At 38.9% G+C, this 144,179-nt stretch overlaps 5 protein-coding genes and 1 long non-coding RNA gene across 19 annotated transcripts in view; 4 read left to right on the top strand and 2 right to left on the bottom strand.

The window, feature by feature from the left end:
* fahd2a (fumarylacetoacetate hydrolase domain containing 2A) overlaps nt 1-3,335 on the bottom strand; it is an 8,797-nt gene extending 5,462 nt beyond the window's left edge. Inside the window, exons 1-3 of one of the 5 annotated variants that reach the window (XM_034691793.1) lie at nt 3,117-3,335; nt 1,837-2,105; nt 1,062-1,278 (exon numbers count right to left, since the gene is read on the bottom strand). In XM_034691793.1, the coding sequence (XP_034547684.1) occupies nt 1,062-1,278; nt 1,837-2,105 (486 nt within the window). In that variant the 5' untranslated portion in view covers nt 3,117-3,335. The other 4 variants (XM_034691795.1, XM_034691791.1, XM_034691792.1 and 1 more) reach the window with 4 other exon arrangements.
* Nucleotides 3,336-3,620: 285 nt separating this feature from the next.
* Nucleotides 3,621-9,973, top strand: zgc:152830 (uncharacterized protein LOC767682 homolog). Its single transcript, XM_034691790.1, has 16 exons — nt 3,621-3,747; nt 4,445-4,486; nt 4,617-4,707; nt 5,035-5,183; nt 5,285-5,393; nt 5,651-5,778; nt 5,881-5,980; nt 6,200-6,275; nt 6,374-6,459; nt 6,820-6,924; nt 7,070-7,145; nt 7,245-7,363; nt 7,449-7,532; nt 8,350-8,407; nt 9,169-9,350; nt 9,456-9,973. Exons 1-16 carry the CDS (start codon nt 3,737-3,739, stop codon nt 9,591-9,593), a joined length of 1,554 nt encoding a protein of 517 aa, XP_034547681.1. The 5' UTR covers nt 3,621-3,736; the 3' UTR covers nt 9,594-9,973.
* Nucleotides 9,974-12,207: 2,234 nt separating this feature from the next.
* On the top strand, nt 12,208-15,146 carry pcna (proliferating cell nuclear antigen). Its single transcript, XM_034691796.1, has 6 exons — nt 12,208-12,651; nt 13,745-13,842; nt 13,937-14,004; nt 14,104-14,298; nt 14,406-14,529; nt 14,624-15,146. The coding sequence occupies exons 1-6, from the start codon at nt 12,431-12,433 to the stop codon at nt 14,698-14,700; spliced, it is 783 nt and encodes a 260-aa protein (XP_034547687.1). The 5' UTR covers nt 12,208-12,430; the 3' UTR covers nt 14,701-15,146.
* A 21,151-nt stretch (nt 15,147-36,297) lies between these two features.
* On the top strand, nt 36,298-90,992 carry kcnip3b (Kv channel interacting protein 3b, calsenilin). Of its 6 annotated transcripts, XM_034692952.1 has the most exons (10): nt 36,298-36,403; nt 36,552-36,653; nt 58,792-58,966; nt 86,021-86,023; nt 86,507-86,631; nt 86,737-86,806; nt 87,398-87,576; nt 87,819-87,923; nt 88,076-88,138; nt 89,928-90,992. In XM_034692952.1, exons 1-10 carry the CDS (start codon nt 36,398-36,400, stop codon nt 89,973-89,975), a joined length of 876 nt encoding a protein of 291 aa, XP_034548843.1. In that variant the 5' UTR covers nt 36,298-36,397; the 3' UTR covers nt 89,976-90,992. The 6 variants fall into 6 exon arrangements, with proteins under 6 accessions (XP_034548843.1, XP_034548844.1, XP_034548849.1 ...); XM_034692953.1 differs by lacking the exon at nt 86,021-86,023 and having other exon boundaries at nt 36,310-36,403; XM_034692956.1 differs by lacking the exons at nt 36,298-36,403; nt 36,552-36,653; nt 58,792-58,966 and adding an exon at nt 73,399-74,727.
* Nucleotides 90,993-93,793: 2,801 nt separating this feature from the next.
* slc23a2 (solute carrier family 23 member 2) lies at nt 93,794-139,495 on the top strand. Of its 4 annotated transcripts, none has more exons than XM_034692595.1 (15): nt 93,794-94,140; nt 118,974-119,206; nt 121,130-121,228; nt 122,979-123,095; nt 124,142-124,299; nt 128,876-128,964; nt 129,248-129,315; nt 130,508-130,689; nt 131,527-131,647; nt 133,296-133,452; nt 134,114-134,261; nt 134,389-134,494; nt 134,884-135,151; nt 135,841-135,936; nt 138,011-139,495. In XM_034692595.1, exons 2-15 carry the CDS (start codon nt 119,102-119,104, stop codon nt 138,286-138,288), a joined length of 1,992 nt encoding a protein of 663 aa, XP_034548486.1. In that variant the 5' UTR covers nt 93,794-94,140; nt 118,974-119,101; the 3' UTR covers nt 138,289-139,495. The 4 variants fall into 4 exon arrangements, with proteins under 4 accessions (XP_034548486.1, XP_034548485.1, XP_034548487.1 ...); XM_034692594.1 differs by having other exon boundaries at nt 118,971-119,206; XM_034692596.1 differs by having other exon boundaries at nt 93,854-94,136.
* LOC117819304 lies at nt 106,335-112,504 on the bottom strand. 2 transcript variants are annotated; one of them, XR_004632528.1, is made up of 4 exons: nt 112,419-112,504; nt 107,175-107,359; nt 107,031-107,095; nt 106,335-106,548 (listed from the first exon to the last, which is right to left on the bottom strand). It is a non-coding gene; the product is annotated as an uncharacterized LOC117819304 (long non-coding RNA). The 2 variants fall into 2 exon arrangements; XR_004632527.1 differs by lacking the exon at nt 106,335-106,548 and having other exon boundaries at nt 106,865-107,095.
* Nucleotides 139,496-144,179: the final 4,684 nt, after the last annotated feature.

Raw genomic sequence — 144,179 nt, 5'->3', positions numbered from 1 at the left:
TGTTACCAAAATGTCAAACAGGCTGAAAGTATTGACTTTGTTATCACTGGGAGAGGCATTCAATTAACATGCACTCAAGCAGCAACCTCCGGTCTCAAACTATGAAGCCCATGCAGAAGTGTTATAAACTGCAATTCATCGAGAATCCGTTTGAGGCTGGCTGCAGAATAACCGGAAACCACATACACATGAATGGGAAAAAGACGATCTTTGCAGCATTAATAAACATGTTTACAGCCTGGTTCAAAAAACGGCTTGGCTCTACGTAGCTTATTTCTCTATCGGCACACACTGTACGGGGGGTGGGGGATTCAGAACGCTACGGTTCAGAAGATATTAAGATTACGAGTTTTTGCCTAAATAAGGACATGACTGACTTGACTCCCGGACAGGAACACAGCTGTTGGCTAGGAGGCTCAAACTCCGCCCCTTTACGTCACACTATGCCTGGTGAGTTCCGCATTTCCAATAGGGCTGCCGCCGTCGATTGGCTTTAAATCAGCGCTCAGGAACAGATGGGTGATGTCACGGATACTACGTCCATATTTATACAGTCTATGCATGTACTACACTATTGAAAAATGTCCTTGTCCAGTAAAGGATGATGGTTTTCATAAACTACAACAAAGTGAGCTTGAAAAAGCTATTTAAAATCAGTGTATTGTTCTGAAAAATAAGATTTAGTGTTTAAACATCTGAAAAACATGGCAGACACAATCACACATTTTACATCTTAATTCTTTCTTTTCTTGGATACGATGACACCCATTTAGTACAAAACCATTCATGCACAGGTACTTATTCATCTGTACTTTTGTTACATTACTGCCATGACAGAAGGTATCAGACTTTACAATACACCTTTTTTTCTTTTACCTTCTCAACTTGGTACCTGTTATTGGAGGATGTATATTAAATTGACCCTATATCCACTCTAAAATAAGCTTTGTGCACCCCAGAGCCATTGAGACAAGCCTCAGAATTTCAGATTGAAGGTTTAAGCACCTAATTTCTGCACTGACAAAGAGCAATGTAAATACAGTTTGCATGCTCGCTCTCACCTGGCTCTCTGAAGGAAGCAGGATGTCGTCAAACGGCCCAGTGATGGCGCTGGGGAATTTGCTGAAAACGATTGGCTCTTTAGGGATGGGGGCATTCTGCTCCAGACAGTGGTCTCTGTAATTCATACCCACACACACCACCTTCTCTGGAGCCAAAACAGGGGATAGCAGCTGGATGTCTGAGCGCTCCAACACACACTGACCAGACGACACAGCCCTGAGGAGGAGGAAGAAGAGGAGTCAGCAAGAACAACAACAACAATAATGTTACTGGAACAAAGACGAGATGAAGAAAAAGACAACTTTCTGTAATCCAGAGAGATGATGTTTTTAATGATATAGAGGATAATTCATCAAAAGGAAGGAAGAGATTGATTTAGGATGTTGATGTAGGAACAGGATTTTAAAAGTGATCATTTAGGAAGAAACTGCTGATTTATAAAGACGCTGACTGAGTGAGATGTCTTGTTTTATAGTGAACATGATTTATGAAGACAATAAAACAAGCACAGGACTTTAAGTTGAGGAGTTGCGATGATTTAGGGTGACAACTAAAGAGAATTATATATACAGTAGAGAAGATGAGAATGATTAATCAAGGAGGATGTTAATTTAAGAGATGACATTTGATGAGGGAAAAGGTGATGATTTGAGGAATGCCTAACATGAATGGATGAATAACAGATGAGGATCATTGTGTAGAACTACTGTAGAGTCAAAGTTCACCAAAAAGATTTGGTTACAATATTAGTGACTTTAACAATGTGTTTGATACCTCTGTGCATGCTGCATTCCCTCGTCTCCCAGCTCCAGCAGCTCTCTCATGGTCGCAGGCATCGAGGGGTCAAACGCCTTCAGATCCACTACACCGAGCCCCTCAGCCAGCTCCACTCCCACCCTGATGCCTCCCACATCTCCACGGCGTTGAAACTGCACCAGACGCATCCCTGCACCACTCAGTTCTCGAAGCCTCTGGGGGTTTATCAAAGGCCTCTGAGAAAATAAAGTCCTAAAGGTGGAAGAGGAGCGGAGGAGAAGTCTCATCTAAGAAGGAAAGGAGTCATGAGGAGAGGAGAGGGAAATGAAAGTACATTTCTTTCCCTGAAGAAGAAAAAATATTTTTGTGTTCCCGTTTTCGTCACCCCCACCCTTGATCTCCTTACATATTTAGATACAGCATAAAAAAAATTAGCTGGAGCCTACACACAAATCAAAAAGTTTGATGAAGGTTGTTGTTAGTCTGGTGGAAGGTTTCCTTTGAACCTAACTAAAGGCAGCTTTCATTAATATGTTTAATCCATTTAAATTACAAGTTTTAAATTCAGGATTGTATTAAGTAGAGCAAAGCAGCATATCCTCACATTGTAAGAAGTGTATTCAAACAAAGTTTGGTTCTTTTCTTTATGAATCAGTAATCTGCTTATCACAAATATCAGTGATTACAGCTCTGTACATGGATTGATACATTTTAAAGCATATCATTTGAGTGTTAGTACTTCTATTTTATGTAGGCTAGCACTTTGAGCTGTCTCTTTGCAAAGGCCACTGCAAACTTGCACACATTGCAAACGCAAACGTGGGAAAGTAATTTTGGCAAATTCCCACATTTCTGTCAACTACTCTCATTTAATTAATGTTTGGAGCTCTTATAACACAGACAAACAGCAGGAACAAAATGTGCAGCTTGAAAAACTACACCCAAACTAGTTTATCTAGAGGAAGCTGTGAAATGGGGCAGGGGCATACAGATTATGTCAGCATGTCTGCCTGAACCTGCACATATCATTCTCTGCTATCACTTAATTAATTTAGCTGTAGGTTATATCACAACCAAGGTAAGAAAGTCACGAGGACAGCTGCAGCAGTGGGTAACTTCTGCCTACCTGCAGCAGTGGGTAACTTCTGCCTACCTGCAGCGCGAGCTGTTGCTGTGCAGTTCGACTTTTACCTGAAACAAAAGCTCATTTCTAAGGGACATGTGACACTGTAGACTGCTACTGAATAACCGGGGTTCTGTGTTTCTTGCCCTTTGTACCGACTCTAGTTAAAACTCACCTCTTCTGTGCAGCTGACAAAATACTACTTTGACTACTTCCGGTTAGGTTTTGTAGTTCTTCAGGTCGGCCACGTCAACGGCAGATAAAACGCTCATTGGAAGCAAATGATCGAATATAACAACTCACTGCTCTTATATCATGAAAAACAGCCCATATATTGCTCATATACTCATCTCTAAAAATATTTTGCCATTGATGAATCAGTTGTGGGAACTACAATTCCCTACTGTGAACGTATTAATGCGAATTTAAACACAGTGGGAATTTTAGCTTATTTATCACAACTACCTACAAAACCTCAAATTTTGTTTGTTTTATTGAAATTTCACTTTTAAGAATAACCAGGTTCCTACTACACATTTTCATAAATCTGACTGAAGACATGCAGTTTCATTTAAAGCGACATTTTAGAAGGACAAGCACTCATTTAGAAGAAAAGGTGAGCACGTAACGAGTTGGATAGCCGTAATTCCGAGCAACTTGAAGCCAGCGAATGCAGCACGGGTTCAACTTAACGGGTCATGTGATCAACCGGAGAGACGTGAAGGGAAGGATCCGTGATCACCGGCTGTCAGCTGTCTCTTTCACCCTGAAGACACCGGAGGAAGAGGACTAAACATGTGCACCAGGTGAGATTAAGGGCGGCTTTATGTTCAATCTGATTTTTGCGTTTCTTCTACCGTGCAGCTGCATCACCGCGTGTGCTTTGTGCATGAAATAGATCTGCGGAGGAGACCCAGAGCGGCTTTTGTTTCATAGGATCTATCTTTACTTTTTATTTTAATTCACATTTTCCGTTATTTTGATGCAGCTTTAACTACGTATCCAGTAATATAATGTTTAATGTGTTTTAGTTTCTTTATTCACGGCGCCTAGGATGAAATCTGACTCTCTCATGTTGCAGAAGGGGTTTGCTCTTTTCTGGATTTAGTTTCCACTTAAAAGGCCCATCCTTTTTTTTATTTTTTCACTTTCATTCTTACTCTGTGCGTGTATGTGGCCAGACATGGTTGTGTAGTACAGAGACATCATGTTCTTTGGGGATTGCTCCCAGTGCACAGTACACAAGATATAAAGTTTTATTTCTGCAATGAGTCCAGAAATCAGCAGTCACATTGATTTAAAAAAGAAGGTCTCAAAGGTCTTGCATGTTTTAAAACTTTGACCCACTCTGTTATCATTAACCTGCATTATAAAAACTGATATAAGGGCTTAATTGTACACTCTGTCTGAGATATCTTAGCATTACCTTGTCAGAAAATGCTGATCCATTGCTTATAAAAGAGGAAATAACTTCTTGTTTCCTTTCTGTGCTTATCTGTCCAGAGTCCAGCCCGTTGAATGGACGGCCGACCTCAGGAACCAGAAGTGAGTATGAAAGAAAAGTGCATCTTCCTTTTTTGCTGTCTTCATGTCTGCAGCTTTTTTTTTTTTTTTTTTGCATTTTACCAGACTGATATTTACTGAAATTGTCTGTCTTCTTTTTTTTCCCTCTTAGTTTTGATGGCATCGTGTTGGTGACCCAGAGCCATGACACGCTGCCCTCTGAGCTGGATAGTCTGAAAGCTCCGCTGCAGGACTACAGCTCTGTAAGATCTGCTATTCTTCCATTGGCAGCCACTTAACCCAGCAAAACAAATTTCACTTTGACTCCCAACACCCCCTCTTAACATCTGTCAGATTACTGGGTATATCATGAATGATTCTTTAAATCTCTAGAGTGACCCTTGGATCTGTACATTAGGGGAAGTGTTATAAGTAGACTACAGTCATTTTTTATGAATGGTTCAGATAGAGACGCTTATTTATAGTATGATACACAAAATCTCACACACCATGTTTCTACTGTAACTCATTCTCTAGTGGTGCTTTTTCCCTCTGGGGTGTAACTCTCCTAAACCTCTCTCCCTCTCAAGGTGGACAGTGGTCTTGGGGAGGAAGTGGTGGTCCTGAAGGTCCCTGGTCTTCCTGGCAACCGCCTGGTGTTTGCCTCCTGCGGACCAGTAAATCGGGACTACGATGATGTCAGGCGCTTCAGTGACGCTGCAGCCAACGGCATCAAGCGGTCAGTTGACGAGCGGGTGTTCTCCTTTGCCTGTAGTGTTTCATGTCTCTGGTTTACCTCCAGGTTTCTTTGCTGTCTTTCTCATCAGTGTGTCTTTTCAGAGCTCTGAAAGCTGGCATGCAGCGCCCCCTGCTGGTTTGCCCTCCACACAAAGATTATAAGAACAGCACCATTGTGGCTGCACTTGGGGCCCTTCAGGCTCTGTACATGGTAAGAATAGTCATTGCTATTTATGCAGAGCTAAGGAGTGGACCTTTTTTAAATACTGTAAACATCAGCTCTTTTTACTCATCATGTGTAGCACTGCTTGGCTAACACACTGTTTAAACAGATGTATAATATATATATATATATATATATATATATATATATATATATATATATATATATATATATATATATTATACAACAGTAGACAGTATGATAACCTCATAAGCTCACCTGTCATAATTGTATCTTCCTAAAAGCCACTGGAAGTGAGGGAGGCAAACGTCAAACCATCCGACTACAAGGTGTGTGTTCTGGGTCTGTGGGCTCCTCAGGAGTCAGAGGGGAGGAGACTGGTGGAGCTGGCTGACGCTATGGAGAGCGGGAGGTGGGTCACATACATCACACGTCACTCACAGCTGAGATTTTTTTCATTTTTCATTCTGTGTTGTTCAACCTGCTCATCGCCTGTCCTGTTTCTCCTCATCAGAGTGGCATACCGTGATATCGGTGGCTCTGATCCTGAGCGTATGGCTGCTCCTCGTGCTGCCGAGTACGTCCAGGAACTCTTTAAGGACAGCCCTGTGCAGGTAGTGAGGAGTAAAGTTTCATGTTTGCAATAAGAATCACACAAACCACTGCTTTTTAACATCAACTATTAAACTGCGTGTGATTCAAAAACTGAATCTGTGTAGAATCAATTTCAGTCCCACTCCAGGATGATGATGTGGTTGTTTGGTTCATCAACAACACTTGACACCACTTTCTCTTGCCCTGTTGAAAAGTGTTTTGGGTTTTTTTACCTGTAGGTGGAAGTGTTGAGCGACCTGGCAGTCCTGGAGAGAGAGTATCCCTGTCTGGCTGCAGTTAACCGCTGTGCCAACTGTAGGAAAACATATTTTGTTCACACTTCTTTGTAACAGAATTTCAAGAACCTTATAAGATATGTTTGTACATGTATTCATCATTCTCTATTCATGCAGGCGTGCCTCGTCACCAGGGCAGAGTTATCAAGCTGCAGTACTGTGGAGCAGGACCGGTCTCAAAGACACTCATGTTGGTCGGAAAGGTGAGAGGATAGTTTCACTGAAACACCCAAATACAGAATATAATAATACACCTACCTGATTCTGAAAGGTATGAGTAGTTGTGAGAAAAAATCACTGTGGCACTCTGAAAAGAGTTCAGTTAATGAAAACTGATCTTTCTTTTTTTACTATGCATCCAGCTATAAGCTCAGCTGGTACACAAGAAACCAGTCTTCTTGGAATAAAGCATCTTATAATATAGCTGACAAAAGAATGGCAGAAAAATAATCTTTGCAGACACTTTTTGAGTGAATGGGATGAGATTTCAGAAAGGAATGTTTGGTCTCTGTATGATAGAAGCTGACTTCTTACATGCTATGGTTCTTCTGTGATATCTCCAGGGCATCACCTACGACACCGGTGGAGCAGACATCAAGGCTGGTGGTTTCATGGCCGGGATGCACAGGGACAAGTGTGGAGCTGCCGCTGTTGCTGGCTTCTTCCAGGTGAGCCCTGCCTCCCTTATCTGGATTATAAGCCCTCAGAGGGGCTTGTACAGCAGGTCCACACCTCAGGACTTTGACTTCATATTCAGAACTTGTGACAAGTTTTAACCCCTTTCCCTTCCAAACTCCCCTTCTTGTTTATTAGATTTTAGCCAAGCTGAAGCCCAAACACCTGAAGGTCATTGGCTCCATGGCCATGGTGAGGAACAGTGTCGGGGCAGGTTGGTTTAATAAATTACTTTTATCAGTTATTCATTTTCTGCTGCAGTAACTCTTCTGAACAAATTCACATTTATTCTTGTGTGTTTGTGTTTTCTCAGAGTGCTATGTGGCTGATGAACTGGTGGTTTCCCGCGCTGGTCGCAGAGTGAGAGTGGGAAACACAGACGCTGAGGGCCGTATGGTGATGGTGGACCTGCTCTGTGAGATGAAGGAGAAGGTGAAAACATACAGAAACTGATTGTTACGATTATTTTCTACACCTCTATCACTTCTCGTTTGGATCATGTTATCTGTGCCTGCAGGCCGTAAATGAGACTTCCCCCGAGCTGTACACCATTGCTACTCTGACCGGTCACGCCATCAGAGCCATGGGACCCAACTACTCCGTACGTACAGCTGAATTTATACATTTATAATTAGAGATAGACCGATATGGTTGTTTCAGGGCCGATACCGATTATTAGTAGTCAAGGAGGCCGGTAACCGATATTTGGAGCCGATATTCATTTGCAGTAAAAGGGAAAATATTGTCAAAATTTTGAATTATACAAACTCCAACACTTAACTTTGTTTAAATACCTTTTAAGCATATGTTTATTAAACAGCTTTTTAGATTTGCAACATGTTAAAGGTTTTTTTTATCTTAGACAATAGACATCTTTGATTTAAAATTGTAACAAAAAGTGCAGGGAGCTCCCAGGCTCAGCAGCATGTCTTGCAGTTAAATGAAAACTTAAATAAATCAATGGCTCCCTAAAGTTTTCTACAGTAAATAAAGTTTTCCAAAATTTCAATATAACTGAAATGTTAATCTTTCCCTTATCTTTGTTTTATGGGGATATTTCCGTGTTTTTGAAGTGGGGTTGTATGAGTTTTAAATCACTAGTAGTTGTAGGGGCCACAACGGATGCTGCTCAGCTTGTCCCTTGTAATGAGAAACTGCAGGAGAAATGAGCCAAAATAACCCAGTTTTAAATTGATCTCTTATCGGCCGTCGGATTTGATAAAAAGGCTGATGCCGATATGCGTCAAAATGCCGAATATCGGAGCCGATAATTGGCCCGGTCGATAATCGGCCCGGTCGATAATCGGTCTATCCCTATTTATAATAAATATATCTACTGCTACTTCCAGAGGGATTCTAGTGATTACATGTACAATTATTGTGACAGTACTTACTCAGTTTTGTATTGTGTTTTGTAGATCATCATGGACAATGGACCAGCCCATCGTAACAACAATGCTGCTCAGTGGCAGAAAGGTGAGAAAAACAAATGAAAAGAAAATGGTGATGAGAGTTTCTTTCTTGGAAAGAAGGAATTAATTAATTTAAGGAATTAATGTTTTACAAATTGAACTCTATCAATGCTGTTTGGCAATTAGAAAAAATAATTTAATTAATTCCAAACTTTGTGATTAAATAATCAAAATAGATTGCAGTCCTCAATCATTGTTCTTGTGGTTCATTGCATCATAGTGTAATGTAGACTGATTGTGTTAAACTATTTCTAATGTGTTATTTCTTATTTAACCGGAGTCCTGAGGAAATGCTACATTCAAATTCATGCTAATTTTCCGTGACTACCAACCCTAGCTTTGAAGAAAAAATAATGTATAATTTTTTAAAGATAATAATGAAGAGAACTTTTGTTAGTTCAAATCTAGAAATTGGCCATTTGTTTTCTTTTCTCATAAGCAGCTAATAATGTTACTTGAACCGGTAACCACTTCAGGTGTGAACTTTTAATATTGTTGTTATATTTAATAATACAGCAGAGGTATTGCATTGGATTTGTTTCTCACAGGCTAAAAAGCAAAGCTGCACACTAAGTATAAGACGTTGCACTGCTAATGTTTTTGAAATTGTCACTGTGTCACATCTGTCTTGGAATGAATCCCCCCAATTTAAGCAGTACCATGTATCCATTTCCAGAACCGTTGCTTCATTTTTGTTGAGTGCCTCAGAGAGCTTTTTTTCTCCTGTCCCTAAATGGAACATGGTCTTGGTCTTTTCTTGTGCAGCCGGAGAGCATTTGGGCGACTTGTTCGAGGTGTCCAGAATCAGAAGAGAGGACTACGAGTTCCATAAGGGCAAGTCTGAATATGAGGATATTCTGCAGTCTAACAACCTGCCTTCCTCTGCTACCCCTCGAGGACATCAGACCCCTGCAGCCTTCCTCATCATGGCCTCAGGGCTGGACAAGGTGCTCACACATTGTCAGAAAAGTAATTCATCTACAGGTATGGAAAGTGTAATCATAAAGAACTGCAGCAACTAACCTGAATCATTTCTTGTATTTTCCATGCAGCATGGTGTGGATTCTGGCACGCCTCTTCCATACTCCCATGTTGACATCGCAGGATCCAGTGGTCCTTTCCCTGGTGTCCCAACAGGAGCTCCCATCGTTGCAATGGCAGCCAACTACATCCTGTCTGATAGTCTCTAAACACGTAGTGTGACAAGACTTCAGTTCTGTATCTCAATCCCAAAGTTAATTTTGTAACCGTCCAAGTATAAATGAAATTCCTGCCACAACAAGTGATGCATTCCTGTACACGTCAGAGTACTATTCTGTAAGAATGTTCTCTGCACCCTTTTCTAAAATCCTGTGACATTTATCCTTCACCAAGTGTCTAAGGACACAGATCTCAAGTGGCCTCAGTCAGTACATACTCAGGGGTTAATGGCAGTATAGAAACACCATCCTTTTTTATATGTCTGTATGTCTGCAAAGAACTGGGGACACGGTTGTGTGATTTGTGGCGCTGCGTTTAAGTCAAACCAAACACTCCACATGGATCAATAAAACAAAAAGACTTCAAAAGATCTCTGTGTTCTCTCTAATTATTTTGTAGTCAGAGACCCATAAAACAAACTTAATTTTGTATACAGGAACATTTATGTCTCTACACATCTATCCCTAAATTGATTTGTATATGTACATATGATCATGATGATTGTTCACTTATTTAGGCAAGGTATTTTATTTTTCAGTGACACGGTTGAAGGGTAATGATGGCAGATGAAAGATTTAGGTTTAAAATGTCCCAAATTGTGTCCTCTGTGTCCTCTCATATTTATTGTGTTGCTGCAATGATGTTGCAATAGAACTTTTGATAAAAAGGGAAAGATTGCAGAGGGCCTTTCCAGAACTGCCCCCTACACACTTTCCTTCTTTTTGCACGCTCTCATGAACGGTCCATCATATTGAGTGCTGTTCAAAACCTCTGTGTGGTGCGAGTGTGGGCTGTTAGACCCTCCATCAGTGAGTCTACACAGATGCTGGCTAACTGACCAATGTAACACTGTTTTATCTTTCATCACAACAAACACTGTGTAAATTACAGTTCCATGTTGTAACCTGCATCGACATAAACTGCTTTTACCAAAGTTATTAAACAAAACAATCAATAATGTTAAAATCAAAGTGTTTACAATACATCCAGGATCTTTTTAACCCCTTCCAAGTCTTTGAGAACATGATTTTTTTAATTGTTTATAGCATTCTATTTATAAGTACACTACTAACAAAATCAGCAGTTTATGCATATCCTAATGCTTATTACTTGTGTGTCCTGTAGTTATGGTTACATTAAGTTCTACGAGAATGGGGGGAGTCTGTCCCAAATCTTGCAGCTGAATCAGATCTCTCCACCTTGATGAAAGCTGCCCCATTTAGCTGGTGGCGTGACAGATGTCAGATAAACTTCTTCTGTGCATAAAAAATGTAATTATCTTCCATGAACTTCCAAAAACAGAATGTCCATAACGTTAGTATAAGGTCACACAAAATTGAGTTTATATTGCCACTACAGTTTCTGCCTTTTTTAGCACTTTTATTTCACTTCAATCAACAAAAACGTCACCGAGAAATCATTGAGTCTTATTTAAAATATCACAACTATTAACTTTCTTTATTAACCCCTTTAAGTATGGGGCGTCGTTTCTAAAGTTGTGCACACTGAAAATAACTGCCAAAATTCTTCACAATTAACTCATAAACGTCTTAAAAATGTAGAATGAATTTTTAAAAGTCACTTTTTTATCACATTTAGAGGAATATTTGTGATCTTCACATTTAATTTTGTTGTGTAAAATATATTAAGTTAAAATCATTGTTAAATCCAAATGCTAAATATAAATCTAAATGTTAAATCTAAATCTTAATATTAAATATAAATATAAATGTAAAATCTAAATGTTAAATGTTGCTCCGCGATCCTAAATATTTGGCTGATATGTGGCAGTGTGAATTTGCATATCAGCTAAATATTTAGGATCCCAGAGCAACATTTAACATTTATATTTAACATTTAAAATTCATATTTATATTTAACAGTTATATTTGTATTTAATATAATTATATTTATATTTAACATTTAGATTTATCGTGGAACATTTAGATTTATATTTAACAATTAGATTTATATTTAACATTTAGATTTATCATTGAACATTTAGATTTATTGCTGAACATTTAGATTTATATTTAACATTTAGATTTATATTTAACATTTAGATTTATCTTTGAACATTTAGATTTATTGCTGAACATTTAGATTCATATTTAACATTTAGATTTATATTTAACATTTAGATTTATCTTTGAACATTTAGATTTATCATTGAACATTTAGATTTATATTTAAAATTTAGATTTATAGTTGAACATTTAGATTCATATTTAACATTTAGATTTATCGTTGATCATTTATATTCATATTTAACATTTAGATTCATATTTAAAATTTAGATTTATATTTAGCATTTGGATTTAACACATTTTTAACTTGATATATTTTTCACAACGATAAAATATTGACTTTTAAAAATTCACTCTACATTTTTAAGCCGTTTTGGAGCTAAATGTGGAGAAATGTTGCTGTTATTTTCAGTGTGCACAACTTTACAAACGGCGACCGACCTTAACGCTGTCTGACGTTCCGTGTACGGGCAACAAAATTGTCCTTTCCAATATGGCCGCCAGGAGTGCCCATTTTTTAAGCGGCATTGGCTGTCACGAAACGGATACGGAAATGACGTAGAGACGCCGAGTCTTTATAGCTTGACATTAGCGCGCGCTGACTGCTCAAACCTTCCCGCAGAACAGTGAGTAGAGACTGCACGCAGCTTTCTGCCAGCTAACAACAAAGACTGAACTTCCACAGCAGCATCTCTCTCTCCATTACGCGGTGAAAAGTCAACCTGCAGCCTCCATCTTGACGGAGTGACGCCAAATTTGTCTTCTTTCGAAACTACGCAGACCATAATTCCACAGCAACCATGTTTGAGGCTCGCCTGGTCCAGGGATCCATCCTGAAGAAGGTTCTGGAGGCTCTGAAGGATCTGATCACAGAAGCCTGCTGGGATGTCAGCTCTTCTGGTATCTCTCTGCAGAGCATGGACTCCTCTCACGTCTCTTTGGTGCAGCTCACCCTGAGGCATGACGGCTTCGACTCATACCGCTGCGACAGAAACCTCGCCATGGGAGTCAACCTGAGCAGGTAGAGCAGAAATGTAACCTTTAATGCTAAAATACAAGTTCACCTTCTTATTCGTCTAACGTCTACGTTGATTTGTTCCTAATTTGCGGGGAAATGACTAATGTAGCTAGTCTGACAGGTCGGGCCGCCAAAGTTAAAGTTAGCCTCCATAAAATAGATGTAAAACTACTTTAAGTGAGATCAGCTTGTATCTTAATTGTCAAACAATCAAACTATCTCCAAAGCATTTTGTGTTTTCTTGTTAAGGGCTATGTCTAAAGTCTGGACCAGACAAAAAAGAGGGGCCATATTGGTGGAGTTGCCCGGGCATATCTCTCTGCTGCACCGGCTCACATTTCTCACTCTTTAATGTCTGCGTTCAATGAAATTGGTCTACACTTTTTATTTAAACCTCATTAATGTTGAGATTGGTATCCCAAATGACACCCGTGCCAGTGTGAAAGCCAGCAGCTGTATTGTGATTACATAGAGACGTTGTTTTAGCGCCAAATTCTGTTCAGGAAGAGTTGGCGGGAATTGTGTTCGAACCCGGGAAATTTCTACTTCCGTTTTCCTCCTGCAGCTCTTTGAAAAGAGAGTGGTGTTAAGAATGAGATTAGTTCACCCACATTTAAAGACTTTATAGCAGTTGTTGATACATTTTTTCGACTTTAGTATTATAGTTTATATCTTTAGGTTATGTGATGGCGATACTTTTTGCATAGAGGTCTTGATTTGTAACTTAACATAGAAACACAAAGTCATGGCTTGAATATTATTCTATTTAATGTTTTATTAATCAATATATTAATTCTAATAAACAGCCATCAGATAAAAGTCTTACTTTATAAATCAATAATATTGCCTGAGACTTAAGTCATTTGATGTGTCAAAGGCAGTTCAGTTAAACATTAATTAAAACTTATCACTCGCCCTTCATGTGATTTAGAATAATCTTTACTTTTACGTTAATAGTGAAACATACATCCCACCCATAGCACTTTTAATTAAGTGTTATTACTTTCCATCATGGAATATTTGCTCTCTGGATTCTCTGGTCTTTTTCAAATTTCAGGTTCTAAATTGTTGTTTTCTTTCTTTCATTTTCAAACAGTATGTCCAAAATCCTGAAGTGTGCAGGAAATGAAGACATCATCACCCTCAGAGCAGAAGACAATGCAGACACACTCGCCCTTGTGTTTGAGACACTCAGTAAGTTTTTAAAAATAATTAATTGATATGAAAGCATCAGTAATTTTTTTGTTTTTAGCATTGATGCCTAACCAGCCTCTTTTCTTTCTTTCAGACCAGGAGAAAGTCTCAGATTATGAGATGAAGTTGATGGACTTGGATGTGGAGCAGCTGGGTATTCCAGTAAGTTAGTTATCTGCGACTTCTTAATTTTTGTATTTCTTTTCTAAGAAATATTACAAACGTGCAGTTTTTAATCTTCCCTTGTTTGTTTCTCCTCAGGAGCAGGAGTACAGCTGTGTGGTGAAGATGCCCTCAGGGGAGTTTGCCCGTATCTGTCGTGACCTGTCCCAGATTGGTGACGCCGTCATGATCTCCTGTGCCAAGGACGGAGTCAAGTTCTCCGCCACAGGAGAGCTGGGCACAGGGAACGTCAAGCTGTCCCAAACCAGCAATGTTGACAAAGAGGACGAGGCAGTGAGTGAATGTTTATAGATACTCTATCCTATTTTCCCAGTGTCATTCCGAGTTACTTTCCATGGCTCTGTGTGGGACTGACAGTGTCTCATCTTTTCTGTTTTCAGGTAACTATTGAGATGAATGAGCCCGTCCAGTTGATCTTTGCCCTCAACTACCTGAACTTCTTCACCAAGGCCACCCCACTGTCCAAGACAGTAACCCTTAGCATGTCAGCTGATATCCCCCTCGGTAAGTACACCTCACTAGTTTTAATTGAAGATTTAATTAGACTCCAAACATTTTTTTAGAGCAATCACATGACTTATTCCTTTCCTTTTTCCAGTGGTGGAGTACAAGATTGCTGATATGGGACACGTCAAATACTACCTGGCCCCAAAGATTGATGAAGAGGCTTCTTAAGATGTTTTATAGCTGAACCAAAGAGGGACAATAGAGAAAGGCTGTTGACTGGGACTCTTTCTGTGTGATCTGAAGGTGTCTCCTGGTGTTTGATGATCACTCTTGGGTTTCTGATGTCCTCCTGTTTAATGAGATTCACAGCAGGAGGTGTCCTATCATCTTTCCAGTCAGCGGTATGAGTGAAGCTGCAGTGCTTTGACTCTGATGTTCTGAGCGTTTGGCTGAGGTCCAAACTGCTGGTGTTAATTTCAGCACTCGTAAACCCCTTTTCTGTGTCTCTCTCTAGCTGTGCCCATTTTGGAAAAGCATATTTCAAGTTTCCCATTCCTTCTTGTAGATAATGCATCTGTAAATACTTCCCGAGGTTCGGCACTGTCAGCCAACTCAAATGTTTTGTATTCATGAAATAATTCCAAAATAAATGACTCAAGTTGTTTCCAATGTCAGTGTGGTGTTCTGGAATTTCTAATCAAAAGTCTCTCATATTTAAAGTCCAAAACCTTACCTTTTTATAAAATGTTTTACTGGACTCATGAAGACACTTCATCACACATCAAGTTAAAGCCTAACCAAGAAGCTGAAAAAAGATAGGAACATAGGTTGTTGCTGATCTGGTAATTAAATATTTCTGTTAGGACAACAAATGATGTACTGGGTGAGCCAAACTACCTGTTGAATTAAACCGTCGTCAATTGGTAAATATTGCTCCCTTACATCTTAGGAACTCCCCATCGTATTTAAAATCTCTCTCAAGTCTAAAATGCTGCATAATGTCACCATCTAAAGTTTCCTTTTCATATATATTAAGTCAATAGAAAAAGTAGGTCATACCAAGTATGAAGCCAAACCAACCAACAGCAGGAGTTAATGTGTTGGAAAACATCTTACCAGTGACATGAAAGTCTCCATAGAAATAAGGCAGCTAAAGAGGGTCTAGCCATCATATCTGATCTTATGAATATTATCTGACTTTTCACAGTCAGAATTTTGGGGGAAAGGCTTGGCTAAGAGAAACAAACCATTGAAGTACACCAAATAATTTTTGTTTACAGATTTGCTTTGACATCTAGCAGTGGGAGAAATGAAGCAGGACTGATGATGTGAAAGCAGAAATTAAGCCATCTTTAAAAATATTATTAAATAAAAGGCCTTCATTTGACTACAAAAGTAGTCCTGAAAAGGACGATTGATACAATTTCTGATTAGACTTCCGAGTGATGGATAACAGTGGAAAATTTTATAATTTACCCTTTTAATCTCAAATTACTTCAACACTCTGAGAAACAGGAAATGGATGACAAGTAATTCCAACTTAATGATGCTCAGTTGAAGTAAAAAAACAACAAATTGTTGACAGCCAATGGATACTTTTTAACACATTATTCCGAGGTTCTTAAGTTTTATTTTTTTAACTCTAGTGTTATTTGACATATTTTCATACATGTTTTATGATTGTAACTCATTACATTTTAATTTATTTTGCAGGGCATCTCAATTGAACAAATAGTATGTTACTGAGGCTTTTTAATGTGATGCAGAAAAATAATCACAATGTTTTCCTTCAGTGTCCTGGTTGTGAGTTCCTGTCCTGGGACATGTTGGGACATGAAAACAGCTGCTGTAACAGTAACCAGGTGTAACCTCTGGGTGGTGCTCTTGTACTACTCTTTGTTATACCTCTGTGGGAGGGAGCTACGACTACATTCACCTTTCAGGTCACATTTGAGAAATGATTAACTGATGAGATTCACTCTTAATTTTCATTTGGCAGTTTCCCCAAAACATTGACAGCTTTATGCATCAAACTGGACGTGGATTTATGTTTGTGATCCGTTACATAAAGCACCTGTCTGATACTCAGCATCACATTTATAATCTCTTCACACTTACTGGACTTTGTCAACAGTGTGTCATCTGTGGCTGATGTTACATTTCACCTACTCAGCCACAGCACATGCAGGGATTATGTGATCCTATTCTCTGATCCTATACTTCAGAGAGGTCACCTGCAGGTCAATGAGCCAAAAACAAAATATTCAGAGAATGATCTCATCAGCTAGAAACACCTTATACACAAGCCTGTCTGTCTGCATTCAGCTTTGTGTTTACTGTGTTTTATCTCCTGTAGGTAGTGTGAAGTCAGACAGATTTAATCCTGACAAAGCTTTAATCTGACTGGCGGACACATCTGGCACAAATCTAACCCACACTGTACACAGCAAAGTTTTTAAAGTGAGAAAATGTGACAGCCATTTAAAATTGAATGCAGTTTATTTTGGTTTGTCTGAAAAATAGAGTGAAGAAAAACTTTCCTCTTGGAATATTTTTACATAGCTTTGTCACTATTTTTCCCTTTTTTTCTCTTACTCACAGATCCACTCACTAGAAATTTCAACACCTTTGTTTTAAATCAGCCTTTTCTTATTTGAGGTCTGGTTGAATGGGGAATAAAGGCAGCAGAGTGTAGACAGAGAGGATTATAAACTCACCATAGGATGCCTGTCAGCATAATCCCAAACTCCACTACAATGTCAAAATTCATCCGTTGAAAGGCCTTGTTCCCATGCAACAGGAAAAGAGGATTGTATGTGGGGGGATTTGTTTATTCCGAACACATTAGATAAATGTATTTCATAATAACTCATACCTGTGTGTCTGTTTCAGATGTCTAAAGTCACAGCGGCTACTCCAGCACTCTCTTCTGTGCTGTAATATTTTTCTTAAAGTTCTCTGGAACACAACTTATATTTTATTTTCTAAGTTACAATGTTCTGCAGCTGCAGGCTAATCTGATAGGGCTGAGAAGTGTGTTCCTCTAGATGCAGAGCAGAGAAAAGCGATGGGACTGTCATCTGAGGAAGTGACCGATAAAGCAGAAAGATGGCACAGCATTTTAAGCTGCCTTAATATTTAATTAAGCACTGCCACCCAGGTTAGAATTAATTATTTCCTAGAACAGAGCAAAGAGGGCTCCGCCTGAGTGGGGTTTCCGCTCCTGAATCGGCCTCACTTTTACACTGTAATTTCAGAATAATGAATAATGTCAGAGCAGTAATTATAAGTTATATTTAATGCTCGGAGCAGATTTAGACACAATCAGGCCGGCCAGACAAAATGTCTTCATCCCATCAGAGATACATCAAGTTTGAAACAAGTGCATAACTTTTGTACTGCTCTGACTTCTTAGTTTTATATCTTGAACTTTACTTCATATCTTATTCATTATCATTTAGATTTGAATGCTTTTAGACAGATATATAAACATAGGTAGTTGCTTACCATCTTCCTGAATCTAACACTTTCAGGTGTTTATTTGCCGTGGCATTATTTCTCTCTTCTTCCCTTTCAGGCATCTGAAGGCAACACAGCGCAGACAGGTGTTACATAATAACAAGTGGGAAGACTCTTCATAAGCATCCCATTAAAGCAATGTAATCTGAAGAGCTTTACATAACAAACACAAAGACATTATGACAACGGAGCAAGAGACGCACAACAGAATATAAAGAAGCACACAAATACACATTTAATAAGATTATTTAAAGGGAGCCAGAATAATGTTATGATGGAGGAAACGGAAAGTAACATTTATCAAGTACAAAGCTGATCTCCTGACAGTCTACTGAACTATTTCCATAGCGAGCCACTTTATACTTATGTAAGGTTTTTTCTATTCCCCAGCATTTATCATACATTTATATTTCTGCTGTGACGATTGATTTTTGTGATGTTTTTTTTTTTTTCTGAAATTACAGCAGAAAGTAGTGATGTGCGGATCGATGCTGAAATATCGATACTTCCGATACCACATCTTTATGCTCTAAAATCGATTCTCAAATCCAAGTATCGATACTTTTGATGCTTCAGTCATTTGAGGAAATGTATGTCATTAATTGGAACACAGTGGGAAGTATTTTAACCATTGAGATCCTGTCTAAATGATACGCGGTTGGTGGGAACTGCAAGTTATTTTTCTTAATAATTAAACAATAATTTATTTTATTGGTTTTATTGTTTTACTTATTTTCTTTTTGTGTGTTTGTTTAAAACTCCATTTTCACATATTTTGTATGATTGTGTCCTCTGTTTGGTTATTCTGTTGTTGTATTAGCTCAGCTATATTGAAAATGAGGCCACTACCTCGATATACTTACGAGTTTAAAATAAATAAATACATAAATAAATTAATAAATAATTCAGAAATACACCACTTTTTTTTAGATTTACCAGAAACATTGGGTGTATTTGCACCAAGTATCGGTTTCTGATCGGTATCGCTGATACCAGCCAGAATTTTACTCAGTATCGGATCGGAAAGGCAGTCAGTGGTATTGAACATCACTAGCAGAAAGACAGAATGGTGTAAATATTGCTGTTAGCTCATGCTGCATGAGATGTGGTAGCTTGCTAACTAAGAAGGTTATATGTGCTGACATGTCAGCCTGATAATAGCAGAAGTATGAAGTCCTAGCTAAAGTTACCATTAACTGGGAATTTATACATTTTCTATCATGTTTTGTTGAGGTATCAAACAGCAAGATAAGCTAGGAAGTGGTTGAGCACTTGCCCAATATTAGCTGTTTTCTAATGGGAGCTAATGTAAGGCGCTGTAGCTTGCTAACTAAGTAGGCTAAGATATTGTGCATGCTTCACAGATAGCTAGATAACAAGAGAAGTGTAAAATCTTATCTTAGGTTACTATTAGGTGTATATTTACACTTTATTGTATCATGTTATGCTATCAAACAGTAAGGTAAGTTAGCAAGGTGTTGAACTGTAAAATTAAATTTCTTAATGTTAGCTAAAAAGTTATTCATTGTCACACAGTTGTAAGACATTCATAGCTTTTAAGCTAAGCTTGACTTCAGAGGAAATGGCTGCCATGTTAGTACAATACCGGTCAAAAGTTTTAGAACACCCCAATTTTTCAAGTTTTTTTATTGAAAATGATGCAGTTCAATGTCTTATTGTGCTCTTTCAAAAATAAATCATGGAATCAATTCATAAAACAAAATGTAGTCTAAACTTTTCACTCATCGAAGTAGCCACCTTTGGCACCTTTATTAAGCAACACATTACTTTCTGTAGTACAAGACTGTTCAAATATTGCTCACGAGGGTACGGTACCACAGTGTGTTCCAACCATAGACTGTATAAAATATGGACGTAGTATCCGTGATGTCACCCATCTGTTTCTGAACGCTGTTTTGAAGCCAATCGGCAGCGGCAACCATATTGCTTCTGTCGAGCCAGTGTAAAGAGGCAGGCTTTGGCTGTTTCCGAAACCGCCTACTATACTGGCAGTACGTACTGATTTGTCCAAAATTCAGTATGTAGTAAGCAATATGTGAACAAGAGCAAAATCTGCAGTAAGCCAAACTCCCCGGATGTCTACTGATTCGGGAAAATATCTCAGCATGCATCGGACCAGTCTGCCTCGCGTACTGTTTCCCATAATGCACAGCGCTCGTTCTGCTTTTTCTTTTTCCTTATTATTGATGGGGGGAATCCGTTTTTGGGTGCTGTGAAAGTTATCAAATTACATATAAACTACTTCCTAACTTTTTAAATCATAAATGGATGCTAAATAAGCATTTTATTTATCGGCTTTGCCGTTGTTTACTTCTGCTTTCTGAAACCGGAAACCCAGCGACGTCTGGCTCAGCAGAATGCATGACAGATCGAACAGAACAGTCATACTATACACTAAATTCAAACGCAGTATGTAGTAGGCAATACCTACTGCCTACTACATTAGTAAGTAGTATGTAGCAAGCCGTTTCGGAAACAGCCTCAGAGACTCCTAGCCAACAGCTGCAGTGTTCCCACAGGCAGCTGTGCCTCTCATTGGAAGACTAGTAATCTCAATATCTTCAAAATTGCAGTGTTAGAAAAAAATTCACCCCCCTCACAGTGAGAGGAGATCGAGAAATGAGCTATTCAGACTACACTCATCTTTTGCACCAGGCTGTAAATATGTTTATTTCTGCTGCAAAGATCGTCTTTTTCCCATTCATGTGTATGTGACTTCCGGTACTTCCGGAGCCAGCCTCAAGCGGATCCTCGATGAACTGCAGCTTTTAACACTTCCGCATTGACTCATATTTTTAGACCAGAAGTTGCCGCTTGGTTCCAACACTCCTTTTATGCAGACAGAGGGGGTTGCAAATAACAAGGAAAGTTGGGACACCTGTACGAATTGGTAGCACCAACTTTCAAGGCTTGATTAACCTCAATTGCTGCAGAACAGCAACCCATTTCTTGTTCCCTGAAAAAGGCCTTTTCGTATAATTCTGAAATGTACATTATTTTTTCAGTTTCGGGTAATCTTACCCAGAGGTGGGTAGTAACGAGTTACATTTACTCCGTTACATGTACTTGAATAGTTTTTTCAAAAAATTGTACTTCTGAGAGTATTTGTTTTGCAGAGTACTTTTTACTCCTACTCAAGTATATTTGTGTTTAAAAATGTACTTTTACTTCGTTACATTGGGCTGTCCAGTCGCTATTTTTACCGTTCCTTTTTTTCTTCATTTTATTTTGTTTAATACTAAGCCGATCTCTCATACAGCTCCTTCTGATCCAGAGCTATAAATAGCCTCAACACTGAATGGACGGAGAAGTAGCTCCGCCCCCGCCTCCATCTACAGCTGGAGAGAGAGGCTGCGTAATATCTGCGTCCCCTTTGGAGGAACATGTTTACCCTGTACCCAACATCCAGACTCTCTCATAACTTCTAAATGACGAGGAGAAACAGTCACATTATGCGCTGCTTACTTTGTTCTTTACAGTGGAGATCTTGAGCTTCAACATAGAACAATTAAATCTTAAAAAGCATGTTTTGGTGAGTAATCAGTTAGGTAAGCTAAGGATAGTACTGGTTAATATTAAATCTTAAAAAACATGTTATAGTTAGTTATCAGGTAAGCTAAGGATCATACTGGTTAATATAAAATCTTAAAAGCATGTTAGAAATGTTGGAAAGTAATCTAAAGTAACTTATAAGAGCAGTAAGGTAGCATGCTAACAAAAACAGCTGCTTCTGAAGCTCATCAGCCACCTCAGAGAGATTCTTCAGGACTGAGTTCATGGCATTTTTAAACACTTCCAAGTTGTTTTAGCACTTTCAAGTTATGTTTTTAAGTAAGATGTACAGAAAATAAGTCAAATGTTAAATAAGAAAGTTTGGAAGGCATAGATATATTTTTTATTGTAATGTTGGAGTATTAATGTTCTGGAGTTCTGATGACATCCCATACACAGTTTGAAGTTTCAGCCTGTTTTAAAAAAGGAAAGTGGGTACATTAGTTTGTGCACAGTGCAGCTCCTCTTTCTTTAATGTTTCAAAGTAAACCATGCCTAACAGCATTCATTTTTGGAATTTTCATATTTATGTCACTTTATTAAAGGCAGTGTGCACTTCACATTGTTATTAGCGTTTCCAATACAATACAATTTTACATATTATACTACTCACAAGTTACTCACTACTTGAGTAGTTTTTTTTAGGTTCTTATTTACTCTTACTCAAGTACTTATTCCTACGAGTACTCTTACTTCTACTTGAGTAACATCATTGTGGTAACAGTACTTTTACTTGAGTACTGTTTCGGTTTACTCTACCCACCTCTGATCTTACCCTCTTTTCTTTTTCTTTGTTTTACCTCTGACAGTTCACCACTTACCTTTGTACCATTTCAAGCTATTCAATGCAATGGACGTGAACTGCTTTGATTTCAATATAAAAGTGGAAAAATTGGGCTGTTCTAAAACTTTTGACCGGTAGTGTATGTCAAATTGTGAGCAAAACCTCATACAATTCTTCCTCAAGTTAATTTAAATCATTACTCTCATTTAATATTGTCATAATCTAGAACTATTTATTTGATGAGGGCTGGAGTGCTGGTGAATCACAGGAGCACATTCAGTGCAAGACTTATCCCCCCTAAATGCACCACAGTACACCACAGGAAGTCATTCCTGCCTGTGGCCATCAGACTGTACAACTCCTCCCTCTGATGACTGAACTACATTCTGTACTCTGTGCAATAACGTGCAATACACTGTGCAATATCCCTGCCACTTCAACATCCTGTTTACAATACCTTCATTCCCAGTGCTTTTGTACATAGCGAACTGTAACTATTCTGCATTTCTGTATATACTAATTATTAATCCAAATTATATTATTTAATTTGTATTTAAATCTTATTTTATTCCTTCTCTCTATTAATATTTTGACTTTTTCATACCGTGTATAAAAGCATTCTGAAACAACTCAATTTCCCCGGGATAAATAAAGTATTTCTGATTCTGATTCTGATTCTGATAGTAAAATAGTTTAGTTATCTCTAAAAAGTATGTTGTGGTTTTCTTTTCGTTAAATTTAAATGTATTTTTCGCTTTGCTCCAATGTAGCTCGTTGTATCTGAGTGAACCTGATCTCTCCAGTGTTATCATGAGGCTGCAGTCCTCCACCTCTCTGACTGTCTCTCTCACTCTCCTCATCTGTCTGTCCCTCTTTCTTTCTGTCTGTCTGTCTGTCTTGCCTTTAAATTGCTTTCTGGAGGCTGGGGATTTTGGCCAGGGAGATAAGGGGGAATGAAACATTCTTGCTGGCTGTCTTTCTCTGCGAGGCAGGGGGAGTCTTCTGGGCACGTTGCATTGACTGAGACAGTAAAGAGCAGGTTGTTCTCACTCATCCCTCGGGTCAGTGAGGCTGAGGAGAAGCAGGCGACATCTTTCAAAACACATTTCAAACTGCCGTCGGCCTTATCAGCAACAAAACAAACAGTTTGTGCAGAAATATTTCACAGCATACAACAGATTCTCTCTAAGAGCATATTTCTCTTCTGGGCTGGCATGTACAATACAGATGCTGCAGAATATATAAACATCTGCTTGTTTGTCCACTGTCAACTGATCTATGTGCACGTTCTTGTGATTTTCCTGCCCTCATGTCTGTCATTTAGGCCCTGGAGGGTCAATCCCAGCCTGCCTCTCAGACCTGACATTCTCTTACGTAAGCCTTCAATGCTCTGCTGTCTCTTTACTAGCAGGCTGCATGGATTATTGATAGCAGCGCGGAGCCAGCAGAGCCGCACATGGAAAGAACACATTAGTCGCACATGCTGCAAGATCCACCTGCTTCAAAGAACTTCTCCAGAACTCACATTTTTCTTTCTATAGTGGCAATTTTTAAGGCAATGTGGTGTTACACATAGTGAGTGGATGTGGGGATTCCCTCTCAAAACGCTGCCACAGACACCAAACCCCGATATCCCTCCACAATAGATTCATACCACCCCCTCCTCCTTCTTATCCTCCTCTTCCTCCTCTTTCTCCCTGAGCTTTGATTCCTTATAGCATGCCTCACAGTTGCCACACATGTATTTTTGACTGCTCCTCGTGTTAAAGTCATCCCCACATGGATTAGCATATTAATGGGATGTCCTCTTTGTCCCTGTTTTCTGTCACTCAGATTTCACAGCTGCGAGGGAGGTGACTGGGAGATGAGGATGGAGGAAGAGGAGAAGAGACGGTTCTAAGACGGAGGAGCGGTGTGGTGCAGCATGGGAAAACACACCTGAGTGTAAATGAGACAGGTCGGCCATATAATCAAATTATATTGATCTGCAATGATGCTGATCAATACTGATCTAACATTTGGGTGTTCTACTGTCTTTTGTGGTAACAGCAGTGACATTTGCTACAAACTGTTTCTATCTTCACAATTAAATAAAACAACCCATTGTATCACTTTATAAAAAAACAGTTTACTTTCATCCAATTTGGTGAAGAGAGTCCATACAGCTCGTGATGCTCGAACATTCGTTATGAATGTGAATGAATGTAAAGAGGAATTAACACACGTTACGATGCATTTCAAGTTAGTACTGTCATGTTAAAGGTGCAGTGTGTAGTATTTAGTGGCATTACGTAGAACAGATTAAGTAGAAATGTAATAAAATATTCAAGTTTATTTAATTGAGTGTATAATCCCCTGAATATAAAAATGCTTTAGTATTTGTAAACTCAGAATGAGCCATTTTATAACTTCATAGGAGGGTCCCCTTTCATGGAGGCCACCATCTTGAAGGTTTCTACTATAGCACAGAATGGACAAACTAGTAACAGGAAGAGAGCAGTTGTTGTGCGCAGAAGAATTTGTATTTATGGATGTTCTTAATGGTTAAAAACTTGACAAATTGAGGATCATAATTATCATGCATCACGGCAGGTTCTCGTCCTTGAAGGCCATCATTGCTCTCACTGATAGCGAGATATTAAACAATCCTATTTCTACACACTGTACCTTTAAGGAAACTTTTTATGTGCAAGGTTTTCATTTTCTCAGCCAACTTTTGGATACAAATTTGAAATCATTAATCTTAGAGACGAGTGGTGAAAATACTTATTGCTGAGATAATGGGACAAAATTATAAGCAAATATCTGTTAAATTATTTTGAAAATCCTTCGCATTTTTCAACTTCTGTTTAAAGTATGAAGATGTTTGCATTTATTTGTCATGTTTTAGTAGCGAGCATTCAAATATTTTTTTCTATCTTTTACATACAAATATTGTTTAGAGATAATATATTATATTGTATTAAATGTAGTGACTGTGAGTGATATGATCGATGAATTCAGGCAACAGAGAGAAGAGGAAATATAAACATTCACACACATAGAGGGCAAACAGACAGAATGATGGCGTTTTTAGTTGAGGCGATGAACAAGAACACACACACAAACAAGAAGACGTGAATAGTCAGAAGTAACAAAACGGCAGGTGCAGGTTGAGTAAGCAGAGGGAAAGTTAGGATGCAAAGGCCAAAAGCAACAGTGACAGTAAGTGACACTGTGGTCGGGAGCAGGGGGAACAAGCTGGTGTTAATTCAGTGATGGGCTGTTGGGGAGTAAGGACCAGGTGAGCAGGTAGATGTAGGAGTCAGGTGTCTGGTGAGAAAGTCTGAGGGCATCTGATGGATGGATGGAGTATGACATCTCTGCACCGTTAGTAAAAAATGCATGAGCCTGGAGGGAGTGACAATGTGGCTGTTAAAGATGATCAAAACAGCAGCTCTGCTGCTCATACTGTTCTTCTCCTCTTCTTCATGTGAACTTCTTTACCTCCTCTCCCCTTTTCCTTCTTTTACTCGGCCTCCAGTCACAATCACGTCGCTGTCCCTCTTCATCCAGAGATGCCATTGCTTCGCTACTTAGCAACAGTTTCCACGGCTACAAAGTTGCTCCCTGGCTCACCCTCGCCCTGCTTCATCAATAAGTCGCCAGAGTCCCTCTGCTCCCTTGTGTCCCCTTCTTAAAGCCTGGTGATGAAGTGAATGAGTAATAACCGGGGTCTGTCCCTGCAGCTGTTACAATCCTCCCGCTGGTTATTTTTAATTTAACACATCAGGAGGAAAACAAACTGTCTGAGGTTTGTAACATCTACATCATGTGCTCAGGAGAGGATGTAATCCAGCTCCATGATACAGTATTCCCCTGTGTGGAGAGCGGGTTGTTATCTTGATGTTCAGCGTGTTCATTGGTCTGAGGAGGCCTGTAGGAAGTGAGTTGATGAATGTGGAAACCTCTTACCAATTACACTTTTCCCTTTCCTTCTGTGTCACTGTGCTCCGAGACCTCTACACCTCAGCACTAATGTCATCCAGACAAATTGCAGCTCAAGCCAGCAAGCTGTCACACACACACACACACACACACACACACACACACACACACACACACACACACACACACACACACACACACACACACACACACACAGACCCACAGACACACACACACACACACACACACACACACAAACACACACACACACTGAAGAGAGAGCAGATGTGTCTGAAATACAGGTCCACAGAGACAGAGATAAGAGAATAATAACATACAGTAAAGGCGGCTTCATGAATGCAAGCATGGAGCTCCAGAAAGATCTATTTATATCCCTGCTAAAAATAGGTACTCTTCTCCATAGAGACATGAAATCCTTCTGAGCACTGAATTACTCTCGAGCTGCTGTTGTTGCACGTGTGTTTCTTTGTGTGTGTGTTTCTGTGGGTGTGAGCGTGTTTTTTGACTGATTCTTCCAAAAAGGAACCGGCTGTATGATCCCAGCTGTGAGGCCTTTTTCTTGGGGAATCTCCTCTCTCTCTCTCTCTCTCTCTCTCTCTCTCTCTCTCTCTCTCTCTCTCTCTCTCTCTCTCTCTCTCTCTCTCTCTCTCTCTCTCCCTGCAGCACACAGGATTTTGCATTGCTTTGATGATAAAACTCCCCCTCCTCCTTCTCCAGACCTCTTCCTTCTTTCATGGTGATGGGTTTTAAGAATCCAGACTGGAAGAAGATTCATGCACATTATTTTACAGTTGGAAAAAAAATGTGTGAAAACCATGGTTAATGTGTTGGGAGGGATTTGTCTAGTGGATGTGGAAAAGACAAAATAATAACCCTGAGCCTGTAATTTTATATAATCTGAACAAAAAACAGCCAGCTGTGCAGAAGCCAAATGACCCATGTCTAAGAGATTTATATTCAACAGACCATTTTTTCCCTGTGGATTGTGTTTAATTTGGAGCCGCAGTGAGGCCTTAAACTTCCAAATTAACACTCCGGATTTGCATGTTGCAACACTCGCCAATGTTTCTCTTAGAAACATGAATTTGTCAGGCTGCTGTTCTGTCAAACACATTTAATGACTTTAGCTTTTCTCTTAAAACGTCATTTCACTGGATGCCAGAAAACTGATAACATGACTCAGGTGACAGATGGAAACTCATTGAGTGAAAACCAGTCACCGCAGACAGACTAATACATGATCCTACTCCTCCTATAGAAGCTGTTAATAGATAATAACAGAGTATTGTGTAAATCACAGCTGGAAATCACAGCATTACATCAGCTAGATCACATAAATTAAAGACAATGAGACACTCAAGGAGGGAGGAAGAGATGGAACACAGAAACAACCCATTTGTTCAGTTTCTCTGAGAGGTTTTGTGTTTTTCTATCTCTCTTCTCTCACATTAAACCTGAATGTGATGAACAGCTTAATTTGCATGAAACTGTTTTTGTTTAGCTTGTATTTAAAAGTAAAAAAAACTCATTTGTCTTGAACGGCTTTACTAGAATAATAGCAGACAAATACCCTGGAGTTTAAATGCCCTCTTAAATATGCTAAGCTCATAATTTAAAGGTTTTCACTTGAATATTTAAGGCTTTATTAATTGTCAAATGAGGAGATGGGTAATTCAGTTATCTTGGCGTTATTTTACCAGGAGTGAAGCCAGGGGTGGCCATAATTTGACTGACCCCTATTAGCCACCCTGAAATCTTAAACCATTGTAGAGGCAGATTATTAATGAGTTTGTTTATATGACCTGTGTCAGCATTTAAGGTTGTTCGGGATTATTTGCGGTGGTCCGCCAGGAAAGGTGAAACAGTTTTTGACCACTGAAGCAGCATGTTGCAGCGCGGCTGTTCGATTGTGAAATGTTATGTATTGGACACTTTTGGAGCAAATCTCATGGAAATAAACAGCCCGAGAGTTCAACATATGAATATGACTTGGACTTTCGTTCATGAAGCACGGTAATTCACAACGCGTAAAATTTGTATTCCAGGTGCAGCGCCACAGTGGCTGAAAAGCTTTGGCATGGCCTCTATAACCATGATTGGTTATAGAGGCTATTTGCCTCGTCTCAGTCAGCACTTAAATTGAAATCAACTATTTGGTTGTGTTTCAACAGGTTGCTTGTAGCTTCTTTGCATTTCAACCAAGCGGCAACCTCCGGTCTCAAAGTATGAAGCCCATGCGGAAGTGTTATAAACTGCAATTCATTGAGAATCCGCTCGAGGCTGGCTGCAGAAACACCGGAACCACATAGACACCAATTCAAAAAAGACGATCTTTGCAGCATTAATAAACATGTTCACAGCCTGGTACAAAAAACGGCTCGGGTATACATAGCTAATTTCTCTATCGGCACACACTGTACGGGGGGTGAATTTTTTTCTAACGCAACGGTTCAGAAGATATTAAGATTACGAGTTTTTGCCCAAATAAGGACATGACTGACATGACTCCTGGATGGGAACACATAGCTGTTGGCTAGGAGGCTCACACTACGTCACACTCTGCCTGGTTGAGTTCAGCATTTCCAATCTGATTGGCTTCAAAACAGCTCTCAGGAACAGATGGGTGACGTCAAGGATACTACGTCCATATTTTATACAGTCTATGATTTCGACATGGAGCATTTTCTTTTTTGAGTCTTTAAAGAGCTCAGCAGATTTGTGTTGCACCTCTGATGAGTGAAGTTTAAAATTACATGCAAAAATGTAGCATTTTTTGGATACTTTTATTAAAGACATTAACATAGAGGTGATTTTCTTTTTAGAGATAAACCTCCTAGGTTTGTGGTAAGCCTGATCCCCCCCCTACAAATGTCAGGGCCCCAGTTTGGCCACCCAAGTCAAAAAAGTCTGTCTCTACCCCTGTGTTTTACCCGTTATATTTTATACAGTCTATGGTTATGGAGCCTAAATGATCAACAGATACCGAACAATTTTGAGCAGCTTCAGAAGATTGCTGCAGTCTGCCGACATGAAAACAGGCTGATAAAGCTACAACATAATCCCTCGGGTCAAATGTGCGAGATCAAAGAACGTCCATTACAGTGTTTATTTTTTTTTTTTTTATCACTGACAGGTTCAGATTTGATCAAAAATCTTTTACAACATTAGGAAAAGATAACTACAGAGAAACCCCTTTTTTTAAGACCAAAACATCCTCGCAGTCCTTTCTTCAAAGCCAGCAGACTCCACAACTTTACGTCTGCTTGTGTTGCCATTGAATGTTTTCTCCTGATGAGATGAGGTAAGAAGAATTTTTCTAATGTACTGTATCAAGGCAGATTTCATCCTTTAGCCAGAAAAAATTAAATATACAACAACTGCAAATTTAAGATGTGATTTGAAAGTACCTTTTTGCCGTTGTTAAGTATTGGAGTCATAATTGTAACTAGTACTTACAAATTTCAGAAAGTGGTTGTACTTAGGGGGGTTTCAACCTATGGTTTCAACACTGTTATAGTAAGATAGCAATTCTTTGTTTCAAGGTGACAAAAAAAAACACTGTTCTAGTAAGATAACACAAAGGTTGTCAAAGTTGTAGTAGAATGAAAAATGAGAGGCTGGTTGAAATGTAGTGTTTTCTCAGTCTCTGCATGCTCTCTCTCTCTCTCTCTCTCTCTCTTCATGTGTAAACACCAAGCTGCAACATCTGTTGTTGAATAATGAAGCCAATGTGAAAGTGCTAAAAACTGCAGTTCCTCAAGTGTCCACTCTAGGCTGACTCCGAAAGTCATTATCCCCATTAGGTCCCAGGGTAAAGTGTCTATTTTTACAGCAGAGAGAAGCATGTTTACAGCCTTCTTGTATATGCAGCTCATTTATTTATTCATACAAGCTGCATGGGGTATGAATTTGTTATGAAGCATCTGTTGAGAAAATACAAAGGCTAGGAGTTATACATAGATTTGCATAGATAGCGGTGCAGTTGAGTTGACGGACAGGTGGGTGTGTTGTAGCTGTTTGCCAGGAGGCTAATAGCCTGCCTCAGCTCCGCCTCTTTGCCTGTGAGTAAGTTGATCAAAATGTAGGATGAGATAGTATTTCCAGCACTGTATCACTTAAAAAACATCTCTCCAGAAACCAGAGGGTTGCAGACACTAAATCCATGTGCTGTGCAGTCTGCAGTAAATACTCACAGTCATGTAACAAACACCTGTGAACCCCTGTCATTGTTCCTCATGTCCCTGTGAGTGCAGCTCTAACACATGTCCCCCTCCTCTCGCAGTGTTTCCCGATCACTTGATGCTAGCACAGCTCTGCTGCAGAGACTGAGGTTGTCCTTGGGGGAGTCCCAGCTGCAGGTAAATAACACCTCTGACTCACCCACCTTCTAACCCCCCTCCAGATCAGAGAGAGCATGACAATGTTCAACCAAAGCTCAAGAGCTGTTCCTCCATCATGTTTATTCTGTGTGAGCAGGAGGAGTTCAGATGGAACTGACCCTTTGGACTGATTGTTTGTCCTACTGAGCCTTGCTCTCTGATAACTGTTATCCTCCCTCGCTGTGAGGAGGACAAATCAAATGCGTTGTGTGTGTATGGTTGTGTGCGAGTGTGTTTCTTTGGTCCGGGTGGAAGCTTAAAGAAAAAATGAGATATTGAACCAAGGATCGTTGAATAAAAACAAAGAAAGCAAAGAGAGAAGAGCAGGAGAGTTTTTTTGAAAGTTTGTTTGTAAATGTGTGTGTTTGCGCGTGTGCGTGTGCATGTGTGTGTGTGGTTATGTGTGTGTGTGTGTGTGTGTGTACATGCACTCCTACGGTGCACATTCACCCTTCCTCGATCACTCACACATTAATATGCTGTGCTCATTCAATGGCCTCTAAATGATCCTCTCCCACTGTGAGAAGATGCAATAATTTGTATGGTGTCAGCTGTGAACATACTGTGTGTGAGAGAGTCTGTGTGTATTTGCACGTATGTGTGTGTGTATGTGTGACCAAGCTTCTGTTTGTTAGTGTGTGTGATGGAGGCAGGGATAAAGTGGAAAACAAACTGAGAGAGGAGAGCAAGGCGTGGATGAAGATTGAGATAACGTGCGAGACAAGGACAAGGATGCTGACAGATCAGAGATATAACAAATCCACTTAATTTGAGGTCACTTTAGAGATAAGGAACTTCAAGAACAACAGTTATAATCTCTAATTGACCCTTTTACCTTTCTAAAGTCTTGGATCATTTCTAACCCGAAAGAATATTAACTAACAAAATAACATCTATCGGATAACAGACATAAAATCTATCTTGTAATTAAGATCAAATATAAAGAGCATTAATATAAACTCTCAAACGAGCTTAGAGTGGTAGGAGGAGTTTTTATCTATTCATGAGACAAGCTAATGAAACCTCTTTGTGATCCTCAAGAGCAAACCAGACACTCATTTAGAGTATTGATAGTTTCTAAATAGATATTTTTCTCCCCTCCACTTGACAGGGAAGACTTCATGCTGTGACAGAAAATGTTTGAAGAAGCAACTTTGGAAAACTTCTTGAAATTTCCATAAATTTTCAGGTGGGTGTAGTATGTGGAAGAGAAATCAGAAAGCACTGTGTATTTCCTGGAATCAATCAAGCAAGCAAGTCATCAGTTTGTTTTTTTCATGCCAATCAAAGCCAAAGTTGTCTGAGAGTACTGTATAAAAACAGAAGATCCTCACTTGACTCTTTGTTGTATTATTTCTAGAGACCTGGACCAACAGGTCAACCGATAACAGATAGTATAGATTTAAGGCTACATTGCCAAAAATGAAGTTGCATATATGTTTAATCTAAGCAATAGCAGAATAATAATAAAAAATAAAAGTCTACAGATATCAACCTTGTATACTATGTTTCTGACAATATAGAAAAGTCTAATTTGTTATAAATCCTTGCAGGTTAAATAAGCTTTGCAAAAGTATTTCTTGGACAAAGTTATCCTGAAGGTCAGATGGTGTTTTTCATTCTCTGTCTCTGAGCTAAATAATGAACTTTAAATATCAGCGTGAGAAAAACATTTGTCTTTGCTCTCAGTGCACTGGAGGCTCTACCAACAGTAAACACAAAACATTAGTGTACTCACTGCTTTATCTGCACCTCAGGAGGCATTTAATCTTCCTGTTCAATTAAACTGGAGGACTGTATGCACACACGGTGAGATGGGTTTTAGACTGCAGCACAATTGTACCGGCTACAGCTTGTTGATTAGCCACGGGTAGTTTGATTACAGATTTGCATGTATGTTGATTCAACTCTGAGTACTGCATTAGTCTGAGTTTGTGGAGTGTTTTCGTGAAGTCACGTGTCAGGATTTATCAGTACAGTTTTCTGTCGTGTTCACATTGCATGGATTCATAAATCAAGTTTTTGTTTGTTGAAATTATTATTTGTCTGTCACACGAGGGAAGCTAAGATTGTGTGTCATCTGCAAATCACATGACTCGGAGTTTGAGTTGATTGTCTTTGTACCCGTTCCTGACTAAACGCGACATAGGTTTGCTTGCATTCATCTGGTTGTTCATGAAGGTAATGTGTTTTTGGTTTACTGTATGTTTGCAGAAAGGAATGAATTCATCTATAAGTGGTGAAATGTGCTATAAACTTTATAAACTCTGAGTTGCCTCCTTTGGCTGCTAACATATAGAGCTATAATTACCCCTACATGTTTTTTTTTTAGTGCTTTCAAACAATCAAAGCTTGTTCGTTCTACATTGTATCTCTTGTTATTTAGAGAGAATCAAAAGCCCAAGTTAACAATGCTTTGCAATGAAATAACTTTTGTATTTCTTTAGAGTAGGGGAGTCATAATCCCACTCAAGATCACACCATTTGTTTTTTTCTAATGACGGTTTAAACGACTATCTCAAGAGGAAACAGGCCACTATCACTAGAAAAAGGGGATATTTCATTAATGTAAGATAATGTCTGTGTTCTTTCGATTCATGAAGATTATGGAGGACTTTAAATATGATGATCTAGTCACATGTGTAGCTGCACCGGATTCAGACTAATGGTCACTGTCAGGACTACTCAGAGAGGATTCATATATGAGGAGTTACATCTTAGGTTCACTGTAGTTACATCATCAGTGCAGACAGTCTAGTTATTGCAGAAGATGAGAGGTTGACCATCTTCACCTCTGGAAATCGTTTTAAGTTATTACGAACAATAACCTTTTGTACTCCAGCAGTAACGGTTAGATCATCTCAGAGACAGGAATTAACACAGGAGGTTATTCTACCTGCAATAACAAAATATCACAATCCAAATATGGGAGCAAAAATAAATGAAAGATTGAAAACACCACCTTTGGTTTTTTTGTACTATATCATCAAATTAAAGCGCCTGTGAGGAGTTTCTAGCTGCCGATGAAACATTATTATCTATGCCTCTGGATGACCAACCAAAACAAGGCCATCAGTAAAAAGATTGACTATGCCTGGATAACACTTACATTTACAAAGGACAAGATCAGCCAAGATAAGAGGCCCTTTTTTGTTCACAGGGGTTGCCAAAAAGTCAAAAGTTACCCATGGGAGCTTTAAAAAGAAAATTCTATGTCCTCAACGACAGGTAGAACTCATTTTAAAGGAAGCCCACATACTGATGATGCCGTCTGCAGAGCTATTTGAAGCATATTTCAGAAGCCCTCAGGTGACAATATGAATTACATTTTGCATCATTATCTATTTATAATTAGTTTAATTGTATTGTAATTTGTGGACATTCTGTAGGCTCATTTTAAAATTAAGCTGTGAGGGTATGAGTAAATGAACTCTGAGTGTTGTGGAAACATTCAAAAAACATGTCTTCAGCTTTGGTGGCTTATTAGATGCAAGTCTGATTAGTCAGATGGCCTTTCCTTGCTCATTCTGCGGGCTATTTACATTTCTTACTGTTCATTATGCAACGAGCGTTATGTGTGAGGATGCTTGACCTGGCACAATAGCTATTTGGCATCTTGCTACAGTCTCTCTCTCTCTCTCTCTCTCTCTCTCTCTCTCTCTCTCTCTCTCTCTCTCTCTCTCTGCTCTGGGCAGCTTCAGAGAGCCAAGGTCACCTAAATTGATTCAGTTCCTCTCTGAGTGCACAGACTCTCCACCAGGGCTGTAATTGCATTTCTGTACCAATCACTCTAATGACAATCACTGTAATCTAATGCAAGACAAGCACACACACACACACACACACACACACACACACACACACACACACACACACACACACACACACACACACAAACACACACCTCTCTTTACATGTAATTGTGTAATTGTAATTCGGCACATTAATCATGAAGGGGAGGAAAAAAAGATTAATTTGAAAAAGGTCAGGTACCATAAAACACATAACAGAGTAATCCGATATGACCCTACTCATTAGAAGAGGTTGCAGAAATTACAGGACTGTTGATGTGAAATTTTAGATTTAATAACTTTCTAAAAATACCCTCATTCTGAAGTCTTTATAAGATGTGACAAATGTACTGAAATTAGGAAAGTGACCTCAATGGAGCTCAGATCTCAGGTGTGTCAGGAGCACACCTCCCCCTCCCTCAGCAAAAAGATAAAAATAGTAAGTTGTACTTTAGTGGTTCATCATATATCTGCTTTGATAGAAATCTGCAGATGTTCTGGTTCAAATGAGACTGAATGACACAATAAAGACAAAATGTGCATGTAACACCACGGAAGACTGATTTTTAGCCCTGGTGATTCCCAGGTATTTCTGTTGCTTTGTGATTTTTTTTTTTTGCAAAATAGTGGGAGTTCATTGTTGGCAAGCACTTTACCCTGTCCTTCAGATCCAAAAACTGACCAGATCAACACCAGCACAAGTGATGAGTTAACACATGATAGTTTTTTAGCTGCTGGTTGACCATTATTGGATGTTTTTAAATGCTGAATGAATACAAACAACAATCGTTTGAGCTTGGGATGCATACTTTAAAAGGAAATGCAACAAAAATATGTGACCATGAAGGATGTTGTCCAAGCAGACACAAGAATATAAAAATAAAATCTTCATCTGAAGCAGAAGGTGATCGCTTTTGATTAAGGTGAGGAATCAGCAGTCAACCATTCTATCCAACAGTCAGTGGAAGAGCTTCTCTGTTTCAAAAATTGTCAATCATAAAAATTAGGAGAGGTTCTTCAGCATTTCAGTATGAATGTGCTAAAAAAAACTATAAGACAATGCGATCCAGCAACACGTGAGATTAGATGTGTAAACAGTGATACACACAAAACAGCACACACATGCACACACTCTACTTTCTGCATGATCCCCTGCAGGATTACAGCTCACAGAGATAATAGAGAACTGACTAATGCTTCATCAAGAGTCAGCCTGAAACCATTAATTGGAACACATTTTGTGTTGCTGTGTTTGGCTGGTGGTCATTATCCTTTTTAGCACCTTAAAGTCCCTCACGTTTAGATGAACAGCAGAAATGTGTTATATTGTTTCTGAGTCATCACTGGAGAGCTGTCACATAAATAAAGCTGTAATCATTTGTTCATTAATTGTCCAGCTGCAGATCAGCAAGACTTCAAACACACTGTTAATATTTTGTTATAACATACATTCTTGAGTCAGTGTTTTTAAGTCATTCACTCTCCATCTGAGTGAAAACACAAAGTGTGTAGATATGTGTTGTTATGAAAGCTGACAAGGAGGCCATGTGTTTCCTGCAGCTGCTTTTCCATGATGGTTAAAAAACTGAAAAAAAGGTCAGTATGGCATATAAACCTATCAGTCACATCTGATCAATAACCATACAATCTTGCAACCATTCATAAAAGCATTAGCAGATAGTGAGCCTTTCTCAATGGTGTCTCGTTGGAAGATATTTTTAGCAGCATAAGATCGAAGAGGATGAGGATTAAAAAAATGCTGGTTAGACACCATGAAAATGCTACATGTCTGATCATAGACTACTTTATGTTGCAGTTTCCTGATGTTCACCCTGCAGCTCATCCTTTAACAGCGTGATGATGATACACCGGCTGAACGAAGTCCGCCGCCAGCCTGTTGATTTTGTCCTCACATCATCACACTGAAAAAGATGAAGGTCCGCTTGTTCACTCTCTGGCTGCACCCCCTCACCCCACCCCTACCCCTACCCTTACCCCGCCCGCCTCTGCATCTCTCTTCCCCGCGTGTATATATGTGTGTGCGTGTTCGTGTGTGTCACAGAGTGTGTGCGCATTCCTTCGCAGGCAGTGGAGCGGCAGTCTGAGGTTGGGAGTCCACGCAGAGAGGACACACTCGGGCAGAAACCAGCCATCAGCGTCGCCGTTACAACACAGAGAAACATGCAGGTAAGACACACATGTAATCTTCCTCTCGTTATTCCTCACGTGAGAATTCGACAGGTTGAAATGAGGATTTATTTTCCTTTACGCACTTGGTGAAAGCAAAAAGCGCGTGTTAAGTTAAATCAACAGCGTGGATCCGCTCTCCAGGCTACTTGACTTGTTGGCCAAATTAATGCCTTTAAAAATTCCTCCACAGCCACCAGAGGCTCATTTGCTCCCACTTTTTATTTCATTTTTGACGAAAGCTGAGTTTGTTAGTGAAGTTATGTAATAGCAGGCTGGAGGCAGAACAGGAGAGAGACGCGTCCCTGCAGATGGTTTCCAGCAAAGTGTCACTTTACATCACGTCTTCTCCTCCCTCTCTCCGCCGATTTTACGCGTGTTTCTGTGGTTAATCCGTGAGATTATTTCCCTCTGTGTGTTTGAGACCTCGTCGTGTGGCTCCAAGTGATTCACGCGTGACTTTAACATCTCTAAATAGAGTCTGGTGTACAGTAAAATCCACACAGTCTGCCTCAAATCCTTAATTCTAGGAAAAGGAGGGAGTTCGTTTGTAATTCTGCTTTTGCTTGTTTGCTTCGAAGCAGATTGTGGGTCTCAAATCGGGGGTAATAGACTGTAAAGTGAAAGGCCAGGCTCCCTAAAGTGACTCCTAACACCTTGAAGGCACCCTTATTAAAGTGATCTGTTCTGGATGAGTTTCCCCCCTAATGAAGGTTTCACACGATTGGCTGGAGTAGAGTGAAAACCTGTCACTTGCACAAATTTGGAGGCAGATTGTGGCTGCTCTTGACATGCCTGGCACATAGGAGAAATAAGGCTGCATTCTATCTCAGTTTCCTTATATCTATATGTGCACGGATGCAAAGGGCATTTACAGAAGAGAAATAATCTCCTCCTACACACCCAAGCTCAAACCTCTGGATGGATCTCACCTCTGCAGGAAAACCTAGTTCTCCTCTGTGAGAGGGTTCTGGGTGAATTGTGCCGTGAGAGTATTAAGCAGCGTGTATCCTGCTCCACGAGGCTTACCATCAATCACTCATTGAGTCAATCCGTCAGTCAGTAAATCCATCAGTCAATCACGCAGTCATAATCAGCTGAGGTCTACTCTTCAGGCAGCATGCTTTATTGCATGCATGTGCGCTTGTTCCCGTCTTTGATTCGTCATGGTACACATGTTAGCTCATTAAAGCTGCAACAAATGATCCCTTTTATTTTGTAGGAATCCATGGAACGTTTTGGTGAGTAATAAATAAAAGGTTTAGTGTGCAGATTGTCAGCAAATTGAAAACAATGGCCACCAAAAGCTCCCACAGCTGATGGTGACACACTTGTCTTGTTTTGTAAAGAGAATTAAAAGAAATCTGAAGATATGTCATGTCCAGACAGAAGATGACAAAATCACAGACATATTCAAACATAAGAAGACTAAACCAGATGATTGCCTGTTCTTTTCCTTTATATATTTTCTTGATTCATCTAGGAATTGCCCAATCGAATGTCCCAAAATGTCGAAAAGCTAATAATTCTCCCTTAAGTCTGAGGTGATGTTTTGAATTGCTTGTGTTTTTTTCTAACTGTGGGTTCAAAAATAATTTGATTTCTCAGTTGGATCTCACTGAGACAAAGAACAGCAGTACGTCCTTCCATCTGAGAAGGTAAACGGGCATCTTCTTTGTAAAGTGACTTCATCAATCTAACAAGATACCTCAGAATAGAAATATTAATTTTCTGTGGATGAATTCCTCTCAGCTTTTCAGTGTTTGTGCCTTTTGGGCATACTGTCTCTCCTACTCTGTTTTTATAAATGTCAAACGTGGGTCACATTATTAGCAGCAGTTTGACGTCTGTCTGCGGAAGCTCAGTCCCACTACAGGTTTGATTTTTCCCTCTGCTTATTGACATGCAGGTCTTTGAATTAAATCCTGCTGTGAGGCTTCAGGGTGCCAGAGATTTTACTCTGTGACTCATTTTAGTGTGTTTTTGGAATAGATTGACTGGGATCGATGAGGTTTGGAGCTGTTCTCTCATTCTGAGTCATTTTCAGTGAAATCCTGCCACAAAGAGTCCTGACATATTCTTCTGCCTAACAGCGTTATGAATCAGAGTTATCTTTGGTTTTAAAAAAGGCTCAGTGCTTTCCAAGAATGGCTTTGTGTGAAGGATTTGAATGGACTTGCTTAAAGACAGATCTGGTGTGTTGATGATACTAACAAGCGTTGTGAGTGTGAAGCCAAAGCCTGATAGATGTTATTCCTCTGAGCATAAAGCTGCTTTTTTTGTCCAAAAACTGTTGCACTAAGCTGCATGTTGCTTCTCTTTAATGGACATCAGAATGTCTTTACTTTGAACTTGTTAAGAGACTACATGAGACCGTGCAAATTAGGTTCAAAGAGACTTACAAAAGGAAAGCTTTTGCTCAGATCATGTGTGACTGCTGATTTTTACTGAAATGTGGTCAAACTGCACTGTTCAGAAAATAGACTCTCATTCGTGCACTGCGCTCTGAACTTGTCTGAGCATCATGCGGAGTAGAGGCATGTGAGAATGTAAATGTCTGCATCAGTTTAACCTGGCTTTAAACATAATTTAGCTGAACTGCTGCAGTCGCTAAGTACACAGCCAGTTTACTGGAAGATGAAGCGCATGTTTGGTAAGATGTTTTGCTGAGTAAAGTTACTTCCTACTCTTTTCTCCTTGTTGATTATCACTCTCCACTCTTTCTTTGATATCAAAAATACACCAAAAACAAGTTGTAATGGTTTCAGTATTCAAGTATCATCATCAAGGTGGTGCATTGTATGTGTCAAAGGGCAATTCTGGACAATGTTAGACATAGTTTGTGGATTCTGGATGTATGGGAGAAAGGATTGAGATACTTCCACCTGCTCTTACCATGCTGTTTCGTAAAGCAATTATTATTTTTTTTTTAACCTTTTTTTAACCAGATGACACCCATTGAGATCAAGAACTCATTTCGTTACAAGGGCGACCTGGCAAAGAGGTCAGCAGCACACGGCAAAATAAATAGCACAACTCAACAGCATGGAGCATATGTACAGACAGTATGTAGAAACAATCAGTAATTTAAAAGTGCAACTTATTTGCAAATAAGATGCAATTTGTGATTACAAAAACAGCATTTAAAAACACAGGCACTGTTCTGTGGTCTGTCTTTCATTTAAGATGGAGCCAAGGCGTCCAGTGAGATAAGATCTGACAGATTCAGATCCTTCTGGAGTTTATTCCAAGCAGTTGGAGCAGCAAAACTGAACGCTCTCTTACCGAACTATGTCCGAACGCGGAGAACACACATTTGTAATGTGTCGTAGGAGCGCAAGGCATAGTGGCTTTTTTATCTTTGAAGATACACACACAAATACATTAGGACCAAGCCAAGAAGACATTTATATATTAGACGTAGCCAATGTGTATGCCTGCGTACACTCAGGGGTGGCCAGTCAGTTTTGACGTAAAATTCACAGTGATGAGTGAGGCATGTGCAACCTGTGACGAACCTCAGAGCACAGTGATACACACAATTTAAAGACAACAGACATTTAGCCAAGGCTCCCAAGTACAACACATCACCATAATCTAAAAAGAGGCAGGAATGTTGCAGAGATTAAAAGTTTCCACGCTCTAAAAGGGAGACATATACAAACATTGACAATCTAGAGAAAAATGTACCTTCATTATAGGTTTGAATTGATTCAAACAAAAGGGATATGTTAAAATGCACAACATGGCAAAAACTCAAAAGTAAGCATCCAAGTCCAGAAAAGTGTTTGATTTTAAGATAACACAAGCTAAAAAATAAGGCCTGAGATATTTCTAAGGAGTAAAAAAAAATCTGCTAATGGAATAAAAAAGTGTACTCGACAAGTTTCTTGAGGTAAGAATGGATGAAATGAAATAAGAAAATGTTTGTTAAGTGGTTGGGTATGCTCAGCCTCCTCCTCACTCATACACATCAAACTAATGTACTGTGGGTCTGTATGACTGTATGAAAATAGATACTAACGTCATGGTTGTTTGTTCTTGTGCATCCTTTGAAATTTTCATCTCACAAGGAATTTTGGGAAGCGAATATCTCCATTACTTTTATAACCTCTGGCTCAGTTTCCCCTTTGCCTGAAGAGATAAAAAAAAAGAGAAGCACAGAAGCTCCTTTTCTTAGCACTCAGAGAAATCTGCCAGCTCCAGTCATGGCTGACACTTTCAGGTCATTTAACTCAGGGGGGAACTGAGACCTAACACCAATCAATAGCAAGCTAACACTGTAGTTCATGTAGAGGTAATCTAAAATATGAGACTTAACTTTTAATCTGTGACGATCATCTGTTGAACAGTCCACATGTGGAAACCTAGATATGCAGTACCTGATTTCTTTGCAGCAACACAGGGTGAATGTATTACTCCTGCAAACCTTGTACTCCCTGAAAAACTCCCATATAAACTTCAGCTAAGATGATGTAGCTTGAGTTGTGTAGGTAGATTAATCTGCTTTTTTCTTTGTTAAAGGAAGAAGAAAGGCAGTCATTCAGGCTATGAGTGAAAAAACACATGGTCTGATCATGTGTGTTCATCCATGCCGTGCTGCAGTTTCCTTGTGTCAGGTGTTGATGTGGTTAACACGCGGATGGCCCTGCTGTTTGATGGAACTGTTGACAATAACAACAGGATAGAATATCCTCATTCCCCGTTGTCTTTACCTTGAATGTGTCTCACATTTCAAGTGGACTTAAGAAAGCAGATGAGCTTCCTGTTACTTACTGTATGTGCATGTAGGTGGAAAAACTAGCCGAGGTATCAGAGATCATTCAGCCAAAGAAACATGTGAGAGCAGATTTCCACAGTTTCCTTCATCATTTATCACACATATTTAGAGACAATATAGACCAAGATAATCAAGTGTTGGATCATATTTCATAAATACTATTATTTATTTGAAAGGTGGTAGTATCGGAGATATGAGGTTACTGGCCGACAGCGACAATATATGACAATAATTGTTATGTATTTCTTTATTATCATCTTTACAGCCTTTTTACTTTATATATTTATTGACAATTAAAACATGAATACATGTTTTCTGCCTCTGCTTTCCACTGCAGAAGCCTCACTTTCAAACTGCCACATTCACACACAAGTATACACACAACCTGTATTTGTTTCATATCAATTTCTGTCTATTGCCTAATTATTGGGCATTATGGTCTTTTACACTGCCGGTCAAAAGTTTTAGAACACCCCAATTTTTCAAGTTTTTTATTGAAAATGATGCAGTTCAATGTCTTATTGTGCTCTCTCAAAAATAAATCATGGAATCAATTCATAAACCAAAATGTAGTCTAAACTTTTGACTCATCGGAGTAGCCACCTTTGGCACCTTTTGCTGGCCATTTATTAAGCAACATATTACTTTCTGGAGTACAAGACAAATCAAATATTGCTCACGAGGGTATAGTGCCACAGTGGCCATGGTTACATGATGTTGTTTAATTCTGAATTAATTATCCAGAATTAAATAATTCCGAATTAAAGTATTCTCCTTCGCGTTTACATGGAAATAGTAATTCCGAATTGAGGTTTACATGGAAAACACGTTTAATCGTCTTTATTCAATTCCGCTTAAGGTCTGGGGGTTGGGAAGGGTTCTGATTGGACAGGGGCGGGCGTGACGTATTTTTGTCTATCGGAAGAAAACACACTCCAGTTGCTTTGTTGTACTCCTGCTTCAACAATTTCCACTTGTTTTTTACCTGGGTGGCGTCTCTGTCAGGGAAACCTCCCTCGATTAAATTGGACGCTACAGCTTTTAAAAGGTCCACATTTTTATGCTTCTGTCCATCAACTCTTTTCATGATATCCATTTCTTCTAAGGCTCCTATTAAATAAATAGTCTCGGCTCGAGTCCAATGCTTGTTTCGAGCGGCCATCCTGGAATATGTGCCTGCCAGCGTGGAATATGTGCGTCATCGTGACAGGACAAGGGAATGAGCATGTGCAGAACGACCGGAATTAATTTAAAGTGGAATGAATGTATTACTTGATCGAGGAATTATTCAATTCAGATTTAAAATCAGAATAAACCAGCCACTTACTTCGGATTTGGTCATTTTCATTCGGAATTAGGTGTTTACAAGGTCATTTTTTATCTTTTTAAAGAGGATTTAATTTTTATTCTGAATTAAAGAGGAATTAAAAGTCTCATGTAAACCTAACCAGTGTGTTCCAACACTACTTTTATGCAGACAGAGGGGGTTGAAAGTAATCAAGGAAAGTTGGGACACCTGAATTGGTAGCACCAACTTTCAAGGCTTGACTGACCTCAATTGCTGCATAACAGCAACCCATTTCGTATATTTGTTTATCTTTTCAGTTTTTGGTAATCTTACCCTCTTTTCTTTCATTTAAAAATTTTTTTTTTTACCTCTATCAGTTCACCACTTACCTTTGTACCATTTCAAGCTATTCAATGCAATGGATGTGAACTGCTTGTATTTAATATAAAAGTGGAAACTTGGGCTGTTTTAAAACTCTTGACCGGTAACGTATGTCATGCTAATAAAGTTAAATATAACAGCTACTAAGGTCACCTGTGATCAAATGTTGTGAGCAGAACCATAGTTATACTTTTCTTATCCCTATTCTTCACACATAGTTGTACCCTCACTGTAACTTCTAAGCATAGGTATAACAGAGTATTTTTAGTGAACTATTCCTTTAAGAAGCTCATCTGATGTTGCAGTTTTCCTCAGAGCTGCACGTCAATCAAAGCAGTCTCACACACACACACACACACACACACACACACACACACACACACACACACACACACACACACACACACACACACACACACACACACAATGTTCAAACAGATCAGTGACACTACAGCAGACTGGCTGACGACAACGCATGCACACACACCCACTCACTGCAATGTGCTGCATGTGATACAGTGTCTGAGGGAGCCACCTGTTCAATAGGTGGAGTGATTGGTAGATTTGAATTATTGAACAGCTCTGGTAACTCTATCCTTTAATATGGGAGCAGGGATAGAGACACACACCTCTGATCCAACTTCAGCACCAAACTCTGAGCACAGTTTTACTCCTCTGTACTGCAGTGAGACTTTGGAAGCTGGTGACTAGACTTTTATCTCGCTGTAGTTTAATTGTCTCTGGATTATGGCTCTAAAACTGAAGCATATTTATCTTTATAAATTAGCTGTGATATGGTCCAAACAGATAATTTATTTTTCTCAGCTTAATTAGTTTTGTCCTTAAAGTAACACACACAGCTGATATGACTCTATTGAGCGATGATCGGCACAGCATGGACCTTCAGGGTAAAAAAATCAGTGATGTGAAAAGCTGCTGATGTTAAATATCAACCACTGATCAATTAATGTTGTCATGTTCTTACACCATATCTGTGATATCTATGGATGTCCTTATTGACCTATACAGAGAGGATAGAAGAGTGTGATCAGATGTTTTTGGCATGGACTGAGTGTCTGTGTGTGTGAGAGTGTGTGTATCAGAAGAAGAGAGGAGGAGGAGCTGATAATTGAAACATGGCTCCTCCATTACTCAGAGCCTCCCCTGAGTATTAATTCTTCCTCCACATGAAGGCTCCCACATCAATATAATACTCTTTCTCTCGCTCTTTCACACACAGATACACACACACACACGCATACACGCAGCATGCAGTCCATATGGAAGTGTCATCCTCTCACAGACACACTGATTCACACTGACAGCCATTCTGAGGGACTCAAGCCATCAGGACACAAATAGTATCAGCTCTCGACCGTCAGCTTCAGCGCAGATTCTCCTCAGGATGCAGCAGCTTCCTCTTTAAGGGCCTCGCTCGGCACGGCCACATATTGTACAGAGAATATATACACAGAGCAGTCAGTTCTTTCAGTAAATGTTGCAGAGATGGCGCACATCCAAAAGTTAATGGAGTTGATTAGTCGAGCTTTCTAACATGAGCGGAATCAGAGAGGTGTTTTTTTTCTGCTGTCAAGCTGCTTGACTTGTTTTTGTTTTCCATTAAGACACATTTTTTCTCCAGCTTCTGTTTGTTTTCTGAGCTATGCATGATGAGTAGTTTTCTATTAATTAAGACAATTGTGTGCCATGGAAACTCATCTGTGTTGCATTAGTTCAAGATTAGTACCCATGCACAGATTTCCTTGTGTAGAAGTCCTTCAGTAAAAAGAGACAGAAAATTAGAAAAAAGATTGACCACTGCAAGAGTCACCATTTGTAAAGGCTCAGCACATCACTCTACTTTGTTGGTTAAAAAAAAAAATCAGGATTTTGGTTAAGCTGAGGGAAGCCTCACTGATAAAGTTCAAGAGCAGGACGCAGGCTGCAGCTGATAGAAGATGACATGAAAGGAAAGTTATTATCTGTAGTCGAGTCACAGACATTTGTAATTTGACCTTTTACCTACGAGCTCATTTAGCTCTATGATGATGCTCTCTCTTTGTTCCACGCTGTCAAGACTTCAGCTTACAGGTGTCTCTGTCAGGCAAACATAATGTAACAGACAATCAAACAAAGATAAAAATTAATTCTCAAAAAAGTGTCTGGACAACTCAAAAGATAACAATTAACTCAGAATTTAACCCAACTTCTCCCCAGAGTATAAAACTGTAAACATATACACACAGAGAGAGATGAAGATCAACGAGATAAAGTTATACCTGTGCTGACTTTTAATCTCTTCTGAAGAAAGTCAGAAATCTTCTGTTTCCAGTTATTGCTACTGACTTCATGTTGGGTTCTTGCTGTTTGTAAACAGGTTGAACTTTGGTACCCTCAGCTTGAAACAGGTTTTCTGTGAGCCGTCACTTTACAGCATCAGCAGGTTTACTTTCTCAGAACTAAACACAGACATTATCCAACAGTCTCCACGGGCCTATTAACCTCTTCGTCATGTGTAAACTGATCTTTATGTTTACATTACGAGCAGTAAAAGGCCTCCATTAGAGCTCTCCACTGTAACTTAAAGAAGAACCGCACACTTAGCTTTGTTCTAAGTCAAATGCTATATATAACTGTTCTCTGATGAAACACATGGGTTTGGAAACACAAGACTTAACTCACCATATATTTTTAAATTCACCTCAGCAACTACAGACTGTAAAAAATTACAAAACACAACTCAATTCAGCACACAACAAAAACAAAAACAGATACAGAGATGCTGACAACCATATGAAGCTCTACAAACTCAAAAGCATACACAGAAAAAACATTTCAACACAACCAAACAGACACATTACAAACACATCACTACAAACACTGCTGACAAAATCAACTTTAGAATACATTTGAAATTATTCATTATGCTAAAACAAGGGACTGTATTGTCTTTGGTTTAAACAAAAAAAAAGGAGCATTTTTTTTAGCATCACTTATGGATTTTTAGATTTTAGTAGCATCCTGATTCTTAAACCATGGTAACAGCTCATGACCATTATGCATTCATTATGGCCTGTTTCCATTTGCTTGTTTCCTTTTGTTAGCCTTTACATGTTTGTGTTATTTATTCATTTATTCGTGTATTTTTTCAGTTTGGTTGTATGAGGTACTTAATAAGTGAATTACCCACAGGGGATCCCAGTCAGCCTAGCCCATTTGTTGAGAAACTGTCAACTGGCAAGCGAGGCTATCAACTGCTTAGAGTGGAGTGAGCTCTACCACATAATTTTGCTGTATTTAACTAACTCTGACCCAAAAAGTGATATTGCTGTAAGTGTTTGCCCTATCTAGAATGTTTTCAGTGCTTTACTTTGCTGTCAGAAAGCCCTTTCTTATTGCACTATTTTCAGATGCAGCACACACGTGTTCTTCCACATCGGGTATGATGAACAAGCAAGCTTTGCTTTTGCTCAATACTCCCAATTTACTGTGAATTTTGATATTTGTGCATCTCAGTTTGACATGATTTTAAGCAACAAGTACTGCACAACTTAGACAGTACTTAGAGCACATCTCCATGCATGTCAGTGTAATTTACTGTCACATCAAAATCAAGAAGGGACGGGTTTTGGACATTAACTTTGTCAACAACAATAGCAGAGAAACATACCTGACTTGTTTTCCTTTTAAGGTTTTCTAAGTCTAGGGCTGCAGCTAATGCTAGAGCACAAATCTTTATTTTCTATATAACTCTATTTATAGTTTTTTCTTAGTTTTGAACAGATATGTACATGTACAAACAAACATGTACATCCCCAACATCCCCCAAACCACCGACACCCGAAAGGTTATAAAACAAACAGGAAAATGACAAATAAGGGTAAAAAAAACCAAAAACATGTACATGTATGTTATAATAGTAATAATAATAACCATAGCAGAAAATACATTGAAAAATAAATATAAAGAAAAATAAATACATAGAATAAAATATATAAAAATAAATCAATAAAAATAGGAGTGTATTGACATGGAGAGCTTTCAATTCTTTTTCCCACACTTAGAGTAAAGAGCAAAAAGCTTCAGGAGACTCAACATTAAGGTAATTGTGACAAGGCAACAGTGAGGGTAAAATCTATAAATGGGGCCCAGATAGTGATGAATTTCTGACAGGACTTGGTTCTGTTGTACCCGAGTTTTTCAAGAGGAACTAATGACAAAATTTCTTTGATCCAGCTAATAAATGATGTGGGATTGTCTGATTTCCAGTTTTGAAGAATGAGTCTCGGAGCACAAATCTTTTGCACCATGTTACATGTTCTTTGTTGAGTTTCCTTGGATAAAAGCAAATATAAAGCATGCATAGCATTTTAAAACAGACTTAATGGTACTACGAGGGAAGCAGAAGTGTTGTGAGACATCTTTTGAAACCTAGCAACAGTGAGAAGCGCACTGAAATTAAAGTTGTGCGCGCTGCCAGAGAAACAAACTACGTTGACAGTCACAGGCCCGCACTCTTCAATGTCCTCTAGAAACAGTGTTCCTTGTTGCTTGTTGTGCTGGTGATGTATTTTGGGATTTGGTTGTGTTTCATTTTTAAAGAAAGCAAATTACTTGTTGTTGTTGTGCTGCCGCTCACTTTATTTCTCCAGATGGAACTTTTCCCAAGTTACACTGAAACAAACCTCTCCAGTGTTATTTGCAAGCACACAATCAGAACATACATGAGCAAACTGTCAGTGAATATGTGTGATGTTGTCATGCTGCTTCAGCTCAGCAGAGATCAGAGACCATCTCTCTCATGCACACAGCTCAGCTCCTCTATAGAAAATCCCTGGTGGTTGCGAGGTTGTGTGTGAAGGTTGTATTAAGTATTTACTGTATTTACTCCCTTTGTGCTGTCAGTCTTTGTCACCGCGCTCCTCCTCCTCCTCCTCCTCTTCATGCCTGCTCTTTTATTTCACTGCATATGCAAACACACACACACAATCACAAACACGTACACACACCACTCTCCTTTATATTTAGACCCCTGCTGTTTTTCTGCTTTACCTGGACGGCAGCCTGGTGACAGGTGACATTATGGTGAGAGAGGAGTGTGAGATGTTTGCGTAGGTGTGTGTGTTCGTGTGTGGGGATGTTTAGGCCGGGATAGATGGAGGAGTGACTGACAGTTAAATAAATGGAAAGAAATTAAGAGGTACAGAGATGGAGGGACGGGGGACAGATTTGTACCGACATCTTGGGAGAGAGAAACAACAAATATTAATGAGGACAGCTGATTAAACTAATGTTGGTTTCCCTTGTTTATGTCTCTCTCTCTGTCTCTCTCTGTCTCTCCCTGTGTGCGTGTGTGTGTGTGTGTGTGTGTGTGTGTGTGTTAAGTTGAGTTGTTTGTCTCATTATTCTCTCAGTAAATTTGCCTATTTGAAATACAGCACTTGGACAGTTACATCTTAAGTTTCACTAAGAATAATTGAACTTATAACAGTTATACAAAATTTGAAAAGTTATGCTTGAGTGGGATTTTATTGTTGATTTGATTATATATATAAGTTTTTCCAGGTAAGCTTCAGTTAGTAATGCAGTTGGATCAGTAGAGCATAATTTCTGTTGATATGAAGTTATCATACTTAAACGGTTAGTCATAATACAGCAGAATTAAAAATCAGATCAGCATTTAATAATGTAAGCTTAACAACTTTTCCCAGTAGAATTAGAAAGCTTTAGTCAGCTAGTTAATCCAGCTAACGATTGCTATAAAAAACATAGCATACAGCTGACTGGTGACAAGACTCTTACAAATCATAGATGAGACATGGAGGTAACTACAGAGTCTGAAAAGTAAGGCTAATACTGAGGTGCCTTGAGCATCGATAAGTGGCAGCTTCATTACAAAGTCAGAGGGTCTCTGTAATGCTGTTGTTCACTTTGGTAGCACCTATTTTTGGTAACAAAGCAAATACAGCTCAGCCTTTTCAGCACTCAGCATGTGACACTGTACCAAGAATTGGACTCACATGCAAGACAGATACAGTCAAAAATCAAGGTCTGTTTAATCAAAAACCAAAGTTCGATATACAGGAAAGCAGTCATAACAGGCAGTGTAAGTCAAACAACACCAAACACTGGTGGAAAACATGAAGGCAAACACAAGGGAAGAGGCTGGAATGCTTACTGAGAAGTAGCACAAAAGGCGAGCTAACACAGAAGTGAGACAACACTGAGACTACTGTGTGACCTCAGTAAACCTTTACTGTTGAGTTTATGATCTCCTTGCTAGTTTTAAGTCTTTTAAAATACAACATGGCATTGATTTTTATAAATGTAAAGTCATTCAGAGTAAAAAAGACAAAAAACAGACCATGCTTCAGGGTGTGGCTGGAAAAGTGTTTTAATTGCTCTGTTGTGCTCTAAGGTGTCTGCTGTTGCTGAAGCGTGTTCAAAGCTTGTTTTTCTCCGTCCAGACTCAGCGATGCACTGATGTATGCATGCCAGCATGCTTTTATCTTTTAGCATCTTGTAGCTTTTGTTAGAGCAGACAAAACACCTCTTCAGTCCAAGCTCACACTTCTGCTCATATTTTTGGTTTTGTAAAGGCTTCAAAAATCCTCCAGCCTGTTAATACAGGGATCACTGTATCGCACATCACGTCAACATGTATGTTTTGAAGCGTTCAGCTCTGCGATTAAGAACTTGAGTTTATTGTTGTTGTTTCATTGCAATTTGTTGGGATAATTTGAACGTCTTCATACGGTATGACTGAGCGGCAGGATGGTGTGTGGGCGGTTGTTTAATGTGTGGCAGATGTAAAGAAGGATATATTTAGGTATATATGTTTCTATGCGTTCATCTCTCGGAGGATTTAGAGTCTGTTCACTTGCGTCTGAATCATCTTGAGATGTGCTGTGGGTGCACGTATGGTCTCACATGAGATTGTGAGAATTTTTTTTCTGTATTCCAGACATTTTCACAAAGTACATTACATCACATAGGGTTGGAGCTACACAGAAAAAAGTGTTTTTTTATGCATAACTATTTAACATATATAGATGTTTTTATTCTTCATGAAACTGCTTAAAAGCTAGCCAAACACAGACAGCTAAATTCTTAGCAGTTAGATTTAAGATTGAAATGCTCCTTTGCTTACCTCTCCCATCAATGAAGTGATGGTGGTCTTTGACAGCAGCTTTAACATCCTTACAAATCATATTTTACATTTCTATCAAGCCTGTTCGACTAGATGCTGCTAAATACTACACACTCTACCTTAACATTACAAAATATCAGATCAAGGGGAGACTAAAATTGACCACCAAAAAGTTCAATGTCAGTTTTTTAAACAGTTCTCCATTTTCAACTCCAGGGTTGAATTTCTGTTATCCTCCAAGGAAAAACAGGTTATCAATTATTTCATCAAGTTCTTACATTTTACCTTCCTGAATTCCTTCTTGTAATCTTGCACTGTACCCTTTCACTGGACTCTGGAATTATCTAAAAAGAGTCAGCTCATATAGTGGTGTCAGAAAAAGATAGTAAGATATAGTCAATGATGACAAAGAAGCTCCTATCTGAAATACTCTCTCCCTGACTCGTCCTGTACTGTCAGTGTCGAGGAACAAGGTCATGTTTTAGAGGGAGAGGTGTTGACATTTCTCTGGTTGGATCATTTTAAATTTCAGATTTCTTGCTGGCTGTTTTTGTTTTCAAGTTGTTTTTTTAAATACCCCGTTTTCTACATCTCTAAAATTTGCAGTCAGAAAAGCGCTGACATCATGTGATATAAAGGTTATTGTGACTGGTTCAAAGAGTTTTTTAACATCATCTGTGGCTGCAGGGATTTATCCCAGGGCGGACTCTTTAACACATTCTGACCTTCATGAAGCAGCCGGGCAGAACAGATGAGTTTGAGTCACACTGAGAGAAAAAAAATCTGAGTACATGTGAGCTTTTAGCAGAACATGAAAGAGAGAGAGAGAGAGAGAGAGAGAGAGAGAGAGAGAGAGAGAGAGAGAGAGAGAGAGAGAGAGAGAGAGAGAGAGAGAGAGAGAGATATGTTGTATCTCTGTGGTGGCCTGGTTTAATGTTAATCTCGTATAACTTATTAATGGAAACTCTCATCTTCTAATATGACATTACGACACTACACCTCACTCTTCCTCTTCTTTCTCTGAGTCCATCAATTTCTCGTCCATCTGTTATATCTTGAATATATGAAAAAAGTTAGACATAAAAAGGGATTACAGGTGCACAATGATGAAAAAAAGGCACAGTATTTATACAGTAATAAAAGATTCTAGTCCAAATACTACACAAATTTTATAGGGATTTCTAAAGTTATGCAAAAAATGAAAAATGATGCAGGTTCTCCTTCACTTCCACTCTGTTATGAGTTTGTGATAAAGATTACTTGGGGATGATGCCTCAGTCTGCTGAAGAGGGTGGCTTAGTTTAAAAAGCTCCAGTCACACTCTAAATGAAAGATGTGGAAACCACAAATTAAGACAAGCTAAGTTTGCCTTGTGTTACTATGAGAAACATTACAGTCTCCCTGTCATGCCACACAAATATTTCCACTTATTAGTATTAACAAAGTATGGTATGGAAATGAACACTCACTTGATGCCACTCAAAATACTGTCTGTGTGAAAATAATGCTTAGTCCATCTTACAATAGACTTGTAATAAATAAACTTTGTATTCACCAAAGAAAAACAAGGAGACCCCTTTTAATTTTAAATGTTTGCCCCGAGGCTGCTCACACACTGGAGGACTTTTACATCTTGAAGTGTGATGTTTGCAGAGTGTATTGCAACACCACTAGCCTTCAGTGCTCCTCCCAGGTTAATGTCTACATGCTGCTTAGGCATGTTATGTTGATTTTGTCAGACAAGGCATCCTTTAGACTAGCTGGTGTTGACTAGCAAGGGTGACAAAGTGGAATCATTCATTCAACTTAACCTACACATTCCTGGTAACCCTTTTGTTTAGAAATCTTTCAGCAACTTATTGTCTTAAATTAATATTATTTGTTACAATGGACAATGGTTAAAAAGATCATCGTAGAAAAGGATGAGAATCTAAGATGCATATTTCAAGTCGGGAAAAACCCACTGTATCTGAGTGATGCAGAGATAGATTGTCAGTGCATCTCAAGAAATAAACTCCACAAAATCTGATCCAGATTCCTGGCTTTGATTGTGTCACATCTTCTGCTGTAGTTCTTTTTGTTGTTCATTTTGAAGAAGCTGACTCACTCACAGACAATGCTGTCAGTCAGTACTGAGTGGGGGAAGCTGAACCTTTATAACTAAAGTGCACATGTGCAGTAAAATTTAAGTAGCTGCTTTCAAAGGCTTGACTTTGAGACAACTCTGAAACACACATGATTACACACATGTCCAAATGATAGGATCAGAACCAAAAGAAGATTCTCATTCTCATTCTCAGTGCAGTTTTATTTGTTATACTCTTGTTTTTCCTTTCAGGCCCTGATACATCTTCCTGCTTCTACAGCAATGTCAGAGGTTCGTGAGGGAAATATTGAATTTCTCTTCAGTGTGAGTTTGTAGTGTGAGAGTTTGTTGAACCTCTCATATTTAAGATTAACTTCAGTTTGATACTTCTGTCTTTTTAAAGGTTGTAGTTTAGCTGGCAGTGCTGCTCCTCTTGTTGTTTGTCACAATAGCACCTACGAGCAGAAATAATAAAAATGCAAATTATTATGGAGTCTCAGATATTAAAGCTGCTGTTGGTAGGAATGGTGTAAAAAACGAACTTTTTCTCTGCTGGGTTTGGAGAAAAGGTCATAATGCCCATCGGTACTCATCGGTAAGTGGAGTAATTTGAGACTATTGCGAAATCTCTGAGTTTTGCAAAGCCTTTGTATCAAGCAATCATAGCTAATCTCCAAACCTCTGTCCTGATTGGTAAAGGGGCGGCCCCTACTACGTCCTCCGATTGGTTATGAGTCCGACACTATCATGACTGCACATGCCGATCTGTTTTGGTGGGCAAAGAGGAAATCTGGTTGGGAGGGATAGTGTTGACATTTGAAGTCCCTCTCTCTGAAACACAGTTTTTCCCACATACTTTCAGATACAGATCTAAGTGAATCATTAATGGGTTGTTTAAACTAAACCAACTACTCTTCAAATAAGAAAACATTGAGCACAGTTTATGTAAACATATCTTCTGGTAAACAATGTCAAATTGGTCAGCCAAGTGAAGCGAAAGTCAGCCGAGCTAGCACCACTAGCCTTCCCCAGACTTCAGGCTAATGTCCACATGCCTGTGCTGGGTACACATTGCTCCAGTCAAGTGATTATATGACAGTTTAACCAGACACAGCCTACTTACAACTTTATCTCCATCTCCATCTTCTAGATCAAAACACTGCCAACCCGCTTTAAGATGCCAAATGTCATTTGTGCTTGTTTACATCCAGGTAGTATAGTATCCATTAACTGGATCTACAGCCCCATCTAGTGGAGGGTGGCTACACTACAGCTTAAGGCTGATTTATACTTCTGCGTCGAATCGACGGCGTAACCTACGCCGTAGGTCCGCGTAGCTCCCGTACCTACGCAGAGGCCTACGCACGTAGCTGACGTGCACCTCCTCCAAAATGTAACTACGCGTAGAGCCGACGCGGACCGCAAGCTCTGTGATTGGTCCGCTCGACGGCTCTGTCTTTCCCGCATTCACAGCACTTCCGGGGTCCCGGACATCGGCCACACATCGGCCGTGTATTTCATCTCCTCCTCTCTATTCTTCATGTAATCATGTCTGTATGATAAACAGCAACATGTATCAGCTGTAGATTAACATAACACGCTCTGAATCGATGTGGAAAAGTAAACAGAGATCGTAGCGGGACCGGAAGCAGGCGACCGGCTATCAGAGAGACCGCACTGCCCTCAGGCGTTTCGGCGGAGAATTGCTGCGCGACACAGACACATCGACGCAGAAGTATGAGGGGCTTATGTCCGCGTCAGCCCCTGCTGCGTAGGGCGACGCAGAAGTATAAATCAGCCTTTAGACTCAACATTTGACCGGTATTTCTGACCTAAAATAATAATAGTTTTAATTCCTTTGACTGACAAGTAATTCTTGAGGCAAAAACAAGACTTGCATCTGTAATCTTAATGCTACGTAGTCAGTCCGGCCCCCAGGAGGGAAACAATTTTGACATATCAGTATTAATGCATATTTTGTGCATTCTATATTCTGATTGGTTGTTTCTCTGTTGTGTACAGCAGACTAACGATGAGAAGGCTTCATGTAATGAGGGCAGAGTTAACGCTTCATGTAAACCAACATACATGACAGTGATAACACAGAGACTGATTTTAAATAATATATGACAAGAGAAAAGTGATGTGCACTGCATCGCGGCTCTGTGTTTACTTTGAGCACTATGGGTAAATGGTCTTCCATGACGAGCATGTGAGTGTGTGTGTGTTTCAGGGGATGTTGTGCAGACATTTAGAGGGGAGTGCTGCCCCAGGACAAAGCCAGCTGGAGCGTTAAGGAAAACATGATGAAAAGAAAAAAATGGTTGAAATTCTGTGTAGTTTTGTTTGTGTGTGTGTGTGTGTGTGTGTGTGTATGTGTGTGTTGTAATTGTGGGTATGCCTGAACGTCCAGTGGTCCATAAATAAACAACTAAAGCAACGCTGAGTAATCTTGTGTTAACTCTGCATCTGTCTGCATCCGTTTGTCTCGCCAACACTCATCTCACCAATTTGTGTCCTTCCACTGAAAAGCCACACGGAAAAACAATTCTTCCCTCTAAATTACGTCTCAGAATAATATGCGAGTCACTGCGGAGCTCATTTCCTTAGTCTTTAACTCCTCTCCTCTATGCCAACATTGATCTGGGAATAAATAGGTGTCGGGATAAATGGAAGAGTTTCTATTACCTCGTTCCATTTCACTGTGTTGTCATTATATCACGAGCCAGTTTGTGTGTGAGTGAGTGTGAATCTCTGCACATGTTCACTCTCCTCTTTTGCATTTCCCTCCTTGCAGTCTTCCTCTGTGTTTCCTGCCCTTTCCTCTCTCACCTTTCCCTCTTATCTGTCTCTTCATGTGGAAGACTCAGAAAAAGCCTTGTAAATGTATTCCTCAGAAAAGAGCACCCTGTATCTTCATCTCCTCCATCCCTCTGTCCTCTGGCTGTCCTTTTGCTCTCCTCGTCAGATAGGCCAGTTTTCATTATGCTAATTGACTTCAGTTCTTCCAGGAACACGAGCAGGGACTTGTTCCCCTCACATCTATTTTCTTTCTTACTCCTTCTCTCTGTTTTTTTTTTTCTAATTCTCTCTCACTACCTTTAAGTAAAGGATTTGCATGGGCAGACTCCCATGAGATTAAATAGCCGTTTAAAATCCTCTGTGTGTATATGTGTGTGTGCGTTCTCCCCCACCTCCCTCCCTCTGTCATCCTTTGCTTTCCTCTCCTCCCCGCAGAGTAAACAGAGCTGCTGTTTGTTCTGCGTTCACCTCTTTCATCTTCCTCCCCACACTTGCTCCATCTACACATGTATGAGCGTGTGCTTTCTCCATCTGTGTGTGTGTGCATGTGTATATTTGTTGGGGTGTGGGGTTTACATAGACCCAGCAGGAGCAGATTAATGGGGCTTCTTGGGAATTTAAGAAAAAAGACATTTTGGCTAAATCATTGCTGAAATGATGCCGAGATAAGAGGAGAAAGGAAATTTAAAAACATATTAGTGGGAAAAAACTTCGATGTCAAGTTTATTTTCTCTGATGGAGGAGGATAAATGCTGAATATGAATGAGTGAGAGAGGGTTGCTCTTGCATAATAAGAGTCAGGATGATGAATTGGAGCTGAATATGAAAATGAACAAAAACTGACTTTTAATTCATCTGAGGGGGAAGATATTTCAAAGATGTGATTAACTCAGAAATATTAAAGTCACCTCACCTCCACACTGATTTCCTGGAAAGCTCATGTTGAGTTTTTCATATTTAAAGCCGCCAATGATACTCAGAAAACCTCAGATATCAACGACCTTTCCACACAGAAGTCAAATCCTGTCAAACCATCTCTGTTTTTTTCAGTGTGAATGAATTCATATGAGCAAAAGTGTTTACAGCCAAACTGTTGTAATCCATCTTAATAAGGACATTTTCTGGGCCATATGGTAAGGGAAGCAAATACATGATGGTGCTGTTGGCTGATTAAACTTATAATGTGTGAGGCCCATTCAAATACAAGGATACAAAAGCTGTTCAAACATCTGATTACAATGGCAGTGAAATATTTAAGTGTGTTTGGAGGATTTGTACACTCAAAAATCTTTAATTTGGCAAAATTAAGTCATCATTAGTCATTAATCAGTCTTGGAACCCTTCAGCTATGGTTTGATTGCCTCTGAGATTGATAGCTAACTTTTCAGGGCTTCTGGTGTGAGCAGGGGTGTGTCTGGAGGGGTGGCATAGGCTCTCGTTGAACTCTGAGTGACACCTCCAGATGCCTCCCAAAAATCCTAAACTATATGATTGTCTATTTGGAGGTGAGACATATGAAAAAAATCATGTTTCAGTCAGGACCAATTTAGTCAATGAAAATATTTATTCCATGCAATGTTATACTTGGTGATATTGCTCCATTTGAGAGCTCCCTGTCCTCCCATGTGGGACGGTGGAAGGCAAAAGCCTGATGAAGGCAGAGTACACTTCCCTTCCTTTTCATGTATGTACATGAAAGCAGGGGCAGGGAGAGCAGCAGCAAAGACCCCCAGGTACCGCTGATTGCAGGCATCAGTGGTAAAATCAGACAACATAAAAAAGAGGAGCTGAGGTGGAGGCAGGTTTCAAAGCTGCAGCAGGAAGAGCAGGCAGGCTAAAGTAGTTTAAACAGGACGGCCATATTGACATTTTCCAATTAGATTCATAGAAGGTAGTCGGCTAAGCTGTCAGCTGATATGGGCTTGCATTAAGATTAGCTAATGTTCTATGGACTGAGTATGAACTCATGGTCTGTCTGAACCACTGCTATGCTCAATATTTGGGCTCTGCTATTAGTTTTCTTTGCGTTTCATTGCAGCACATTTTCTTCTGTCAGTACTGATTGAAATTTTTTGAATACTTTAAATTGTGACTTTGGGGATACATCTTCTTCCAGGACTGCTCTCCTGCCGAATCCCTGTTGGAGCCCTATACTGAGACAAATAGCAGCCAGAGCAAATTTCATGCTAATTCTGAAAATAGAGATTATTCTTACTTTTATTAATAATGGTTGTAATAAATGGTTGCATGTTTTGTTAAAGAAGGTCAAGGGCCCAGTTTTTCTGAATTTTCTCCTGACTCTCTAACTTCCCCTAATTTATGAAAGTTACTACTATTTGAAAGTTTTTGTATCTTTCAGCTATTTTTTAGTTTCGCTGTCTGCATCTTGCTGTTTTGGTTCAGTCCCATCGCATCAGCAAGCAGCTGTTTTCTTTGAAAAGTCTTCCAAAACCCACATTGAACTACCTGCTCAATGTTAAACAGCAGTCAGACACAGTTATCTACCATCTTGTGAATATGGTTAAACATTTAGCAGAGCCAGCCACTTTATCAAAGACTCAGTGAGTAGGATTTTCCCTTTTTCAAGACTAATACAGTCATAATCTCTATCAGTCATCACTTGTGACCCCCTTCACAGCCTGTCTCTGCATGTATGTTCTTATTTGAGTTGTTTTGACCTCATACTTTGAGCAGGAGAGGTTTGTGCCCAGATCAGCTGAAAAGAAAAACAGGCCACCGCAGCAGGAGGATGCTCGACATGGGATTGATTCACACAAACTGCAGCTCCAGCAGGGTTGTTCCAAGCTGTCATCATGCTTAGTTCCTTTAAAACATGAAAGCCACAAAACCAATCACAAAATAACATTTTACTTCTCAGATACTCTGTTCCTGTTAACACAGCTCCCTCTTGTAGCTCACCCTCCATCTTGTTTAACAACTGCAGCTTTTACTGTTGCTTGTTGAGCCGTTGAGAAGAGGCCAACTGTCAATGATTTGTTTAGGAACAAAAAGAAATAAATCCAGATTTGTCTTTAATAAGGTGAAAGAGACAGAAAGCAGAGGCAGACAATAAAGGGATGGTCAGAGGGAGGACAGAAACTTGAATCCAAACACACGATACATTTAGCCCATTTAGACAGTGTACATAAAGAGTAAACGTTTTGCTTTCATCCTCATGATTTATGTCTGTGTTCTGTTTACTGCTGTTTCCACTGCCTCCTAGTGGTCAAAACTGCTCATCTGTTTTTAAACTAATCCATCAACTTGTCTTTCTAGTAAATATGTCATCTCCTCTTTCATCACTTCGCCTCTGAATATACATCTGTCTGTGTCTATCCATCAGCCGCTACAACAAGATGTTGCACCAGAGCACACGTTCATTTAGATAGTGGAGCTGCAACACAGAGAAGGTTTCAAATTAAATTTGCAGAAACTTTTCCCAAAAACTTCTGAAACACAAAAGCTGTGTTGAGCTGAACTCCTCTTGAACCTCTGTAGAGTGTTCGTGGAAGCCCTTCAGATCAGAGGCTAATAATATTTTCCAGGCACACACATAATCTCCTGCTTCATTAAAAGATCTCTGCCTGCTTTGTTTCATTTGCATATTGACCTGAACTTTCTCTCCCTCTTCCTCCCCCATCCTCCCTGCAGGCGGATGGTAAGGTGGTCGATGGCAGCCTGCTGGGGGATGCTAATGGTGTGGAGCCTGCGCCGGGCCGAGTGAAGGATTCTGGGAAATGGCAGAAACCGCGATTCTCTCGGAAAGCTCTGATGAAGTGCTGCCTGGTGAAATGGATCATCGCCAGCACTCAGCCACAGGACAAAGGTATGGAGGGGGTGGGGCAGTAGATTTCCAGTGTGTGTGATGTCTTGGGGAAACTGATGACGTGGTGAATGCACAACAAGTGTGACTAACAGTGTTCAAATTGATCCCTGAATTGACTGGTGAGATCTCCGCTTGCCTCCTGACGTCCCTCTGGGACCAGCTGGCTCATTGACCTCAGGGTCAAACATTTAGTCCAAACACTCATTCATCAAACGTCTACACATCCTCCAAGAACCATTAATTACATCCACAAGGACCTGAAACTCCCATCGTTCTCCTCTGGGCTTCTTTTAATCCATTTCAAGAGCACATGTTTACTGTACACAGACGTGGCTCCTGTCCAGGTTTGTTCTGTCCCTGGTCTTGGTCTCTGTGCTCCACCCAGTGGTCCAGCTGTGACCGTGCAGAGTAAGTCTCATGCAGGTACACAGAGGGATGAAAGAGCTTACATACTGGTAACACCACCTTTAATTTAACCCTTTCTTATATCTTTAGTGTAGGGTTATTGCTTATGACTAATCTCAAGAAACAACTTGTGTAGTAATCTATTTTTAGCTGTAGTTTAGCTCAGTGTTGCTCCATTTACCCTTTCCTTCTATCTGCTGCATTTCTTGACATCTTGTCTTCTTTCATATTTCACTCATTTTTGCCTTTAAAACAATTCTTGTTTTGCTCTCTTTAATTACACATATCTTTTCTTCCACATCCTTCTTTGTCTACTTCACTTATTTGCCTCTCCAACATCTCTTTCTGTTACTCCTTACTTTTGCTCACCCTGTTCTTCCCGACCTCCCAATTACTCAACTCTTTTGCTATGCCTCTACTGTGTATGTCTTCTCTGCATTTCTTCTCTACTTTTTCTTACTAACTGCTTGTTTCCTATCCTCTTTCTTCTTATCAAAATCTGCCTCTCTCTGCTGTCCAGTTCTTCCTGCATTTCATCTTTTCCCTCTCAACCTTCATAATTCTTTCGTTCATTAACACATTTTTCCCTGCTTTCTGTGTCCCTCCTCCCTGCAGTACTGTCTCCCTAACCTTCCTTTTTTGCTTTATGGAAAAAAATAACAGTTTCTTCTTTTAGGTCTAATTACATGAATTAATGTTTAAAAGGCCACATTTATGAGAGACTTCATTAAACTAAATGAGGTGGATGTGTGAGACTGGGATCCTCTTTTGATGTCTGAGGCCAACTAAGCCACACGCACCGGGTAAATGTGAGCACTCCACTGGTTGAATGAGATCTGCCCTTATCACGCTTATCACCTTTATCACACAATCTTGTTTATCTCTCTCTCACACACACACACACACACACAAACACACACACAAACACACACACACACACACACACACACACACACACACACACACACACACACACACACACACACACACACACACACACACACACTTTGTATCACGTTTGCCTCTCCTCGCCCTCCTTTGGCAGAACTTCAAAAGTGCAACTTTTCACTTTGGCGTCCCCAGGTGGCAACAACAGACAACTGTTTCAATTTTAAAAAGTTCAAACAACTTTTCATCTGGAAACACAGCACAGTGCTCTGAAAAACCCTCCCTGGGATGGGTGATACAGATAAAGCAGCAGGTTCAGACATTTTAAGTCCCTACTATTTAATTTCTTATCATTTGGATACACAGCATTAGTTGCAACGATTCAGGAGGGATTCAACTTCTTTAAGATTCCCACCCGTGTTCTTATTCACTTCACAACTTCTCCTCAGTTCACGTTGGGTTCGAGGATTACAGACTTTTAATGCCGTCTTTCGTTTCAACCTGGTTGAAAGAGCTGATTGTGAAAAAGGAGCTCAGAGAATCAGTAAAATCTCCAACAATCACAGAGGGGCGAAGAGAAGTGGGGCTGTGATGGGGTCTATTTCCTCTCACAATGGGGAGTGAAGAGAGATTCAGCTCCTGAGAGAGAGAAACCCTCACCTCAGTAATGACCTGCAGCTAAAAATAACAGTGTAGAGACGTAGATCAGAGAGGAGGTGGAGGTGGTGACTAAAGCTGGATGGTAAGATGCTGTTTTTAGTTGCATGAAATTGTGAACAAATGTATTTTAAGTAATATTTTCAAACTGTCATGGATTCGTTGCTTTTTTTTGGAAAGTATCTTGTGCGCACAAGATACTTTCTTGTGCGCACAAGATACTTCAGGTGCGCATGAGAAAGTTTGTCGTGCGCACGGGAAACTTTCTCATGTGCATAAGATACCAAGTAAGCACTGGAGATCAACCAGTTTCGACCTAAAAATGACAGTATGGCAGTTAGTTGAGATTTATTTCAACCTTGGGCTTCCTTACGAAGATATCACGGCTTTGCTTGCACATCGTCACCACTTGATTGTCTCAGAACGGCACCTAAAACGGATTTTGAAGTCTTACGGTCTGTTCAGGCATAAGGGATACAGTTTCATAAATCACAAATGCACACAGAAGGATTCACAAATGTATTTCAACTCACACACAAATGTGTATCATTCTATATAAATGTAAAAACAAATCCACAAATAAAAAACAAGATTCCCAAACGTATTTCTGATTCACACACACACATATTTATTGTTTTATATATATGTAATAAAAATCCACAAATATACGATACTTTTGTATCTTGCTACATTTATATACCAACTGTTCGGTCTGCATTTACGAACTGTTTGTAATTTGTGAACCTCACTGCATTTGTGTGTGGAATAATTGAGACTCTCTTGCTGTGGTCAGTCTGCCTCGCGTAGTGTTTCCCATAATCCACAGCGCTCGTTCCGCTTTTTCTTTTTCCTTCTCTCTTGACGGGAGGATATCCGTTTTTGGGTGCTGTGGAAGTTATCAAATAACATATAAACCACTTCTTAACTTTTTAAATCATAAGTGATGCTAAAGAAGCAGTTTATCTATCGGCCTCGCCGTTGTTTACTTCCGCTTTCCGAAACCGGAAATCCAGTGACGTATGACCCAGCATACTGCAACCATAGACTGCAACACAGATAGAACAGCTATACTACATACTAAGTTCAAACCAAGCGGCAACCTCCGGTCTAAAAATATGAGTCCAATATGGAAGTGTTAAAAGCTGCAGTTCATCGAGGATCCACTTGAGGCTGGCTCCAGAAGTACCGGAAGTCACATACACATGAATGGGAAAAAGACGATCTTTGCAGCATTAATAAACATGTTTACAGCCTGGTACAAAAGATGAGTGTAGTCTGAATAGCTCATTTCTCGATGTCCTCTCACTGTGAGGGGGGTGAATTTTTTTCTAATTCGGCAATTTCGAAGATATTGAGATTACTAGTCTTCCAATGAGAGGCACAGCTGCCTGTGGGAACACTGCAGCTGTTGGCTAGGAGGCTCAAAGCCCGCCTCTTTACGTCACACTGGCTCGACAGAAGCAATATGGCTGCCGCTGCCGATTGGCTTCAAAACAGCGTTCAGAAACAGATGGGTGACGTCACGGCTACTACGTCCATATTTTTTACAGTCTATGGTTCAAACGCAGTATGTAGTTGGCAATACCTACTGCCTACTACATTAGTAAGTAGAATGGAGCAGGCCATTTCGGAAACAATCCAAGACTAGTCGATATCTTGTTATTCCACATTTAGGCAGTTGTTTAATGAGGAATGTTTGATCCATTGTTACACTGGGTGGCCTATCTGCTGACGTCTCACCCCATTTACAAACATTTGATCCTCACCCCGTTACTGTATTATTGATCAGTCTGACGTTCGTTTACCTGCAAATGAAAAGTGCTATAATTCTATACAATTCTATAGAATTATGGCACGACAAACTTCTGAAAAAAATTCTGCACGTCACTTTAGGGGCTCCATACAAGAAAACGATAGTTTTTCTTTAAATTCTCATTTATACTTTTTCATTGTGGCTGTTGTGACACATGAGCAAATGCTCAGATCAATCATATCAACCCCCTACTGAGAATCATTGAATTGCAGTGGCAGATTTTAACTCTCTTTTTAAACAACTCTGGTGCTAAACAGCAACAAGTTCATAACATTAACCTTGTCTTTATTATTTTTACCAAAGAGACATCGGTATAATAATGTCAAGTCAACATTAATTTACAGGCTACAGCACATTTTAAAACAACCAATGTTGACCCCAGCGCTTTACAAAGTAAAAGATGCAACAATAAAAACAACAGTACACAACACATCATATTTATATGAAAATAGTAAAACATCTTGGGGTCATAGTGTTGTCATTCCGAAGGGAGGGCAAAAGAAAAACATTCAATAGTGGGGGTGGATCTTATTTGGAGTGCTTAGCTGTTCCACAGACAGAGGGCAGCTACTGCAAAGGCCTGATCGCCCCAGACGGCTTTTAGGCACATCCTGAAGCAGCTGATGGTTTGACCTCTGTGCTCTAGCTGGAGTATGAACATGAAGAAGTTTAGCTTAGTCAGACAATGCCAATCCAGTAAGAGCCTTTTAGGTCAACAGCAAAATTTAAAATCAATCCTGCGACGGACTGGAAGCCAGAGGAGAGAGAGCAGCACAGGTGTGACGTGTTGGATGTGGTCTCATTTTTCCTAGTAACGCTCCACTTGTCGCTGTAGATGTTGTTTTGGCGATTTTACAGCAAATGCTAATTTTAGACATTTTTGGGATACTGATAAGTGCAAACTGCTCAGTCTGAAGTGTTCTTATAATAACTTAAAGCGCGCCGTAGAAAGATCTAATAATATTTGGAACAAGTGACAGAAACTAGTGTTGAATTAATGACAAATCGGTTCCAAACCTTTTTCTATTTGGCCAGTGTGATGCTGATCACGTTTCTCCACTGAAACATCACCCCAGGGAACATTTTATCATGCTTTGAATACAATAGAGGCAACCAGGGGACTTCACAGTTGCTAGAGGTATGACATAAGACTATTAAGTGCAAAATGAACATTGCTGTTTTTCCCCCCGTGGGCTTGACATCTTCATAATGCCTGTTTTGCTCAAACTACCATTCAGAGCTCAAATATATTTGATTTAACATTGACATAAAGGAGGAAAAAAAAAGCCTGTCTTCACATCTGAGAATCTGGAACAAGCACTTTTTTTTATTTTAGTTCTCGAGTGCCAAAAAGTGAGAGTGCTTTTAAAGTGTCTTTAAAGTGAGATATTTCACTGGGCACAAAGTTTAATCTCTGAATTAAAAGTATCTCCAACACTTTGAAATCACAGAGAGAAAATGAGGTCATGAGGGGGGAAACTGAGAGACAAAGAAAAGAGGGATGAGGAAGACTGTGATATTAAGAGTGTAATGTGAGTGGGATTAGATATGAAAGCAGGGAGGGAGGAGAGGTTGAACCAGCAAATATTTCTGCGTCAGCATATCTCTGTATGACTTCTCGCTGTCAGAGATGGACTTCAGAGGGCAGGCATGTGGACGTGCAGCGCTCATGAAGGCTGTAACAGGAGGAGAATAAGCTGCGTATGTGTGTGTGTGTGTTGTGGTTTGTCAGGGACGGTCACATGAAGCTTCAGGACGAACCCAACATCATGCGATTCATTTCACCTCTTCTAAGGGAGCAAGGGCAGAGGAGAGGAGAGGAAGAGGAGGGAGAAAAGAAGGGGAGGAAGGGAGGAGGGAGGGAAGATCACCTGTAAGCAAAGTGGGAGTGAAGTTTAAAAAGAAGCTTTGAGTGTTTTGTAGAGGTAATAAGTCAGCAGCAGAGCAAGGAAGCTGACTTTTTTTTACTGTGCAGTTTTAATCTTCTTTTCTTTCTTCTTGTTTTGAAGGATGTTTTGATGGATTTTGATTCTTGAGACAGACAAGTTTTCCTGGTTTATTTTCTTTTTACGCTGCTTGTTGTTGTTGGTTTTAGAACTCAAAGTTTAGGGATGAGTACATGCAAAGCTGAGTGTGAGAGTGAGATCTCAAAGCTGCTGCGCTGCTTCTTTGGCTTCATCACCGGGACAGTCATCCAAGGTACTGTCTCTGTTTTTCTGTAGCTGGGTATTGGTTGTACTTTTTGACTTCTTATTGTCATCATGGGGGTTGTATAGTTAAAGTTAAAAAAAAAACCATAGGCTTTCAGATGATTTAGTGAAGCAAAAATATTGGGTTGTGTAAAACGGAAATACTCAAGTAAAGACCTAATTTAAGACTGAGCAGAATCTGTTCCTACGAAAATTAGAGCTGCTTGCTACCTTGCTCAAACTGAGTCAACATTGTATTAATGAACCCATAATGTTATTTTTGTTAATTTACTTCACTTTATAGTTGGATTGCTTCTATTTTATACAGTTAAACATTGTATTGGTGTGATGTCAGGTATAATGTGTAGCGAGCAGGTGATTAGAATCCTGATGGGGTGAGCAAGACCCTGACAGGAAGCGACAATGTTTCAATATCTACCTGCGTCAGTTTGCTAACAGAAGGTAACATCTTTGCCACGGTGTCAGCCGGCAAGCAGATGTTCAGTGGATGGATTTGATATGAAATGTGCGACTTGGTTGTCCTATAGTGTTGCTTTTGCTGTTGAGAATGAATCACTGTTGCTAACGGGTTTTGACCAATCAGAGTTAAGCATGTAACACAGCCGTGTGATAATTTTGTTGAAACCTAATGGAAACTGGTGGAGGTGATACTTTTTGCAACCTTATATAGTTTTTTTGTTCCCTTAAGGAACAAGTGAGATCTGACCTTTTTGTTTGTTGGTTTGTTTGTTTTAGAATATGCCTCTTCATTGTCAAGTGTTTTTGTAATCCTGATTAATGATGGACTAAAGGACTTCTCATCATCTATATAGTTGCACTTTTTTAGATAAGGTTTACTTCTTGAATTGTTTCCTGTCTTTTCATCAGTCCGTCCTTCTTCAGTCAACCTGTTTAGTGTCCTTCCGTCCATCATTGATTAGGTGTAAGTCTATACCCTGTCCTCCTCCGTCCTTTCATGAGACCAACATCTTCAAACCTCTGAATCAGCACTCTGCCCCCCTCTTCTCATACCCTCTTTACTCTATTAATCTGTGCTCATTCTCCTCCTTTTTTTTGTCTATCCTACTCTATCTATTCTTATCTCTCCTGTCCTAGCTGCACCTAAAGTATGTGAGGGCACCTCAGGATGTAATTTTTACACATCCAATTTAGAGGGGCAACAGGAGACTTGATGCTGAATGTTCTGTGCAGAGGAAAAACATCCCTTGTTAGCCTCTGTTTTGCTTTACTTCTCTTTTTGACCCTTTTCTTCGTCGGTTTCCAGTTTGAATTGTCACAATGGAGTCAGGCTCAGGTATGGGAACAAGTCTTCAAGATCCATTACAAGAACTGTATTTTGCCTCCAGTGATACTTGCTTTTTTGAAATAGAGAGAGTAAAGGAATGAACCAACAACTAGGGCAGAGAAATTGGTGAAAATAGCTTTGATTAAGATATCTCTGTTTAATTACACCACTGAGGTTAGTGTTGAAGCTGACCGGCTAAGGTGGTTTTATAAAAAGAGGATTAACTCACATGGAAGTGAGACTGGTTTACTTTTAATTGGAATAAATCAGGGAGTTGATGAGGCGAGGCAGAGATAGCAAGAGAGGGGAACACTGAGGAAGCTGCCATCTCTCTCCACTAATGACCAGCTTTATGAAAGTTTTAGTGCAGAGGCCGCATGTGGTGTTGTTTTTGTGTGTGGAGAGGGCACAAAGAGAAGAAAAGTTTTCATCTTCGGTCCCTGGAGTTTGATGTCAGAGAATACGCAAGCAGTAAAATGAAAGAGGAGGGTATAATCAGCTGTATCTTAAGGCCCACTGTTTCATCAGCTGGCTCTGTGCTGTATGCATACATTAAGGTTTACATGCAGTCACTAAACTGATCTCCGCTTGTATGCATGAGTGCATGGTACAGATTTACACAGAATAAGCACACCCTGCAGTCTTATGTATTATATGTCTCTGTGGCTGTTGTTTTATCCATGTATTAGTTGTCCCTCATCAATCATTACCGAGTGAAACACAGAAGCTGATGACGTGTGAAACCACACAGCATCCACCTATTGGTTTGCAGCTGAGTAAGCTCATCTTGGAAGAGTCGTATACATTTGATCCGTTCTCTCGTGTTTCATTTCTCTCTTTTCATCTCTGGTTGTGAATGGAGCTGAGCTTGCAGCATCCTCTAGTGAGTGCCAGGGATATTACATGGCCACTACACCACCAGGCTATTGTGTCTCATGGGTCTAAAACTTACAGTGAAATTCATTTTCTCTCTGATGATAAATAATTTGGTATCTAAAATGTCCAAAACCCCTCAAGTGTCAACTCTTGAACTACAAATTAAATCTGAAAATGTTACAGTGTCGATTACTTTTGAAACTGTTGCCAATTAATGATGTAAAACAACATCCAGATTATAATAACAAAAATAAAACTGTTACACAGCTAAACAAAACCAAATTCATTTACATATATACTTTTTCAAATAAATTGTTTTTTTGTAACACACACATATTTCTTAACAAAGAAAATAAAAATAAAACCAACATGTATATACATATATATTTCTGCACCATTTTATATTGGTGCCGTTTTGGCCTAATGGTTAAATTGAACAGAGGCTATGGTCCTCAAAACGGGCAGCTCGGGTTCATTTCCAACCTATGGTCCTTTGCCTCCTGTCATTCCCTCACTCTCTGAATAAAGGCTTAAAATTGATATGATTGTCGGCAGGACATCACTGGGGCCCTACCTCCCAGGGCCAGAAGTGTCGAAACCTAATTTAACCAGCGATCTCCGGTCAGGTCCTGCTCCTGTTGTGCCCTAACTGGCTAACCAAGGGCAGAGACTGAGGGACCAGTTATTGATCAAGAGTTTAATCAATACTCAGAAATGGAGAGAAAAGGGTTTTTCTAATATAAAATCTGTTATGGTATATTTGATAATGCAGTTTAATATTGCCTCTGACATATATATCAGTCTTGTTAAGCATAGCCCAATGTGCTTTTATTTTTCATGAATACATCTAAAACATGTTAAGATAACTGCATATATTAGATTTTAATCTGCATGGAATAATGGAATTATATATGACTTTCTTAGTTGTTTTTTTACCCAAATATTTTCCTTGCATTTTTTCTATGTTAATAAAAGGCTGGACAGAAATCCAGAAATCCGTTCACAAGTGGTGTGTATACTCCCTTTGCCCCCTTGTTTGTTTTGCACAACCCCTACACTATTCTCTGACACAATACTGTACATCCAGGGCACACATACAGTAATTTATTCATACTTTCTACATTCAGTGGCCACCAATAAATGTTAACATAATTCTCTTCCTCTAAAAAACAAAAACTCCAAAACTCTATCTTACAAAAAAGTGTGACAGGGGATTTTGATCCAAATGAATAACTGCACTCATTGCACGGATTGTCTGTCGTGAGGAAATAGAAGCTTCTTTATGCCTCGATAAGCAGGAATCTGTATAACAGATGAGACCTCTCTCTGAAAATGAGAGACAGTTTAAGAGTTAGAGTCCTGCTGCTATGTGGAGAACGATCAGAAGAGAGGAAGGGAGTGAGACAGACAAATAAAAAAAGAAGTGGAGGTGTGTGATGTGTATGATGTGAAAGGTCAGAAGCTCTAAGGTGCTGTTTGATCCCATCTTCTTTTTCATCTCCCTCTCTTATTGTCACATGGTGTCCCAAACTCAAACAGATTTTCAAATGTGGCCTCAAACACACTTGTGCTCACACACACACAAACACGCACACACACGCACACACAGGAAAAATCTCTCACCTGTCACCTTTTCAACAGTGCCAGGCAGTTGCTTTTGTTGATTCGCAGGATTCAGACTTTGAAGCTTTGCTGGTTTACTTTTTGTCAGGCGGAGCTAAAATTTCTAAAGTCAAAGTTCAAAAATAGCAACTCAGTGTTTTAAGATGTCCTTGTTAGCATTGATTAATGACTCAGCATTGGCATCTGGTCTTTAAGGGTTAGATATTGTCTTGTTATCCAGGACCTTTGGTGATAAATTATTTTAGAACACCTTGTTAGCATTGTTAGCGCTGTTGTAGTCGTGTAGTTGAGCTGCGTCATGGGAGCTGTGATGGCCGCTCTCTCTGTGGAGGCCAGGAGGCGCCTCTCTCGTCCTAGCTGCCTCTCTCACTGCGGCCACAGTGCAGCCAGGTACCATCGCTCAGGTAGGAAATCATATGGTTTAAACTGTGGCATCTCATTGAAGCTTTTTGTACAACTTAACTTCATTGCTTCATTACATAGCCATTTTTTTCACTCTTACCTTCTTCTTGTCTTTGAGTCTCGTCACATCTTTGGTATTTTGTGAGCAGTTTTGTTGTGTTATAATGAAAAGATCACACAAATCAATCTGTATTTGAAAATTAGATCTATAAAATCCTCTTTGGTGTGTATAAGTGAGTATAAGTTATATATGTGTATAAGTGAGTATAAGTTAATGTGCTATTTTAGCCTTTAGTTGGTAGGACTGGCAATTACTGCAAACATTATACATATTTTTACAAGGAAACATATTTTTTCCCCCTTGCGTGACTGCATGCAATGAGTAGAATTTTTAGGCACTTGAGTCTGAACTTTTTAAATACTTTTTTCCACAACATTTTTAATTTTACTCAAGTAGTTTCATACAAAATATATGACAACATTGTGATTTTTTTTATATATATAGATTAAACTATTTAAAAAAAATAACCCACTGAATCTCAATCAAACCTAATCAAATCTGTCACTTTTTGTAAACTCATTATGTTCACCTGAGCCACAAATGTTTGTTTCAAATTTGATCAGAAATCAATTGATTTTCTAAATTTAAAAAGATAAGTTAGACTTAATTTTGAAATTTAACATTCAATGATTTCAAGAATAGAACTTTAACACTATGCAGAAAATAGAGAATGGATTACAAACTATGTCTTTCAAATGACTTCTCAGTCTGATCAAAATGCACTTATAACATGATATTTCACTTCAACTACTCTTCAGTCTGTACTCTGTACAATTTAAGTAATTCTATACTTTGAATGACTTCAAGTGTAACCTGATGCCATATTTAAGAAGTAACACTGACAACATTTTTCTAATAGAATACTTTGTCATAGTTCAAGAAATATTTGTTTTACAATGAAAATCTCAACATTTTCATTCAAATCAAGTCAAGTCAAATCAACTTTATTTATATAGCACTTTACACACAACACAGTTGATCCAAAGTGCTTTACAACAGAAAATGAGGAAAACAAAGAGAAAATGAAATAAGAAACACACAAACAGAGGAAGAGAGAGGGAAAGAAGAGTGGTAAGACAGCAGTATTGAGCAAATATTAGTTGTAATGCCCTTGCTAAAGGTAGAATCATTTATATGTTACATTAGCAAATAATAAGCTATGCATTTAAATATGTGGGGATGGAAAAATATAGAATTCTACCAATGTAATAGTTGAGAGCAAACAGTTGTTTCTACTTTGGACTTTATGAATGCATCTGCACACAGCTGAGTGTCGTATCTGCATCTCTCCCTCTGAGGCAGTGGTGAAGACTTGAGGTGATTTTTGCTGATGATGTGTCTCACTGAGAGGAAATAATCAGAGTCCTCACCCCTTTTTTACTGACTGTTGTGTCAGCAGGCAGCGCCAAGCCTACCTTTTAAAAACCTGTTAGTGTCCTAATGGGCTGCTTAGAGAAACAACCACACACACACACACACACACACACAAACACACACATGCACACACACACACACACGCACGCACGCACGCACGCACACACACACACACACACACACACACAAACAAGATAAACCCACAAAGTCTTTACTTGAGCATCAGAATACAGGAGAACAACCTAAATGCACATGAATAGACCCCCAAACTAAAAAATTCTCTGTAAAGCACCATGATGCACAGATTCCTACATGTGTGGTGTGTGAGTGAGCACCTGTCATCTGATACACTCTCTTCCACAAAGTGCTATCTGAATTGTAAATTTGACCTTCAGGGTGATTCCTCTTCTGTAAATATAGACTCTATAGTCTCTCACTCATACAGAAAAAATGGAAGTCGTACCTACAAGAATAGATTTTTCATTTTATTATTGATTGTTTATTCATATTTTTCTGGTAAAGCATAAGAAGCAAAGAAAGAGGAGGGGGATTCTCTATCACCACCGCTTCACTACAGAGTTATCGATCTCTCTCACTCTGTGTCTCCTATCTCAAACCCAGTCAATGCATTAACACACACTCACACTCTAACACACACTTCTTTGTTCCCCTTCTTATCTTGATGCATTAGCAAGTGCAGAGTCATCAGTTATCCTCTTTTGACTTCTAAACTCAAATACATTTATACACACGCTGGCACTTATTCACTCTAATAATATTTTTCCATGTTATCTATGGCCAACTGTTGCACACACTTCCAGGAATCATTAAGGTTTTTGAGGCATCACTAATATAATTACACAGTTACATCCAGGCTTCTTATTTACTCCATCGCTGTCTGCACTTCACAGGAAAAGAAATAAATGGGAAGAGAGGAAAATAAGAAAGAAAAAAGGTTGGGGGGCTCAAAGGAGGATGTCCATGCTTTTTTTGTGTATGGGGCAATTTGTGTAATTGATATCAACCCTCATCTGCACTCAGTAGCAGCCGCAAAGGGAAAAGTTGGCAGGGGTGTGACCAGAGGTGTGACTAAAGGGTGCCCTGCCCTCCTCCCTGAATGTGATGGGTTAACCCTGGCGACCCCTTAAACGTTTTAATTCAATGTTTAGCTTCTGATTAGGATAATAGTGATACATTAATAGATACCAATACTCTAAAGCACTGCCAAGGATTTTAGAGCATGTGACAAAATACTTAATTGTGCCCCACCACTTTGGTATAGTAATTGTTTTAATATTTCTTAAGGCCCCTGTCAGTCATGGATTTTTAGGGGCTTGTTCATGCTCTACTTCATAAGTATACAGATATAGACAGAGCCTTCTGCACATACTCTGCGTTCATTTTGATTTTTATCTCTGCACTTTTTTTTTTTAAGCTTACAGATACAGATCAAACATTGCAATACCACCAGAAATCGTGGGGGCAGTAACGAGCAGTGTCAACAGTTCAAGCTACACCCGCAAAGCACAAGGAGTACAATGCTTTGGAAAATGGCAGAACTTTTTTAAGGACTGATTGTGTGAGTTAGTTAGAAACTATAAGAAAATACATGATTTTACCTAGCCCAAGAAAAAGGGACAGGCAACTACAGCAGAAGGCAGAGGTCAGAGGGGAACTGAATGTCAGGTAGATGGCAGTGAAGGAGAAGAGGAGGTCTGTGTGAGACCGGTTTGTTCCAGGCACCCTCTAGTGGATGCATTTTTTAACATCTATACCAAAGTAAAGGAAACGTTTAAGTTAGTGGGTAGTGACAGTCGTATTATTTAAAATATATCTTCTTTCATATGTAAAGGAAGCATTGATAAGCCTTTAGAATCATCCTAACTCTCTACCGGGCCTCTGCTAATACTGGTATTATTTCTTAAATGGATGTCTCATTTTTTATTTTTGAGTACTTTTTTAGAGTACAGTTTTGTCTCTGTTTAGAAAGACATACACAGAAACTCACTTTTTTGAAGAGGTAGTAACTTAAAGGAGAAACAGTGCTGCCTTTACTTGGATATGCTTTATTTCTCAACGATTCCTGCATAACTTTTTTAAGATAATTAGGCACAGAATGTAAAGCAAAATGAAAAGCAAGCTGAGTAACAATAGATGCAGAATATGATAAAGAGGCACTAAATCAACACATAGATTTCTGAAATGACCATAAACTGAGGCAACATGAACAGTATAAGATAAGAGTCAGCTTGACAGAGGCAAAATCGTCAAAAAGATCTGTAAAAGGTTCCAAAAAGTCCAGGAATGAGATACAAACTTTGCAGGTGGAGGATGTAGGAGGAGCTGGGGGCCTGTTGTCTCATAAACTGTCTGTGGCAGTAAGCTTTTACAGTTATAGGTAGCAGCTGTTATTTCATATTATTTTATACTAATTTTATGGATTAAACGTTTCTTAACCCACCCTGGTTATGAATATAATTATGATGCAGATGTAGTATGGGGAAAGCAGACACTTAGGAGTAGGAAAGTGGCACAGTGGGGTTAAGTAGAAAGGGCAAGAAAGTCTGTGGTTGGTCAAAGTTATAGAAGAAAAGAGAGGATGGAGGGAGGATGATAGGGAGTAACCGGTAGACAAAGACAGAACAGTGAAAGGTTTGAGGAGGACAGAGCACTACAGTTTTTAACCCTAAATGAGTGCAGGGAGGAAAAGTTGCAACAGAATAAACTCAGCAACAGATAAACAGAAGAAGCTGCAGCGAGAGCGAGGGGAGTGATGGGAAAGTATGTGCGGAGGAGGTAGACACCAGGGGGAGGAGGTTTCATTCCCCACAGCTCCTCTCAGTTTCTCAGGACTTCCCTCCCTGGACACTGCTGCTGAGTGCTTTCACTACTGAGACGAACTCTTCCATATCTGGAGCTGGATTTCGACAAACATCGAAGTGTGTGGCATCAGATGGGAAAACAATGCTGAACCTACACTGTTTTATAATGCAGTCTTTGTTGAAAGGGGTTTGAAGGACCTGAGGATTACAGACTGTTCTGACAGAAAACAGAAGAAGAAAGAAGACACATCGGTGATTTAAAAATGTCCTAAAAGTAATTTTTTAAAGACTTTTGGAAAGAACAGCCCTGCTCTACACAGTTTCACTTTGCATGTAATTTTGCTGTTTACTTTTACTTTTGCAGTTTACTTAACAATATTATCTTCTTGTAAAAACTGCAAGTGGATGCGGCTAAAGCTACTGTCAGACTGTCCTTGGCTTGCAGATGAAAAAGTATTTTTCTTGCAGAGCTTAAGTGTCAGACCTGGTCTTGGTCAGTGCATATAATGGGGTGATTTATTAATAACTGCTAATATACTTTTGTGGCTTTATAGCATGGGAGATGAGCGGACGTAGGGGTTTTATATTCTGCTCTCTGATGTTTTGTATCTCAATAACTCCGCTGCATTCGCCCTGACTTTCTCTGTCCTAATGGAGGCAAAATCCTGAAAATGGACACCGAGGCTGCACCACATTCTTTGCTTTCCCCAAAGGACGTATTCCACCAAACCCAAAATGTGATCCCTGAGTGTAAACTATGACGTGAGGACCGATAATAGCTGTTTGGATTAAGAGGGTGAGCAGTAACTTGTGTCTTTATCAGTCTGAGCTCATGAGAGTACAGGCAGGAGGAAAGTGACTCTAAACGTCTCTTTTTTAATGCGCTGTAATAAATGGCTGGTGACATAACCCCCGTTTTCCCTCATGGGTTTAGAGAGGGAGGTTTTCCATATATGTCAGCTTCCACATATTTTCCACGTCAGCATCAGTGTTGACATTAGAGCAGCTTTTGTCCAGCTCCCTGGCCCGGCCCTCATGCTGAGTCCCGGGCCTGGAAAAAAACCCATGAAGTCACCCGAATATCAAACTGATCCCTGATCCTCTCTGTTACAAACACTTGTTGTTGACTCGCCTGGCCCTGCTTTCCCGGGAGTTTCCTGGGCTTCCTTTTCATCTCTACCTGGGACGAGAGCTTTTTGTGTAGGCTTGGCCCCCAGTGGGCTCCCCTGTATTGCAGTCATGGGGATCCAGGGCATGGAGCTGTTTGCCATCGGCGTTGTCATCATCCTTTTCATGGCAGTTCTGAAGCAGTTTGGTATCCTGGAGCCCATGTCCTCTTTCGAAGGTAAGGGCCCTTCTGAGGCCCCTCTATTGCTTAACAGAAACCAGCAGTTTGGTGCTTCATCATGGCTGCATGCACTTTCATCTCTATTTCAATAGGTCACACTGTAAACTTGACCAAAATCTGTGTCAAAACATTCACTGTACACAAGCTTTTCGAACATTTAACATGTGTTTTCTGACACTCTGTATCGTGAAAATATATCTGAAATTATGGCAGTGGAGTTCTTTTATGATGTCATTCATTATCTGTTTATGAACAAGCCTCTTCTGGGTGCGCCATGGTGTCTGATATAAATATTAGCAAATATAGCTTAGTGAATGAATACTTACACAATTAACATAGCGTGTGACAAACCTTCTATTTAATGTTTATATTCTGCGCATGAATGCTAAACATAGAGGGATGGAGGGGGTTTAAGTGTGGTTAAGAGTGCCAAGTTTATCTTTTAAAATCCAGTGTTAGACATCTGTGTAGAAACATTAAGTTGAGTTCCTTACCAAATGACATTTATACAAATTTGGCATTTGGATCATCCTGATAAGAGAAGACTTTAAAAGAGAGGGCTGTCTTTCTCAGCTCATGAAAAGTTGATATTTTGGTAGCTTTTGAGGGTAAAGCACTAACTCCAGCCAAAAATTCCTTCTCTGACGTATCATGTATTAGTTGAGACTATCTAAGTAAACACAGCTGACAGGGGTTTTATTTAACTTCCATCAACTGCTTTTAAATTGCTCAAGTGAAAACCAGATTCAACCATTCTTGATTGATGATTTATGGATATGTCTGCTTTTCAAAATATCTCTTAAGTATGTTCCTACATTAAGAAGAAAAGAGTGCATATTTTACTTTAACACTACAGTGATTATCAACCTTGAGTTAAATTTTATAAGATTACCTCATGTTAAGAAAATACCTCAGAATAACTTTATTGCGCATGAATTTGTCCGCTGCATCTCCACCTGTCCTCTGTGTTAGTGTTTACCTTAATATTTTACTAAACATTTGCAGATACATGGATGTATCCATTTTTAAATATTACTTAAATAATTTAAGTATGGTCTAATGTACTGTAATTAACAAACAATCTTCCATACTGATACTGAAACATGTTTTACTGGTAATACTTGTTCACTATTATATAAGTAATACTTGTAGTAATTTGGTACTGCAGTTTCTGTAGTTTTCCTTTGGTTAAAAAAAAATATATTTTTTCCACTGTGGTCAATTAGTTATTCATTTTGAATTGCCTCCCTACAAGAGAAGATATTGTATACACATAGAACACATAGTATATTCAAGCTACAGCTCCATGTATTCTGGTACTTATGTCTTTATATTTGAAGCATAATAGAAGTTGTTGACAATCATTAATCTTGTCTGTGTTCATGGCGTCAGAGTGGGAAAAGGTTAATGGGGTGTTTTATTTTGCCTGCTAAGAGATTTTCCATAAAACCTTGATCAGCCAACTAGACTGTGTACATTTGGGACTGTAAAAGAGCCATCAGATCAGCTCTCTGAAGGATGTTGCTGTCTTTGATCTGAGTTTTTGGGCTGGAGTCCAGCCAGTGAGAGTGCCCTGCCCGTCAGTGTGCCAAGACAATTACAGCAGGAAGGCTCCAGCAGGCACATTAGTGCTTCTCGTATGGCTCAGCATCAGAAGTAATAAATTCAACAAAAACACCAGTAATATTGTTTCATAATTTATCACTCATCTCATTTTCGCCAATCTGTAGTTCCCTCAATGAGACCACCTCTTCCTCCCTCTTCCTCCCTCTTCCTCCTTCTTCCACCCTCCTCCTCCTGCCCACTGTGGCAGCGCTCACACCCCGGTCTAGCATTACTTCACATTAATTATACATGCACTATCGAACAGGCTTTCTCTGAGGCCACCTAAATATGGAGTCTGGAGAACTCCTCCTGGACCCTGAAGGACAATGGCCATCGCTCAGTAGCCTCCAAAACTCACATCAACTGACTTCATCCTGATCACCAACATTTCATGACTCTAGCGCCACACACTCGGATTAATTTGCACCCACATTCTCTCATTAACAGGTTTAACTCTTTGACAACAGATCTATCACATTAAAACATCTTGTCTCTCTATAAACATTTAATTTTCTTGTCATTAGGCAGCTCTACGTTTCGTTTACGTTCACCTCTTGCAAACAATGACTTCATGTCCCTGAGCATATTTTCCCTGAGAATTTAAGAAATTTGGAGGAATAAAGATGATTTTTGTAACTCCACTAATAATAATAATAATAATAATAATAATAATAATAATAATAATAATAATAATAATAACAACAAATTTATTTATATAGCACCTTAAAAAAAATGTTTATAAAGCGCTGTGACAAAAAAAGCGTGGTTCAGATAACAAAGTAAGCATTTAGACAGCAAGAAGTAATTTTAACAATGCAACACAAAACAAAATGCAACGCAAGAGGTTAAAAAGAAGGCACGTAAATTAAACAGAATGAAGTGGTGGGACAATAGACCAGTACGTCATTGTGGATAGGTTTTTCTAGGATAAATAGATAATATAAATAAATAAATACCTAAATAAAGATTGATAAGAAATAAAAGCATTAAAAGGACAATAAAAGACATTTTCATAATACGAGGACGACATCACATCAGGAAAATTAGATAAAGTGAAAAGGATAAATATAAGACAATTAATTAGTTGGATAAAAACTAAAAATAATAATAAAATAGAAGTAAAAGCGGTTAGAAAGATAAAGTCACATAAAAGCAAGTCTGTAAAAATGGGTTTTAAGAAGAGATTTTAAAGATGTCCATTGATCTCCTCAGGGAGGTCATTCCAAAGTCAAGGAGCTCTGACAGAGAAAGCATGATCCCCTTTGGACTTGAGCCTCGACTTTGGAATGACCAAAAATGCTCCACCCGAGGATATAAGGCTGCGAGATGGCTCCTTATCTATAATTTATTAGTGTTTCTGCGATGTAGCTCGGGGCGAGACCCAGGCAAGCTTTAAAAGTGGTCAGTAAAATCTTAAAATCTATTCTGAAACGCACAGGAAGCCAGTGGAAAGAAGCGAGGACAGGAGAGATGTGATGTTGTCTGTTAAAACCAGTTAGAAGCCTAGCTGCTGCGTTCTGGACCAGTTGGAGGCCAGAGAGTGATTTATTAGTGAGGAGGGAGTTGCAGTAGTCTACACGGGAGAAAATGAGTGCATGAATAACTTTTTCCAGGTTGGCTTGTGACAGAATTGATTTGATTTTGGAGATGGATTGTAGATGAAGGAAACAGGACTGGATGGTTTTCTTGATGTGGTGATTGAAAGTTAATTCTGAGTCGAAAATGACTCCTAGGTTTCTGGCAGTTGGTTTAAAACAGTTGAACAGTATGATTTCTGATTTGTAGTCATTTAGTTGCAAAAAACTTTGTGTCATCCAACATTTTATGTCCTTGAGACAGTTAAGAATGGCTTCTTTGGTTACCAGGTCTCTGTGGCAGGTATATCTGTGTGTCATCTGCATAAAAATGGAATGATAGATTGTGACGCTGGATGATGTTACCAAGTGGGAGCATATAAATAGAAAATAAAAGTGGACCTAAAATTGAACCCTGCGGTACACCACAGGTAATCTTACAGACTGAGGATGAGTGGTTACCTGTGGTGACCGCAAAGGTTCTGTTTAAAAGATAAGAGTAAAACCAACTAAGTGCAGTGCCCTTGACCCCCAACCAGGTCTTGAGATGTTCCATTAAAATTTCATGATCGAATGTATCAAATGCTGCACTTAAATCAAAAAGAATTAAAATGGCGCTCTCTCCTCTATCAGCAGCTAAAAGAATGTTGTTTGTTACTCTGAGGAGGGCAGTTTCTGTGCTATGTAACGCTCTAAAACCAGACTGGAATTTCTCAAAGATGCTATTTTGATTCATAAAAGCTAAAATCGTGGTTTAAACTACTTTCTCTAAAACATTGGATAAAAATGGGAGTTTGGAAATTGGTCTAAAATTGCTAAGAATAGAAGGATCAAGGTTTGGTTTCTTTAAAAGAACTAATGTTTTTTTCTAACAGTTAATAAATAGTTTGGTCTATTGCCCATATAAATACTGTATAATCCAAGATGAACCCATTGGGTTGCCAAGCTTTTGTCTGCCTAACATCACAAACCCCAAATGTCTACGTTTAAAGGCACTGTGTGTAGTTTTTAACTGATTTTGAAGAGTCTCCCTGTTTTAATGATGCCTCTTTATGACCTACATAGTAAAATGAGTTTATTAGCAACAAGATAGTATATTTCTTTATGCTGAATTTTAGTGCCTGTATTTGGGTGAGAATTTTAACTTGAGTCAATACACAGCACTCATCGGGAAGTTTCTATGTTTAGAACAACACTAGTACAGTTTGGCATTGAGAAGTTAGTCAGCAAGTAGGAGGAGTTTTTTTAGACAATTTTCTTTTTACAAATGTTTTGTATTAATGATTGACATTGGAGCAAGTTTAGCAAAAATATGTTAGTTTTCTGTTGAAGTATTGTGTTAGACAGAGAAACTCTACAACTAGGGCTTTCCCTTGATTATCCAACTTTATTTTGTGTGTGACAGGAATCAAACCAATCACAGTGCCCACTCTCATTTCCTTTAAGAGCCAGGTGCACCTGTTGACCGGTGTGTTGCTATTTAGGTAACAGATTTCAATTAATAAATCAATCATTGTTTATATAGAGCCAATTCGCAACAAATGTTATCTCAAGATGGATTCAGCCTTTCTACTTCCTGGATGGAGCTGGCACATTAAATTCCTCTCCTTCTATTGTGCCCCTAAAAATGCAGAAAACACACAGTTCACCATATGAGTTATGTCAATGCATGTACTGATGTTATATCCATTGAAACAATCTCTGCACAGCAGAATCGTTCAGGAACTTTCCATATTAACAGACATGTATATTTATGTACGAGGCACAGCAGCACAGTTTCTTTAATTATTTAGAACTCAGGAAATACCGGCATAATTGTACAGGATCTAATACTGACTGTAATGTCCTGTGCACTTTACATCAAAGAAAGGTAGGCTGTTACTTAGTTACTTATTTTGGCTGCTGGAAAAACAACAATGACTCTTGGGCTGCATATCAAAACACTTTGCACTGGGAGTGCAGGTATTTTAGTTCTAAAACATAGGGCCAAACACTTATTTGGACATATACTGGATAAAATCCCATCTCTTAGTTAAGAAGTTCTCCAGTACTGGAATTATTCATATGGCAAAACTGGGCTCTTTTTTGGACTTTTGGAAAAAAGCAGAGCAACCTTTTCTTCCTCAATTCTGTTTCTCAAAATTACAGGTGTTAATGAGGTTATTATGAGGGGAATTTGATCCATGCTTTTAGTCTTACTTCCATCTATCAATCTACAGTTCAGATCAGTTAATATATTTTTCGGTTGCAAGAGGTACAGGTCAGCATAACAACACTGAAGGGCGTTCATATTTCTGTGAAGTGAACATTTTTACAGCCAGAAATGATTATAGTGTTTTAATTAGGGGGTGATAACAAAAAAGGTCATTATCTCAGATAATCTGAGTTGATGCTTATTAGCTAGCAGCAGCAGCTGCCCGTCACTTGAGCGCCTACACCTGTATTTTGTACAACTTAATTTTAATGAATGGATTTTAAAAAAGAAAAAAAATATCCACTGTACAGTTTTAATGAAAATGAAAACTAGTTCCAGTGACAAAAGCAGTTTTTTGAATTAGGCTGAACACAGGTTTATTATATTTAAAAGTTATAAATGCGTTCTCCATGAGGATTGACTGGCCTTCAAACCATCCTCATGTGGCCAATTGAGGAACTGCAGTTTGCATACGCTTCTTTGTGTAGCCCAGGAGGCTGCTTAGCACCAAGCAACAACTGTGACTGGTGTGAAGCAAGAATGAAACCTCTGATGTAAAATAGAGGAATTGATTTTTACATTGAGTTAGGAGACATCTTGTACTAAGCATTTAATATAAAAAAGAACACATCGGTAGGTCATCTCACATTTTCCACATTTAGCATCAGTGGTCCATTAGATGTCCTTTATCAATCAGCAGACCAATGTCTCGTCGCTCATTTGTTGCATTATTTATATCAGCAGAAGTCAAGACGACACTCTTTGATGATGACTCAAACAAAGTAAACACATTGACCATTCTTCTGTGTGTGTGTGTTTTGTGTGTGTGTGTGCGTGTGTGTGTGTGTGTCTTTGTGTGTGTGTGTGTGTGTGTGTGTGTGTGTGTGTGTGTGTGTGTGTGTGTGTGTGTGTGTGTGTGTGTGTGTGTGTGTGTGTGTCTGTCGTGAACTTGTGTGGAATCCAGGTTAATGAACCGGCTGGCCCTTGGTTGTTGTTTCAGTCTTGCTCTCTGATCTGATGTAGATTTTGGGCTCAGTCCAGCTTGGTCCTATTCTGGGCCGTCATCTGATGCCAGAAGTAGCCTTTGTCTTTGGAGATGTACAAGCCTTACTCTGATACCAATATTTGGTATTTTTACTCCACATTAGTCCCTCATGCAGGATTTATTACAGGCGTAGGCCCATCAATATACTGTAATGAGATGAAGAAAGACTGAATTGTCTCATATGTTTGACTCCTTTTGCTGATTCCCATGTGTATCTGATTGATCAATTAGGTGTATGAGATAACTGATAAGTGATAAGTGTTTAAATTGTTGTATTTATACAACAATATTGAAAAAACTTGACAAAAGCTTGTTACATTATTTTCAATCATAATTTTTATCCTGAAAATATAAAAATACCAAAGATTATGCAGATTGCATATGACTAAATCATAAACTAACATCAACCGAAATTCATCCATAAATTATCTAACTAAAAACCTTGAATAACTTCTTATGAAGATAACCTCATGATTTCCAAACATTTTATTACAGCATTATATGCATAAGATTAGTTTAAGACTTGCCATGTGTTAATAAATACATTTTGCTCTAACTGATGATCAGTTATTTCATATGAGTTGCATAATGTATGATAAATGAATAAACTCTCAAAAGAACAATACAATTACATTGTAAAAATGAACAATAACATACAAACAAGGGCTTTGCCACAACCCCAACACACACTAGAATCATATCTGTAAATGTTTTAATGGAAAGCCCCTTGAGATGAAACATCTAGTTTTCCAGGGCGTCCACAATGTGTTTCATATTATTCTTATTGATAAATTTCTATTGACAACATACAAACCAAAACAAAAATTGAAACCCCATAACCCACCCTGAGGATACACACAACTTCACACTTACACACACTCAAACTCATTAACATCTGGTGAGGAGAGGTGCCAAGCACACAAAAAGCAAACATATTACACCTCATCCATGTGTAATTATTAAGTGCCAACTACCTATACTGAATATTGGATATGCAAACAATGGAAAAATGCAATAGGAAAAAACAGAATATGTAAATAAAGAATTGCTGTCAAGATGAGTCCAAATGCTGCAAAGAGAAGCCCCCATAATTCCAATTTATGTTGACATTTTAAATGATTTGCTCATAATCATGGAGTTTCTGATATATTTAATAATGTAGAACTACTTAAGAAAAAAATATGATTTCAAAGCACAAAGTTAAACTTGGAAAACGGGTAATTTAAGTCAGACAAATCTTCCTAAACTGATGGTCCCTTCAATACATACAGTACATTCTGCTGAGAGAAATAACCATGACATTAGTAATATCTATGAAGAAGTTACCTGTTCACTTTGAAATAAGCCTTTTGGCTCTGCTCTTGATGTTTCATTGGTCTCCACTAGAGGGAGTGTGTGTCCACTGTTTCCCGTTATTACTTGATTATGAGTGTGTGACACAGTATTAAATCTGTGTTATGGACCCCAGGGGAGACATGGGCGCAATTAGAAAGTGGATCACAGAGCTTCGTGGGGAAATGAGATTTAGGGCACCTGTTGACCTTTGTCACCGCCCTCTCTGATTCCTTGAAGGAAAATTATTGTATTTATGTCAAATTTAGCAAATACATTTCAATCTTATCAGTTTAAAGCCTCTATATTCAGTGCCTTAGTTTATTTACTATCTTCTATGTAGCTTTCATGATTAAAAATAATGTCCCTAGATTATGTGGGTTAAGAGGTTAATTTATGACAAATAATATAAGAGATGGGGAAAGAGGGAGGGGAGACAGTTGTAGAGCATCAGTTTCATTCACTGAAGGATTTTCTGAAACATTACCCTGACCTCCTGACTGTCCCATAGATAACTGCAGGATTTTGGAGGGACTTTTACCTCCCTCTCTTTAGAGGTACTGTTCCATCAATAATCTGCTCCTCTTGATTTTAATAAAAGTGTTGGACCATCACACCCTATTTGCAGTTGTGGAGCATATCCTGACAGATCCATTACTAAAGGAGAGAGAGTGAGAGCATGAAGGGAGGGAGGGGGAGGCAGTCAATTAAAAAAGGCAGAAGGGAAGGGCTAAATGAAGAAACAGAAAATGAGTGATGTGTGAGTGACACTGTTTCTGAGACAGGAAGGGAAAGAGAAGGACAGAGATAGTGAGCCTAAAAGATACAGATAGACTGTAGGAGAGGTGTGCAGATATTGTTTATAATTATGTAGTAGTGAGGGGAAAACAAAGAGAGGGATCGTGGAGGAAAAGGTGGAGGAAGAGGGGAAGATGAGTGTGAGGTGGGAGACAGAGGGACTACAGACAGTGGGTATTGTCTGCCTGGTGATCATGTTCCTCAAACTGATGCACCTGCTGGGCCTGATTGACATCACAGAGACAGGTGAGGTGACCTGGGAAAGAGGCGAGGAAGAGGAGGATGAGGAGGGGGACATGTGACGAAGAGGCTGGAGCAAAGCTTTGTATCTTTACTGCACTTTTAAGTCTTTGTAGATGTTTACTGAAGTTAGAATATTAGTAGAAGCAGCTAGAAAGGAGCTCTTAAAAATAGACAAGTTTGATGCTGATAAGTTAATTGAACTCACGTGCATTTTTATTTTGGATGCAATCATGAGGTCATTTTGCAGGCTTTTCCAGAAAAACAGCTTGTAAAGAGTGAGGATGGTGATATTCAACAATGTGTGATTGTCAACAAATAATTTTTTTTGTAGCCACCTTTGAATACACGCTTTTAATGCTGTAGTTTAAGTTTATTGCATCAGTAATCATCTAAAACAGCTGCTCCTACCTTCGAACATAGCCTTGTTAAATCATTAAATGTTAAGTTAATGGAGATTTATGTTTGTTTATTGTTACACCCACTAAGGAGTTGGTGTCGTATTGCTGTCTGAAGCGACAAGGCTGATGCTAACTTGCTAATAGCATGTTTACTATGATGTATAATCACACATGGAAGACATTAGTGACTGAAAATGTTATAAATACTGATTAATAATGATGGAAAAATTACACAGAGCAAAACATTATGCAATGACATTTGACTTAAACACTTAATGACTTCTGTTTGCTTGATTAGCTAGTTGACCTTTCACTCTATCTACGCTGTTTGATTTCTATTTAACTAAAGGTTAAATAATGTTTTCATCATGTAAGGCATAGATCAGAATTGTTAGCTAGTTCAAGATTTTGTTTTTCTTAAAGTGTATTTTTAAATCAAATTTTACACACAGTTACCTCTCAATTGGACGACACTATAGATGAATCCCTGCAACAAATGTAGGCTTTTCTTTGGGTTAATTATTCCATTGTAAAAATATTTTTTAAATAAATTTAGAGCATATTTGCATTGCATGATGGTGCAAATTTAGGAGGATTTGCATTTCAATGTCATGCCATAGGAGTTGTATGAGTACAGAGTAGTTGAGGATTACCATATTATCCATTCATAGCACACAACCATGCTCTTTACATTTTGTTTGAAAATATTGAACTATCATCTTTGCTTGATGTAAGGTGTCCACATATGTTGATTCTGAGGTTTCTTCTATTTATGTCTTGGAAGTAGAAGTTTGAAATCTGTTGTCACTTTAGCTCTGATGTTACATGAATACAGGGGCGTGTCCAGACATTTTTTTTTACTGTGGAGGCCAATGAGGCACTAACACGTGCAAGGGTGGCATGGAGTATGACTGCACAGCCATGGATGAATAGCATTTCTGCCTCCACAGCTCATATTAACTTTAACTCCTGACATTTAATTGTCATACAGATGTTCTACTCCTGTGCATAATTTTCTAACTTTGATAAAAGAAAACAACAGAGTTGCAGCGTATGAATCTTCTACGCTCAAATATTTCCGTGTGCAAGAAGTTGTTTGCAATTTTTGATGGACTGATTCCTCTCCTACATATCTGTCTTATTGCATTGATGTGCAAAGATAGAGGCACTTTTCTACTTTTACAACTACCAACAAAAGGAGATCTGCTACATTTGAATCAAAGAACACTAATAGCAACCTGTGGCAACATAGTTGATAGTTGATTTTGACAAGAATTCCCACCACTGACAAGGTAAATCATTGTGTAGGACTTTGGGGTGGCACCTGAGGTGGCCAATCTGATTCCAAGGAGGGCTCATGTAATTCCTAGCAACCCCTCTGGACACGTTCCTGCATAAATATTGATGAACATGTGACAAAATATAAATTGCATTTTAGAAATTATGTAATCAAAAGGTGTACAGGGAAATTTGGCAAAGTACATCAAAGTAGGTATTAACCAAAGCTTCAGTAACTAGCCATTAACAGATTTAAGCTGGACGTATTTAAATGCTCTAAAACCTCACTGGACCTTGAGTTGTGGTAATAATTTTTAAGCCAGACTATGGTTTCAAAGGTCGAGAAGGAAAAATGTATGCCTCAGAGCACTCTAATTATGACTTATTACAACTCTGAACAAGCTGTTATTTGTTTGTAAAAGAGCAACGGGAGACCTACTTTCAATTTCATAATCAAGGTCAGAGGTCATCTCCTTCTGTTTACTCTCACTTCGTGCAGGACTGAACTCTCCCATTGTTTAAAGAGCCCTAAAGAAACTCCCTCCACTGTGCCTTTTCTTTATGTTTCACAGTAGATCATATTTCAGTGCTCTGCTGGATGTTTGATCAGAATGTAACTTGATTTTGTTTCCTCTGGACCGCCCACTGCTTAATCGTATAAACCTCTCACTGATTGATCTGACTTTTCTTCTTTGTTTTTTTTTCTTCCTCTTACTATCTCTCTCACTGTTCTCCATTTTCTCTCTTTCACCGCATCTTTGTCTCAACACTCCTCCTCCTCCTCCTCCTCCTCTTCCTCTTCCTCTCATCTACTTATCTAAAGATGGTGAGTATAAAAACAATTCTATCCTCCAGAAAACGTCCCTCTTTTTTCTGACACTTTAATGTTTTCCTTTGACCTGGTTGTGCCGTGCTTTCTCTTATTGTGTGTGAACTTGTAACCAATTATACTGCCACACAATTGTGATTTACGAGAAAAAGATAGATTTTTGCAAATTCTTAACTTTTTGGAATAGGCTCAATTTTTTATTCAAAGGCAAAATAATTGAATATCAATCAGCACTTGTTAAGTGACATTTCCGCCATAAAGAAAGTACCTCCTTTTATTTTTCTCTCCCTAATACGGCCTACATTTCCTAAATTGCACGTTGTCCCATTAATTACAAATGTCTCCCTCCCTGAATGTTTACATGCATCCACGCACTCAATGTCTGCCCCCAATCTCCTTCTTTTTCCTCCTCAACTATCCTACTCTACATCTTTTTTCTCTCCATCCTTCCATTTCTGTCTTACTCTCTTTCTCCCACAGACAGCAGCGACAGTGATTTGGAGCTGTCGACTGTGCGTCACCAGCCGGAGGGGCTGGACCAGCTGCAGGCCCAGACAAAGTTCACCAGGAAGGAGCTCCAGTCTCTGTACCGGGGCTTCAAGAACGTATGTCCCTCTGCTAATACATTCTTCAACACGTTAACACCGTTACTATGCTTTAATTAGACATGATTTCTTCTAATGTATGTCTTCTCCTCCTCTGTGGAGCAGGAGTGTCCCAGTGGAATGGTTGATGAGGAGACGTTCAAGACCATCTATTCTCAGTTCTTCCCCCAAGGAGGTTAGAAGTTAGAATTATCTCTCCTTTCTTGTCCTTCATTGAGATTTTAAGAGAGTTTTTAGCAGTGAAAAGTGATCTAATTTTTACTCTGATTAAGTAGAGTGTGTTCCAAATGATTTGTTGCACAAGCAATGAGTCTTTTTACGTCAAAAAGCTAAATGTTTTTGTTCAGTCAGGTCAGTAGTGCAGCAAAGATAGGGATCCTTTTGCTTAAGTAAAAGTTGAAGTACTTGAAATTCATATTATATGCACTTCTGGTTCAGTTAAAGGGGATTCCTGCATTCTGAGAGTCATTAAGTACAAAGACATACATATTTAAGCAAAATAAATTGCTATTCTTAAAAGTTCAAGTATCAGTTTTTGAGCAAACAAGGAGACAAGAGAGAAAATAGTACTTAGGTAAATTTATTTCCATCACTCAAACATGAAGGTTCATTTAACAAGGTGCAGAAGTCAGCAGAAGCCCTGAGAGAGTCTAGATATCTGTTAAAACAAACTGAGTATAAGGTCTGACACTCCTTCAAGTAAGAGTGGTTCTTTGGAAAATTTACAAAGCACTAAAATTATGTCCTTGACTCCTTTGGTCCACAGATGCAACCACCTACGCTCACTTCCTCTTCAATGCATTCGACATTGACAGAAACGGGTCGATCCGCTTTGAGGACTTCGTCATCGGCTTGTCTGTGTTGCTCAGAGGTTCGGTCACAGAGAAGCTCAACTGGGCCTTCAACCTTTATGACATCAATAAGGACGGATACATCACCAAAGAGGTTTGTTATAAGAGACTTAACTGCACACAGGCATATGCTGTAACTCAGATTAGTCCGATAGCACAACTTTTTTTTAGTATTGATTTGTGTAATCTGACAGAAAGCAAGGGTAAATTGTAGAGTAAGAGTGCAGGCGATGTTCAAAGCAAACAGCTGCAGGTGGTTGGTTTATAAAGAAAAAGCAGTTTGGTTTTTTTTGCAGTTGATTTTTAACTCTTTCACTTCTGTCCTCCTTTCTTCAGGAGATGCTGGCGATCATGAAGTCCATTTACGACATGATGGGGAGGTACACGTACCCTTGTGTGCGAGATGAAGCTCCATATGAACACGTGGACAAGTTCTTCCAGGTTCTGAATGAACACTAAGAAAAACACATAAGCACTGCTTTACAAATCATCATTTGTATTTCATTATTGTATTTCATTTTAAAATGTAGAAAGCTTCTTAAAAATGCTCTCAGCAATGTCTTGTTTTGTCTGTTTAATTGATGCTTTTACAGAAAATGGATAAAAACCGAGATGGCGTGGTGACCATTGAAGAGTTCATTGAGACCTGTCAGAAGGTGACCTTTTAAGATCTGTGCCAGCCACACCGGCACACTCACACTCACACTCACACAGGCCGTTAAAAACAAAAATAACAACTGCTCATCAACACACATAGAGAACAACAGGTCATGGTAATGACAGTGTCAGCATGTTGTCACTGTTTGATCAGATGCTGACTAAGACTAACACATTGGGTAACACATGACTCATGTCTGTACTTCACTTCCCATCATCGTTCTGCATAAATCACCCCACCTCCCCACCCCACCCCGCTGCTCATTAAAGTTTCCTTTCATTAAAAATTAACTTTATATTTAACTAGTCTCTCCTCTATTTCCAACCATGAATAACATAATCACTGTACGGTTACTCAAACACTGTCAGATCAGTGTTTACCACTCAAGATTAAACACGGTTTGCTTTCAAACTCTGAATTTTCATGCGTTCATTACAGACACACAAAGGTTCAGATATTTGTCGGACTAATCGAAAGGAAGAGTGAAAAAGGAGTGAAAACACCCACAGATAATTGTTAGTTTGTGTGGTGGTTGTGTTTATCAAACATACTCCGACTGCTTTCACTCTTCAGCTTATGGACACAAGATATTATAATAATCATACAAATAACAATTATGATATATTTTGCCATCTCTCTGTCTGACATTATCTGAAAACAAAAACATGTTTTCACATGTTTTCAGCTCCAACACTTAAAATCATAAGTGACATTTATATGGACTACTGAGTGATCAACATGTGTTAGAAAAAGTCACAGCCACTTGGGAGTTAGACTTTTGGTCTGTTGTTGCAGTTGTAAATCTTTTTCTATAACACTATAAAATAACAGACTGTTTTGGGTGTTGGTAGGGATATTTTGTATGACTTCATAATAACATAAACAGTGAGCTCACTCATGTTGTGTGTGGTTGTCCTGTGAACAGCTGTTGAATCTCTGACTCACATGATGGATAGTAGTCAATATTGAGTTTGAGTATGATAAATGTTTGATATTTCATTTCATTTAATTGCATTTATTTGTTTATTGAGTTGGGACAATGCAAATTAATCAACATTAATGCATTGAGCATCAATGTAAATGCACCGGACTTAGCACAGATGTTAAATTGCATCCGTAGTCCCGTGGCAGGTAGCTACACAACACAGACACAGTAATACTTTAAAACCTCACAGCTACAAAACATACAATAGACAAATACAAAACAAAAAACCGGCAGACAAATGAAGACTAACATAATACAGGCAGACAAAATCAACACAACAACACGGTTAAAAAGTTAAAAAGATCAATGAACAAAAAGCCACCGGGAAAAGGCATCAGATTAAGGATCTGTATTTAGGTATGGGGACATGTCTGATTTGTTTTTAACCAATGTTTGAGGGTTACACTCACTCACACACACTCAAACACTAGACCCCACACATGCTGCAACTTTTGCAGCTGTTCAAACAAGTATTGTGAAAAAGTAAAGTAAAGAAAAACGAAAAAGTTATTTTGCCCACGCAACCATCATGATATATGAAACTTTAACGGTAATGTGGCTCAAAAATACTAAAAAGAAAATACAGCTTCACAAATAGTTAATATGTAATAAAGGTGAAAAGAAATATAGAATGAAATGGAACAAACAACTCAAATTAAAGTCACACAGAGACGCTAAGACCTTTGAGGGGAGGTTATATGTTGACATTGTTGGTCCTTATATAACATCACAGTTTTATTTTTAACCCCTATCAATTTGATTAACCTCTGGTGATAAATGTTCTTCCCTTTTTTTCTTCCAGGACGAGAACATCATGAACTCCATGCAGCTGTTTGAAAATGTGATATAAGGAATGAAGCCACTCTTTATTTTTTTCTTTCCCATTAGCTAACACGCACATACAGACACCCACACACCACACCCTTCCACACCTTACTTAACATTAACACATGACATCCTCGTACATAACATAACAGCTGTAAAGACACAGGAAGTAGACATGGTTTATTTCTATTCCTTGCTGCGCTCCTTTAGCTGTTTGTTGCTTCTGGATTAAAAGGACCGCTGCAGACAGCAGAAGAGCTTCCTTCGTGAAATCCTCGTCTATACATGTCGTGTGTTTCTGTGTGTCCAGCCATCATGGAGAAACAGAAGAGCCCCTTGTGTTTTCATCATCAGACAAAAAAGAATCAAGAGGGAATAAAGAGGCTTACAATAATCCACTGACCTGAACAAGTACACACAAACACATACCTGCTGTTTGAGTTTATAGAGCACTGGACAAAGTGAACAAAGAAATAAAATCACAGTGACACACAAAAAAAGAGAAATGAACTAAAGCATGTTTGTCATCAGATATGTGATGTGGAATTAGCTTGCACTACAGTTTTATGACTATGTATAATATGCGCCTGAATAAAGGCACTGTAGATAACTGCACCTGATACACACATGTGGAAACAGTGTGTATGTATATATGTATAGTTAATAGTTATTTATCCTACGTTGTATTTGGTCTCCTCTGTGCTGCACTGGGTGATGGAACAGGACCAGGACTGAATATTTGTTTTAAAATCTCAGTTAGACTTCATGTTTAGTCGCAGTTCTCCACAAATGTATACATACATATTTCTCTCTTTATTTTGTATTTCAGAAGATGACATGTTATGTTGAACTGGTCAGGTTGGAAAAAGTGAGTCTGTACAGAACTGTGAAGAAACACAAGGACTGTTAAAACAGTGTTTTCTTACACTGAATTAAGGTTTTATTTGGTTCTTCAGCATGCTGACTCTAGGTGCCACAGTGTTATGAACAGTACAGTTGGACCTTTGTGATGTGGGTTGATTAAAGATGCTGTCGACAGCTGCGACTTGTCCTTTCTTTTGCCATGTCTCTTCACTGCATTTCCCTCCTGAATTCACAGGATGAGGCAGCAAACAATGGGGGACAAACAGGAAATGTGAAAAGACTGGTGTTGATCAGTGGGAAATCAGTGACACACACATACACACACACACACATACACACACACACACACACATACACAAACACATACACACACACACACACACACACACACACACACTTACACAGAACACTGAAGTAAGGGTGTTTTGTCAGCACGTGAGATGTTAAAGTTGGTTATAGTGTATATGAGCATGCAATATGTGAAAGATATCTTACGTTGTTTTAGGTTTACTGTGTAGAAGCAGAAGAACTGAATGATTTTAAAAACTGAAGGCTCATATTTTCAGCATTTTATTAAAGCTCCTGAGTGAGTTTTTAGCTGGATATGAATCAATCTGAAACTAACATTGATGTGTCTGTATGGCCTGCATGACCTGATTACTTTAACAGAAATGTGTGTAAACGCACAAGTAGCAGGAAGAAAAAGGTGCCTGTTTAGCTCCTTCTATCATTTATTTGTCATGCAGAACACTTCATTCTTCCCCATTCCAAAATGATAGATACTATTTTTTTACGGCTGTTTTCAATAATACAACATTTAGCACAATTTTTTGGACACGATACAACATTTGTAATAATTTGGGTGTGAAACAAGTGAGTCTGTTCCATTAGTTCATCATGGCCTAATCCTCTATAAGCACAAACTTGCCTCATAACCTTTCACTTAATTACATGTAACTCAAAATGGATCATTGTGCATCATGTTATATTCTGTTCATGTAATCATGACTTTTTAAAGTCATTAGCTAAATGTTAGTTGAAGGTTACTCACAACAAAACAGTTTTCATTGGTAAGAATTCTGAATAAACAATTTCTGTTTTCAATAATAACACCTGAGGAAAAAGAAATCTCAAAGGGAAATTATAACTACACAATCATGGACTTTACAGTATGTGCCACTACCATCAGTGATGGCTTAAAAAAATAAGTGTTTCCCATTCTTTTAAAAGAGCTACTACACTAAATTCTATAATAGACATATCAACTCCTTATTAATCATGCTGAAACGATCCACCGGGCCCCTTTTCACCATTAATTTTAAAAGGAATATTGTTCAGTAGAACAGTGATTCACTCAAAATGCACATTTTAAAGCCCAAGATAAGATTGTTGTCAGATATTTCAAGCAACAGCTCACAATTTTCCACAATAATTCTGATAAGCTTACTGTACACTTCACAGAACAGTGTACTGTAATAAAGAACAGACAAAATTATCTGGCTCCCAACAGGACACAAATATTACCTCAGGGGTTGAAGCAGGCTGAAATGGGGCTTCAAGCAGAGGTAACAATTGTACACATCAGGTGCAAGAAATGATTAACAAACCCACCCTGGGTGCTCAACCTTTAGGGGGTCCATATATTTGTGGGTAAATGTGCAGCATTTTTTGTAGTAAAGTGAATGATTGCACAATTGTTTGGACTGATACAAAACTTTAGGAAAATGCTAATAAAGGCATTACTCACAAAGTCCTCACCACAGCACATGATCCTAGATGCTCACTATACCCACTCTAATGCCAGCTGGCTGCAGACCAGCATCTAAATGGAAAAAAGGCCCATTTCAAACAGTTTTATTCCCTTCTTTAAGGTTGAGCTGCTTTTTATGTAACTAATCTACCCTAAAACTATTTGCTATGACCAGCCAAAACATGCTACATGATTTAACAAGTCTGAGAGAAGCAGGGCTTACAGTTTATTGGCTTACAGTTCATTTTGCACTACGGTCACCTCTCAGGTTAATCTGGCACTGATCAGGTGACTGGGAAAGATGCATTCATGCAAATGGGGGTCTTTGCGTGCTAGTAGCCATCTGGCTATGTGTTGGCAGCATGCCATGCCAACCACTTCAAAAGTGCCAAAATGTCTTTGTAATGTCAGCTCGTTTTTGAATTCCTCTGCCCCCAAGTGGACAAACTTGATTTATCAGGCTTTCATAATAAATTAGTGTTCTCTGTTTTTTTTTAGATAACATTATAAGTTGTTTCAGATTCCAAACCATACACATACATATATAATGAAACTCTGCTAGAGACAAAAAAATATAAAAAGTCAATTTGTGCTAGAATGCTGAATGACAGCAGAAATATGTTCTAATCATGTCTAATGTAGAGTATGGATAAATATTCCTCCAACTCCCCTTTGACTCATTTCTTATGAAGGGGAAATACTTCAAATACCTTGTACATTCTTTTATAAAATCTCTAGTAATGCAAATGTCAATTAAGTATATCTTATTGATACCATAAACTATAATTTCCATACAAATGAAGAAGAATATAATCCCCTTAAAATACCACCTTGCTACAAAACAAACTTTGTTTAAAACTTGCTGGTTTAGTCCTGTTATCCAACCCTGTGCTCACTTGGTTATGTCAGCTAACTACCAGAGCTGAAGTATAATGAATGTAGGTCAATGAAGACAGTGCGAATAAATAACCATTAGATGGCAGTATATTAGAATATTGCACACAAAGACACAACGGAATGCAGTCACATTGGCCCAATCTTATTTTCAAAGAAACAGAACGTTTTTGATAAGCAACTGTACAGCGGTGGGAAAGACAAAGCGCAGCTTATGCAAGAAAGGTCATAATTGTAAAAGCAGTCGAAAGCACTGAGCTCTGTACAGAGGAGGGGGGGGCTTCGTCATCAGCATCCTGGCCTGTGATTGGCTGAACTCCGGTACCAAGGCGGGGTTAGTGCAGAGGTAGCTCCTTGACGTCACGGCTGGATGTGGGCATGCGCGGTGAAGAACGTCTACCCCGTGGTTTTATGAAAGACAAAAATCCCTCCATGGGCTGAGCGTAGTGTGGCAGGCGTTTAAAAACCAGTCTGTTCAAGAGCAAGAGCTTGTGTCAGGAGAACCTGGCTTGAAGACGGTCTCCTCTCTTCAACACAGCCCGTTTCTCTATTCTCCTGCTTTGCCCCCCGCCTCCCTCCTCTCCGCGCACCGCTTCAACAACACACAACCACGGGGACGAGCCAGCAGACGTAACGCTAGTCGAGAAGGGAAGTGGGCTTCGTCTTGTCTTTCATCAGGCAGGTGAGCACTAAACGTGTCATTATAATTCCTTGAGACATATCTTATATGTGTATTAATTAATATGTAGAAAGTACAGCTGTGAATGTGTACATCGTCGTATCTGGGGCTGGTTAATTAACAGTCTATGATGAAACAGAAGGTCTCGCCTCCCTGAGCTGGAGGACTTCATGTGCCGGCGTGTGTGCTGATGCTTTATGTGACCGTGACACACAAGGCCTAGGACATTTCACGCACAAGATATTACCTATCTTTATGTTTCCGAAGGCCAAATTACTCAAGGTTTAAAGATATAGGGTTTTATTGTGACTCTTAAATACAAAACACACTATAAGATAACTAAACAGTCATCACTAGCTGTCATTTGACAGTAGAATTACATTTGACAAGACCTCAATGGATCAAACTGATAAGAAACAACAGCGACCAGGCAGCTTTAAGTGGGACACTAGAGCTTATTTGGCCATTAGGATTTATTGGCTCCTGATGATGGTGTTGTCCTGGAAACGTGGTTCTGCAGGTGTGTGTTTCAGCATGCTTACAGTACAGTACTTACAGTATGAGTGAGTGCTTGTGCATCTGTTATATACGCGGCCCTGAAGGACAAAACACATTTACGAAAGATGAAACACTTCTACAAAGTTGGAGACAAATTTACATTTTGGAAAACATTTTTACATATTATAAAACAAAATTACATCAGCAAAACACTTTTACCAAGGCCAAAGAAAATTTACATTTAAGAAAACAAATTTACAAAAGATGAAACACTTTTACCATTTCTGAAACAAACTAACATTTCATTTTTACGGAAAGGGAATGTACCAAATACTGGAAGTGATCCGGAAGTGATCGAATGAGGGGTCATTTAGTTTGTTTTGATGGAGAGAAACCAAACAGAGATGGACATGGTTTACATATTAGGACATCCTCTGGTCTCAGAGAGAGGTGTCAGACCTCAGATGAAAAAGCATCATGTCTCCAGAAAACCTCCTTAAATGTAAATTTGTTTTGGCCTTGGTAAAAGTGTTTTGCTGATGTAATTTTGTTTTAAAAGATGTAAAAATGTTTTCCAAAATGTAAATTTGTCTCCAACTTTGTAAAAGTGTTTCATCTCTTGTAAACTTGTTTTATCCTTCAGGGCCACCGTAGTTATAGGCCAACACACATAATATGGCAGTTACATAGTATTGCACTGTTTGCACAGAGAAACATTGATGAATGTTAATGCTGATGGATAATGATGCTGCCCTCCCTGAAGTCATCAGTTCAGATCTAAAATAGCTTAGTAATAACCCAATATACTAGCAAGTAACTTGGCTGCCTCAGCTCCCAATTTAATCAGTTCCTATTGATATGTTCCAGATGTCAGATTTACAAGTTAGTCAGAGTAGCAAGCTCAAGTGCATTCAAGGTTCACATGAAACAAAAACAGCTTGAAGTGGCTGTCATTTCTCTTCATTACATTGAGACAGCTGTGTGTTGCCAGCTCAGTTATTTATCAATAGTCGGATCATTTTTTATTTTCATGGATCCATCTTGAGATTCCCGGCACAAACGTATGTAGAAAGCTATTTCTCATATATTTCAGTGCCTAATTAGAGAGAACATTCAGAGAGTTTTCCGCAGCCTTATAAATAAATGCTGATACCAATAATATCTCTGTAGAACAAATGTTCTGTATGATGTGCTCTTTCAATCATTCCAACATTATTTTTGAAAAAAGTTGAAAAGGGCAAGATTATAATTGATATTCAGCCATTTTTTACCTTGATTTTAACACAATATTTGAGCCTCTAGTCAAAAAAAATGCAGCTAACACACACCTGAATACATGTGCAAAGTTAGATGCACACGCACATAAACAACTGATAATGATCTACAAATGAACAGCACTAAAAGAAAAATCATGTCACCTCTGACATTTTATGCCTCCTTAAATCTTCAACATCACCTACAGTCACCATGCAAATTCAGATGTTTTAGGGATATGATTTCCTTCCCTTACGTGCTTCTCACAAACGTTGACATCTAGACTACACCCATAGACTTGCACATTATAAGCCAATAATAACACTCACTAGGCTGCTTTCTTATCCTGCTCTAGCATGAAACACAACATTAGAGATCTTTTGTGTTATTATGAACAGTGTAAAAATATTTTTGCCTTATTATGAGACCGTGGCAGGAAGATCATGAGTATGTTTTCACCTCAAGCCAATAATACATTTTTGATCAGTCAGCTATTTAACGTCATTGGATTTTTAGAGCCAACAAACTCCGCTAAGAAATACTGTCCCATTGTTTTTGTTCAGTTGTAATATGTCAAAGTGTTCAGTTTGAGCCAGCATTGTAAGTGTATTTTGTTAATAATAAGAATCTTTTTGTGGATTTGGTTAACTCCTTTAATTAGAAATGACTAAATCAAACTTAAACCTTTGAAGCTGGTGTGATAAGAAACCCAATCCTGAGATAATGAACACTCTGTATGAGTTGTTTTTATTCACATGTACAAGTGGTTTGCTTGTTTATAAATTGCTTAGGTGTTTTTGAGCACCTGCTGAGATTGTGTAGTAGTACTGCTGCTGGTGTAAACATCACTATTCTTGCATGCTATGTATTTTGCATTGCATGTGCCTGATGGTTTGCATAGTGCTCAGGACCAGCAGATCGATTCTTATCTTGTGGCACGCTGGTTTATGAGATGAAAAACCTGAGGTTTGTGCCAGTACCTCTTCGAAAGTCATTACATGAACATGGATTCTTGTCTTGGATTCATTGAACTCATGTTGCATGTCAAGTCAAACCAGCCATGCGTAGTGACAAACAGCAGTGAATAATGTGCCTGCAGTCTAAACAGAAGACAACTTGAAGGGTTTATTATAGCTCTAGAATTACATTTATCTCAGGATTTAGTATCTGGAGTAGCCTAAAGAGTGCTTTTGTGCAATTCTGTTTCAAAGTAAATAATTGTAATATAATTTAAAAAAAATATTATATAGAAAAAAATCCATGAAATTAGAGCCTGGAATTGTGAACATTTTAAAATATGCAAAGGGTTTTTGGTGTACTCAGCACTGTTGCCCAAATAAGTCAGCAAACCTGTTTCTTGGAAGTGATCCCGACCTACCGATCAGCCTGTGCTCTTAATGCAGCCCTAAGGCCATGTCAGATGTGACGAATGGTGGAAAGGGGAAAGGTGCAGATGATGCAAAGGGAAAATAGCAGTAGGGCCGTTTAAATCCCGTTTCAGTGCTGGATGTGAAGGGGGTTCCCACAGTGTGAAGTATTATTCTTCAATATGTTGATATGGACTGGGATGAATAGAGTTGGCAGTCGCTTAGGGATTCATGATATGATATGCAAAACATGGCCCACAATAAAGATGAAATCATGATACAGCAATGCTGCAATAATGGATTGTGGACAACCTTATAATGATGCATCACAATAACTCATTAACTGAAGTATACAATATGCCCCTTAAAGGCACAGTGCAGGGATAATGTATTCCTTTTTTTCCTTCATTTTCACAGAGACAAAATAATGTAAATACCTGAAAATTAATGTGACAGAACTATAGAAGGACTGTGAAATTAGTGCAAAAATGGGCATTTCTTTACAAAAGCCACATTTAAAAACAGATACACAGGGGCACTGATGGCCTTGCGGTCTAAGCGCCCAACGTCTCCGATGTAGAGGTCGCCGGTTCGACTCCCGGCTACGACCATAGCTGCATTTCTTCCCCCTCTCTCTGCTCCCCACATTTCCTGTCTCTCACAATCTAGTGCTTCAACAAACATAACGTGAGTATAAACCTGTTCAAATTTTAAACCTAAACTTTAAAACATTTTCTTTTGTATTGAACTCTTTGACTTTACCTGTAACAGCTACAGTTGTGTTTCCTGCACTGTCAGTCACTACAGTCGGGTCTTTTTCAGTCAGCTTCCATTCCTGTGCTGCCTTCTGTAAAACCTCTGCCATATGAGCACCCCTGCAAGTCTCATGCATCATGCCAGTTCGTAGCACGTGGGAATGCTTTCCACTCATTGCCAATAAAACAGGCAGAAACTGTCACATAGGACTCAGTGGCACGTCAAATCTACCCCTCCACCCATGCAGGTGAGTGTAAGTCTCTCTGTAGTGTGGAGTGCATCGTCTCAGAGTAAAGAGCTTTAATAGCTCATTCTCTTGTTCTTTTTTGAATGGTTAAGTGGCTAGCGTATCCCCTCGCCGCTGTCTGACATCCCGCTGGCATGTTCTATTAGTATCCTGCTGTCATCTTCTTCCACAGTTAATTAACTGCCGATCTCCTTCTCCTCATTCATGTCATTGGCTCCCCCACAAGGAGTCATCAAGTAGTGTCATAATAAATCAAACTGGCTGTGAGATTTATTTAGAGTGCCACATTTCTTTGAAGTACATATTGATATTCAGCGCTGGTGATAGTTGTATCACACAGGTCAGGACTCCTGTATTTTATTTTGCCCATAGTACTGATAAATAATATTGAAGTATACATAACAGCTATAAGTGATAGCTTCCACCTGTGTTTGTATCCTGTTGTCCCTCATGAATCTAAGAGATATTTAAAGAGGAGAATGAACGCTCTCTTTAACCACGAAGTCTGCTTCAGCAATGATTGTCTCGCTGATGTGGATGCATTCCTGATGTTTCCATCAGTCATATGATGCAAACATTACAGGACTTTATCTCATGGACTTTCTTTATTATAATGAATGTTAGCTTGAAAATAAAATAACATATATAAGTTGGTGGGCTGCGTGGACACCTGTCTAAACATGTGTTAATTGATTCTTTAAATTCCACAGGTAGGCAGACTGTAAAGGTAAAGGCAGAGCACGTCAGAGTCTGTGTGGATAACGGGTTTAGTCATTCAGTATCATGATTTTTTTCCGAGGTGACCAGAAATGACAGTGCAAGATTGTAAATAGATAGCAACGTCGCCAGGTGTTGAGAGGTCAGCTATTTTGCCTAAACTTGGAACGTGATCGCATGCCACCTCCTTTAGGAATCCTAAGTACAGGTTTAGTGGCAGGTGGTTTAGTGAGTTGGCTTGAAGGCTACAGTCCTCCAGACAACCCCCCTGTAACTGGAGGTCTGTCCCCTCAGAGTCACCTCACTATTTGCTTTAAAAGAAGTAATGCCCTGAAAATTCACACACACACACACACACACACACACACACACACACACACACACACACACACACACACACACACACACACACACACACACACACACACACACACACACACATTTTTTTTCTTTTAACAGATGAAGAAGCCAGTTTAATGAAAATAACTATTAAAACTTCTCCCATCTGTCTATCAGAGCTGCAACTAACAACTGTAGAATCATCGAGTTGTCTGCCAGATTATTTGCTGTGTCTATAAAGTTTCAGAAAATAATTAAAAGATAGTCATTTTTAATTGGTTTCTTCCAAATTCTTTGTTTTGTCTGGCCAGCCATTTAAAAACCAAGTATCTAGTTTATTATCCAGTTTATGAAAACTATGCAGCAAATAAGGAACGTGCAGAACCAATGAGAATTTAGCATTTTTGCTTGTAACATTGAGCTACTTGAACAGTTGTTAAAACTTAAATCAACAATCTGTGTTGTAGTATAATAATAATAATAATAATAATAATAATAACAATAACAATAACAATAATACTAATACTAATAATTTATTTATATAGCACTTTTCAATACAGGTAACAAAGTGCTTCACAGTGGTCAGAAGAAATGCAAAGCACAATGAAGCGATCAAAAAAATATAATAAATTAAAACAGACTCAAAAGCAGACCCTTAAAATCAGAGTTAAAATTGAATTAAATCACACAATAAAAGCTTTACTTTAAAAATGTTTCTTGAGTAATGAAATAGAACACAGGACTGACTCTGCAACTCTGATCTCCTAGCTGCACTACTTATCTAATTTAGACATCCTAAAGGGGGATTTCCACAAAACGATGTACATAAAATCACAGTTGCACATTGACTTCTTCTTCAAAGCGACTCAAGATCCTCTATTATGATACTTTGAAAAACAGTGACCTGTTAACAACAGCTCTTATAGTAACTCTTAACAGTGTCTTGACTTGAAACCTTTATTCAGCCTTTATTACAGTAGCTCCTCTTTGTCAATCTGACGTTAAGTGAAGTGACGTAGAGCAGGGATCACCTCACAGGATGTCTGTTGGTCTGGACTGGGCCAGGAACAGACATGGTGAGGTGAACTGGGTCACAGAGATGGATTCTGGCTCTGTTTATTGAAAGCAGCGGGTGACTAAGCTTACACTGTAGTGCTGGGTCATGCTGTGCCTTCCCACAGTACTGTGTAAAGGTGTGTGAGTGTGCGTTTCTTTTTGGGTGATAAATGATGAGAGATTCACTTTACTTTAAATACTATGGCTTTAGATAACATTTTCTTTTATCTCCTTTGCAGCCTGATTATTTGTAGGTTTTTTTTTTCTCTAACACAACAAAAGGATTTTTTATGGTACATGTTTTCAAATCTCCATTTGCGTGTGTGATGAAAGAAACAGTAATTTAGGGATTAAATGGTCAAAGGCAGCATACTGAACCGTAAGATTCTTACATAATAGGGACTGGACAACAAAGCCAACAGTATTACACCAAAGTAGGCTGCATTCATTACTGTAACACTAACAGCTGTGACTGTTGCTTTGGGTCAAGTTTTTTTAGGCTTGTTGTTGACGATGTATCCTGTATCTAAGTCACAATAGGATTTAATCAACCGGCCATCACACAGGAATGTCCTCTTTGTGTGTGAGTAGCTGCAATAAAGCTGTGCTCAACTGTCCATAGACGGTTTCACAGTTTCAAAATGAGTCAAACCGGTCAGTGAAATGTTAGGTCACATCTTGCCCTGTGTAACGAGTTAGTTAATATATAAACATTGAATTGATTTTCTTGTTCTCTCAAAAGATTCTGACTGAATGTGAGTGGGGAAGTGTGGATGGAAGAGACCAGTGGGACCACATATTGATTTATTGGTGGATCTGATTATACTTTGGTGCAGAGACTTCTGTTTTAAGAAGAAGAGCTTATTTATTCTGTATTGAACTGAGAGTGTTTTTTCATCAGTGGTGTGTGAGAGAAGCTTGGGTTTATAATGTTTTTGCGCTTGTCATATAGTTAAAATATAAAGACCTGAGTTGTACTGTGTGTGCTGTGGTCCACTTCTGATGGTCAGGTGTGACCTGAACCCTGGAGCATGTCCTATGGTATCTATTTACTTTTGTGCATTGCCTTTACACTGCTTGGCAGTACCTGCATCCAAATACACTTGAAGCACTTTGTTACTCTTACTGATCTTGTTTCCTCCTGTCTAGATCTTTGCTTGTGTTGTTCTTGTTCTCGTATGTACGTTGCTTTGGATAAAAGCATCTGCTAAATGACATTATAACATTGTAACATTGTAACGTCTATTAATCTCTTTTATATACAAATTAGGGCTGGGCGATAATTCAATAATGTTAATTTTCTCATTATAAATATAACAAATTTTCGATAAAAATCTGATTTATTTAAACCTGTACTTACACCCTTCTACTACTGGAAAGAGAGGGGGCGTTAATGTGTCTTATAGGATAGTTGCCACCCAAAGTTAGACAGAAGAAGAAGACGACTTTTTACAGCCAATCATGTCGCAGGGTAAGAGGTTCATTATTGTGATAACATCTCTTTAATATCGGCCAGCTCTAATACAAATAATATCTGGCTGTAAATTTGATAGAATGAGGTCATTTCATATCTCATATCTAGATCATTCAACAAACCACATTATCGTGTATTATCTGCAAATTCAGCCAATAACGTTTTTCTTTTTTTAAACAAAACAGATAAAACACCTGTTTCTAAAAAATTTCTTGCTATGAAATTGATAAATAAAATCACTAACTTGTCTGTGAATACTTTGTCTTTTTGATTAGAACCTTTTCACAGTTTTTTAATTAAGTGTTCTACAGTAGTAATATTTGTGTTCTAAATGACCCTTTCCACTGGTTGGCATGATTCTTGTGTGAGTGGAAAAAGTGGTTTGTGGTGTTGTGGTTTATTTGACGGATCAGTTTGCTGTTTCGTTCAGTGAGTATGTTTTCTGGTCCATGTCAGATTTTTTATACTTACAAACCATGTTTTTTTAATTCAGTCGCCAATCACTGGGATTTGACCTCCTTGTTTTTGCTGGTTAGAGTCCTCATCCTGTTCCACATTACTGTGTTCTCTGTCGCGTTATATCTCCTACATGTTTGGTTGGTTTTTTTTTGCATTGGGCTGTTTATCAACCTGATAAGTAATTTGGACTCACAGCAGCTGATCATAGTTTTTTATATTTTATAATCTAGGAACTATGCATCTATCAAGACAGTAATCTGTTTCATTACTATTTAATAATGAAATCAATCCTTAGGTATAATCCCTAGTTCTAAGCAACTTATACAGACAAGTCTTTTTCTGACCACCCCACCTCTTGGTCTAATTGACTTAAGTAATGTATCAGTATGTTAGCATTGAATAAAACCAAGGAAATGCAATGTCCCCTGTAAAGAAATGCAATCAGCCTTGACCCAGATAATTGCTTGACTTAGATGAATCTCAGAGCATTTCCTCACAGGCAATCAGTACCGATTTGGAAATACAGGAAGTGAAAACTGACGCACATCACAAGTTTCATAAAAAATGTAAGGAGCCGCATGACAGATGAGGGATGGACTGGTAGCCTCAGACTAAAATCATTACTAATAGACTCACTAACTGTTTGCTACTGGAAGTGGTCCATCTGAGGTCTTTGGTCATCTTTACAATTTTTTTTATTGCAGTTAATCGAGTTGTTTTTCTGATGCAGTTGGAGGGTTGAGGAATGCAGCAAATGTTGTGGCTGGTATTATAGATTAGATAAGATAACATTAGTTTCAATGTACTGATCCCTCCTCAGGACATAGCCACTTGTAGTCTTTTCAAAAGAAAAACTGTGAAGTAAAGAGAAGTGGAAGGGCTTGACTGGATGCACTCAACGTGCTAAATTAAATCTCTCTGGTGTTGAACAACCACTAAGTGCACAAGTGGCCAGAGTTGCAACTAGGTATAAATTTCATTATCTGCCCATATCTTCCTGGAAGTGAAGCTAAGACGTTTAAAGTTCTCATGAAGTCCATTCAAAAAAAAATTGACCAGTTAAAGATGATCACTTTATAGTGACACAAAAAATACAAACATGCAGAGCATTGTCACATTTAAGAAACTCTTCTTCCTTGAAAAAATAACGAAAAAAGAAATGTTACCATATTAGAGTCCATAAGTCAAAGATATTTGATTACATTTAATGTTACAGAGTATAATCAGAAACCCATTGAATTCATTTGAGAAGCTAACACCGGGAAAATGTGGCTTTTTTGATTCATCTAAATGAATTTGTGTTCCTGTGGCCACTCCGAAAGACAGTTCATGAAATCCACATTTGCAACCATCCAGTCCAAAGAGACAGTCTTAATTTTGCTAATGAAATTATTACGATAAATGTTAGTCATCAATCCTTTTCTCGACGAGACACGCTAAAATATGTCACTGATAATAAAAACTCTGACAAATATGTTTTATTTTTGTTAACGAGATGATAACAAGAAGAAGTAGTAGAGGAGGGACGCCAGACTTCCAAAATCCATGATATTTTCCCCCACTACGTTTCTGAAGTGCACAAGCAATACAGTCCTGTAATAGGCTTAGTTAGTTAGTTGAGGAATGCAGTGTTAGCTCGGGCACTTATCTGCAAAAAGTGTGCTGTAGGTACGCCTACAAGTTCTCCCGCCTCCATGCATCGTTCTCATTTTCATTGTGTACTACAGCTCTTGTGTTGTGTGTTCATAGCACTTTTTACTTGAGGCAGAGAATCAACATATCAACACATCGGCCTCAGAAGAAAGACTGCTGTGTTTATACTTGACTTTGAATAAGGAACACTGTTCTATATTACCACTTCTATCTGTTGACAATGCACTTACCTTAGTCTAGTAGATCAGCAGGGACAGCATATTAGCATTACATTGGTGGTAGAGTCTGGGCTTCACAATACATCTAAGATATTACACAAGCAAAAGTGTTAAAGGAGTGAAATGTTGTAAACTTAAACACGGTACAACCTTTATCAATATCAGATTTACTCCATGAGCGAGTTTAAAGAGAGAAACTGTTTTGACTAAAGACTAAAATGTGCATGTTTTGAGTTTTCATCGACTACAATACAAGGCAAAAAAGACTAGCATTTCACCTTAAGACTAAGTTCACAAGTTACCTTTATTGTTCAGACTAACAATGATTAACATGTGGAACAATGTGACTCTTTTTCACGTTGAATCCCTCGTCTGTATTCATTGATCTTTGTCATCCCCTGGCTGTGGTATCATGTCTGTGTGGAGGAGCCTCACCCAGTGATGTCTCTTTATCTCTCTGAGCCTTATTTGTCTTGTCAGTCCCATCCCATGTTCTACCAAGAACATGGGATGGGATAACCAAAAAATATCTTTTCCATTTTCTGTTGTAGAGGCTTTGCTTCTTTGAAAAAATGATAAAATATCTACCATTTAATTTGGAGCTGGAAAAAAAAAGAAGGTAAACAAATTGGTTAATCAAAAGATAATTATTTTCTGCAACTGCTTTAATGATTTATCAATTATTTCAGAAGTTCTGAAGCATAAGTACGTCATTTCAGAAGCTAACACCATCTTGGTATTAGAATTGAAAAACAAATAGAACAATGAGTCAGTCCATCGGTCCATTACCCAAAGGTAAAAGATTCATATTGTGGTTGAATGAGAAAACAATCAAATCTTCACATTTTAGGAGCTGGAACTGGACAATTTTGGCATTTCTGATGTGAAAAAATATCAAACAACAAACCTTAACCTAACCAATGACTTTAAGCTGCTGTAAGAAGTGATGAACTAGTACTGATGTTCTCGTTAACCTACAACAGCAAAAATGTCTTCAGATTGTTTCTTTACAGTTATTCATAACGTCTGTAACCACTGTCACAGGAGAGATTTCAGTCTGGGCAATTACCAAAATAATCTTTATTTCCTTTCTCCACTGCAAAACGTCAGAAACAAGTACTACTGCTAGAATGAAGCAGAATGAGGCAGACACAACAGACACAGGACAAGACTGTCAAAGACATGGAGGTATCACTTTGTCCACAGGCGGCGCCAAAGTCACCACCAACGAACAGTTCCTCACACAAATTTGAAACAACAAACTGATTCACCTTCTCAAGTTGCCAATTTTCTGCCAGCACAAACACTGACTGTCACAAACATGAAGGTTTGTTATTTAGTGTTAGGCGTGTCATTTAGGAAATGACAGCATAAAAAAATAAATCACATGTCAAACAAACTAGGCTCAGGGTCAGGAATCTTCCACGATTACTTCATAGAGCCGGTGATGGCTACGTCACAATCCTTGTTTTATCTGGCTGGTGCTTTGTTATGTCAATCTGCGAGGATTGTGCATTAACATGGAGCTCGGCTATCTGTCGATTTGTGTTAAATAGAAAACATGTCTGTAGTAAAGCAAGGAAGAGCTGTAGAGCGATGTGACCTTGTGGCATGTTAAAAACCCTGAACTAACCTGGTATCTACTGGCTCTGGTATCTGTGTTGAGGAGCCCTGCCCTGGGACGTCTGCATATCTCTTTGAGCCTTATGTGTTTTGTCCCTCCTGTTCCTGACCCGGTTCCACCTGTGCACCATAACCATTGTTGCAGGATTTGGCGATTCAGATCACCTATCAGCACAGTTTGGTGTAGTTTGAACAAGTGATGAATTTGGGCTGATGGAGAACCACTCCTCCACAAGATGGTGCCGTACAGAATGCTTGATGTTACCACAAATCAAGAGAATTAGGCTCAGGTGTAACTCTCACCATTTGAACCCGTTCCTGCGCTGCTCTCCTCACATGTTGATAGATGTACAGCCCTTTCTATAAGTCATGCCAAGTTCTGTTTCACAATGATGCTCTGGTCTTGTCTCTATTGATGTGGATGTGGTTAGGGTTGTCAACTTATAATAGACCAAAACATTGGGAGGTGGTTTGAGTGTTGGTTGGACCTTTCAATAGGTTTACCAGTAAAACCATCCCCCTTGAGGAAGGCGGTCTTTTGGCTAACCAAGGCATTTCACATTGTCTGCTGGGTTATGGAAGTGAGTCTCCCCTTGTTAGAGTATAAAGAAATATCAGAACTCATCATGAAGACAGTGAGGTGTATGATTTCTCAGAAATCTTACTGCATTCCCTCCACTGGACTAGGAAAAGCTTGATTCTAGGACAACCTTCTACTCCGGCAGATGGTAGACCACAGATGGACAACACCTTTGGGACAGAACAGAAAAAGAAAAACTAGACAAAATGCAGGATAGAGAAATTATTAGCTTCAGATTAACCATGATTTCTCTTTGTGTGATGGAGCAACGCAATATTCAGTTTTATACTGTATGTCCTGTTGTCAAAATATTTTAACTTTGGGTGGTATCTACTACCTTTAGCATTGCTGATTGTATTGTCCATGATATCCTTTTGCTTGAATCCTTTTGTGTGAATCACTCCTGGGCTGACTGATACTGTAGTGTTGTGTTACTTCAGAAAAAAAGATGCAATGTCCAAAGGATGCGGTTCAAATTAAGTATGGTAATTTATTTGTCACTTGATTTCAAGTTTGAAACTTCAAAGGGTCTGAATGAAGGCAGTCTGTCTTCACATCCATTGTACATGCAAATGGAACTGTCTCTCCTGGCGTCAGTAACAGCTGGATGTCAGCTTAAAGGATTTAATATACTTTAAGCAACAAGGGATACCTGTTAGTCTTCAGTCTCCCCGCCGTGCTTGGTGAAAAGCCTGAACACGTGGGTGGTGGGAGAACCTATAAGAAACACAAACTGTTACATTAAAGGCCAACTTTGTCTGAGAAGAACTGTAAGGAAGTATTTCTTTTTCCTGACCTTTAACGCCCATTCATGAGCTGCTGATGGCATGCTGTGTGGGTGTAGGTGTCGGCGTGAGAACAGGAATGGCTGAACATCTCTATTCTCCTGATCTAAATGTAACTGTCTTTCCTGCTGCTTTGGTTTCGTCAACTGAGAAATGTGTTTGCACAGCACAGCATGGGAGTGCACCTGCTGTTACACTGCAAAGTACCAAAGAAAGCAAGATTATCTTGGCATCAGACCAGCCCGAAGCGCAAAGTAGACACACCACGGTTCATGTTCATATATGTCTGGAAGCTGACATCACTTTTTGAATGTGAGTAAAACTCATTAGTCAGTAAAAAAAACTCCCTCCGTACAGTTATGACACCACTACCTTTTTATTTCTATGCCTCTGTTATAGCCAAAGGCCTGTGTCTGTGATCCAGGTGCCAAAACTGAGTGGGAGGGGAACTCGGCACTAATAAACAATAGGTTTTACGCAACAGTGCTCTCCATGTAAAATGAAGATACTGTTCCCATGTCTGCCTTTGTGTGCTAAAAGGTCAAACAACATCATAATTCCACAAACTAGTCTGTAGTTCTGAAGAGATACTGCAATTTAAAATGCTTTTGTGGACGTTTTTTTTTAACGGTATGAGCTCTAATACAGTTCATACACCTCTTATTTGCTATATTGGAGATAAACTTACTTTATTGTAGTCTTTTTGACAAGCTGAAGTAAATCATTACATGGATGAATACTGTGACAGACTATAATGAATGAGATCAATTAAAGAGATACATTAGATATGTACCAAGCGGCAACCTTCGGTTTCAAAATATAAAGCCCATGCAGAAGTCTTAAAAACTGCAGTTCATTGAGCATCCGCTTGAGGCTGGCTGCAGAAACACAGGAAACCACATAGACACCAATTCAAAAAACACGTTCTTTGCAGCATTAATAAACATGTTTACAGCCTGGTACATAAAACGTATGAAGAGCTCATTTCTCCATCGCCACACACTGAAAGGAGGTGAATTTTTTTCTAAACGTAACGATTCAGAAGATATTAAGATTACAAGTTTTGCCCATTTAAGGACGTGACTGACTTGACTGACAGGCGGGACCACTGTAGTTGTTGGCGAGGAGGCTCAAAGCCTGCCTCTTTACCTCACAGTAGCTCGACAGCAGTTAGGTTGACTTCAGCATATCCAATATGGCTCCTGCCGACAATTTGCTTCAAAACAGTGCTTCAGAAACAGATGAGTGACGTTACGAATACTACGTCCATTGATACAGTCTGTGCACTAAATTCTATTCAGTTTAAAACAAGTCAAAATTAACTACGTTACAAGACACAGCTCCTGTCTCCCGCCCTTTTGCACCATCCAAACCACAGTAATTTAGTCAAGAGAGCACTTTGGCAAAAATATTTGTCCACTCTGCTGGATTCATTGATCCTTTATCTGACAGAGGTCTGTGAAAATTGCAATCTTTAGCCCTGACCATGGCTCTGTACCATACCCAGTCTTATCTGAGCTGTGTATTGATAAAGCCACGGAGCTGTTCATGGTGCTGAAGTAGCAGACAGGTTTCTATTTGTGACGAAGACTTCTGTCTTGTTTGAATGAACTTTAACTTTAACCTATAACTACTCTTTAATTTTAGATACCATTTCAATGTTTTTGTATCCTCTCTAGAGTAGTGTCACCTTCAGGATCAGAGTGACAAAGAGTAACATGTAGTTGCTTAAAGCGAAAGGATCACAGAGGCTGACAGCTGCCTCCTCTTGACCTTAAATATAAGATATCATTCAATAGAGCTGCTGAACCTTCTACATCAAGTTTGAGCTTAAACCGAAGTGCTTAGATGTGTGCTCTCCATCTCTCTATATCAACACAAGTCAAGACAAATATCCAAATATTTGAGGTGTGTGCAGCAATAAACAGACTAAACATTCCACTTAATGATCTCCTCTGATGACATAACAATGTTATAAAAGCAGAGGACCTCTTACATGTGCACGGTCTCTGTGTCTTCTGGTCTCATTACAAATTAATGTGTGTACATATATCCATACATGTATTCATCTGCAGCCTGTTGCACCAGCTGTGCATAAGTTGTGTCCTAAGTTAGGGTGTAAAGTCCACCCTAAACCAAACGTTAAGTTGTGACATTGTTTGGTTGCAACACGGAGACATAAGGTTCATCTTAACTAGTAGACAGTAAAGTCCAAACTAACCAAAACATTTTCGCAGATATGACGTACACACTTCCAGCAGCCAATCAGAGGAAAGCACCAATTTTTGATGCACTGTTATCTTTCGTGCCTATAATCGTCTCAGAAACAAACTATGTAATGATAAATCCTTAATCTACGGTGTGTATAATTAAAGTGACATCGAGTGGTACAATTATCAACTACAACATATGTTAATACTCAGGAGGGCAAATCTTGGTCATCATATTTTTCCAAAGGATTTAACCTCTCGCGGATATCACGTTGCAGACGTCCTATAACTGGGAGGACCCTCTGTATCTCCTCATCATCCCACTTTTCAAAACGACTTGCCATGGTGGCCGATATACTCTACGGAGGACTTTACACCTACTAGGACCCAAGTGTGAGAATTAAGTTGCAACTTAGGCTTACGTTGGAACTATCTCAGCTGGTGCAACGCCCAAAACGTTAGTAGAGTGTAAACTCCATCCTAAATGAGAAATTACGTTCAAACTAGGCTACGTTTGAACTTACACACAGCTGGTGCAACAGGCTGCTGAAGCTGATATCAGCTTGACTTGTGTGGGTGAAAAAAAATGTTAGAAAATCATGAGAGGTGAAGTGCCTGTGTCCGTAGGTTTAGGTTTTAACCTCAAACTTCACTCTCAGTGCGTGCTGAGGTTTTATGACAAAACTGAGTTCTTCAAAATCTCTTCAGAAAAGACGACAAACCACATAAAGGCAGCTAGCAGACTGATTGAGGTAGCTTTGACCAGTAGTGATGGACCAGTCAGAAAACTAAATTGACTATGAGTTTTACTATCAATACCTAGAACAGCAGTAACAGTGATACGTAGGACAGGGTTGTTTTTCTGTACAGTGAAACACTCACAGATACATTATCATAACTATGCATGACTTTGGTTGTTCCCTGTATCGAGCTGCCTGCTGTCTCTGAACTCTCTTATCTCCATTACCTCTGCTCCACTGACAGGAAGTTGACCAATGTAAACATGACCTTGCAGCCGTTTTTACAATCTCCCCTCATGGTGAAATAGGAGCCCCTCACGTGTAAACTGTCCAACACTGTCACACACAAACACCCACACGTGTAGCTGTACACACACACACATGCACACATCTTCATATATAACTGAAGCCTTGCTTTTGTTCATTTCATAATATCTTGACTCTACTGATGTAACAGCACTTATGAAACCTCACTTTTGTTTTCAGAGGCGTTAATTTGCTTGTCTAACTTGAGAGGGTGGCGACTAGCTGAACATTGATGCGTAGAGGTGTTCGTTTGGTAATACAGCCGTTACCTGTCGAGAACTGTACCTCTCATTGTAAATCATTCAAGCCAATTTTTCCACGTGACAGTGGCATAACCTCCTTTATTCTTGCTCTCATTAAAATGTCGGCTAGTTCCAAACACACATGGACCTGTTTTTACCTGCCTTTATAAACGCTTTGTCTGCTTTTGGAGATGATTTTGTCAGCTTTCATTGATGTGTTGCAGGTGTTTGTGGTTTAGCCACTTTTTTTATCTTTAGACATGAGATTGTTGTACCCAGGTAGAGATGAAACATAGAGTAAAAGAAAGAATCAGACACTTCAATGGGAATAATTCAACTGTTATTCGGAAAAAATAGTTACAGTTTGTCATTTTTCAAGCAAAGAAGTGTCCGTAAAACATGATTTTTGTTGAGTTATTTCCCCTGTAAAAGAAATAATAACAGTAATACTTTTATTTGTTTAGCACTTTTCAAAACAAGTAACAAAGTGCTTCACAAAAACTATAACATCAGACAATAGAAAGAGAGAGGCAATAAAAACAAACAGAGAATAAAAGCAGGTAAAACATTAAGAATTTAAATAAATTCATAAAATAAAAGCTTTACTATAAAGGTGTGTCTTGAGTAGTGAAATAAAATGAGTAACTGAAACTGGGAGTCTGATTTCTTCTGGCAGGCTGTTCCACAGTCGGGGGCCCTGACAGCAAAGGCCCAGTTACCTTTAGTTTTTAGTTTAAATCATGGAACAGCAAGCAGAGCACTACCAGAGGATCTCAGACTGCATCCTGGTTCATGGGGGATAATGGAATTAGAAACGATCGTTCCATGTAGATCTGAATCATGCTGAATTGTAATATCTGTTGAATTAGCCAGAGTTGATCATTTTTTGTAAGATCCAACAAGTAGTAATAGTAGACTCTTAGAAATTCCCCTTGTTAAAAAACGGTAAACAACTGGCAGTAGGGTTGCCAGGAAGTTACTGTAAAGTTCACAGTTTCTTGCTGTTGCTGAAATTTACAGTTTTCTAATGTTTTTATAAATACTGTAAACAGTTTTTATTTTAAACCTTAACAGGAAAATACTTTTGAAGGATTAGCAGCTTATTCCCGTATATTTACACTTTTTCTTAAGAGGTATATTTGCATATTTTTATTGTTAATTGTAGCAAAATACTACACTTTGCTGTTAATTCATTTCCTTCTAGCAACATTGAAAATATATTTATGTGGGTGGGTGGGTCTGTGTCTGCATCTGCGTGTCTGCGTGTCAGTGTCTGCGTGTCAGTGTCTGCGTGTCAGTGTCTGCGTGTCTGTGTCTGCGTGTCAGTGTCTGTGTGTCTGTTTCTGTGTGTCTGCGTGTATGTGTCACTGAATAAACATTCAGCCCTGTACAGTGTGTACCCATGATGACAATAACTAATAAGACCTGTTTTATTTATGAGGCTGTGAACAACACGCACAATTTATGCTGTAAAAACGCCTTTTTGGAGGTTGCCACTTTTAATTTATATGTTTCAACGCATTGCAGACCTGTATAACAACCCCTACCAACATTTAAATTACAAGAAAATGTTTTGTGGAGTTTTCCCAATTAGCAACTGTTAAGATCAAGCTGTAAGCTGGAAAAATGTACTCACTGTATGCCTGCTGTTTGTGTGTCATGTCAAACTCTAGCTAATGTTAATCTTACAAATGACTTCAAACTTAGTAAGTGTTGGTTTTTGCCTATTCTAACAAGCAAAACAGTAATGCACTCACCTCTTTGTTGCTAGGATGGAGTTGTGTGGAAATTTGACTTCTAACTCCGCTCTCCTTCCAAGCATGGGGTCTCACATTCTTTTTCCCAAAATGAAATGCAAAAAATACAAGAAATTGCTGTTTTCTTTCCTTGAAGCAATAATACAGTAAAATAATGGTATAAACTGTTATTATACAGGGTTGTCATGTATTTAAACATAAACAGGATCTTACCGTTGAAATGTCCTCTTAATTTAAAGCAATTCGTTAGAGTATAGTATTTTTATATAACATATGGTTTCAAAGACCCAAAAAATGCTACTTTTTAGGATACAAGACTCTAGACTTTCCATTACTTTAAAGCGTCTGCAGACTATAGGGATGTAACCATACATTCAACCCACCATTAAATTCAAATCCCGATTTTTGGTTCACGATACGATGCACTCATGATTCTCTAATGATTTCCAAGAAAACTGGATTAAACTCAAAATTTTAATAAATATTATTTTATTTCAATTCTCAGATATGGACAGTTGCAATATATATTTTTTCTCTTATATTTCTTTGTAAACAAAGTAATCCTTTTTCATTTTTAAGGTGTGTTGTAACTCAAATAAGACCTGCACACTTTTTTTCAGTACCTTGCAAAAAAACAAAAAATGACCGTACAAAAACTACTTTGCTGGAAAATTTCATAACAATTATAGAGAAATGGAAGTGAATGATTCCCAAATGAAAGTATTACATATTAAAACAAATAAGGTAAATATTTTTGAATTAGGGATGTAAATTTCAAGTGTTCTCCTTGATAGATCGTTGAAAATGTTAACGATCAATTATCATTTAATCATAAAAAAAAACGTAAAAGTTTTCCATGTCGAAAAGAATGGCAAATGCGTTATTTCCCCCTAAATCAAATTTTCCTTCATGACACAATGTATAAAACTGACGGTATTAAACAGCTACGGATCATATTGAGATGTTCAAAATGTTAACACGCTGAATATCAACGTGAGGAGCAGGATTATAGATACTCTCCAGAGTATACTGCCAATAGCGCCTTCTACTGTTTAAAAATAAAATTCCCAATATAGATTATGTTGAAACGATTTTAATCCACCCTTATTTGTATCGATTTTTTACCGATTTGCGATATTTCCATAGAACCCTAGCAGACTATATTAACACCAAAACTTGTGACTGAGCTGCAGACCAACACCTGGAGAGGGTGGAACTGATACACACACATACATGGGAATGCTCACTAAAACACAGATTTAGCAACAGAGATCAACCACCAACACAAACATCTGGTGTGAAGTCCTCTGCTGGAAGATCCCACACAAAGCAGCACGAGCCTGCACACAGATCCACAGATCAGGTTACCATGGTTATAGATCTTTGCAGTAGCCTTTCTGTGGTGAGTTAAAATTACCACAGCAGCTTCGTAGTACCTCCTCACTCTCATTTTTATTATGGCGATTTTCCTCATACTTTCACTATATGCTCTCTAACAACTAAAAAACACATAATTTCATTTTGACATAATCTGAGATGTTAGTTCATCTTTATGAAACCTGCAGATTTCTCCATTGTTACATAATCCCACAAACTCAGTATCAGTTCTCTCTTCTCTCACTCCACTTCTCTGTGTCTGTTTCTGCTTTTTTACGGTTGTCTGATGTTGTTTATGTATGCGTGTGTGTATGTGTGTATCTGTGTTTATGTGTGTTCAACATCAACTGACAGAAAACACAGGGATGAGAGGAGTGTTTCTGTCTCTCAGGCATCAGTGGGGAAAAATGCATTTGTGGATGAAATGCTACCGTAGCATGGCTCATGCCTCATCAGACTTGTAGTCACCCAGGGGCTGCTGGGATACTTTCTGTCACACTCCACATCTCGCAACTGACTCACAGGACTGACAGAGCCTCGGGCTGGGAAGCTCTGAGGTCAGTTAAGTGCTGTTTTCATGTGCTGTATGACATACTCACTGACTTTCTGGTGATTCGTGGCTGCGTTGTTAATCAATAAATGTTATATAATGTGATGTGGTTCTTATTGAATTTTGTACCTTTTTTGTTATAACATTGATTATACCTCACCAATTTTTGTGATATAAAAATGTGAAATCTGAATGCAAAAACTAGCAGACTTACTACTTTCTCACTGAGCATAAGTCAGTCTTTCACTTTCACAGTGACTGAACCATTCGCCTTTGTTTCCCTTCCAAATGAATTGGGAGTAACCACACAGTCTATCCACTCCAATCTACTCCTCTGTCGTACCATCAGGTTACAACATACAAGATTTTTGGTTCCCCAGTTTAGCCTACAAACTCAGGCATCATTTCCTTGCAACAGATTTAGGACAGGGTGCAAAGTATGGGGAAATATGTGTTTGTGTGTCAGTGTTTGAGCTGAACTTCATTGTTTTGTTTCTGTGTGTGTGTGTGTGTGTGTGTGTGTGTGTGTGTGTGTGTGTGTGTGTGTGTGTGTGTGTGTGTGTGTGTGTGTGTGTGTGTGTGTGTGTGTGTGTGTGTGTAAGTAATCTTCTGGCTGATCATTTTGCTGTTTTTGGTTTCCTGTTGATCTTAACTAGATGAGTATAATGTTATTATTCCACATGAGGGGGATGATGGAAAAAACGACAAATGTAAGCTCTGTTTTTTTTAAGATTTACTCTCTAAGCCAGAATCACATGAACTCAGACATATTGGAATGTTTACCTCAAAACCTTTCAATAAATACAGTCTGTCATTATTTGTTTTAAAGGTTGTATATATGTTATTTATGTACTTTTGAATTGTACGTATTTGTGAATTTACAATTTAGTGTTAAACATTAAAACATTAAATATTCTCAAGCTCCCCTTATCACCCTTAATCACAGCTGGTGTCCTCTCTCGTCTTTAAAAGCTCTTTTACAAATAAGATAAGAAAAGAATTTATTGATCCCTGTGGGGAAATTTGGTTGTTGCAGCAACACAGACATAGTAGCAAGAGTAGTACAAAATAATAGAGAAAAATAAAAAATAAAAAAAATAGTAAAAAATACAAATAGATAACAAAATATAAAATAAGAATATAGTTTAAAAATATATACAAATGTTACACATGGTGTAAATAGTTGGAAAGTGACAGGTTGACATGGTACGATTCTGGTGTGATTATGACCAGGGTGATATAAAAGATGAAATATAAAGTGCACTGTGAGGCAGTTAAGGTGCAGTATACAATATAAATAATAATTAGATATGGATATATAGATATGATACAATCATGTGTAGCGTGACTGGGACAGTGGCTGACTGTGGCATTACTAACAATAATGCAATGCTCTTTCAAATACCAGCTTGTTCTGTTTGAAGTTTCACTGTGGCTGGATACATCTGTATGTGGCTTCTTTTTTGTCTTTCCTATCATTACTCCTAAAATGACATGCACTCTCTAAAGGTGGGAAACTTAATTGCAACATAATTCACTCGAGCTGCCTTTTAAAGCCACATGAACTAAAATCAAAACATCAGCAAAGCTACGCACTAACTTTTGCTTGTGATTAAATGCTGTCTGTCAAATTAACTTATGTCTCACCTCCCTCCTCCTCCTCCTTATCCTTGACCCTTCTACCTCCTTCTTCCTCTCTGCCTCCTCCCCGCTCTCTTCTTCTCTTCTTACTTTCTTACTACTCCTTCGTCTCTCTCCTCCTTGCCCTCTTTCTCTTGCCCCTTCCACACAGATGCTCCCAGCCGCCCAGCTTGACAGGAGTGATGGGATGTGTCAACTAGGTATTACACCTATCCCAACATTTTACACTGCAGGCAGTGGGTTGTAGAGGAGAGTCTGGGATAAGAAAAAAAGAGGAAAGGAAATATGACAGAGGAGAGGTGATGTCAAGACACAGTGCAGGTGAAGCTAGGTTGGCTTCTGCTGTCAAATAAGACCACTCCATTAGATAGTGGACCAAGCTGACAGTAAATGGTCCAGGTTTTTAAATTTAGGTATAAAGTTGTAATTAATGTTTACATTAAACTTGAATTTAAGTCACAGGTCTTACAGTACTGAATTGATTTATACAATTTCTAGGTTCAATGTATCTATTAATTTACACTGGAGGTACTCGTAGACCACAGTGTCCACTGATGTTATTCTTTTACAGTACATATATACATATATACATAGATATAATTAATGAAGTCAGTTGCTAGGGGCACAGGCACTCACTAAAAGTCTTTTTTTTTTTAACAATCAAATTTATAATTTGTATTTAAAAAACACATGAGTAATGATAGTACTTTACCAATAAGGCACCTTTTAATGAAAAAAGGATCAGAGGAAGAAGAAAAGCAAACGCGTCCCGGGAAGTGGTTATACAACTATCGTGTATAACCGATGTTTACAGAGTTTGTTCGGTAAGTGGGTTTCTAAGTAATAACTGGAACGAACATTTTAATAATGAAGCTTGGCCAACCCATGAGCCTCTCTGTTTATCTCAAGGCTTAGGTTGACATTAAGGGTATTAGTAAGTCAAATCAAAAGTGTCTTTTGTGTTGCAGCACTATCTCCTGAATGAACCTGTCAGTCATCAATGGAGTACAGTTTTAGTGTTGTATTTACAGTTGGGCACTCATGTGTCCTGGCTAATGCACTGAGCCTGCCTCTATACAACTGTTTCAACTCAGTGTGCTGTGGTGTCAGAGAGAACACCTGAGACATAATGTTTGTCTGACAATGTCTGACTTCCCTTTGTGGAGAAAAATAAAAATTCCACTTTTATACACAGAGATTGTGAAATAAGTGTTTTAATCAGATTTGTTTCAGGAATCTTCCTAAATCATGTTTAATACAATTTTCAAGCAAATTTAAGATGATTTTTAAATATTGAAAAATAATAAAGTATAGGTGACACTTAATAACAATGAAATCCACCAGTAAACTGGTTAAAGCATTAGAGGTTGTGACCAGACAGTGCAACAGGTGATCTTTAAAAGAGAAAAAATGGACAGCTGTCTGTTTTTGCTCTGATTGGGACAGTTTTAAATGCTGTATGATGATATTATGGGTCTTTTTTTCTATTTTTCCCTATAGACAAATACAAATTGATGTCTTGAGATGCATTAAAGACAACTTCTGGGTTGGAATGTGGATCCAATGGTTCAGTGAAAAATGTCTGATCAGTAATATTTGTTAATATTACTATGTGAGAACTTGGTCTGCACACCAACTGTTGATCAAAAAACACATCAAGCAAGTATAACATTTTTCTGTGCAATTCAAGAAGCGTTAAAGAATTCTTCTGAAAGTTTGAGGAAATGAATACAACACACAGCTGTCATCCCACACATACAGTTAATAAAATGCTTACCTACTTTAATTATTGTATTCATGCTGCCCAGAAGAATGGTTGGATCTAATTCCAATAAGTCTTATTTAGCCTGTCACTTTTTTAAAGTAATTTGATTTAACTTTTGCATATATGGAAGCAAACATTTCTGAGCTGTCTGGGCTTAACAAAGACCAGCTACAGGGAGACTTGATGTAAACACAGCTGACGTGTATATTCTCTGATTACTGGTTTTGCCAGATATGAGTGACAGCTTCATCACTGCAACCTTGGCAGCCTTTCATACTTGTGATTCCAGTACCTTCATTGGGTGACAGATAATGATAAAATAAAAAAAAATGCACAGACTCCTGCAAAATGTTTGGCAGTGGCAGCCAAATGATGTGGATGCTACAGACGACGTAGCTCAAGGTGTTGGTTTGACGGAAACAAAAGATAGCCAAAAAAAACAGATAGACTGACATCCTCTCTTTCCACCTATCACACCTTTTCACTGTCTCCCTCAATCTGTCAGCTCTTATTATTCTGTTCCTCTTCTCTACCAAACTGCTTTCATTTTTTCACTTTCTTTTCCCCTACCCCAACATTACCCGTCCTCTTTATGCTTTTCTTTGTTTTTTCCTAACTCCTCTCGTTATCTGTCTGTGAGCCATGTTGGCAATGATTGTCTTAGTGCAGCAACAATTATTTTCTCAGTATCTTCTTCATTACTCTGTTATCTGTTTGGTGCCAGTAAAACAAATTTCCCCTCATATTGAAAGACCAAGATGACTTCTTCACATTGTCTGACTTGTACTCCAAAATCCATTAGATATCTTGAAAAGTTTCTAACAAGATGAGTTTATTATCAGAAAGCTGATTAGCTGTTCTGTCTATAGATTGATGAATCACCTTGTCAGGCTAACACAGTTGAAATAAATTATGTAAATTACCCTTTATAATCTGTTTAGTAACCAAATAAACTTTGGCAGCCCAAATTTAACAGAAGTGTTTGATATGATGTCAAGAAAAGCACACGGGCTTTGCCAAGAAAAAAACTAAAACCAGTATAAACAATTTTCCTCTTGATAAATGTTTGCAGTTCACGTTCTTTGGCTTTCAAAAATAGAAAACGAAAGCAACGTACCTGACTTGAGATAAGTCAGCAAGAAGCTTAGGTTATGATATATAAACACTCAACGTTATTAATGAAGATATTAATATTTTATGTTTGTCTGCTTTTTTCAAGCAGGTGAGGCACTCCTGGACAATGTAATCGGACTGAAGGATTCATCTGCAGTTTTCACATCAGAGCGAGACAGAGGAGGGACAGAGAGAGAGGAGGAAGAAGAGGAGGGGGAGGACAACAAAGACGCAAGGATGGGCGTGGGGAAGAATACCACCTCCAAGTCGATGGACAGCAGCAGTGAGGGAGGAAAATATGAAGAGGAGAGCAAGCATGGGGCAGACTTCTACCCAATCCCGGTACATGACAGTTGTTTTATTATTATTATTATTTTGGGGGGCTGGGTTTGCCTTCAGAGAAGGGGAATGACTTAACCAAATCATGCTGGAACCGGGAATTGGTCCTACAACCATTGTGATGAGATCTGTAGCCTCTGTACATGGGGCGCCTGCTCTGCCAGTTTAACTGAACCGACACGTCACATAACTGTTTGAACCGACATTTTTACCGTTATACAAGACATGTTTTGGGCATGCCCAAAGTAGAAAAAAGAACAAAGACAGGGTTTGGTCTATATGCGCCCAACCTTGTAATTACTGTCTTAATCCTTCTCCCCTCCTCATCTACGGCTGTGACTTGAAAGCTCAGATTTGGCATCTCTTTTTACTTGGAATGCACTTTTGTGAGCGGTAGGCTTGAGTACACACAGTGTGTAAACTTCATGTGCGCCACTGCTGCCCCTCCATTCATCGGTTTCCTTTGTTTGTGCTCCTGTCACAGAGCTGAAGTTTTATTTAGGTCAGAAGTCAAAATGACGACAGTATTTGAACCAAATTCATGAAAAGATAGACATTTTTTTCTCAAATAAATCCAGTGGTGGAAATTTACCAGTTATGTTGATTAAAGTTCTGTGCTTATGCAGTTTGTTTAAGATCAACTGATTCAAACATCATCAGCAGTAGGAATTTAGGTACCGTACTCTACTATTTTGTTAAGGATGAAATTCTATGAAACAGCAGATGAAGTATGTTGAAGCTCCACTTTGAGACTCCCCTTTAGAGGTACTGTAGGTTGGTTGGTTAAAATTCCGAAGCTTCTTTAACAACCTAAGCAGGTACTTTTCAGCCCAAAATATCCACAAACTCCCTGCAGAAAACTGCAACAATTTGGCAAAGTAAGCCATGCAGTGTTGCACGAGGCTGCTGTGGAGCCAGATGTTTGCTTCAAGAGTTTAAAAGAGAGCTTGATGGCCACAAAACTGACATTCATGGGGTCCAGAAGATATTACTTTGAATGAACACCCACAGGTTCTTATCTTTGGGGTAAATTATAAGTTGTTCACCTTATAAACTTCATAACGTGGTTGTCCGTGTAGTAACTTAATCATCTTTCAATATTAAGTATCCCTGATCAGTTGAAGACAAAGCTAATGAAATATGGTTCACACTTAAAGTTTAATCCTCACATATTTTGCCTCATTGATGCATAAGGGGTTATATTTGTGCCCCTGTATAGCCCTCACATTATAGACTCTCATGCTCAACATTGAAGATAAAAGATTCTGCATTTACTCAGGGCAAGCCAAGATGTCGACACAGCAGAATATGTAAACAATTGGATGATGTTTAGATACATTCAAAAGTATTCCCTTAGTGTTTTTTCCTCAGAGGAGATTGAAGCTTCACAGTCTTGCTCATTGCTAGCAGCCTGTTTTTACTGTGTGGCTTCAGGTGATTGATGAGTGTATTTGCATCTCTTTGCATCTTGTCCCAGGCATGAAAAACTTTAAAAGTATTGCATCTTGAATACTATTATTATCTTTTATCTTATTCAGAGCATGTTTCTTTTCACTTTTTCTTTTGCTTTACATGACATGTTTACACTGGGGATAGACAGACCCTCGTGCATATTACTAATTTTTTAGATACTCAGGGCGAGAATCTGTTTGCATACAGTCTGCATACATAGTTTTTGGCTGCAAAGTCAAGTCTATTGAACACATTTTTAGCTAAGCATTTTATCCTTTCAAACATTGACACTCTCTTCTGCCACCTGTTTTTTCTGTGGCTCGACTAATGTGTCAAATCTATGTGCGTCATCGTCAATCTGCTGTCTGGTCCAGGATGATCTGTCACTCTGTAATAAAGATTACCTTATTTGCTGCTTTATTGACTTAAAGTGTTCATATTAAAAATATAAACGGTGTGTGTTTCCATGATAAGGTCGTGGTCAACGGAGTGGGCGGGGCCAGTGGAGACCAAGATACTGAAAACACAGAGCTGATGGCCATCTACACTAAAGAAAACCAAGGAGCAGAAAAGGTAATTAAGAGTTAAATGAATGAAACATTGACTTCAGTGATCAGTCAGAGCACTCCCCACTTTACATCAGAAGAAGCTTCTGTCCAAGGAGAATGACACACAGTCACATGATTTGAAAAAGCTCACTCATAATCACACATGTCAGCATCCCTCACCTTTCACCCACATCAGTGAAGATGTAATCCCCATGTTTTCTGCCTTAGTATATTCAGCAACCTTCTCAGTTGCCGTGGTAACAACATGCGTTGTTTAATAGCAGAGCAAACACTCCTTGAACAGCAACTGCTGTATCAGTTAACAGTGCAACCAAACAAACTCACGTTGTTTCGTAAAAAGTCACATGGGGTGAGTAGTTTTCCACACGGCAACAGAGTGTAAGAGCAGGTTTCCTGGCTGAGTAATTAGAGGTTTACAGATTATCCCTTCGAACTGCTCACTGTGCTGCTCCCCCAGGTTTCATAACATAACGTAAAAAGTAATGACATAATAGTAAATCATAAATTTGATACTTATGCAATGTATTTTTTAGGAATGAATAGGCAGTGATATCTTTGACAGACACATATTTCTTGTTGCTGCCTCACAGTGAAAGTCACCTTGTGTTTGCAGATTGAATTTTTTTAACATGAAGCAGAAGCTGCAGGAAATGTTCACTTTGAGACAGCAGCTCTGAAGCAGCAGTGAGCAGAGTAAGCAGGAAGTGAGGCTGATATCAATGAGATATAAACTTCCCTAATATTTAGGTTAGCAGCCTTAATCCAGTGCAGAGATGGAGGATTTCTCACAAACAAAAGAAATATTGCAAAGATGGTTAAAAGTTGACTTTATAGATACCATTTTTTTTTTATTTTTTTTTACACTTTTGTCCTTTGTTTGTGTAGTTCTGTATTATTATTTCCTAAGTTTAAAACAAGATTAGTTCAAATTGTAAAACATGGTCATTTTAATAAAATTAGTACATTTAATAACATTGTATTAACATTACAATTGCTGAACGTCTTTACAGGATATTAGATCACAGCAGAATGTTTTCAAACAAGTAAATAAAATTGAATTTGAAAGGAGAAAAATTGACAAGTGTTGCTGAAAAGCTCTAACCAAAACTAATAAACTTTGATTCAATTCTAATCTTAATTCAAGTTAAAAATATAAATTGTAATCTTTACTTTTTTTTTCTTAATGTTACTGTTTCATCAAGTCAAACTAATTATCCTTAACATGCTTTGAACTGAGTTAAGATCTTTGTAAGCTATGATGTCCAGTAAGTGGTCTCTGGAGTTTCATTAAAGCTTCAGAAAGCCTCCTTTTATGTGGCCTCTAAAAATGTCAGCTACTTTCTAGGATTTTTCTTCATTATGTTCTGCGATTATTGCTGTGATTTTAAATACTTCCTTGGTTTCTTGTATTCAAATCACAAACTCATCTTGAGTGTAAATTTTGCAGGAATGTGCTGATGAAATGTAAAACAAAAAGCAGAGCCTAATCATCCGTCTGCATGTTATCTTGTTCCTTTCCTCCTCAGTGTTTTTTTTTTGCTTTTGTCACAATGACTGTGCACTTTCCTTTGCTCAGTGAACCAAGTCATGTGTTGTGTTTTCTCCCCCTCACTGTCTTTATTATTATATCACTTTCTACTTCAATGAATGCCTCTGACCTTTCACACAAAGATAAATGTATGGAACAAAGTAAACATGTCAAGAAAATATGAACTGTGATTACATTACTTTGTGTAATGTCATTGTTTGTTCAGAGCTCAATGTCTGAGACGTTAGACAGCACAGACAGCATGGACGCCAGGAGGATGGATATGATCTATACCATTGAAGACACTCCACCCTGGTACCTGTGTGTGTTTTTGGGCCTACAGGTAAATCTTCAGACTTAACAGCTGTTTTCTTTTCTGTTCCTAAAGCTTGGCCGACTTAAGAGAGGTATTATCAATTATTGAAATGTTTTCTGTACATGAATAATAGATGTGTTGATCTCTCACAATATATAATGAAAACATACACCAACACATGTACTGTACAATCAGGGTGTGTCATATCTTTTCCTGTGCTGGTACTTGTCATCTAAGTGCAGTATTTTACATCCAAACGTCCACAATATTCATGACCTAGCTGAACATGGGCACAGAAATAGGATATAGCTCACAGTAGTCATCATGTTGTTGGGTTAGTAGGTTAATGTCATGTTGTGTTTGTGTCTAATGACAGGTATTTGTCCTTTGTTACCTCTCGGTGTCTCTTTGTTATTACTAAATGGCTCATTACTATCTGTGAAACACAGCAGGGACAGCACTGTCTAGTGGACTTAATGAGCACAAAAGCCTTGTCAAAACACAAATGCTGTCAAAACAAATTGAAGTTTTAAAAACATAAGCCCTGATAAAATGAAGTTGTCTTTAATCTTAAACAAACATCCATGAACTGTGCTTATAGTATCTACAACTTGCATCTTACAAGAACAACCCCAAAAGTAGAAAACTCAAGGAGAAAGATATTCCACACTGAAATTACAAACTCAACTCAGGTTGATTTTTAGATTACTCAGAGTGCAAATCACTGTTTTTCATCATAACTGCACAGTTGTTGTGAAACTGTTTGCTCATTCAGTCAATGAAAGTGATGCATCATGCAGTGCTTTTATTGTAGCACATCCATCACTTTTAATTATCAGGAATAAAAAAACCTTTATTGAAATACTGATTTCTTCAGATAGCATTACAAACCAAGACTGTGTTCTTATGCCCACAGGTGATGCTAAGAAAAAGTCTCCAAAACTGCTAATGGATTTGTCTCAGCACATTTTTAAAGATTGTATCTGTGGTGTTTTTCTTCAGTGCTCACTGTCAGATCCCAAAAAGGACATAATCACGATATTTACAAGCTAACTCTGTAATTGTCTTTGCAGCACTACTTGACATGCTTCAGTGGGACCATCGCAGTGCCGTTTCTCCTCGCCGAAGCCATGTGCGTCGGCTTCGATCAGTGGGCCACAAGTCAGCTCATAGGGACTATCTTCTTCTGCGTGGGGATCACCACCCTGCTACAGACCACACTGGGCTGCAGGTACACACATACATGCCTTAACATGACTGTCATTTGGGTTGCTTGAGTACACACAACTTCCCGTCACACAGTAGATTCTTACCCACACACCCCTCCCCTCTTTCTTCCACTCTTTCTCTCCCTTATCTTTGAGTACCACTTGAATAAAAGAGCCATTGTCTGTATGAAGTACCTCTTTCTTAATCCTTCCTCTGCATGTCATTGTGGGCTGTGTGTTAAGTGTGTTCACTTTCATGAAGTACATGCTTGATCAGCTTTTTTTTTTTTTTCTGAGTTGGCTACCAGAACTTCAAAAGCTCCACTATTTGATATTAATTTTTGGGGGGATTATCTTGAGCATATATAACAATTCTGATAGCTTTTTTATTATTTTCTCTTCTTAACTTTAATGCTCACTTTGCGTCTTTTATTTGTGTCCTTTGTTTAGGATTATTCTTACAAGTTGCTGTCTCATTCCTGGTGTCTTTTTCTGAACAATGGTTTATTTTCCATCCGATTGAGCTTCCTCCATTGTGTCAAACTTGTAGATTATATCATTTTCACTTATAAAAATGGTCTTGTATGCATATTTTCAATCAGGATATGATGAGTTAGGGTTTTGACTTCCGTGTTTCGTTCATGTGACTGCAGACCTCTGGTGCAACCTCAACTTCCCTTTTGCAAGAGTTGAAAGTCAAGTTTCCAGGAGTAAAATGAGTGTATTTCCTTAATTTAGAACACAGAGCAGAGGAGGGCGATACTCCAGAGACTATTGTACTGCAGGCTACAAGACAGAGCTGCATGTGCCTTAACGATTGCATCATTCCTGGACAAGCCACGCAAGTCACACTGAGGCTATAGCTGACTAAACATACAGCAGTTTCTTTGTTGATTGGAAATCAAGAGGAAAATCCCTCCTGTCAGCCAGACCACAGTGTTCATACTAGATAACACTCAGATCACCTGGAAATGTAAGCCCCTCATATGCTTGTTGTTTTAGACATATTTTCCTCAAATATTTCACCTCATTTCACCCTGCTGACTCCTCACACACATTCCTCCTGTCTCCTTGTGTCCTCACCCTGCCCTCCAGGTGCTCATTAGGGCTGTCAAAATTGCTCCAAAATGACATTCAAATATTCGCTCTAAAAAAATCCAATAGGTTCGAACCATTCGAATATCTATATTTGCGCATTATGTCAATAACAGGTGGACAAACTAATACAAGGAGAACTACTTGTATATGTATTTATAGTTCAGATTTAACATGGCTAAAACATACCTACACATTACAAAACAAGTAAATGACCTAATGGTCTATACCGTAACACTTTTAAGACCGGAGACCTCTCGCTCGCTCGCCCCCCTCCCCTCTCTGTGCGTAATTCGCTGAGTGAGTGCTGAACAAGACTTGTGCGAGCAATTAAAGGTCCCGACTCTTGTCCCTAATATAGGCAGGCTTCATTCAGTGATTGAAGCAAATATTATTAACATTAATTGAAGTTAAAGTTAAAAACGGAAAAGTAGTCCACTTACATTCTTGGCGCTTGTATAAAAAAAAGAGGAAAAACTGCATTTTATCCCAGTGTCACTGATTGTCGGGCTCTTTTAGTACACTGTCAATGTAGGGTCTTAGGCCTGACAGGTTATTTGCCAAAAACACGAGACAGTCCACATGTGAAGAAGACAGTCCACATGTGAAGAGGCCAGATCTCTTTTTATTCACTGTATTCCCAACGGAGGAAGAGCGCACTGAGGATCCGGGGACGGAAAGATTTCTCTCTGCCGTCTGCTTCACGCTGTGCATGTGTGACTCCTGTGACCTGTCCCTGACCCGTCATGCAGTGCGCCCACTCGCAAAGCAGCCGCTGATGTGTTTTTTTCCACAATCGAATATTAATTTTCACAATCGAATCTCTGTTTTTTTTTAATATTCGAATATATATTCGAATTTATAATATTCGTTGACAGTCCTAGTGCTCATTCCTTTTCCCTTCATCCGGTACCTGGTAATAATCGGGCAATACCTTATTTTGAATTGGTCTTTAATCTTACAAGATTACTGACACATAATGTTACCTGGTCTGTTTAATCCCTCCTGTCGTTCACTTAGGTAAAAACAAAATGACTACACTTGTATAACACCTTTCTGGTCCTTTTGACTACTGAAGGAAAGTTCACACTGTCTGTCTACATTTACCCTTTATAACACTCAATCATGACAAGTAATCTATTTGTCATTCACACAGCTTGCAGAACAGATTAGCTGTCGTCATTATCCTATGGGTTGGCTCTGTGTGGTAATGAAGCCTGGTCATGTTGGCCTGGGGTTTTATAAGTCTTTCAGAAGAGGAGCAGTTCACTGAGGTTATGTGTTTTCTGTTCAAGTTTCGAGCAGTAAACCCAATCTTTCCATCATGTCTTGGCAGATTCTAAGTGTTTCATCACTGCTCACAGACTGAAGCAGCAGCTGCTGCTGCTCTGGTCACATCACCTCATTCATACAAATAGGGACTGACACAAATACTGGCTGCTCTTTTTTGACACTTGCTCCATGGCCTTGACTGATGCCTCAGTGAAAACAGTGTGCAACACTGTCCTATCTTCTTCTCTTCTTTTAGTCAAACAATCAGATGGAAGCTCGGAGAATATGATTGAGAGCAGTGTATGGTAGCTTTAAAACGTCAACTCTTTGCAGAGAGGCTGTTTGTCCCAGGGGGATACTGGTTCATGGGAGTGCTTGTGGCATTTATTTTCTTATGTCTCCTTAAAGTGATGTGAGTCAAACTGGAAGTAAGATCACATTTAAACACAGATAAGAAGAGCAGATATTTTAGGTCAGGTCTTATACTTTGAAACCCTTCAAACTTTGTCATATACATTTCAGAACTCCTCTTTACTTAGTTTGATTTTGTTTGTTGAAATCGTCACATCACTGCTAATGATGAAGGAACTGACTTTCATGCACAAAATTATTACTATCAGGGGCCTTACCTGTCCTTTTTTTTTTTCCAATTATGCTACGCGACTCCTGGTTTATAAACTGTAAAATGTTACAATGATACTTTTTATATTCTGATTTTCTACTTGTATCCAAAGCTATAGATGCTGCTTGGTATTTGCTTTGTCCTAGCAACAACAGAGGCATGATCTGTCCACTGGGGCCCTCTGAGAACTGTTGGAGGCTGATGACTTAAAAGTTAAAATTCCTCCTGCCCCTCAGTTCCTTCTCATTCTCCAACACAAACAAAAACATAGCAGAGACTTTAGAGGCTTTAACGCGACTGGCACTGTTCTTACACAAACCTCTTGGAGTGATTATTTATCCATCTCTCTGAGGATTATTTGCTCCTGAGAAGCTGAAAGATAGAAATAGAGGGGTTGGGAGGAAGTAGAGGAAAGGGAACAACAACTAGAGAATGTTCAGTTGGTCCCATGATCATACACACATCCTATCATACTGTATGGAATGGACTAGAAGCTGCAAATCCATAGCATCTTGCTCATATTCTCAGGTTCTTTGACCTGACTAATCAGAATCAGCTTTATTCGCCAAGTATGCTTGAACACACAAGGAATTTGACTTTAGTAAACTGTGCTCTCTTTGTACAAGGCATAGGAATAAGAATAAGAATAAGAACTACAATAAAAAATAAAATAAAAATATAATAACAATAACCTTAGCTATAAATACAAAGAAACAACAAATAGGCATGACTAATATGTACAGGCTAAAATAATATGATAAAGTGCAGTGGTGAGTTGCAGAGGTAGTTTTACATTATAAAATAGTAGTTAAATAGTACAAAAAATAGAAATATGGAATTCTGCTTGAGAATTGTTGCATTGTGTATCTACATGTATATTTACAGAGAGTATTTATCTGACAGGTATGACACTGTTATGGTGTCATAAGATCGAACTGAGACTTTAGTTAAGAGTCAGTGTGTTTCGTTATCAAAATCAGCAGGTGTGCTACTCAGGGTTATTTTATTAATGTTCACTTCCTCTTTCATAAGCAGACAAATGTCTTCTGTTTCTTTTCTTGCTCATTCACTCATTGCTATTTTTATCTTTGGCATTTTCCCTGATGTAACGTCATTACGTTTGTTCATTCTGTTTCTATCACTGATCACATCTTATTATATCCCTCTGCTGTCCAGACTGCCCATGACCAATGCCAGTTTTAAAGGTCAGCCATCGTTTAAAGCCAGGCCGAGGAGATCTTTAGTGCTCATAAAATGGCCTTTTCAGAAAATGTGACATGTTTATGTGTTTTTAAAAGTGCGTGAGTGGTTCTGAAAGAGGAAGGAAATAGGGGAAGGGGGAGATGTGCCTGCAATAAGTCGACATGCTGGCCCTTTTTTGTCTCCATTTGACCACATGTTACACAAGAAAACACTGCAAGGATTCTCAAAGGCAACACAGTAAATGTTGTTGGAATAACTGTGTCTAATAAGCATTAAGTCTAGATCCCACATTGATGTTTTGTAATTGAATTGCTGTTGGTGTATAAAGAGATACTCCCTCTGCTCTACAGTTATGTGATTATTCAAACATGTAATTTTGATTTGTTTCTTCTTCTTCTTGTCCTTAGGTTGCCTTTATTCCAGGCCAGTGCTTTTGCCTTCCTCGCACCAGCCCGAGCCATCCTCTCACTAGACAAATGGAAGTGTAACAGCACAGGTAACCCCTCATTCATCTCCTGTTTCCTACTCTGTTGATACAGACAAGCCTGTCTGATATAATGCTGAGTTTAAAAACTGTGGCTAACTGCATCCTTGTTTACTTTGATCCCATCTCTGAATGCTATCAGCATCAAAGCCAGAAAGGCCGGCAGAGAGTTAAACAAGCCCCAAATGGGATTAGCTGTTTTTTATTTGGCTGCTCTAATTAATAACCAGAGTTGTGATGCACGCAGTAATCAAATTAATCTCTCTTCTCCCTGTTGCCCTTTTTCCATCACCAGAGATCCCAGTGTTTAACAGCACAGAGCTCTACCACACAGAGCACATCTGGCACCCCAGGATACGAGAGGTGAGAGAAAATAAGACAAAAGAGAGTCTTAAATCTTGAATGAGGTAGAACGAGGAGGGAAATCTATAAACAGGAGAAAGCAGAACTGATTGATATATTAGAAGCTGCTCTAAAACACTGAGTTAACAGTAAATGTTTGTGCACATGAACATGTTATTCAACTGAACTTTAATAACTCCTAGTGCAATTTTTTACACAACTTTTGCTGAATAAAGGACGTTTTATAGCTCAACAAGCCAAATAAGTTAAAGCCAAATAACAGCATCACTGTTCGTGGCTGCAGGGTTCTGTTTTATGTGACAGGAGCTGCTCATTTGAATTAACCTTTTCCCTTTGCGCACGCCAGTTGAGTAATTGTTGTTACGTGACGCTTCAATGAAACTAAATTCAATCATACAAGATTAAATTGTAGAGGGGAACATCAATGGGCTGAGGGCAGGGGGAACGTGCAGGTGATAAAAGGTGACAGAGGAGAAAGAACACAAAGAAGGACAAAGACTGAACAAAGACTCAACAAACAGGATTATCACTCAGGAAGTATCAGATTAAACACGCACACTAGAGATTCATCTTTAAGCCCATCTCCTCCAACCACGATGCAGATAAATGATTCCCTTTTTTTAATGTTTGATTCATAAATTTGATTCTTTATTTTAATGATATGTCACGATTGAGACATGTTCATTTAGTACAGATTCTCCTTCAGGATATCCATAAGTAGAGATGTTAAGAGATGATGTTCTTCTACTAAAATGCAACCTGAAGAGGTGATTGATCAGCAGTTATACACACATAATGATCAGCCATGTAACTGAAGGTCTTATTTATATTATAGTATCCGCACTGAACTGTGTTTTAATGCCACTGCTCATTTTGCCTAAAGTGTCATAAATTCCAAATGACTTCTCATAAAAATGTAATTACAGCCTCTAAAGGACAGCAGAAACACCTGTAGTGTAGGATGTGTCTCTCACAAAATGCTGCATGACTCCAAGTTGTAACTTATTAGAATGAAAAAACTGGTTTAAATTTAAATGTTTGCTTTTAGTCACTTCTGTCAACGTCCTGATACGAATACGATTTTAAATTAAAAACAAAGTTGGAGTTGGAAACTTCATGTTGGATTCTTCTGTCAGGCTTTGTAAAAATGTCTTTGTTTCATTAACCCTTTGTTCTGTCTTTGTTCTGTCAGATCCAAGGGGCCATCATTGTGTCCTCTCTGATCGAGGTGTGTATCGGAGCACTGGGTCTGCCTGGGCTCCTCCTGAAGTACATTGGACCTCTAACCATCACCCCCACTGTGGCCCTAATCGGCCTGTCCGGTTTCCAGGCTGCAGGAGAGAGGGCTGGAAAACACTGGGGCATTGCTATGCTGTGAGTTCAGACTGTCATGCAGCAAAATGCACTTTGAAGTATCAACAAGATACACGTAAAAGTGACGTGTATCTTCTGAGGTCCATCCAAATGTACAATATTTTTGGCTCAGCAGGTTAGAAGTCAAATGACATGTATTGGGGGGGTGAATGGAAATTTAGACAATGCTGCAGAAGTGCTATGACCCGTTTCTGTAGACTACTTCATACTGCTAGGAAACCGATGCACCTGACAGCTTTTAAACGTTATACAAACATTGTTCTCTGTTCACGTGGAAACAGATATCTCATTCCCATGTTTCATATACACAGTTTTTGGGTGGGGTTCTTTCATTGGGCTCTGGTTCAAAGATGAGTATGTGAGTCATCTAATTCATCTGATACTCAGAAGTTGCTTTAGTAAAGTAGATTTTCTTTCTTACAAAGGAAAGAGTAGAGGGCATTTAAGACATGTAAAAACATTCATTAGAGGTATCATTTAGACTCTTAAGATAGAGTATTGACTCACAGGTGATGAGCCGCCTCAGAGCTCTGATGTTCAGGTGGCGTGACATCAGTTCCTGCTGTGTCACGGCTGTTTACCCTGTAGCTGGAGGGCTTCTCCTCTTGCTCCACAGGGACGGAGGATATGTGCCGGTAATTGCCACTGATTTGCACTTTCTGAGGCAGTTAGGATAATTGATTGGTGGTGCCTCTTGAGTCCCAGTCAGACGTAGACAGGAGGAAATGGGACTTGTTCATACAGAATGGTTCTCTCACAGGAGAATATAAAGCATAAAAGATAACAAAAATGTTTTTGACTGTGATCAACCAAACTCAAAGCTGTTTCTGTCCACAGGACTATCTTTTTGGTGCTGCTCTTCTCACAGTATGCTAGAAACGTTCACTTCCCTCTGCCGGTCTACAAAGCCAAGAAAGGCTGGACTTCCTATAGGCTGCAGGTCTTCAAAATGTTTCCTGTAAGTATTCTGTTTACTCATAAAAAGCACATACACACTTCAGCCTTGAGCCTGCACATACTGTCTGTGTCTTTGTAAATATTCTGCATGCTTTCAATGAAATTCCCCCTGCAGTTGTCACCTTCCTCCACCACAAACTGTGTTCCATCTATATGTCATATTACTCAAAACTAACCTCGCTCTGGCAGGGAGATTTAGAAGTTTACGCTTTGAGAGCCCTTATACAGTGTCGTAATCTGTCCTCTCCTGCTCTCTACCGGTGACATGAAGAATAATAATATCTCTGCTAAATTAACATAGAAGAAAACCCTGTCTAACAAACCTGTCTCCTAAATAAGTTCCCCATTGCTTTGTAATGGGTTACTCTGGGCTGATAAATGTGAAAGTTGACCTGATTATTTAACACCTTACAAGCTGAGCCCAGAAGACCATCTACACAGTGCAACACTTTGATACCAGATCTTAACTTTGTGTTCTTTTCCTCTGGGAGCTACAATATGTCAAATTAGTTATTGCAATGACTGTTAAAGTCACAGTGAAACAAACGTTAGGCATCTTTATTATCTTATTTTAAGTAGAAAATGTAATTTAAACTGATACATTTGATTGGACCTTTCATAGATGTGGTAAATAGACAAGGTGATACAGAGCTAAAGATGACTTAACTGTTGCAAAAGAAAGAAATGAGATATGAAGAAGAAATTAATAAAAAACACACTCTTTCAAACCATAAACTAAGCCTTTACCCGTCAAGGTCAGCTAGTCGCTTCAAATCTCTTTATATTTGTGCCGCATTACTCAAAAGTGATGTATTTTTAACAAAATGTCTTTCTTTTTTTTTTTATATGAACTTTGTTTATTAGGACTTTTCTGACAGAATTTTACACTTGTTTGAAACACTTGTGAGTAACAATGTCTTATAATAATAATAATAATAATAATAATAATACAAACAAAAAAACAAATACTAATAAAATAACAATACAATTATATATATATACATATACATTGATACACTCACAATAATCATAGTAATAACACCAATAATACAAATAATAATAATAATAATGGCAATAACAAACATGATAATTAAAAAGTAAAAAAAAAAAAAAGGTAATAATAATAAAATTAAACAATAACTGAAGAAGAGATTGGTCTGCTTGGTCAAACCTTATATGTGACAGTGAGTGGGTTATCTCGTATTCAAACAATCAGGGTTGTAGAAATAAGACAGGACATGGGTCAGGCCAAGAACCGAGCAGCACAAAGTAAGGTTTAGTTAGGGAACAACCGGGAAGATAATTGTCTTAGCATGATCCAGGAAAGGGTCCCACATCTTATGAAACCTCTCAGAAGAGCCCCTTACTGTGTATCTAATCTTTTCTAGTTTCAGGTTGTTAATTACTTCCTAAATCCATAGAGTGTGGGAGGGTGGGGCTGATGATTTCCACTTCAATAAAATGAGCCATCTTGCCAACAATGTAACAAAAGCTATCAAATCAGCTTGAAGTTTAGACAGAGGTAAAAGAGAGACACCGAACAAAGCAGTGATGGCATTAGGTTCTATACGAATCCCTGTTATATTGGTCAAGGTATCAAAGATTTCACTGTCGTTCATTTTTAATGTGTATTTTCCTTCCGCATCCAGATCATCATGGCCATCCTGGTGTCATGGCTGCTGTGTTTCATTTTTACTGTTACGGACGTTTTCCCGCCAGAAAAGGACAAATACGGCTTCTATGCCCGCACTGACGCACGTCAAGGAATCCTGAAGGCTGCACCGTGGTTTAAGATCCCATATCCCTGTAAGTCTTGAATCAAGGAGGGAGATGAAAGTGAAGGATGTTTGTTAGAATTTAGATTTTATGTCTGTGCTGGGTAGCCATAAGCTGTGCAACTCCATCCAGCTGCAGCTCTGGTACTGAAAGGTTTTGGGGAAATGTTTTATGTCTTCAATATTTGCCTGTTTAAATATTTCCAAGACATCATTCCCCTAATGGGTGGTTATTTACTGAAATACATGAAGAGGAGGCTGAGTGAGATTAGCACCAAGCGTGTGCATTTATTAACAACTGCTTTAGAAAGCTGACATACAGAACAGAACAAGTCACTCACACTGCATGAAAAAAGGATGTAGTGTAAGAAACACTTGTCACTATTTCTTCAGCAGGGCTTGTGCATGTGTTAGAGGAGGGTTTTGTCTGAGGGTTAATTATGTGCAGGTGTGTTTTTTTCCCAGACAGTTATAAAAACAGAGGAAGCTGCAATGAATTGTAAAATATATATGGCGGCCCACAGTCAGGTCTTTAAGTGGGAAAGTCTGTAGCTAGACTTTAAGTTAGACTGTGAGTGCAGGAGCATCAACTACACAGAGTGCTTTCAGAGGAAGAGAAAGTCTGAGTACAATTTTACAGAGACGTTTTCTGTCTCTCACCTACAACCGTCTTTGTGTTTTTTCCTCTGCAGTCCAGTGGGGTCTTCCTACAGTCACAGCTGCGGGTGTGATCGGCATGATGAGCGCGGTTGTGGCGAGCATCATTGAATCTATTGGAGATTACTACGCCTGTGCACGTCTCTCCTGTGCTCCTCCACCCCCGATCCATGCCATCAATAGGTGACTCTTCAGCTTATTTTATTTCTGTTTGACTTGAGACTCTGTAATCTTTCACTTTGATTTTAGCACGGACAATTTACTGTCTGGAAGATACTTTAATGAGTTTGTTTTGCTGCTGTCTGTGTAGGGGGATATTTGTAGAAGGCATTTCCTGTGTTCTGGACGGTCTTTTCGGGACAGGAAATGGCTCCACCTCCTCCAGTCCGAATATAGGAGTCCTGGGGATTACAAAGGTAACGTACACCTGCCCTTATTTATTTCTTTTTATGAATTATTTTTTAATGTAAGGATTTTCTTGCCAGTTTTAAATTTGTATCTTTTGATAATTCAATGTCTTGAGGTTTCAGGGCAGTTGGTTTGATAGAACAACCAACAAAACAAATCCTAAGATGACAATAGATGAATGGAAATGTGTTGTTTTAAATATAAACGTTAAATGAATTAACAAATTATATATTTTTTAACATGTTCAAACTGACAAACGTAGGCTGCAACATGAATTCAAATTAAGAGTCAGTTAAAAGGGATTGGCCTCAAAATCTTAAAGTCTTACATTTTTATTCTCTAAAGTTGATTTGACCTCACCTGCTCCATGTCCTCTCCTCTCTGATTGGTCCTCCAGGTTGGCAGCAGGCGTGTGATTCAGTATGGGGCTGCCATGATGCTGCTGCTGGGGCTCATTGGTAAATTCAGTGCCCTGTTTGCATCTCTACCTGACCCTGTGCTGGGAGCTCTGTTCTGCACCCTGTTCGGTATGATCACAGCGGTGGGACTGTCCAACCTGCAGTTTGTCGACCTCAACTCCTCCAGGAACCTCTTTGTTCTGGGTTTCTCCATCTTCTTCGGTCTGATGCTGCCGAGCTACCTCAAACAGAACCCCCTGGTCACAGGTGAGTGGGACGAGATCCCTACATGTAAATGATTTGTAGCGTTATTAGCTCAAATCAAAGCAGGAAGATCACACTTTAAAAAACCTGTGCACAAGGTTGTCTGGCCCTACGGCAGAGCTCTATTAAATACTGATTGCAATAATGTAACATGAATTAGTCTGAACTCTGAGAGAATGTCAATTCATGTTGTGAAGAACACAATGTGAAAGTCTTGACTCTGTTCATATTTACCTTTTGTTTTCAGTGTGTATCGTATTTAATAAAGGAGAACAAGCTGGCATGACTGGTTTGTTTGTTCAGTACCAATTTGAGTACCAAGAGTTCTTAAAAAAATCTGACCCAACTGTATGTGTTGTAAATAAACCCACACATAATTTAACACACTGACTAGTTAATTTACTTCAACAGTAATTGAAAACTTGAGGGGGTTCATTTATTGAACACACTAATACCTTTTTTCCTTGATAAGGTGTAGCAGGACTCGACATAACTCCCCTGCCTGATCTTTGTTTGTCATTGATACACAGTATCTTATCCTCAGTTTTCATCACAACAGAGGTTTAAAGCTCTCTGAAGTGAGAATAAAAAAGTAACATGAAAACAAACCAAGTAACACGAGTGATATTTGCTTTTACAGATAAAAAGACGTTGAAGTCAGTCCCTAAGCCTCTGTCTTTTTTCTTTCTCAGGCATAGTTGAGATTGACCAAGTGTTGAATGTGCTGCTCACCACTGCCATGTTTGTTGGAGGCTCTGTGGCCTTCATTTTGGACAATACTATTCCTGGTAAGGTTTAACCCACTCTTTTTTTTTGCAGTATACACATTTTTGGTAAGGATGAAAATCGCAGTAATAAAGCGGTATCTTTAGGTCAGGTACAGGTATATGTATGAGGGCTGATCATGCTTAGGGTGGTCACACTTCTTATTTAGCTGGAGAACTTTTCAAAACCCCTCTAGTATAGCTGAATGATGTGTGAGCCCAGAACTGCTAACTCAAACAAGAAACAGGAAATGATGGGCTGACAAATTATTTTACATCAGGGTCTACTTTTAGGCACCTACCACTACCTATTACATCAAAGCTCATCAGTTCACGTTATTAATCATGTTCCTACTTGTTAAAGCTGGGGTTGGTAATCAGATTTAGATACACTTTTTGTTATACTGGTTAAAATGATCTTTATGTCCTGATGGCAATCAATACATAATGTGTTCTTAAAAAAGAGCGAAGAAAAGCTGATATCTACAGCCAGAGTAAACCTGGGAAAACACCAACCAAAATCACCGTTTTTTGGGTGCCAAAATTTTAAACCATTCAAATCCCGTCTTGCCATTCTGCCCGCCTCCTGCGCGTACATTTCCCTGGCGTGCACTCCGAGTCTCCGTCTCCTGCCTCTGCTTCCCCTGACTCTACTGACTGCCCCTCTCGCTCGACCTCGGGCCTGTCCCCTCTGACCCGATGAGGTGCTTTGCTCAGGACTGTAGTCCGGATCAGAGTCTAAAAAGCTCTCACCACGGGGCTCTGACAAGCAGAAGACTGAATGACATTTACTAAGTCCTACAGAAATGTAGATGTACTGTAGCGTCCGTCCGGACGCTGTAGGGATGACGAGCCGATTCTTGAACACGTTGAGTTTTAATAACCGGTCACTGTCGGCCGTGATCACGACAACCAACAAAACAACAATCAATGTTTGAATGAATGAAGAACTTCTTCTCTTGTCTCTCCTCTCTCCTGCTGCCTTCACTGACTGTCAACACTGTAGGAATTAAGAGCATCTACACTGAACACGTTTAACAAACAGTAGAGCTGTTACAGTATTATATGTGTTATAACTTTTCTCCTGATATCGTGTCACCGGTACAACTGGATAATGCTAGAATGATAGTTGTGAGTACTAACAGCAGCCATGTTTGTTTGTGTTTTTAACTTTCACTATGATAATGTTTTGGTGAGGACCAGTTTTGAATCAGTCATCATCATATGGTCGCAAGTCAGCGGCGCTCGTGCATGTGAGCAGGGGGGCGTCGTTTTGGAGGAGCTCCGAGGGAGGAGGGGAGGGGTTAGACGGAGTCATGAGGACATGCTACATTCAAATTCATGCTAGTTTTCCGAGACTGCCAACCCCAGCTTTAAGGCTGGCACACATTACAGGATTCTTCAAACCTTCACACATTTAGAGACCACACACTTGATGACAAAAAAAGACATCGCACAAGATCTTATAGTGTGTGGTGAGCACTTCGGAGCACACCACACACTAACCGATTCTTCAGCAGAGTATCAGGATCTTCACGCGCAATATTCCAAATCTTGCATAGTAAAACATGACTTCGGTGTAAACAAACATGGCGAACCAACAGTAAGAGGCAATGATGATCGTTTTCGGCCTCTTACTTTCTGAAAACACACACAAAAAAAAAAAGATTATGGAAAAAGTCATGGAGACGGCGGGAATGTAGGCTGTATGCATTACAGCGCGTGTTGTATTCATTACAGTGGTACACGTGACATTACACACTGTGCGTGCTCGGCTCCTCTTGGAGCATCCCACACACTACAGGATTTCTAGTCGCAAATATTAAACATGTTCATTATTTACGATCTCTCCTTCCGAGGCCTTCCGAGCGGCTCCGACCAGACAAAATCACTCTTAACACACCCGCACCACAGGACAATCAGACATGATGTTGTTTGCAAAGATCCGACAATCGGGTCTGTGCTGGCTTTGATCATAAGGGGGGGATCGGGACAAAAATCTGCACGATTATCCTGTAGTGTGTACCCGCCTTTAGTTTGGAGTTTTAATTATGGATTTCAGGATCTACTCTTAAATCTATTTGTCTTTCCTCCTCAGGCACTGCTGAAGAACGAGGCATCAGGAAGCTGAAACGAGGCATTGGTCTCAGTTCATCAGAACTTGAAGGAATGAGGTCTTATGATCTTCCCTTTGGAATGGACTTTATCAACAGACATCCCATTTTCAAGTACATCCCCATCAGCCCCGCCTTCACGGGCTACCAGTTTGGGAGGCTACGGGAAGCCTGCAGGAGCAGAACAGGACACAGGGATTCAGTGAAGGGCGGAGGAATCGGAGGGGAGGGAGGTACAGCAGCAGGGGAGAGCCGGGTATAGCCAGCAGGCTGCTGCTGAAAAAAATCCTCAAAGTGGCTGGATTTGGGGAGCAAGGGATGGTACACTAAGATAAAAGGATGGGAGAGTGGAGGACAGGAGCGGTGCAGCAGTCAAGATTGTGTGGAAGAAAATGTGATGCACCTAACCCCCCCAACCCCCCACCCACCCTACAGTGTGTGTTTTCTTTAGCTTGTGTCAGTCTTTTCCCCACTTCCCACTATGCTATTTAAAGCATGCTCTACAGCAAGTCACAGCATGCTATAGAAGATGTCACCGCAGGGAGGTTGGTTGGTGTGTGTTCATGTGTGTGCACAAAGAAAAAATGAGTTTTTGCATTAATTTATTTGCACTTTAATCCAGATCGATCTGAAAACCATCAAACTAAATGTTTGATGATCACTGCGAACATATACTGCCCAAAACCTATTCTACTAAAAGCACAGTAGATTTTATTATGTCAATTGGGGATTATGCAGATTTTCTTCTATGAATTATTCTCCTTTAGATTCTTATGCAACCAAGGTAGACGCACACACGCACACACACCGAAAGCCTCACCAGAAGTAGCTTGAGCGCTCCGATGCACGTCAGGGTGATGCAGATAGATGGAAGTGGTTTGTCAGGTGCCCTTACTCATGCAAAGTGATTGTGAAATTTATTTTTGCACTATCTGCCTCTTGAGTTCTAAATCAGAATGTCACTCCACAGCTCACGTTCCCCCTGATTCTTCCATGAAACTCCTCAGAGACCTGTTAACCAGCACATCACACCCACCCATCTCATACTGAACGTCACATTTCCTATTTCAGTCGTGTAGTAGAGTGCTGAAAACACAAGCTCTCAAACATTACATCCCAGTTTACAGCCCATAATGTTTGAGCATTATGCATCAGTTACAACAAGACTGAGTCTTTATTTTATTGATGCACCCCTTTTATATCCCGGCAAATGGGACTCCACTTGTTTTACTTGATTATGATTCAAAATTGATTTTTGCAAGATATTCATTCTTATTTCAAAGTTCAATGTTACCATCTCCTCTTTGACACACTGGAACTGACATAACATTACAGGCTTTCACTAATGCCTCCACTTTCCTGATGACAGCAGTGCATTTAACACATTAATGGCACACAGTAACACAGACGTGGCCTTTTCCAGAGAGAACTTGTGTACATATTAAACATTTGCATAACTTGAATCACTACAGTAACACTATACAAGACATTTTTCAGTCAGAGTTTAACCTGGTCCGGACTCTCACTCAGTCACTTCCTGGTTTGTTCCTCCATCAGCATCCTCTTCTTACTCTTCTACTCTGCCACAATGTCCAGACCAAGAAAACTCTGCCGAATTCAGCAGCAGGAGGAGTTTTTCATGAGGGCTTTCTTCCAGAAAGTCATGCACAAAGCATTGTGTGCTTCTGCTAGACCTGGATTACATAATTTGAGAACCAGGTGTTTGGGGAGCAGAGTCAGAACAGAAGAGGGATCATCCTTTCTTTAAAAGTCAGTTTATCATTTTAGAATGATTCTGAAGTTTCTTCAGAGGTGAAACAGTTTAATATTGCTTTAAATGTTCTTCATCCCGTGATGGCAGAGACCTCTGATCCTCTGTGTGGGTCTACTCTCAATTTTAAGCCGTCAGCAGTGCTCTGCTTTTAGCAGAAATGTGTGTTAATGTAGGATTTACAAAGGCTGCAACAGAAATAATACACCGCTGCCACTGTCTAGAATCACTTGGTCCTGCCATGTGTGCATTCAGTTAGCCATAGCATAATTATACTAATACATAAAGGCGGTGGTTTGGTTTGAATATGAACTATTTAAATGCAGAAAGAATGGTTTGAAGGGTTTTAATGTGATTCTTTTGTCTGAAGAAGGTGTAGTGTGTTTTTGCTGCAGCCTTTCATCATTTTCTTGAAGTCATTAAGTTTCAGCGATTCAATCATTTTGATAGTTTTACATTCCTCCTCCTCCCATCCTCCGTCACCTGTACGCCTCCTGCTGTTATCCACCTTTCACTGAGTTTTAATGTTAATGTTCAATGCTGTTCATGTCTGGTTGTAGTTGAGCACAATTGGCTGAGAAACCAAAAGTCTTGGAGCATCAGCAGCCTGTACCTTTTTGAACACAGGTGTGACCCTGAAGAGCAAATCTCTGATTTGACCTCACTCTGTGCCTCCAGCGTTTACATTGAAAATAATATATATATATATATATATATATATATCTATTTAAGAAAATTTGCTATGGAAAATTTTGCAACATTATTATGTTCTGTTACCATGAACCAAAACTTTTCTAGAAGTATTGGCGATTTGAAATGTCATCCCAAATTTTCTTATTAACTTTTGTTCAGGCTATTTATTTATTTATTTACAAGAAGAGAGTTTATATGAAATGAGTGCTTGAAGCAGGTTTATGTGTTAGTCACACAGTATTGAAAGTATATTTATTAATTTACTTGTTCCTAAAGAGATCGCTGTGACGATGATTGACAGCTGCTCCTCCGCCCCTCAGCCTCAGCTACAGTCGGTGTTCAGCAGCTTTTTCTAAAGAGAGTTTTTAATATAAGCTGCCTCTATTTCATTCCATTTATATCATGATGTTTTTACAAACAAGAGAAAAACACATTTAAATTATTTACTGGAAGAGTCAGGGGCCTTTTTAACACAAGTACTGTTTGCACATTCAATGGTGCCAAGAACATCGGGTTCAGAGTTAGTTGCACTGACCAACCTGAGACCCTAAAATGTCACTTGAGTGCTGATCCAGATGTTGAGCCAAGAAATAACATTTTTCTGTCTGATGACTTGAAAACAGGAGGCAAATGGATTAAATACTTAGGGCCTTAGTGTATGATGTCATGGCTAGCTTTGCCCCATTTGTGACCTCACTGTATTTTACACTAATGACTGGATAAATGATTTGATGGCATTGTGTTCCCTAAGCAAACAAGTTATACCACTACAAAGCTGTGGGATTCATGATAAAAAAAAAACATTGTTTGGGTGGTTGGTGATTTGGCAGATGTCTAATGTGTGTCTGGAATGGTAATATTTTTTCAAAGGACATAATCCAGGTTAAAACGTAGAACCTCCACAGACCGTGGTTCTCCACTCAGCCCTTCTAGCTTGCTAGCTACCCTGATGTACTTAAATTTCAACGTACAGTTTGCACAGATGTGCACAGACATGATTACTTACGTTTACAGAATCAGACCAGTCACAGATTTCTGTACAGTGAAGTCACAGCTGTAAAAGTTTGTGACCCTGTCTCTGCTGTTCAGAGCTGTTTTCAGTCACTGAAACATAAGGTAGTATGTTTGCAGTGGTTTTGTGGTTGAAATCCTTCATCAGGTCACAGGATCTAATGGGTTTCAAAAAATGATGCAGTACATAAAGTCTGTGGAAATTATTGCATTGCTGTACCACTTCACAATTTGGCATGAGTCTAGAACCTAGAATCTTAATTTTTTATTTCCAGGGAATGCTCTCAAAATATGTTGACCAAAAGGCCTCTTAAGAGGCTACAACCAATCAGAGCAACGAAATGTGTTGCATTTCAACAGGCTAGCTACTTGGGCTAGTTGGTTGTAACATCCATTTCATAAAGCTTCTGGAAGTTTGAAGTTGGATGACAAAGCAGCCCTGACTTTCCCTTGGTACGTAGCTTTGGCTACTATTGAGTGTTAAATTCTCACTCATAACAGAATCAGAACTTTGGCTGTGATTGGTCTGACCTTTATTTGATCAGATGAAAATCAGTCCAAACTTTAAGAGACAGACACACCTTCCAGAGGAAATAAAACATAATGTTGTAAACTTCATCTTGTTCCCTTGTTAATCATTCTGTGGAGGCAGTAGACATCTGTGATATGACCAACTCATAGTAGCAAAAGGAGTGCTGAAGTCACAAAAGGGGCAAGGCTAGCTAGTGACCACTGATATTTGCAGAAACTGTAAATCAGAATCCTTTCTCTTGAAATGTCGGCAATGCACAGGACAGGTGATAGTGGATAAAAACGGCGTTAAGAGGTGTTTGGTTAAATGAGCAGTGGAAACGACACACCAGCTTTCCAGTTTACCACCTCCTCTATCTCCTTTCCTGGAGAGAGAGAAAAAATGGAGGCTTGTTTGTCAGTCTTGGCACCTCTTGTAGTATTTTTTTTTTTTAGTAAACAGCATGCACACATCACAATCACACATAGTCTGTGACCTTGTTTTCTGTGTCGTATCATGTTCATGCAACCAGCACTTAATTCTCCCATTAAATCCTCTCTCGTCGCTCTGCACTCTCTCTGTTTAACCCCTCGCCCCAAAGACATGCAGTGATAATATATTGGTGTCCTCTCATGTTTAGTGTACCTGGTTTTCTCCCTGGGAGCTCTTACTGTTAATGTTTCTGAAAGCAGGAGAAGACACCGAGTGGCCACCTTATTAAGAGCCTGACAAAAGTCCTCAGCAGCTTAGTGAACCTGCCTTATTCTGAAGATTGGATGTGTTTGTGTCTAAAGGCAGCTTCCTCTTGTCTCTAACTTTTACCTATCAGTTTTTACCGTACTTTGTATTTTCACATGGTTAACAGTTACAATAATACACTTTGGATCTCATAGCCTAGACTCTCTCTCTCTGATGGTTTTCTGGCTTGGTTTACATAAAGCAACAGGTGGCTCTTAAGAAGGTGGCCATCAGGTGTGTAACAAAGACATAAATCCCTCTCAGTTATTTTGAAGGGGGTCCTACCTGAAGAATATACTTTTATGTATTAAGTGTTTTATCTTTTTCAATGTTTCTGTTTTTTATACATCGTTTTCATGTTTTTGCAAGCAAATATTTGTAAGAAACAAATCATAACTTTTAATCCTAAATCACGCTGGAATCGCACCATTTTGTTGTACTTTTTTAAAAAAGTCTATACATTTTAATCCTTTATTGAATCAGTGGTTTGGTGGAATATTTTTGTTTGTTAGGACCTTTTCATATTGTATTTTTTTACTCTAACATTGCTTTCTGTCCATGTTAACACATTACCAGTATAAATGAAAGAACGAGCTGAGAAACTTTAAATAGATGTAAAATCCAAGAAAAAAAAATGTATATTTAATGGAGTTAAGTTTGCTAAACCTTCTGGAAGAGAAATTGTGTAAACATATTGTAGCAACAAAATGTTTTATGCTCTGTTCCTTAAACAGTTTAATAAGATGTTACTGAATGAACGCAGTCTGTTGTCTTTATTGGTCATCTACTTGTTTTGTGAAAATGACACTGGAACATATATCATGTGATAAGAAGAAAAGAAGGTTTATGCCTGCTGAAGAGAAAGTAAATGAGAGTAATGTGAGCTCTGCAGTGGTGCATGTAGCTATAGAGTATTAGTTACTACAGCTCAGATTTGGGTGAAGACTGCGACATCCCATGGACTCCATTGACTTCAATGCAACATGGATTCTACTGAATCTAAAGTTCAAGTATCAGATAAGTTACTTTTTATGGTTGCCGCTAAAGATCTATGTTCATTTTTGATAACAGGGCCTCGTAACATCCAAAGGTATTGTGACAATTGTGCAGATTCCTGAAGGGTGTACCTAAAACAGCTGATGATCCTAACCAAATCTAAAAACATGCATTTTACCACTATATATGATACAGATGAGGACAGTTGGTGCATTAATGATGTAGTAAAACAGCAAATACTTAACTTTTTAAAGATAAAATGGCACGAAAGGTTAATTTATTAAAGCTCCTATGAAGATTTTTCAGTTTATAATGATTTTTTGCACCCCCTGTGGACAAAGTAACACTTCACCCCTTAGCTTATCTTGTCCTGCATATGTGTTAGTAGTACTGTCTGACAGAAAAATATCATTCTGCCTTCTTTTAACTTCCA

The sequence above is a fragment of the Notolabrus celidotus genome, chromosome 9 (assembly GCF_009762535.1).
Source record: "Notolabrus celidotus isolate fNotCel1 chromosome 9, fNotCel1.pri, whole genome shotgun sequence".
Taxonomy (NCBI): Eukaryota; Metazoa; Chordata; class Actinopteri; order Labriformes; family Labridae; genus Notolabrus; species Notolabrus celidotus.
This window is presented reverse-complemented; position numbering and strand designations above follow the sequence as displayed.

Bases quoted from the DNA above. Each gene is read 5' to 3' on its own strand.
- zgc:152830 (XM_034691790.1), top strand. The intron at 6,276-6,373 runs GTAGGAAAACAT...CTATTCATGCAG, and splicing joins AGTTAACCGCTGTGCCAACT to GCGTGCCTCGTCACCAGGGC. The intron at 7,364-7,448 runs GTGAAAACATAC...CTGTGCCTGCAG, and splicing joins TCTGTGAGATGAAGGAGAAG to GCCGTAAATGAGACTTCCCC.
- pcna (XM_034691796.1), top strand. From the start codon at position 12,431: ATGTTTGAGGCTCGCCTGGTCCAGGGATCCATCCTGAAGAAGGTTCTG. The intron at 13,843-13,936 runs GTAAGTTTTTAA...TCTTTCTTTCAG, and splicing joins CCTTGTGTTTGAGACACTCA to ACCAGGAGAAAGTCTCAGAT. The intron at 14,299-14,405 runs GTGAGTGAATGT...TTCTGTTTTCAG, and splicing joins TTGACAAAGAGGACGAGGCA to GTAACTATTGAGATGAATGA.
- kcnip3b (XM_034692952.1), top strand. The intron at 36,654-58,791 runs GTAAGACACACA...TCCTCCCTGCAG, and splicing joins CAACACAGAGAAACATGCAG to GCGGATGGTAAGGTGGTCGA. The intron at 86,632-86,736 runs GTATGTCCCTCT...TCTGTGGAGCAG, and splicing joins TGTACCGGGGCTTCAAGAAC to GAGTGTCCCAGTGGAATGGT.
- slc23a2 (XM_034692595.1), top strand. From the start codon at position 119,102: ATGGGCGTGGGGAAGAATACCACCTCCAAGTCGATGGACAGCAGCAGT. The intron at 133,453-134,113 runs GTAAGTCTTGAA...TTTCCTCTGCAG, and splicing joins GTTTAAGATCCCATATCCCT to TCCAGTGGGGTCTTCCTACA. The intron at 135,937-138,010 runs GTAAGGTTTAAC...TTTCCTCCTCAG, and splicing joins TTTGGACAATACTATTCCTG to GCACTGCTGAAGAACGAGGC.